Source organism: Siphateles boraxobius, unplaced genomic scaffold, assembly GCF_051911475.1.
Source record: "Siphateles boraxobius isolate OS27281-9 unplaced genomic scaffold, OSU_SipBor_1 7, whole genome shotgun sequence".
Classification (NCBI taxonomy): domain Eukaryota; kingdom Metazoa; phylum Chordata; class Actinopteri; order Cypriniformes; family Leuciscidae; genus Siphateles; species Siphateles boraxobius.
Genome location: NW_027509197.1, coordinates 33,736,996 through 33,858,891, shown reverse-complemented (window position 1 = coordinate 33,858,891; position 121,896 = coordinate 33,736,996). Strand labels below are relative to the sequence as shown.

Here is a 121,896-nt window from a genome sequence, read left to right as displayed (position 1 = left end):
TTTATTTTCTAAAACTAATATCCATTTGCAGTAGGCTACATTTTAAAATCAGTCATAAATAATGCAATAAAAACTTTATGCCATTTAATAGCTATTTAGGGAAATGTTCAAATATCAGCTATTAATTTATAGTAGGCCTATCATGCATTCTAACTCGTTTTACTAGAGGTACTAATTAGTATACTTTAACTTATTTTTAAAATTTCTAGTAGCTTTTCGAATAGGGATTATTATCTTTTTCAGGCTAGCTATTCATTAGACATATTTTACATATTTGTTACTAACACTTATGTTAAAACGGCTTGTCATAGTATTTCATATTACTATAAGTTTTTGAATGATTTGTTGAAATAGTAATAATAGACCACATGTGAGTGAGGGCAGCGCGCGTGCTCGGATAAGAAAGTCCGGTGGGCGGGCGCGCGCGCTCTAGAGGTGAATGGAGATGAGGAACTTCCTCAGGAGCCTAGCGACCGGGAGAGCGCCGACCCGGTAAATTAGTACACAAAGGCGAGTTTGCCCCGCACACATTCACATTATGTTTGAATCCCCGTGTAAATCGATAAATGTCCACAACGCGTGGTCGGAGAGTCAGGAAGAGTTGGGCGAGACGCAACCGTCGTCTCCTCCTCGCGGGACGGGGAAGCGAGTCAAGATAAAAAAGAAAAAGCGAAAAGAGCAGCAAAGCGAGAAACGCTCCGTCTCGGTGCCTCAGTTATGCAACGACGACGACGTTCAGGGTCGTAAAGAAACGAAAAATAGACCGGACGAACCGATTGTGAGAGGAATCTTCCAAATCGGGAAAAAGAGCCACGACGTTGTTCTCACAGCAACGCGGGTAACATGGACGCCCATTCAGCCAGAGACCCCTACAGGTGAGCAAGCAGCGCTGAGCTGTGTTTGCCCCAGTTTCCATGGTGATTGAACGCTACTCATGTTTACTTCCTGTGTAAGTTATCTCGAGTTCAAAGTCATATTAGCAATCAGTTTATTATGTATCGTGTTTATAGACACGACTACGCATCGTAAGTAAACATAAGTAGATACTGTATGAACTTAGTTTTATGAACGTTTAAGAATGAATCGTGGACGGTTACACTATTTTAAGGTGACGTAGTTACAGTGTAGCCTACTTACTCTCAAGTAAGAGTGATTACTTAGTCGTTTTAATTAACTTAACTAACGTTACATGTAACTTACTATAGAGTAACAGTAAGGGTTATGTTTTGGTTTAAGGTAATTTACTTGTAATTATGTATATTTTACTGTTATTACTAATACTGTAGTAAGAACATGTAACGTTAAAATGTAACAACGTCACCTTAAAATAAAGTGTTGCCTGAATCGTTCTAGAATTTAGAGTTTTAGAATAATCATCAAGAATAAATTTTGGTTATTTATATGTTTCTTTCTTGTAATACCAACACATGATGCACAATTACAACATGTAGACTCTCAAGACTCACAAACCAAGAAAGTTGCATTTTCATAAATAAATGGATTCTTCCACCAAACACACATTTGTCACTGCATGCACAACAAAGTGACCTCATCCACGAGGCCATTGCTTTAATGACAAAAGTTTGTCTTTGAGGTCATTTGATCCAAATAAATGTTGCAGATATAGGCTAGCTTCTGAGAATCACTGAAATTATCTCATATATTTTGAGATAAAAGACATTTATGTTTTATGCACTTACATTTGATCAGATAATGCATTCATAATTGGCATTGCTAGTACCATGCTCTATTGTTTGAGTTCATTGTTTATGATTTCCAGTTTTATTCGAGGCGATTAAATGCATAGTTTTTCAATAACTCTCTATAACTGGTATTTGAGGTAAAAAGGTCCCCTTGTTGCAACATTGAAAAGGTTCACTATAGCTAAAATAGCCTCTGTTTCCTCTCCACCAATAAGCTGGTGGGCGTTCTGGCGCAGTATGGCTGCCGTCGCATCACCCAGGTGGATGCCATTGGTGGTGGTTGAGGAGATTCCCCTTCCATATGTAAAGCGCTTTGAGTACCCAGAAAAGCGCTATAAAAATGTAACAATTTTAAATGCTTTTTTAATAAAACTAAGCTTTTCAAAAATATTGTGCTGCTCCATCAGTATTAAAAAAAATAACATATTTTTGATTGTTGTAAACATCAGAACCAAAAATAAGCACATTGTGGGCGGGCCTTTAGCTCCGTTGAACCCTAATGTAATAATTACACAAGCAAATAGGGCTACAACAATATAGCAATCCAAATAAAGGGGGGAAAAAGGGGGTAATGTCAGTTCTGCCAGAAACTCATGTGTAACAGCTGTGTTGGTAATGGACTCCGGCTGACTGTTGTGACCACATAAAGTAGGGCATCTGTCAGTCTTGTGGACAGTTCGCAAATGTCCAAGTAAATGATACTCAAGACTACCATCTGCATCATTACTCTAAGAAGATAACCATACGACTTTTTAGGAGGATTTGATTTTCATATCGGATATCAGTGAAACCCTAGGCCTGCATGTGTAGTTTTTTCTCTTTGGGTAATATTTAAGGAATCCAACATTTAATCTAGACATTCTAAGTTACTAGAAATATATGCAGAGATGAACTTTGTCATTTACGCGGAAACCGCAGCGGTATCCAGAATAAAGTGCACATATGCATATACACTTGCTGTACAAGTTTCTGCTTTAAATTTTTTACTGTAAGTACAATCAACTTGAATGATTAAGTAATTTCAACTTAAATTACATTGAACCTACTTAAAAGGTTAATCTTGTTGTATAACTTATAAAAGTTGTTGTTTAAAGTTATTACACAACTTATTTTGATGAGTTAAAGCAATGTAAAAACATATGTTGTCATAACTTATTGATGTGTGAATTTTTGTTTGCTGTCGTCATTGAGGCATTCATTAAAAAAAAAAGCCCTCCGAATTTGCTGTGAAAGAGCGGACTCCTGATTTACGCTGTTTTATTGATCAGGAAACAAAAATGAAACAATTTTGAAACACGCCCAGCAGTTTGAGGCATGTACTTCCTGTCTTTGGCTGTTGTTTTGTGCAGGCACTTTAAAGCATGAGCGCTGCCGAGTGCAAGAGAGCCTTTCAGTCAGCGTAAGCTTTATAGACAGTACTTTTCATCTGTGATCCAAGCTAATGTTATTAAGCCAGAGCTCTCATTACACAGAAAGCATTCATCTAATAACCCCCTATGGCCTTTACCAAATGTTCCCTTGAAAATGCCAAAAAATGCCAGTGAGATCTCGATATACTGGGGTTCTCTATTTGACGCTCATGTGCTTTTTTTCCGCCGAGGGATAACAGATCAGAATATTGCCCCTGATCCCTCAATACAGACAACTGAGAGAGATTGGAGGACATTACCCAGTAGACAAACACAATATCAAATTACTTGATTGCAATGTGGCATTTCAGCGCTTGTTTCTATGACAACACTGTGTGTTGGATTTCAGTGATGATTTGATACCTCTGTTTACTTCTCCCGTTGCTTAATTTCTGATTATGCATTTTATTTGTGTTGTCATATGCTTTAGACCTACAAAACAAAAACAATTGTTATATAGGCCTACACAGTTTTACACCAAAACATTAGAAATGAGAAAATATTAGAAATGTTTCTTGTGCAGCAAATCATCATATTAGAATGATTTCTGGATCATGTTACAATGAAGACTGGAGTAATGATGCTGAAAATTCAGCTTTGCATCACATCACATGAATTTTAAAGTATATCAAAATAGACAAAAGTTCTTTTAAATTGTAATAATATTTCAGAATATTACCATTTCACTGTATTTTTGATCAAATAAAGGCAGCCTTGGTGAGCATAAGATACTTCTTTCAAAAAAATGTAGGCTAATTATTCAAAACTTTTGACTGTTAGTGCAAATATATTCGTTATTTACTCACTCTCACTCTTTTTTCCTCTTCTTTGGAACACAAAATGGATTTTTGGAGAATATTCTGCCTTTTCCATATAATCAAAGCGAATGAGGACCGGAGCTATGAAGCTCCAAAATGATAAAAAAAAAGCAACAAAAATAAAGGTTCTTTATTGGCATTTATGGTCCCATGAAGATCCTTTCACATCCATGGTACCTTTCAATCACACAAAATGTTCTTTATAGTGGAAAAAGATTATTATAATGTTCACACTAAAAAAAAAACATGGTTCTTCAGTGAACTGATCACTAAAGGGTTCTTTAAAGGGTTAGTTCACCCAAAAATGAAAATTCTGTCAGTATTTACTCACCCTCATGTTGTTCCAACCCCGTAAGACCTTCGTTCATCTTCGGAACACAAATTAATATATTTTTGATGAAATCTGAGAGTTGGATCACTCCTCCATAGGCTTCTTAAGGGATTGACACTTGCCGGCCTCGAAAAGTTATTAAAGACATCATTAAAATAGTTCAAGTGACTACAGCGGCTCAATCTTAAGTTTATCAAGCAATGAGAATACTTTTTGTGCGCAAAAACAAACAAAAATAACGACTTTATTTCAACTATTCGTTTCCTTCTCTGTGGGCCTCGAGTCAGTTAACGTAGTGTAATAGCGTAGAGCTACGTCACACGTAGGCTCACTATTGGCCGACGCTGGTCATGTGTGTGATGCGTGTGACGTACAACAACAGAAGCTTACGCTATCACACTAGATTAACTGACTAGTGGCCCACAGAGAAGGAAATGAATAGTTGAAATAAAGTCGTTATTTTTGTTTGTTTTTGCACTTGATAAACTTAAGATTGGGTCACTGTAGTCACTTGGACTATTTTAACAATGTCTTTAATAACTTTTCGAGGCTAGCAAGTTTCAATCCCTGGAGAAGCCTACGGACTAGTATGGAGGAGTGATCCAGCTCTCAGATTTCATCAAAAATATCTTAATTCGTCTTACACGGTTGGAACAACATGAGGGTGAGTAAATACTGACAGAATTTTCATTTTTGGGTGAACTATCCCTTTAAGGAACCCAAAATGGTTCTTCTGCTGGCATCATTGCAAAAAATAATTTATAATTTGTTGGAACAAAATCATATGGGTTTGTAGTGTCATGAGGGTGAGTAAATGATGGCAGAAGTTTAATTTTTGTATGAACTATTCCTTTAAGACAGCTCTAACCAGGACTGACAACAGGACAAACTGTAAATAATATATAGAGTTTCTTTTTTTAGTGGTCAGCACTATTTCTACTGTATGTTTTAAAAATACCGCTCACGAGGCATCACCTACAGCCCGCTGTCTATCCAGAGTAAACATGCCAGTTAGCTCACCTTTTACAAATGAAAGTAGAGTCCGCTGAATTGGCCTCATATTCTGCCGCAACCACAAAAGAGCACAGGAGACTGGGATTGTTTGCCAAAGGGAACTGGGTTTGACTTTTTGAACCCTGAATTTGCTTAGCATTGGCCTTGGCTTTACTTCAGTTTGTCTGTTGAATGTACAAACACTGTGATTTGATCTGGGTGCCAGAGCAGTTCACGCCTCCAGTCCACGCAGTTCATTTAGATCACTCTGGTGGGTTCATGCCATGTGTCTGCTGCTTTTACCTCTGGCTCTGTAAACGTATCAAAGCTCATGGAGCAGAGATTGCAAAAATGGATTTTTTTAAATAATTTTTTTTAATCATAAAACTGGATACAGAAGGCAACCAGTTTAAGTAAAAGCTGCAAGTTGCTGAATGTTAGCACTTAACTTTACTGCTTAAATGATGGCTTATTTCAGAAGATGAATCTATCCACCTCATTTTGCAACACAGAAGTAAGCTATTTTCTTTGATTGTGCAAGACTTCCCATTCATTAGTTGCTATAGGGAAATGACTAGAAAAATGACAATGTGCAGTAAACAGTAAAAATATTTGCACTACAAACCAGTTTGTTTAGGATTATGATCATTAATTAAAATAGTATGATAGCAAGTACCAGTCTGCAATATTAAGCAGCATAACGTACTGTTTTTGTATAGCTAAAATAGGCCTAACTGTTAGCAAATGGCACCGGAAGCCTTTGCACATTCAAGTTACAAAAACAAAAATATTTCTTTAATATCTCATTTGTTTATCTTAGACAGCAATGAGTTTACACTGAGTAAAATGCTTCTCAGATTTCTGTACTGAACAAAAGACCCTTATAATCTCACGTCAGGTTTCAGAAGAGATAATAGTGCATGCAAAATTTGAGATTAAAATGAACTCAAACATTTATCTGATTCTATTTAGACCAAGTTATCTGAGCTACAGTTCATCTCAACAGTTGTTACTTTTGTGTCCATTTTTATTTCTACTAAACAATTTTAGGAGAAATATCTGACACAAAAGTACGGTGGCCGAGAGAGCTCATCTTGTTGTGAGTATTTGCAGCACGTTTCTGTATTTGGTTGTGTTGTGAGTATTTGCAGTGTGTTTCTGTATTTGGTTGTGTTGTGGGTATTTGCAGTGTGTTTCTGTATTTGGTTGTGTTGTGAGTATTTGCAGTGCGTTTCTGTATTTGGTTGTGTTGTGGGTATTTGCAGTGTGTTTCTGTATTTGGTTGTGTTGTGAGTATTTGTAGTGTGTTTCTGTATTTGGTTGTGTTGTGAGTATTTGCAGTGTGTTTCCGTATTTCGTTGTGTTGTGAGTATTTGCAGTGCGTTTCCGTATTTGGTTGTGTTGTGAGTATTTGCAGTGTGTTTCTGTATTTGGTTGTGTTGTGAGTATTTGCAGCACATTTTCTGTATTTGGTTGTGTTGTGAGTATTTGCAGTGTGTTTCTGTATTTGGTTGTGTTGTGAGTATTTGCAGTGTGTTTCTGTATTTGGCTGTGTTGTGAGTATTTGCAGTGTGTTTCTATATTTGGTTGTGTTGTGAGTATTTGCAGTGTGTTTCTGGATTTGGTTGTGTTGCAAATATTTGCCGTGTGTTTTTGTATTTGGTTGTGTTGTGAGTATTTGCAGTGTGGATGTGTTGTGAGTATTTGCAGTGCGTTTCTGTATTGGTTGTGTTGTGAGTATTTGCAGAACGTTTCTGTATTTGGTTGCGTTGTGAGAATTTGCAGTGTGTTTCTGTATTTGGTTGTGTTGTGAGTATTTGCAGTGCGTTTCTGTATTTGGTTGTGTTGTGAGTATTTGCAGAACGTTTCTGTATTTGGTTGTGTTGTGAGTATTTGCAGTGCGTTTCTGTATTTGGTTGCGTTGTGAGTATTTGCAGAACGTTTCTGTATTTGGTTGTGTTGTGAGTATTTGCAGTGCGTTTCTGTATTTGGTTGTGGTGTGAGTATTTGCAGTGCGTTTCTGTATTTGGTTGTGTTGGGAGTATTTGTGTTGTCAAATTGATAAAAGTGTTTTCTTAATTTGCTTGTGTTTTATCTATTTGCATGTGTTTTCTTCTGTTGCAGCACATTGAACTCTCTCGGCCACCGTACAAAAGTGAAATTTACTTGAAAGATAATAGAGAACTAAAACTTAACTTAAAAGTTCTGAGCTATGAAGAACAACCTCTGAACAATCGTAGAAAAAAAAAAAAAAAAAAAGTAGGACTGGTTTCAACCTCTATTTTTAAGTACATAATCAGATGTGACCATTGTAGGGATTTTCTTTTCTATGATGGAGAGAACCTAATTACTTATCCTGAATGCATGCTCACTTATCTCTGAGGGAGTAATACATTAGATGAGGGATACAAAAAGCCATTCTTCTTCTGTATGCATTTTAAAATGATTTTATTTCAGATTATATCTTAACATATCGACTTTAGTTCTCAGCTTTTGTTTCATCGATCACTTTTGCCATTTATATGAGCGCTGAGCTGAACGAGCATGTCATGCAAGCAAATGCTGGATGGTTTACCATACACAAGCGCTGTACTATTAGATCTTTGAAAATGACCTGTTTTTCCCAGAACTCTGAGGACTTTGGTTGACCATTGCGGTCAGCATGGAGCATCTGCCCAAGTGTAGCTCTCTGGAACTGGACTGACTGGCTCAGCCTCAGATTTCTGAGGCTAATTGCACCGCTGAGGTTATCTGATCCCATTTCACAGTACCGAGGGACAGAAGGGGGACATTTTTTAGTCAAGACACATTCCCTGTCCTCCGCATGGAAAACTGCAGTGCAGAGACAAGATCGTTCAGCAGTGTCACATCAGTCAACATCAGTGCTAAAAAACGGTATACTCTTCGATAAGCATCAATCAACAAACAAAAACAAGTTCTGCAACACTAGATACAACAATAAGTAATGTTAATTTAGTAATTTATCCACATTAATGAAGTTATGTTGCTTATTTAAGCTATCCACTCTTACAGATCACATTTCCCCCTCCTTCATGTCCACAAATTATTTTGGCTTGGAGCATAATGAAAAGTAGGTGACGATAATTGTTTATTTCTAGAGCCTGTTTAAAAATAATGAGCAGAACATCATTAGCATCAATAATGAGTCATTATGCTGAGACATGCTCAGCTCTTCTACTAACACCTGAGACTCGGAGTAGGAGCCTCTGGTTACAGAGCCACAGAGAGAGCCGCACACACTCCCAAAACTGTACGACGGCATAAGAATGAGCATAAGAACAGTTTTGCATTGCATGAAATGCCTCCTGTCGTACACCTGAATTAATCTGCAGTGTTTTCACCAGGACAAATACAAGGATGTGGGGGTTTTTTTTTAAATAAAAGGATGTTCACCCAAAAATGAAAAATCTGTCTTCATTTACTCACACTTATGTAGTTCTAAACTTGTACGACTTTCATTATTTTGCAAAACATGAAAGAAAATATTTTGAAGAATGTTGACCCCATGAAAAAAAACTAAAAAAAGACAAGCTTGACGTGAACAACAGACTTTTTCTGCACTGACCTTGACGGAAAAATAGATGGAATTGATTTAAACAGTGAACTGGTGAGTACTACATTCTTATTGGTCAAAATATATTGAATTTAAATAACATCAAACAACGCTGGATCCCACTGACCAAAAAAAAAAAAAAACGAAACAAAAAATAATACGAAACCTTCAAAAGTTCTACTGGCGAGTTCTATAGTCTTATTGGTAACTGAATGCATAAATTTGCCAAAATATGTTAAATTTAATTAACAATGCAAGGAGCAAGAGATGTGTGCAATGATGGAAATCTGCATGCACAGACCATATTGTGGGCTGACCAAAACCAAAAATGACACAGTAATATGCAGTTTTTGAGTTTATAGATTCTTTAAAATGTATTTAGCAAGCAGATTGTCTCGTGCACGCCAATCAGCTGGCTTGTGTACCGAACACAGTTAAAGTTCAAGTGTGTGACCCCTCTGTATTGCAATAGGGATATACAGTGTCACAGTCTAATTGCACACAGGGAACAAACAGACGCTGCCTCCTTTGTTTGCATCCTGGGGGCTTGAAAACGGCAATATAAAAATGTAAATATTGGGTTTTGGTGTGTGGGTCTGGGCTTCCACAGGCACAGGTGGAAAATATGCTCTCGGACGCCATGCTGGGAACCACATGGCCCCACACAACATGGGGGCAAAGAGTGGCTTGCTGACCTGGCACGGGCTTTCCGTAGTTGGACCCCTTTCAAACCACGGTATTAGTTTCATCTGCGAGAGCGCTGCACGCATCAACATTGAGTAGGGAGAAGATGAGACAAAGAGATTCTCTGCCAGACTGAACCCTGTGAATGCAGGTGAAGATTTAAAAGACATTCATGGATATTTACTATATGGAGACACAACTAGATTCACATTTTCTGAAGGAAGGAGTGGTGCTTACCTGTAAAAAAATGATAATAATAGGGTGTTGTATAGTCTATGAAAACAAGTCTTAATATTTTATACAGTGTTGCTTCTAAAGTACATTTTTTACTCCAGAAAATCTCTTGTTGCCATTTTTACAGAGTTTTAAATGCCAACTGGCAAGAGTATCTAGATATGGTTTGGGTCCCTCCTTCAATGTGAGATTATTTGGCCATTTTATGGTCTACATTGCAACAATTGTTAGTCTAATCACTTAGAAATGTAACAACACATTCCTCCTCAACTGTCTGCAGGTTTCATTTATGTCTGGATCACATATGGGATGACATGATCATGAAGTTTACAGTTTTGTCATTTACAGTCATGAAGAGGGTTTTGTTCAAATCACTAATTTTAATTATGAGCAATGCTAAAGGTGATGCTTCAAGCACCACTAATAAAATCAATACATATGCTTTAGACAACATGCATATTGAAATCTCACTGTAACCAAGTCTAGCAGCTCAAATCACTCCCGGTGTAGAATTGATTCTTTTTGTCCATACATTAGTTGCATGATGACATGATGTCGGGCCCCCTGCGTCTCGCCTTTGCCGGAACGCTGCTGAGAGGAAGCTTGTATCCATCTGGAAGCAATAAAGTTTTCTAGAAGAGTGCACAGTTTTATTTAATCTCCCCGTGTCTTACTGTGCCTCAAATGAAGGGCTGTTCCCATCTTGTCATCTGAAATCAGCCTCATGTGCACCGGAATATGACACTTGCCACGCTGGGGGCCACAGACTCGTCGTTCCCTGCTTTGTTTTCTGCTCTCTGGATATCCGCCTTGTGAGGTTCAACAGAATTGCTATTTTCAAACTAATTAACAAATTTCCTAGCAAATAGCTTTTATGACAACCAGCTATTCCTAACATGAAGAGCTCATTTAAAATCATTTTAAAATTATTTTTGTGATACATGTGAAAAATTAAAACAAAAGGGAGAACCTGTACAAATATACTGCTCAATAAAAAAAAAAAACTTTTATGCAACTTCAATTCAGGCATTTAAGTTAATTTTTGCTAAGGCAGGCATCACTATTACTATTTATCATACTTTGGCTTAGTGATTTGAACAAACTCCTATTGTAAGGTGTTAAACTTTGACGCACAACTCATTCTGCATCATTTGTGCTATGTACATGAATAATACCTCAAATCCTGCGGCTTGTTGAGGACAACATTGCTATTTGGGCCAGTAATCACCATGCAATGCCCTAGCAACAACACAGGAAACCACAAATACAAAACCATAGCACTGTTGCATAGAGAAGCACCATTTACATTTATACATATATATATATATATATATATATATATATATATATATATATATATATATATATATATATATATATATATATATATATATATATATATACACACACATTTTTTAGGAAGAAAAATTAGCAACTGCAACAACTCGCCCGACTCTACTGTACTGAATATTATTTCATCAAGCCTGATTTTATGTAATCCAGAAAACATGAATCGGCAGCCAGTGATGATAGCATATGCGCGTGTGTGTGTCATCGCTGGCTGTGAGTGGTGTCTACACACAGAGACGCATGTAATTGTCAATAAGAGAGATGAGCTCTCCGGAGACGACAGATCCATAGTCAGTCTTCAGGAGGGCTCCGTGTTATATGACCTCGCGTGTTACCAGACGTGTCATATTGATTTGGCCCTTTGCAGCCCCTTTAGACCAATGACCCTGAACATATGGCCCTTCTTATTTGTGAACTTGTGTGCCCTGCAGCAGAGGCACCAGCGGCAAAAAATCTTCTTCAGCCCCCTTCTCTAACCCCAGCTTTGCGTTTTTTTGCATGGATTACTCTCAAATCCCTTTTAGATCACACAAAAGAGGTGTGACGGCTTTTACAAGAAATCTACATATTCTGTCTATGCATCTTAAAGGTGTGTTTTGCTTTTTTAACTGCTGCAATACTGCTGCAAAATTTTAGTTAAATACTGTAGGAACTTGTTAGTATGAGTGTATCCCACAGGTAATGCACTAATCACATTTACACCGAGAACACATTTTCCAATTAAAGGGATAGTTCACCCAAAAGTTAAAATTCTTTCATCATTTACTCACCCTCATGTTGTTCAAAATTGGTATTTACTTTTTCCCCTGGAACATAAGAGGAGAACTTTTGAGAACTTTATATATATATATATATATATATATATATATATATATATATATATATATATATATATATATATATATATAAAAAAAATTGGTGGAAACTGTGATACATTTTTTTACGCCAATGACATCCAAAACCAGACAAGAGTGCTAAATAAGCAGAAATACATTGCATATGCATGTCTGATTTCTGTTTATTTTCGTGAACAAATCTCCTCAATCCTCAATTTTTAGACTTTGTACAATTTTATACGTGTATGTATGTATGTATATGAATCACATACCAACCATTATTACTTGCATATTCCAGTACAATGGATTTTCGGAATAGGATGTTTACGTGACTCAACATTCCTATTAATACAGGCATATCCCAGCTGTTTTGTTCAGCAATCTTGTAACTAGAATATAGTCTTATTTGGATTATGGCAATCAAGTAACCACCTTCACATGATGCATACATAATTGGAATATGATCACATTTAAAAAAAATAATAATGGAATAAAACAGTGGCTTTTATTGCTTAACCTTATGATGCTTCCTGTTCTCAACGCAAAAAGAAACAGGAAAAACCAGTCATGAGCAAATGATCTTGATAGTGTTTTTTTATAATTTTTTTCTTTCTCGCATACTTTTAACTTATGTCAGCTTTCTAATACTTGTGTTAGCTTTCTAACTGCATCAGCAAAGCCACGTCAAGAGATTAATTTTGCTGCCAATTTTAATGCAGTTGTTAAAGTTGCATCATTATTCCCTTAAAAATAGATTAGCAAGTGTGGAGCGGTAAAGTGGCTAAAATACAATAGAGATAGAAAAGTGTGTGTAAGCAAGAATTTATGGTCTTCCAAAAATAGAGAGAGCACAGTATTAGCAAAAACTAAAGTTTCAATTGTGTGGCCTGTTTTGGAGCAGATCAGCAGGAAACGCTAGTCAGTCTCATGCTTTACCAGGAGTACATCTCAATCTACATCTCATTGCTTCTACTTAGCGGGCAGCTCATTTAAACTCAATTTTCTTCTCTTAATTGGGGGGACTAATTGGGTCCTATTGCCAAAGCCTTAGAACATCAGAGCCCAGACCAACCTGACTAGCGCTGTGCACATGCTGACAACCCCGGCCTGAAAAGGGCAGTTGAACAGCAGCATTTGGAGTCTCTTTATTAAAAAGGGTGGACATGTGCAAAAACTGCAGCACAATTAGCATCGAGCAGATAAGTCCTTCTTTAATCCTGTTTATGGTCGGCATCAGGCAGATGTGCCAAGATTGATTCAGACAGGGCACCGGCTTACTGTAATGTAGCAGAGGAGAAGCCCCTCCTTTCCGGCCCCGTCCCGTTCTCCCTCTACACCCTTCAGGACCCCCCCTCGCTCTCTCGGAGGCAGGTTCCTGTACACAGCCGTTAACACGGGCCACTTTGTCATTTGCCCTGGCTCAAGGAAAGCTCTGCCGGGAGAGATAATCTCCTATTCCCACTAATTTAATTGACTCAGGGTTTTGTAGAGTGACCACAATGAAACGAAGCTCCGGTGTTAAATAAATAGAGTGGTGGAGGTATAGGGAGGTTCGAGCAGAAGCCTGAGTTAGGAACAGATGGCGGCTGGTGTCTTGCGCAGTAATGTGAGAGGGTAGTTAATGTTCTGAAACGTGGAGGTGCGGCTCGGGGTGCTCCTAATGAAGAAAAGCTTTCTTTTAGAGAGGCAGCTACAGAACACGGTCCATCTCAAGGCTCGGCGACAGATTTCTGTGCGGTTTAATTGGAGTTTGCCTGTGGGTAATCATTTACAGCGGGGGATCAGGCGAGAACAGGAAACTCACAGCCCATCATAACGCTGGGGTATCAAGTGCAGCGCTGTTAAAAGTCTGAATTATCACCCATTAAAACTTCATTTCGTTGTTTGTTTTAGTTCTCATAGAAGGGATAGTTACAAAAATGTAATTTTTGTTTAAACGTCATTATGTTGTTCCAATTTTGTACGCAATTCATTCTTCTGCAAAACACAAAAGAAGAAAATTGAAGCATATTTTTATCCATACAATGAATGTCAAATAGTCCTGAAATGTTTTGGACCCCATTGACTTTAATACTATGGGCAAAAACAGTTCAGAAGTTTGGGGTCAGTAAGATTTTTGTTGTTGTTGTTGAACGAAATTAATACTTTAATTCAGCAAGAAAAGGACACAATAAATTGATAAAAAGTGACATTAAAGGCTTTTACATTGTTACAGAAGATATTTTAAATAAATGCTGTTTGTCTGTCTGTTCATCAGAGAATCCTGAAAAAGGATATCATGGTTTCTACAAAAATATGAATCAGCTCTCAACTGTTTTCAACATTGATAATAGAAACGTTTCTTGAGCACCATATCAGCATATTAGAATGATAAATAAGATATAAATAGAAAACGGAAGAGAAATTAAAATAGAAAACGTTTATGTTAAATTTTAATGATATTTCACAATATTACTTTATTGTATAGGCTAATGTTTCACTGTATTTTTTATCAAATAAATGCTGCCTTAATTGGTGAGCATGAGAGACTTCTTTCGAAAATCTTACAGACCACCCAAATTTTGAATGGTTTTATACAGGTACATTTATCAATTTAGACAGTTTTGTATGGAGCTCCTAAAGTGACAATGGTGGTCGGAAGAAAAAAGAAAAAGAAAAAAAACGAGATGGGAAGAAAAATAAAAAGTCAATTATTTTGCGTTCTCTCGCAAAATGTTTGCGTTTCCCTAAGAAAATTGGCGAAAAATACAAAGTTTCTCAGGGGAATCCAAAAGTTTTTGTGGGACTCCATAGGTCTGGAACTACAAAAGAGTGGGTTAAATGATGGGAGAACTATCCCTTTAAATTAATTTAATTTTCAAGGGCAGTTTCTTTGTAATCAAACGAAGAAAAAAACACACAAATCAACATACAAAATGAGCTGCACGACATTTTGTACTATGAATGCTATAAATGCGAATAAGTGCAGAATAAGTGCAGAAAAGTAATGAACCTCAATTCACACTGGCCTTTACATCTTACAGTCTTTCAATTAAACACGACGTTTTATTACTGCTGTGGGGTCAAATGATATGATAAAAAACTATTATGTTTTGGCATTTAAAAAAACAGACATTACAAGAGGAGCTGAAAAAATGTATAACATGACATCGATGTCTTTTGTGTGTTTGCTTTAGCTGATCGTGATGTGAAGAAGCAGGAGGAGTACATGGAGCTGAAGGATGTGTTTGCTGTGAAGGTAAAGCGGAGACGCTCCGTCGGGCAGCAGACGGGTGGAACACTGCTGGGCATCACACTCTTTCAGTGCAAGAAGAAAGGGCTCAAACTAAAGGACCAAGTCATCCACTTCAACAACCTGAGCGTGGACCACTGTGAGACTTGGTTCAAAATCCTTAAAGAGATCCTCAGCGGTACGTTCACACATCAGAACAGTTGAACCAGACACTGAAAAAATATTACATATCAAGCATTAGGCAGTTTAGAATTATTTTATCTTGGAGCCTCACTGAATTTTATGACATACATTTATGACATGCAAACATTAACCTGGTCAACATTTGCTTCATTTTATATTTTATTGTGTTTGCTGACATTTATTGAATAAAGACTGCTCAACTCGGTAATGAATTGGACACAATTACTCTGTTCCTGAACTTAGTAAGTGTAGCATTTTAAGTGCACTCTTCAATATGTAGGTGGCATAATTATGGCACCGAATAAGATTGTATAAGACATGTAAAAAAACTTCTGAAGTAGAAACCTTTTCTATTCTGGTTCAGACGGGTTGAAGGGCTTGGAGCTTTGTCTGGTTAGAACAGTGATGTCTCAAACTAAGAATCGTTATCAAAAGTTCTCCTATATTGAGCAATGTAGTCTTACTAGCTCAGATCATAGAGTCATATGAAGATTAAACAAATTAAACAGAGCTATGGAGATTCCCATCAGCGGTTCCTCGCTCCAGTCTCGCAGCAAGTCATGCAGCAATCCGGTGGAACATGTTGGATCCTCCTTTTATACAGTCAATAATGGAACAAACTAGAAAGCAGACTAATACAGTAGACTAGACAATCTACCTATTCAATAGACTTAAAAGTTTACCAATAAAGTAGCCTAGAAAGTTTACCAATGTAATAAACTAGAAAGTTTACTAATACAACAAATCTGAAAATTGAGTTAAACACACAATTCACCTCTAAATAACAATTAAATACAAATAAATCACTAGTAAATCTGGGGCTTTTTTACACAAATACTTTTTACCCACAATATTTTGTGTGCTGTGTACACTACTGCTCAAAAGTGTGGGGTCAGTAAGATTTTTTTAAAAGAAAATAATACTTTTTTTTCATTATCAGCAAGGAAATTTGTCAAAACATTTCCATTGTTATAAAAAAAAATCGATTTGAAATAAATGCTGTTCTTTTGGACATTCTGTTCATCAACAAATCCTGAACATTTTCACAAAATATAAATATATTAATAAAAGTTGGTTACAATTTATTTTAAGGCGACATAGTTACATTGTACTTGCTCAAATAAGTACTGAGTAATATCAACTTCATGTACTTACTATAGTTATGGTTAGAGTTTGGTTTAGTGTTTCTAGTAAGTTATTACTAGTAAGTACATGTAGTAATGTGTAACTACGTCACCTTAAAATAAAGTGTTACCTAAAATAGTACTTCCAATATTTAAAATAAACCTAATTTTTTCGACATTGATAATAATAATAAATGTGTCTTGAGCACCAAATCAGCATATCAGTATGATTTGTGAAGGATCATGTGACACTGAAGACTGAAGTAATGATGCTGAAAATTCAGCTTTGCATCACAGGAATAAAACTCTATCAGTTGTTAGTCAAGTTGATAGAGCTATTTGTATAACTCATTGGGCTCCCTATGTAGATCATTCTATTTCAGTCAGAATGCTGTCTAAGAAGACAGCAAGGTAGATCACTAGGTTTTGGAACAGAGCAGATTCGAACAGATTTCTCAAGTATGCATCAGATACAAATATGATGTTTTAGCTGTGTCAACAACATCCTGGCTGCACAAAACAAAGTCATGAATAAACTCCACGGACTGGATTATAAGGTACGCTTGTTGAGAGAGCCGAGGGGCACCATCTCCTTTGTGTGATGACCATATCATTATGTGGTGTGCCTGATGGTAGGGGGGTCGGAGGGGGTCTTGAAAAAGGGTGGTGTTGGCCGCAAGGACCTGCTGGATCAGACTGGAGGAACAGGTTGGTTCTACGGCCTCCCTGGAGTTTGTAATTATCTGTGCTTCTCTCACTAGCGTTCACTGCCAAGACAGGCCAGCGGCCTGCCTAGCGATCGCTGTGCTGCACGGGAGACAGGTGTCCTTCCAAATGCGTCAGAACTCTTCATTCTCCGGTTCCCGAAAACCTGGGGGATGGAGGAGGAGATGGGGGAGATTTAATAGTGGGGGATGTCTAAGACTCTCCCGAGGAGCAACACAATGATTTCTTCTTTCATAAGCAATACTATAAACTTCCTTCGTCAGCTAAATGAGTGTTGAGCATTCAGACGCTGCCTTTGTGAAAATGTGCATGTGTAATCTCTTTTAATCCCGGTCCGCAGAGAATGCAGCACTGCACATTGTCACTGAAATAATCTAGCCTCACAATTAGGCTGAAAATTTCAGAAATCCTTCTGTGCGCCCCACATACTGAACACGGTACAAGTACACTATATTTAAAACTGGATTGGATATGGGATAGGAGTTTAGGACTAGATAATGGTGTGGGGGAAATCTCTGGAAAGTGTTTTTGTCCGATGAGGGCCTAGTCATAATGCTGTATTAACACCAGCTAATCCCTGGAATTTCAGTTACAGCACTGAATAAGAGGTGATGTAACAGCAGTGCTCAGGAGGTGCATTACTCACTGGGAATTAGGGAGGGGATTGTCCAGGCCTCACAACTTTATACTACCAAGCCCTTCCCCCACCTCAGTGAATCTTTTGGCTCTATAACTTCTTCACACGAAAGAGTTTCTGAGCTGTAGCCCTTTAAAGATTGAAATGCTGGCTTTTTGCGAGTTATTGTGAGTGAGGGCTGCATGTACTTTGGGCAGAACATGAATTAATTAACATAATTAAAGAATATGCCTTGAGGGTGCCTGGAGGATAGAGGACATGCTTATTTAGTGCTGTGAGGAGAAAAATTAATATACAAACATGAGATATATTGTGGTGTCTTACAATGGAAATACATCGAGACATTCCAAAACCATTAATATACACCGTTTCAGAAGTATAGCCAGAAGATTTAAACATTATATGTTTTGGCATGAAAATACAGACCTTGTCTGTGTAAAGTTTCATAATGTCTTCCAGCTTAATAACCTTGAAATGCTGTTAAACGTGGTCATTTTCCTCTGACAGGATTTTTTTTTTTTTTTTAGCAATGGCGACATTCATACACCTAAAAAAGTAGCCACACTTTACACAATGCCAAAAAATGACTTCTAAATGGGATTAAAAAATATCTAAAACGTCTTAAAATAAGATACATTTACCTAAGAAGTACCACTGTACAAGATTTAGACTTAGTGCACTGGATTTTTCCCCGCATGTATTTATATCTTAAAAGCCTGAAAACACTTTATTCAAATTGCATTCTCTGAAAACTAGTCTTAATAATTTAAGCAATGTTGCTTAGGAAGTAAATTTAAGGATTTAAATATTTTTTCAACTAGGAGATTAGATCAGGATTAGGATTTTTTTGCAGTGTAGATCAAATAATTAACAGGTTTTTACTGAATAATTAATGCACCTGATGTAATTTCAGCAATAGCATAACCAACACAGAATGACAAAACTATTAAAACTTGTATAATATTTTTATAGCCTGAGGAAGGTTAATTGAATGCAATGTTTAAAGCTGTTTTGGTGATGATGTAGTTTAAAAGTAGTTTAAAAAAACAAAAAGACCAAAACAAAACAGATTGCCGTTGGTCAGAAAAAGAGATCACAATAGCGTTCTACTGTTACTATTTCTGCCATTTAAAGATATGACAGAAAAAGTATGCTACACTACTCTGAATAACATATTAGTATGCCTTTCCAAATAGCATATTAACAAAAGCATAGGCAGAAATAGTAAGAGTATAATGCTAGTATACTCTTCTGATTTCAACAGTAAATCTGATATTAATGAAAAAGAAATAAAGAAATTTAAAAAATATGTAAATTTCAGAGCTACAGTATGACGAAATCACTCAAAATTATTAGGTGAATTTTTCTAAAATAATGATCATCAGTTTTACAGTGTAACCATAGTGTTTGTTTTTACAGTGTTTGATGAACCAGTTTGTCCTTATTTCAGTACATTCTCTCTCCTATAGATGTTATAAAGGATCATTGACTAGGGCCCTTCGTGACCTTCTCCATGCAAGCTATGATAAACAGCAGCACGGTTATCATGTGCTACATGAGCTTCCACGTCACTGTTCATGATCACCTGCTATATTTAAACCTTCCCAAACTCTTACAGTTGTTAATAAAGCATGGCAGTTTTTATTTAAACCCCCCCCATGCACATGCTCTCACACGCACACAGACGCATGTTTTCCATAGGTGGATTATCTCTGTTATTTTATTGGCTGCGCTGCCGAATCATTGGCTCGGGGGATGAGAGCGGGCACGCTGGATTACAGGGGTGCTCACCTGTTACAGCAGCCCAGCCGATCCCGGCCTGGTGTTTCTCAGGGAGGTGGCACAATGGAGGGTGTGTCCCAGCTGACACTCAGCACAAAAGGTGAACGGTTCAGTAAAAAAGCCCCCAGACCCTCAATCCCCCGATGTGATTTTATTCAAGGTGAGCTCTGAATGCCATACGCAGCATCGGCGTGTTTTTCTGACAAGCCATGTGATGTGCGCTGACACATGAGGTGCGGCCGCCCAGCTGAGAGATTAAACCCTGTGGTCAGAGAGCGAGCGGTCGGGCCAGGCCACAGACCAAACGTGCGGGGAAACGACCGGCAACAATAGTAGCACCTGTACTACAGTCTACTTGGGTCCAATGTAGTCGTCGAGTTGAACTGGAATAGACTCCTTGTGTCCTTAAACCCTCTTTTGAAAGATTAGTCTAGGCAGGTCAATCAGAGCCCGGGAAGCCCTCGGCGCTCCACTCCGGACATATAATGTGCTCTTGGTGCTCTTGTCAAAGCATGTGGTCACACTCCTGCGTCAAGCTGGACTTTATTGTTGTAGACCTAAAGGGAGGAGAAAAGACAAACAGAGAGAGGAGAGAACTCAAGGGTCAAGCACCGGGTTCATCTCATTCCTCCAAAGGCTTTTGTGATCCATCTGAATTCATATGTGCATTTGGCATAAAGCACAACAGTTGCCATTGTGCGCCGTGCATGAAATTGCTTTGAGTTGTTTAACAAGATAATGGGGAAAGCGAAATCTCCCTCGGAACGCGATTTTAAGAATGCGTTCGACATTTGAAGGAAGCTGGACCTTTGGCTGAGCTTGCGCGGCATTTACATGAGTTGATGTACAATAGCTTGATAGCCGAGTGGATAATGTTACACATTAACAGGTTTTCCATTAAGTCAACCTGCGTATCCATGGTGACTCTTTCCCCTTGGATCCTTGGAAACGGATCAGTCTGTGTATCTTATTGACTGGAGGGCTCTTACTTTAGCTGGGATGTTTTCTGGCTAGTCCAAACTCTGTGTATATGCCTGTTAAAGTAGGGTACTTTGATACTGTTTCACATAAAATAAAAAATAAACAATAAAAAATCATAAAAAGAATTGTAGGTCAAGTCTACAGTGAACGAGTTAAAGTAATAGTTCACTTAAAAATGTGAACTAAAATCACTTAAAATCTTTCATCATCTACTGTCAATTCTGTCTGTCATTATTCCAAACTCGTATGATTTTCTTCCTTCTGTGAAAGAAAGCACTTCTTGAAAACACTATTTCTAATTAGCAACAAAACTTCATAAAATCACAATTTAAAATTTATATTAAAACTTAAATTTATAATATTTAGGACAGAAGCATCGCCAAATAGAACATTTTTAATATTTTCCCTTCCATTGTTCAGACAAGTTGATTTCCAGCTCAAAACTACTGTTATTTGAGGCATAATCTGGAAGCTCAAAGAGACTGCAATTCCATTTGGTACCAGTAGTGGCATAACAAAATGACACACTTGACCTTTAATAACTATAATTATGGATATTTAATAAAAAGGTTATTTAATAACCTTTAATACTTATGTTTAATGTAGCACATTTAAGGCTTCATTTAAAAGTTGATTATGGCCATGCACGACTACAGAAAATAAAATGCAAATTGACAATGTTGCAAAAAATCCTATCCTCAATAAGTACTTTTGATCTTATTTAATATTTAAAAATCCCTGAAACTATATAAAAAATATATGTAGACAGTGTAGAAGATATTAAAACTTGGTTTCATACATTGCATCTTGAATGTCTTATTGGGGATTTTTTTTTCACTTGTAAAATGTAATTTATTAAAGACTAGTTAAATAACATTTAAGGTTGCTCATAAACTGTTATCTGCTTACTTTCATGCACAGAAAAGTGAAAAATGATACCTTTAGAAGTACAACAGCCTATCACTTGGACAGTACCTAAAGGTGTATATTCATACCTTAGAGTAGTAACATAAGGTACACAGATGTCCCATTAAGGGTGCTACTCCAGTGACAAGCTGTTGTAACCCTAAAGGTATATTTTTTGCTAATTTTTTCTGAAAGTTTCAAAAACAAATCAAATCTTGTGATGCCCAAAGATTCCCACCCCTAAACGGCTCCATGAAAGGTATATGGGGCTCTGTTGGGACGTCTCAGGGTGGACAGATGCTCCTGTGGACTCTGCTGTAGGTACGACTGCTGTATCACTTTCACCAATTGCTGCTTGTGGATTTTTTTTGCGTATTCCCATCGGATCTTCCCCATTTCTCTGTCTGTCACACCCGCCCCCGGATAGATAGACATCTACGCAGACATAATGGAGGCACCTAACACATGGTGCTGTTTTTCCCTCTCTCTGGATAATATTAGGAAAGGTGTTATTGTCCACACCGAGAACTACAATGGCTCTAATTGAACAATATGCATGTGCGTTCCACATTTTTAACATGGAATAATTAATAGGATGCATTAGACACTTAATTTTATTCTCCGAGCCTCTACGCGTTCTTTCTCATTATATGGCGCCTGTGTGAATTAATTCCTCCAATGAAAGCAAGTGTATTGATTTGAAGCCCAAACCTCCACAGCAGTTCCCCACCTCGTCTAGCGGTTGGAGCAGCTCCTGCCTGGTGATGCCCCTGCTGGAGGGGACAAATCTGGAGAGGGCTGGGTATCCCCCACTGCTAATGCGCGCTAATGCCAGTCCCTGACACCATGCCAGATGCTCCGCTCTTGGCAGAGGATCTAAGGAAATGTCGAAGCACTCGTCCCCCGTATGGAGATCTCACGGCCGGTAGGAAAGTGGCACAGGACAGTGAAGCTCTTTTTCTCTCACCCGCTCCATCTCCTGCATGGCCCCCAGATCGCTTACCTCCCCTTGGGCCTGCCGGATCCAGCTCCTCTCCGATCCTGACCTTTCCCACTGCAAGGCCCCAATCTAGGCTTATCCGTTGGATGGCTCACTCCCCTCGCAAGCCAGGGATTTCAGGGCAAAAATAAGACATCTGTTCTTGAGGATTAGCAAATATTCTGTGCACCCCAGAAAGCCCGTTTGGGTATTGTGGGCTCAGCGAGCGAACAGTCTATGGGTTACTTAAGTGCAGTTTGATGGCTGTGTTATGCACATTGACTCTCTTTTCCTCTATTTGTCTTTTCAACGGGCTTGGCCAAGTCAACACACTGTTATTGTACGAAACAATTTTTTTTTTCAAAATCCCTAACCCGAAACTATAATTTCTCCAATGTAACTTTTCTTAGATCTTTCAGATCCCATTCTGACTCGGGTTACCATAACTTTTCTAATCAGACTAACATTTTATCCTTATCTGTGGATCTCAAAATTTCCACAAAAAATGTCTATCTATCTTCCTATCATCCATCCATCTGTCGGTCCGTCCGTCTGTCATCTAGAAAGTCATTTCTAAACTTCTTTTTTTCAAAACTTTCAAAAGAATTTGTCAATCTAATATTCAAAGTTTATCTTGTTAACTTTGCTTTTTTTAGTTAATATCACAGTTATGAATATCTTTGGATTTCAACTGATTTTAATTGATCTCCTTACATTTAAAACCTTAATTCAGATCCAAGAATGTAATTGGAATTGAAAGACGGGTGCATAACCCTGAGAACAGAATGACTTCACAATCACAAAATAACGCTGCACTGTAACATGAAGCATTGATGCTTTGCAATCGATCAATGACTGTACTGCATGGTCAGTCCTCTCATTAGCGCAGTGAGTGAGTGTTTACGGGCTGTCCTGGGGCTTTGTTTGTCTCTGAAATCAATGTGTAACCTGACCCCGCTCTCAGGTAATTTACCCCTGATTATGGGAAAAGTGCTCCCCTGTGCCTAATCATCTTCTCCACAGGGAGACCCTTAGCCACACCATTCAGATAGTCCTTACCTTTCCCATCAGCACCCTCTGTGCCATGAGATGGGGGCTGGACAGAGACAGATGTAGCCGCTGTGTTGGGTGACATTAGCCGGTCTTGATAGCCCTCAGGGGTAAAACAGCCTAAGCCTCTGAGTCACAGTGCGGCTGCATCGCTGTAGTAAGTGCTGACCTCATGGAATGTCCACAGGTGGCAGGTACATGTGTCTGAAATGTGGACGTCACTTCAAAGCTATTGAGAGGGAAAACAGAACCAACCTGTTCACATGAAGGGCATGTGGGTGAATGTCACAAAAATATCCAGGGTCATATTTCATCCAGGTCATATTGAACAAATCTGAACTGCACAAATGCATTTATATACATCAGATTTGTTCAGATTTGTTCAATATAAACATACAATGTTCAATACAGTATATATATATATATATATATATATATATATATATATATATAAATACGCGTATATATATATACACACACAGTACATTTATGGTACTTACGATTACTGTACTGTAATAATAAATATATTACCTTAAATGGTCATACAAATATTAATATTTATCATTATTATTACTTATTTTTGGTTAGGGTTAGGGTTAGGTTTTTGTGAAACCCACAGGTTTTGTGAAATTCACCCATTTAAGCCAGAAACAAAAAAAAGCAAAAAATTGAATAAATGGCTTACAGCTTTACCTTAAAACAGACTACAAAAGTGATTAACGACATAGAACACAATATTTAGAAGAGTCGTCTGCTAAGAGGTAATAATTTACGTGTGAACGCAGGTTCTCTGAAGTCTGTTAATCACAGTGGCCTTTTGCGGGAACACAAACAGGGCTGGCTCATGGAGGTGAAACCTGAGTGTGGCCCCTTCGTCTGGATTGTCTTTCAGTGAGCTCCTGGGAGCCACCGTGCATCGCTCACACAAACATGGGATTATGTGCCATAGTAACACGGTATCGTCCATGCATGCAGCAGGCTACGTCCTCAGTCTCCCCTCTGTGGTGTTTAGATTTATCCTGAACAACAGCTCAGATATGATCATTTAAACAACAGAAACATAGTTTCCCATTTCAGGGTAATGATTTAATGAGAGATGAGGGCTTTGTTCCAAAACCTGGTGAGCTGTTTCTCTGTCTACTACATAGGCAGCTACCTTCTAAGACAGGATCCTAACTTGAAGACAACCTCATAAGTAATCTATTTGGAACACTTTTTGGCATTAGTGTGTTACTGAACTAACAATGTAATAGTCTAAAAAAAAAACAAATGATAATACAATGATATTAAATTCTAATAAATTGGATGATATATATACAAGTAGTCAGCATTTGAAGTGGATCAAAACCTTTCATCAAAGTATACATGAATTTTGAACAATGCCCGTTCTTGTCTTAGGACAACTTTGATGGACTTTGTTGATCCACTTCAAATGTGAACTACTGTATATGCATCTATGGTAAACATTTTTCTTTCTTTTTTTTGTTAGGTATCTTTTTACTGATTTTGTTGCAGTGCATTCTGGTATTGCCGTCTCTAGTATACATTATATGAGGTACAAGTTCATCACAGAAAGCAGTATAGTTATGCTACCTAACTATTCCTAACTATGCTTAGCACAGCTATTGCCTCACAACTTTGATATAATGCTATCTATATTGGTAGAACACAGGGTTTTGGAACAGTGCTAGGGTATTTTGGGCAAACCAGAAACCAAAAGGAGATACTTTTTTGGGTATTTTGAGCTTCATGAAGCAGTGACGCAAATATGCTCACTAAATCTGATGCAATAGATGAGCGTAGCCTCACAACGCTGCTTTCATGTGTCGTGCGGTGGGCCTGAAGCCCCCTCAGTGAGGATGAGTGTTGCTGAGCCTCCTGAGCCCCATTCACAGCTATAACAGCAGTACTGGTGCCGCCCCCCTGCACCTGCGCCCTGCAAGGACCCCAGCGTCCCGGCACTGCGGCCCCCAAGAGCTACATAGTGGGAGACTGGATCAGCATCCCCACGCTGAGCGAGACTCGCAATCTTCTTTCAAGATCCCAAATCCCCCCAGCCTCCCCACCTCACTTCCTGCATCTACTTGCGCGCACGTTTTGTGTCTATTTTGAACTGTGACCTTGGGCACCCCCTGGAACTCTTGCACTGTGATGTCAGCAGGGGGTACGGCGGAGGGCAAGCCGAGGGTAGCGGCTCGTTAGCAGGTCGAGGGTCGAGAGCTTCAGGGGCCGGATTAGAGTAATGATGGAGATGGTGGAGCAAGGAGAGAGAGTGTTGAGCTTCACCTCAGCTTCCATCGATCTCAGGCACTCCAGGAAGTCCAAAAGTGAAAGCAGCTCCCTAATTTCTGCTAATTATGATCCACTGTTACTCAATACTGCAAAGAAGGACATATAGAGACAGACAGAAATGTGATGGGGAGGAGAGATTCCACAATACCACAGGGTCAGTATGATTTTTTTTAAAGGGACAATGTGTAGTTTTTTAGGTATTGTAGTATCTAAAATCAATATTTTTATTCATAAAGATGTCCTCAATGGTGTACAAATACCTCTGCCAATTATCTGACTTATATTCGTAAACGAAGAATTTATTATCTTTATATACATGTGACGGGTCCATGGAGGCTTCCATGTCGTTCTGCCATCTTGAAAAACTATAATAGCAGAGAGGGTTAAAAAGTGCTAGGCCAACGCGTTTCCACAACACGTTTTCGTTCAGAGCCAGCGTCACGTGACTGAAAGCAGCAGAAACGGAGGAGCAAAGCAGTGAGAGGCGCTTGTCACTGACCTGGCAAGTCAGTCAGTAATTCATACTAACATTCGTTTGTTCATTGTGTCAAGTTGCAGTTTGTTTGTAACAGAGTTGGGTATAACGCGTTACAATGTAACGCGTTACTGTATTCTAATTACTTTTCGTGGTAATGCAGTAATGTAACTCATTACATTTTAAATTTATGTAATTTGATTACAGTTACTGGTGTCAATACAATTAAGTTACTTGCGTTACAAATGTATTGTTAAAAAAAACATATTTAGTAAAATGCATTTCAAATCCCGTTTGGCCGGCCGAGTCAGCATGCGTTTTAATGAATTACCGGAGAACGCGCTTCATAAGGCACATACACACACACACACATGTAGCGCTACACGGTTTGGAGCACAGTCTGGCCGTTTCTCAATAGAAGTAGTAACACAAACTTCGGACTTGCGTCCTTGGTAGTTCAGACTAGCCAAGTTTGACTCAGGAGAACGAACTCCCGAGGACAAGAGGGCGCGAGTCCGGTTATTCTGCAAACGGAAACGTGGCGTTCTTGATCGTGTCACCCAGCACACTCTGGCTACTCCGGTTATCTCTTTATGTACCTATATTTCAGGCAACAATAAAACGAAATATGGTATAAATTACAACTCTGCCTCTTTTCGTCAACAATAAAACAAAATATGTTATAAAACACAACTCTGCCTCTTTTCATTTAAAAAAATCGTAAACATATTAATTGCCACACAAAATGTGGTACAGGCAACGCGTACATTGATTATCTTCACTGCATATATTTATAACAACACGATATATAAAACACAACCCTGCTTCATTTTGTTTTCATTTTAAAAATATGAAACATTATTGATCATTAAAACTGACATTTAACAGAGACAGGCTTGTCATTTTATTTTATTATACATGTACATACAGTGATAAGAATGTATAGTAAAATAAATATAAAAATATTCTATATATTTTAAAATATATACAATAATACAATTACACAACCGTGTCTCTTTTTGTTAAATGTCAGTTTTAATGCTCAATAATATCCAGTATAAAAGTATAAGTAGCCTAAAAGGTATAAGAAGCTGTATAATGAGAAATAAAGCTAACAGTTCAGTCAAACATAAGTCAGCTCTCTAATAGGCTACAAAGTTAAAGTCACCTCTCGATGCATCCTGGGTAAAAGGGGCGGATCAGGAACACATCAGGGGTCTTGAACTGGACTTGGCTAGATGTGAACTTTGAATTGGAACAGTACTTGGGCAGCGACTGATGACGTTTCACAAGTCCACAAGAACATATTGAGAAACAGCCCTCTCTTCTGTCTCGCATGCGCGCTCTTTCTCGCTCGCTCTAGGTTCCGGGAGATTTGAACTAATTTGCAGGCATCAGGGAGCCGCTATCAATATGCGGGAGACTCCCGGAACTTCCAGGAGACTTGGGATGTCTGTATTCTGCAATATTAAATTACGGAAAGAACTGAGTTTCACTTTGTAGTGTATTCTTGTAGTTTTAATAGGTTTTCAAAGTAACTTGAAAGTAAAGTAATTAGTAATCTGATTACTTTTTACATACAGTAATCAGTAATGTAATCAAATTACAATTTTAAAGTAGTAATTAGTAATTTGTATGGATTACTTTTTTGGAGTAACTTACCCAAGACTGGTTATAACAAACCTCAGGAAATAACTGAAATAACAAACCTGTTCACCCGAAGGAAAACTCGACGAAGTGCTATTAGAAGACATCCTGTCATAGCTTTTTGGTACTTAACAGCTACCGTAGAAAAAGCGAGGCGCTGGAGAGCATAATTCGTTTGAATGCAAAATACAATTTCACCGCTAGATGGGAGAAATTCCTACACAATGTAATAAAATATTACTTATATTCAGTAAGGATGCATTAAATTGATCCAAAGTGAAGGGAACATAAGCTTACTAACGATTCTATTTCAAATAAATGCTGTTTTTTTTAAAATTTCTATTCATTAAAGAACCCTGAAAAAAAGTATCCCAGTTTCCCCAAAATATAAAGCAGTATAACTATTTTTAACATTGATAATAATAAGACAATGTTTCTTAAGCAACAAATCATTATCAGAGAGCCTGCATGGTGTATTTATTCAAGCTTTCTCCTCATTCTTGGCAGATATTCAGACAGTGTAAACAACAGACACTGATCTGACCTTTTCAATTTTTGAAGACTGAACTCAAGCTGTGTGAGAGCCATTCTGCAGCAAGGGTGGCAGACAAAAGCTGAACTCACGGCAAGAAATCATTATTATGAAGGACAGGGGCTTTGGCTCACATTAGCAGATGTGCACTTCTCTAAACTGGATGAGTTTCAAGCACTTAAATGAATGCCCATGGGATTCATGACACAAGGGGATTGATGAATCTTCCCGCTCTTTGTTTCTTTTGTTTTATTTTGCTCTGCAGGTTTCAAGAACCGTCCTAAATCTCTCAAAGTCTTTGTGAACCCCATCAGCCACAAGAAAGAGGCGTACCAGATCTACCTGGACAAAGTGGCCCCGCTCTTCAAGCTCGCTGACATACAAACCGATGTCACCGGTAAGTCTCACACATCTGCACTGTATGGGATAGCAAACGGTTGCATAGGGGGCTTTTTCTCTCAGGTTCTTCACGCACAGGTGATCCCCGCCCCCTCAGGCCTCACTCGAGGTCAAAGTGCATTAGCATCTGCCCTCAGGGTCTGTTCGCTCATAGGATTCATCACTCAGTGCTCAACAATTCCCTATATGCTAACAAGCTGGTGCTTTACGCCATTAGGCATTGGCAGTGGATCATAGGAAATCAATATTTTAGGGTGAGAAATGTCAAGGTCCCTATGTTAATGTATCATTTGAATACACACTTAAAAGCGAAATTAGTGTTGTTTACCATTTGAATTGCCAACTCTCATGCATTACACTAAAAATCAACATTTAGAGGAAAGAAACGAGATTACATTTGACTAATATTTATTAGAATATCCTATACTGACAATTTTTGTTTACTCTAAAAATCTACTTCTAATCTAATTCTAAATCTAATTTACTTGAGAAGCAACGCTATATGAATAGATCATTTTATTTTTCATAAATATAGTTTTCATAAATTCATATTATCTTGAATTTAAATGCATTTTGTCCTACTGCACTGGCAGATTTGTTTTTGTTTATACCTAAAATAAGTGGTAAAAAATAAAACATGCTTTAAAAACATTTTTTTAATATGTTGCTTTTAAGTAAATGTATCTTGCTTCAAGGAATTCTAAATATATTAATTCGAAAATTGGACAAAAACGTGTTCGATATGGATTTTCACCCTGCAACCACATAGATTCATAGGAACCTTTCCAACCATATATCAATGCAGTAACCTAAAACACCCTAACATCATGGTATCGAGCCTTGCATGAGCAAGCGTAGTTAATCCACACACTCTCATGGCATTTTTTAACTTTTTTAAGGTGTGAATGGTCCTTAATTTGTATTAATTCATATAATCTTTTTCGTACGTTTTTGTACAATCTGCTTATTCCTCACTTAGGGGCCGACCCTAATGCTTACTTTTTTCTAAAAATCATACGTTTCTGTACTAGTCACATCATGCAAATTTAGACTATTTAAATTAAGTATTACTTTTGCATTGCTTTTTCTCACCTGGGCTGGTCTTGCTTGTTTGTTTGTTTTTTTAATAACAAAAGAAAATAATGTAAGTAAATGTAAAGGCCCATTCACACCAAATGTGAAATGAATAAGCCTCAGGCTGAAACAAACCTTTCAGCTCTGCTGCCATTCTGGATTGCAGAAAAATAGGACTCAGGAGATGTAATTTCAGTATTAAAAACTAAAGAAATAAACACAAATATGTTTATCTAAAGCCATTTCTGCTTATTAGAATGGCTGAATTGGATCATTGAAGGTCAGCAGCAAAGACATTAGTTAACAAAAGGGAGATTAAATACATAAAGTACATTTGTGCTATTTCACATATTTAAATATTGGAGGTTTCTGTTGTATCCTGAGTTTTCATCTGACTGTTTATGTTAATTTTGAGGAATACTGAATCTGTTTTTGAGCAAGTTGAGTAAATGACTGCTCACATTCAGAACTACAATAAGCATCATGTTTACACAGCGCACACAACACATCTTCACCTTACTCCTGATTTCTCTTAACATGGGGAGAGGAGAGGTGTCAGTCAGTAAATGGGAAAACAAACTTGCGTTACTTATTTGAAAAAGTAACTCATATATTTTGTTGTAAATTAAAAAAACGTGTTACTTTTTCACGTAACTAGTAAAATAATCTGATTATGTAACTTGTGTTACTTGTAAATCAAATCGTTTACCCCAACACTGCCCACCACCTCGTAAAATAGTTTTCTCTTTGGATCGAGTTATTATGCTTTTTTATATGTTGCTGTGTTGATGTACCAGTAGAGCATGGTGAGCAACTCCAAAACCTTTGCCAGATAATGCAAGAACTAATAAAATGTATACCAAATGCATACAAATGTGATGCTTATGCACAAATATTTGTACATGCTGTTCACAACCAAGCTCTCCTTTTCTTTTAATCCTAAATCTCTCGATATCCGTTTGTCAGCAGTGTGTTTGTGTGCTTGAGGTTGTGTATGTGTGTGTGCTCATACTGGAAGTAGCAGCTGTACATCTATGCTGTGGATTTTTCTAAATGCATCTCACACTCATAATGACAGGAGAAGTGTATCCTCCGTCAGTAACCTGACCCAGGGGGAGGGACTGCACCCATCTGCTCTAACACAGTGCGGGACTCCCCCCTCGTCTCCCCTTTACCCACCACCTCCCACACACACAGGACCCTGCACTATATATGTACTATACAACCACGGACTACTACACACACACCCGAACACGCACCAGGCGCCCCCTGCTTTTAAAAAGGAGACTAATGAATGTGGGTACCTGCATGATTCCAGAAGCCATTTGAACAGTAATAGAATCCGTTTCCTGATGATTTGCTCCCGAGGGCAGAGGCTGAGAGCTCGAGGTGGAGCCATTAAACAACATTTTACCTAATAGAAATTAAATATCTCATTCTGCCGCTCGGAACGCAGAGCTTTGAGAATATATATGATCGAATTAGCTGTATAGACTGAGATGCACGGGCAGCAGTCGTGAAATGTCATGTTCAAGAGAAGTAATTACAGTGTTTAATTCACAGCTATTTACTGATAACCAATGCTTGTATGCGGAAATGTCATTTTTGGCATTTACATGGTAATTTAAGAGTCTAATTTAGCATTTGATGTGCTTAGACTGCAGCTCTGTATAGGTACTTGAGCACTGTTTTAAATCCAAGGTTAATTTTGAACTAAAATGAATGATATCGCACAGTGCATCAGTTAGGGAGATATGACAAATATGCCTTGGTTGTGGTTTTGTTTGACAAGGTCAGGGCCACATGCTCCTTTAATTACACTTTGATTTGCAAGTGCTCCCCCTACAGGTCAGCACTAAGAATTGAACTCATGACAGAGTCTATGGCTATGCCTGGAATAATTATGTACTTCTGTTTCTGCAGTATATGAGGAGTAGAGTATAAACGATCAGTGGCAATATTTATTTAAAACATAATTTGTATCTGATTTTGTTCCAAAATTGGATATCAAAATGGAAATGAATAATTTTTATTTACAAGATGATAACACGTTCATTAACCCCAAACATTATGATGAGGATGATGATGATGATGATGATGATAATAATAATAATAATAATAATAATAATAATAATAATAATAATAATAATAATAATAATTATAAATTAATTGAATGAATGCATAAATGGAAATGAATTAATTTTTTATTTGGCAAGGACATTTAATTGATCAAATGTTTCTACATTGTTGCATTGTCCACATGCATCTGTAGTAGTTGAGCTGGTACCAGGGATAGCCAGGCATGTCATAATGAGCAGACACACTTGCATCTCTGCGTGCATCATAAAACATATTCTCAAACAACAACAACAAAAAAATAAACATCCATCTGCAAGTGTCACATCAGCCACGGTGAGCCCTTTGATGGGTGGTCACAGCTGGGACCCGCTCCATGGCGGAGGTGCCCCAGAAAATGCTAAGTGGAGCGCGGGCGTGCACAATGCCATCTGCGGCGTGCCACCCCTCTTCCCCCACATTCAGTGGCATTTTTGCGTGCCACACAGGACAGGGGTTTCTGCCACACTACGCCAAACCTGAATGGACAATTATATTGGATCAAGCCTATATCCAACAAACTCTGCTGACCACATCTAACCCTCTTTTTCTGACCCATGACCGTTTTTTTTTTTTTTTTACCTTGGTACATCACAGTACAGTAATGTAAATAGCAAACCACACATTAAATGCTGGGAAAAATCTTGTTTTGCGCTGCTTGGGCAAGCTGAACAAGAGCGGTTGCCTCTTTGTACCACAACTCATAATCTTGATTAAAAATGCAAACAGCATGCAAGTATAAATTCTGCTTTACAGCCAGTACCATATGTTTGGCTCAAGCCATTTGCCAATGCCTGGAAAAGTGTACTAAAGGCAGTTTGGAGTGCTTTCCTTTAAAAAAAATAAAAAATTAACTCTTTCTTTTCCGCAGTCACTAAGCGAAAGGGCCAGGCTCTGTCCATTCTGAAAGACTGCAGCTTGGAAGAATATGATGGGTATGTATACACTTCATGGTTTGTACTTAAAAAAAGAAAATCTTCAAATATTCAGTAGCATAACAGTAGCTATGAAGCATTTTGGCTGTGGGTTAGTACAACTTTCTAGATTGACTAAACACCAAATTCATTAAATGTGCAGTAAGCTATTTCTAAAAGAAACGCTGTTGAAAGGGAATCGGACCGTGCACCAAAACACACTTGTAGCCAGTCAGCAGTAAGGGGCGTACACACTCATTCAGGGGGAGGTGCCTGTGTTGGATTGCGTGTTTGTGAATTGGGGGGCGGATCTATCAAGATAGGGGATGTGATCCTTTTGGGTAGGGGCATGTTTGTTTTGGTGATTTCAAATATCAACAGCGTTTCTCAGAAATCACTTACTGCACCTTTAATTGCAAAATGACAGTGCGCGTGTGTACATGATATTTAATTTATCATTTATTTTGATATATATAAATAAAAAACTAAACTAAAGCATATATATATATATATATATATATATATATATATATATATATATATATGTATATATATATATATATATATATATATATATATAGAGAGAGAGAGAGAGAGAGAGAGAGAGAGAGAGAGAGAGAGAGAGAGAGAGAGAGAGAGAGAGAGAGAGAGGGCTTTAATGTTTGCTTCTAATTTCATTATATTACAGTAAAGCAAGGAATTTTCTGTCTTATGGTTATTGTAATTAATATATGCTATTTGAAATACATTAAACATTAACAGAACTAAACCAATCAAAAAAACCTGATTTGACTTTTAAAAAAAATATTTCAGCATGTTGCCAAGGAAACATTGCTCATTTTCGTTTAGTTTAAATTTCAATTTCAATTTAATTTACTTGATGTACTAATAACTTAAATTGAAATAAATTAATAAATAAAACTACATTAAAAACAATCACTTTTGAAATATATCTATATAATTATATAATATATCTATATAATATATAGATATATAATTGAGCAATGTTTCCCCTTTATACATTGATAACTATTAATAATAACTATAATATTATAGTATTAATGAGACTATAATATCTTGAGAATATAAAATCTTGACTAACTGAAGAAATGCTAAATGTGCTGAACTAAAAGATAATCTAATGTAATCCACACTAATTAAAAAATACCAAAAAATGAAACTTCTTTCATCAACTTTGTGTCTTGTGAAGCCTGACTTTTGATCATTGTGTGGGAAAGAAAATGAATCATTTATAGTAGAACATTCATGCTGCTCTTTTACAAACAATGAAAGTGAACCATGTCTGTTAAGCGATATTTCGATGAATAATAGATTCACAATATTCTTTGTATGGAATAGAGCCGTCCTGACATTCTCCTAAATAAGAAAGCAAGTCATCGAACAACAAAGATGACAGCTATCATTTGAAGGGTGAACTAGCTTTATGACACGAGTGAAGATGGCATGCAATTCAAAGCCAGATGACAGAGTAATCCTGCCTCTCCTTCACATCCTCATGCCTCTCTTGAGATTATATTTAGCCATAATAAATAAAGTAGTGTTTGGGACAGAGGGATACAGAAAGAGAGAGAGAGAGAAAGGCAGAGGTGGACTTTTACAAACTGAGTGATATACTTTGATTGGAGGTGCGTGCCGCGGGGCCCAGTGCGGAGCTCTCCGGTAGAGCAGGTCTCTCTGGTGCAGCTCGGCAGGTGGCTCCTTAATTACCTGTTCTGGAAGCAGTGATGAAGCACCGCCATCCAGCCGACCGCGGGTGCGGGGCATCGCTCACACCAAATTGTACGGTCTCTCTCCACGTGCTCCAGTACTTCTCACAATTAGCTCCTCTTAAATATCTCCGGCCCCGGCTTAACGCTCATCCGTTACTGCCGCCCTACTGTTCCGCTGCATCCTCTGGGCTCGGTGGGAGGGGACGTGCTGGGTCTGGCACAGTGGTCTTTGATTAAAAACACAGCGTGCAGGTTCACGGCAGTGACAAAAGGACAAGGGCAAGCACCGAGCGAAGAACACACTCATGTTGAATGGTGATTAATCTGTGGTGTATGAAGGTGATGAGAGGGCTTGGTGGCCGGGTTCTTGTGAATCTAGAAATAAAGAGATCAGACACTGTAAAAGGTCATAGTGGAACTTAAAATCTTTATTGACTTAAAACCACAGGGTTCGGGATCACTGGGTCTGATAGGACGGTTTCAAAGTGTGAAAGTCTACTGTGAGGCCTAGGGCTGGGCAGTATCACAATATATGCACTGATGATAGAGATGAGTGCAGGACTGCTTTACATTATTTATAACTGAGAGCAATGAAAAAACATGGAGCAATGGAGCCATACAGAGCTGGAGTGGCTCTTGCGTTACTTTGAAGCCATACACTGACCGGTCGGCACAGCGCCGCTTGAACACACCTTTTCACACTTGGCAGGTTTGGATCGATTAAAACAAACTCTGTGCGATTGCGCTGTTGGTGCGGTTCATTTGATTAAGTGTGAACGCTGTCTTCTGAACACACGTGGGCATCAAACCAGAGGACGAGACCCCTGAAAAGATTATTTCAAACGAACTCTGGTGCGGTGCGACCCTTTGGCTCTTAACCATCTTGGAATTTAGAAGGGGAACAATAAGCCAGTCCGGACACCGGTCACCAATGAGCACTGAATGAAATGAGAACAACGAGAGACGAGACAAAAAGTCAAATGAAATTAATTAAATAAAGGTAACGTCATATGAACAAAGCAAAACGGAAAGAACAAAGGGGAAAACTGGATTGTGCCAAAAAAAAAAAAAAATAACAATCAAAAAGGAACTAACTAAACCATTTTAATCTAAGCCTGAACTAAAAAGAAAGATCAAAGAAAAAGTCTTCAATGTATGTGATGTCAAAAACAAAAATACAGAGAGTGTCACAAATCCCTAACCTATGTATAGACAAAAATCAAACTAAACCTTACCCATCCCCTCTCCTCCTTCCCGCTTAACCTTGAAGAGCTGTTTAAAACTTTCAGAGCTCACAAATAAGAAGTTTTTGGGGCAATCAAAACAAAGGGCAAGATTAACATGACAGACAAAACACTTAAAACTAAATCAAGCAAAGAGAAACAAAACACATCACAAGGCAAAAACAACCCAGAAAGTCTCTCTCCCGCGCTGGCAGTATCATGTCCCTTAAGCAGCGCTTCCCCAGGTGTCAAGCATCAGGGTGATGAGGATCCCGCCTCACAGGGCACACGCACTCAACTCATTACGCATGACTGACAGGCAAAACAGCCAATCAGCGACGGCCTGTTAAAGTAAAAAGTAAGAGAGACAAAAGGAACCGAAAAGAGAAACACAAAACACACCCAAAAACACTCCAAACGTCTCTAAGGACGTAAAATGAACGCTACATGGACCAAAGACATGTAAACAAACCAAAAACAGGCCCTGATGTCACAAAATGTGACCCTAAAAAGGACAGAATGGTCAAGCATAACTGTTTTTTCTCGTCATAGTCGTTATGTTGCGCATCACAGTTCGGTACAGGCATCAGAACCGTGTCTCCTCACAGCAGATCTTCGTTTGTGTGCGTGATGGAGGGATTCCTACTGCTGTTTTGACTACTTTACACATTTTTTAAGCTCTTCTCAGCTCCATCATTTACACGCACATACAGTGAGCGCATTTTGCACAGCATGCTAAGCGAAACTGGAATAAATGCATCATTTTAATTTATTAGTGCGGGCCAAGAGAACAAAGAGAACCGAACTATAAGTGAGAACACACCCAAAATCTGTAGTGGTCAGGTGATACATCGACCATGTGGTACAAGTTGTAGCTCTCAGAAAATTACAAGTTTGGAATTCCAAGTTCTGCAAGCACGTGAACGCTTATCACAGTTCAGAATGGTTGCGGTAATTAGGACATGGTGTGAAGACACCTTGTCAAACAAATAAGTATTACCACATGGATATTTATAGTATTTTTTAATTTTACATTTTGGGGTCAGTACAACATATTAACTGCCTTTGAAATGAGTCTCTTATCCTAACTAAAGCTGCACTTATTTAATAATAAAAAAGTTATATTGTGAAATATTGTTACAACCTAAAATAACTGTTTTCAAATTTAATATATTTTAAAATGTCATTTATTTAAATAAGTACAATTTTCAGCATCATTACGTATAAATGTCTTTACAGTCACTTTTGATTAATTTAATGCATCCTTGTTGAATAAAAGAATGAATTTATTACTGACCCCAAACTTTTGCATGGTAGTGTATAATTTAGATAAATCAGATTACATAATTGTTCTAAAAAAAGCAATATTTAACCACAGAACAATGAGGTTATCAAAGTGTGTTGACATCAATATTATAATGTAATATTATCAAATATACACTATAAAACTATGAAGTGTGTAATTGCTTACATCACCTTTAAGTTAGTAGCATTATTGCTTTAGTTACTCCTCAACACTGGTATGAAAGACCCTGTGGCATCATACATCATATCTTTGCACTTATGGTAATAGATTTAATTATAGATAATAGATCTGTCTTGCTCTTGTACAGCGCAGCAGTAAGACTCAAGACTTAACGCTGAGGATAATATCGGTGTGGAATTTCGGCATCAGTCATGGTCTGTCTGTGTATTCCAATTTCACAAAGCTTATTCTTTTTCGAGGATTATTGAAATGATGCTCTGATGATTTTGTTGAAATATAATTTTCTGTCGGCATGATAAATCACTGAGGATATCTAAGCTACTTAACCCGGCGGAGAAAAAAAAAGATCCCTCTTTCTGTTGTTTGCTAAACAGGATAATCTTCAAGTAGGGAATTTACTATTGTTACAGCCTCATGGGGTATGTTTCAATCGCACAATAGTCATCATCGCACAACTATCCTTCACAGGGATAATTCAAAATGAAAATTGTCATTTACTCACTGTCATGTTGCTCCAAACCATTATGACTTTCGTTCTCCTAGAACACAAAAAAGTTGTTAATGTATGGACCAAAAAAAGATGGTACAAAAGTCATTGTATGGATGAAAACTTATTTTTTTTAAAGACCCACACACTTTGTAAATGTGTACAATACATTGTAAATGTATTTTATAATGTGGTGATGATAATGCTAGCAATGCCGAACAACATAGGGTGTTTTATTAGAAAATAAAGAAAACCACCATCTTTAACACCTCAGCGAAAGCAAAAGAAAAGAGACTTGCATAATTCCACATTCTTTTTTTTCTTATTTCCTGTCGAGGAAACATGTTATAGCACTCTAACATCAGTCCCCTGTCCTCATTCCTCTGAACTCGATTAATTAACTTCTGAAGAATTAATTCTGCAAATGTAATACTAATCACACGTTTTTTTCATTAATAGGTCATCACTCATTAATTACTTCAGCAACTGATGCTTCCCAGTTTAAATGGAACGGTGCTATTTCAGTTACGTCTCACATGAAGCCACACACAATAGACGTTAAAGTGATGGCACACTTCAGCGATGGATGCAATTATTCTCCTCACACATTTATGTTAATTATCAGTACCCTGAATGGAAAGACCTTATTTGTACAATTTTTACTGCCACCACATTGACTCCTGATAGATGGGAAGTGAGACAAGTGCCACACTATGAGACTGACGTGACACATTGGGGAACATTACATTTATGGAAGTAGTGCGTTACTTTCTCTCACCGTCAGCTCACAGAGTCTCTCCCTCATTCAGAGTTGAAGAGCTATTCTTGGATTGCAGGAATTTTTGCATAGGAAAGGCTACTTTTCCTCCAATATGGTTTGATTACCTGATATACACTGTAAAAAAATATTGTTGGTTTAACTTAAAAAAGTAAGTTTCCTGGTTGCCTTAATTGAAATTAAAAAAAATTGTTAATACAATAGAGGTGGTTTAATCAACAAAAATTAGAAATATGTTATCTGAACCAATAATATCTCACACACCCTAATGTCACATTTTTGACAAAAAGTTTATTTTTTAACCATAAATTGAGCATTTGTGGGCTCTGTAATACCTCTAAAACTGTGATACCCATCATGCTTGTAATACAATAACTCCTACAATAGTTATTTATGGTGCGTTCCATTTGTCCGCAAAAGTGGATAACTGCTAGTTCCCAGAAGGAACTTTTAAGTGGAACGCCTCCTCAAGTTAAAATTGCAACTGGGAAACTTGGTAGAAGCACAACAACTCAGACTCCACAATTCAATATGGCTGCTCAGCGCATCACCAACAGTGAAACAGTGATACTTGTTATAGTGCGGACATGATACTTCGTTTTTTTCCTGTGCAAAATATAACTTTTTTTGTGTTTGTATTTCGAAAGAGCAGAACAACATAGGTTATGCGTCCATCTTAGTTTCCCAACCCGTGTGTGCACTCAACTCGGGTGTGACGTCATTCCCAGCACAAACATCCCTCTTCCGGAGGAACGCAGCGTTATTTTACCAACATGGAGAATAGGAAAATGTACTTAATTTTGTTACTTAAAAAAAAAACCATTTACATTACTCAACTTAAATTTAGTGCTATTGTCAAAATGCAAAAAACACCACATTTAATAACGCATTTATTTCACATTTAATTAATCAAGCCCTCTGACCTGTAAGCTCATAGCATAAAGAATTGCATAAGAATTTTTGGTAACACTTTATTTTACAGTGTCCTTGTTACATTATATGTACATACCATAGTAATAACATTAAATTATGCATAATTACATGCAACTAACCCTCAACCTAATCCTAATCCTACCCTGACCCATGTATAGTAAGTACATGTAGTTGCTTAATATTACTCAGTACTTAAATGTATAATTACATTGTAAAAATGACACCTTAAAATAAAGGGTAACCGAATTTTTCACTTTCACTTTTTTCCAAGTCAAAAATGCAAATCTAAACAACTTAGTAAATAGTTAACCAGCAATAGTAACTAGCATGTGACAAAACTAAACGTCAAAGACATATCTGTAGTCAAATAATTAAAAGAAATGTCAGACTCAATGCAAAGTCTGCCTTGAACAGATAAAAGTTGACATTAGTAAACATGAGCTTCTGTTCAATGATATGGATACCATCTAAAGCCAATTTTTGTAATTTATGCAAAAATGTATTTGAATTATCTTCATTTGGGGGCTTCCTTTAAATATTGATATGCCATTAATTTTTATTTAATTAATCGTCAAACAAATCGGCATATCATGTTATTAATCTGGTTAGCATTTTTAATCAGTTGACTGCCCTACACGCAACATGTTAACTTCAGCACTGAACCTTGGTTAATGTGGAATGGTGCTTGTTCATCTCGACCCCATCCGTCATTCCCATAAAGCTCTGCATTGTCTCTGCACACTGTGTGTTTGGTGAGGCCTCTCCGTTGAAGCTTTAACCTCTACAGATGAAGATAAGGCACAGTCTCTGACACCTGTGAAAAGCATAAAATGGTAAAACACGGTTAGTCCCACCCACTCCTTCATAAAATAACCCAGGTGAATAGGTGAGCTTTGATGTATCGCTTAATATTTACTCTCCTGATTTGGTAGATTCGCAGCGTCCTTCGAGGCTTAACATATATGGCGGATCAAAACATTGTAGGCAGATTTATCCCAAACACCTGCGACTGCAAGGTCACGGAACTCATTTTGTGAGTGGCATGACTACTTGCCTATTAGTGTTGGCCGTGTCTGCTAAACAAATCTATTTGTGAGATTGTACAGTATTGCTAAAGGGCATTTCTGAATTAAATGTAATCAGCTTTACTAGGCTGTGTTCATTTATTAGTAATGTGCTTAAAGAAGATTAGTGGGCTCAGACATTTTTAATGATTTATTTTGCTGCTGCGATCTGACAGATTTTCCGCTATTCTTAGAAAAAAAAGGACATTTCCCAATTAGAATACATGCCTCTCTCTCGACACTTCCATTGTTTAATCTATCGTTCAATACGACGTAATGGGAATTATGATCTCCATTAATTGAAATGGACTCCTCTAATAAAGACTTAGTAGGAATTTTTAATCATATTTAAGGAATAACGATGCCATTTTATGCCATGTGTAATCTGTATATTTAATCAAATACTCTTCCATATGGATTTACATTTATCCACATGAGTGAACAACAGCCTAATCGTTACATGTGTGTTAGCCAGCCCTTGGCCATGACTTTGGGTCACATGACTCACCGCCCATCCGTTTGCTTTCTTTCTAGTGTGGTATGTGTTGGGGGAGATGGCTCTGTGGCTGAGGTGGCCCACGGGTTGCTTCTCCGAGCCCAGATGGACGCTGGGAGGGACACAGATTCCATCTTCACGCCTGTCCAAGCAGCACTTCCTCTCGGCATAATACCAGCAGGTGAGGATCAGGGGTGGTGTATCTCTTTCTCATGCAGCTGTCCCCAGTATAGCCCAAAATGTCCAGCTCCTCTCAGGAGAGTGAATGCGAATGAGTGTTCAGTCCTCGCTTAGTCAACATGAATTCAAAATTGACCCAATTTACTTGACCTAATTTACTATTATACATGTTTCTGGTCTTACTGTGCACAATTCATCCCGTGCACATTGTTGTTAACTTATATCAACAAAATTCCGGCTTATTCCGGGCGATGTTACAAATATAACTCTTTAACCCCTGCCCTCAAACCCCCTGGGTCCATTCTAGTATGCGACACCCACTTTCCACAAAACAATAAATTAAATTACCTTGTTTCACACAGAAGTACATCAGATTATGCAAATGAAATTGCTTCCAAGCTATATATGTATGGAAATAAATGTATTATTTTGTGGAAAGTGGGTGTTACATACTAGAATGGAGCCAAGTGGTTTGAAGGGAGGGGCTGAAGAGTTATATTTGTGATGACAACATCCGGAAAAAGTAGGATATATGTTGATCTATGCATATAAATGCATACATCTAATTAATATATAATAATAATAATTATTATATAATATAATCTGCAATTGAAATATAAAAAAATATTATATATATTATTGTAATTATTATTATTAATTTAATTACAGATTATATTATATATTAATTTGATAATACTATATTAGTTCAAAACCACTTTTACTTAATCTATCAAATTATTATATAAAAAAACAGGGAATTATATATATATATATACACTATTTTAATGTAACAATAATAATAATTATTATTATTATTATTATTATTAGTATATAGAAATAGTTTCTAGTCTTACTGTATATATATATATATATATATATATATATATATATTTACTTTAATTACACATTTTATATTATTTGCATATTTATATTATTACTTTGAAAGCACACACACACACGCGTCACAATACCATTTTGACTCCATGAGGTAAGAGAAAAAACTGAAATAAAAATTATATTATATAATTGATAATCTCGGCATGTCAAAATGTGTCTAGTAATAAAATATGATAATTTAGTAATAGTCTTGTGGGTTAACCATGCAACTTTTTATGCTTCATTCCTGCACTAAAACAATCAGAGGCGTGCTGCCAATTAAAAATCAAACCCTGTAGTAATTTCGGTCTCTAGTTTCTGTGCTGTCAGAATGATTTAGTTTGATTGTGTTTTGAAACTCCTCTAGCGAAAACAAACAGGCAGCTCATAACAGCAGCAAGCGAGTGTATCATTATCAAATTGATTTAATCACAGTCAGGCCTCTGAATGGCCCACTCGCACACTGAGTTAATTGCCTTCAAGAGTGTCTGAAATGGAGCATCCTCGATTTGCCTTTGAAACGGGCTCCACTGGCCCTGGATCAGCGGCCCTGAGCCTTGCGTATTGTCCAGGACTGACTAAGCTCAGATATTTACCTCTATTTTTGCGGGATTGTGGCACAAACCAGCCCTAAAGAGCTGCCAAACCGGGGTGGGAAGAGGAGGGGAGAGCAGAATAGATTGGTACGATAGCGGCCCCTACTTTTCCGTCCAAGAGATTGACCTTCACTTGTCATTTCAGGCACAGCAAAATGGAGTGCTGTTGTTAGGAGCAATGGAAGCCCTCCAACTCCGCACCCGCTGCAAACTGACCGTACCGGGGTCATGGTTTCTCTTCATTAGTACCGAATCCCACGGGAGAATTTGTAAACAGTTTCCTGTCACAAATGCAAAGGGGAAAAAACGACCCCCGCCTTTGTCGTTTCCCTGCACAGGTTTGGATGTGTCATTTGGTGTGACATCAGACCCAGGTCAATCCTTAGGGACGGAGGAAATGGAGTCGAATCACTCTCTTTGTTACAGCTATGCAAAACACCCATGTACTACAGTGATTTACTGCAAGTAATTACCAATAAAATATACATGAAATGCCCTCGCATAGCAGCTACATTGACATCTAATTATCTTAGCTGGAAAACAGACTAGTTTCTTTAACGCTTTCATTTGTTATTTTTTTATGCTCCTTTCTGTCAATATTCATAGTACAGTCAAGTTGAACAAACATTCAAGTTTTTCGGAAGATAAAACTAATTACATAGAGTGTTTCAAATACCTTATTTACATGATGCAGGATAAACATTGAGAAATGAGAGCCCTGCCCAATTAAAGGCTTTCTCTATGCACCATAGTATATACTCATCGGTACGTATGGCATATAAATTGCAGGCTTCTAATTAATTTGCCTGCTTTTAAGGGTTTCAGGGGGACTGTTAATTTCTTTGATATTCCAGGCAAAGAACCAAAATGTTGGTGCAGTTTCCACGAGACTCTTAGACATGCTTGACTAGCGAGTCATTGCATCACATTCATCTGCCTGGATGAGGGAGACATTAACTGCCTTATGAATATTCATGCTGTCTGCTTAATTAAGTTAATTGTTCTGCAGAAGTGCTCGCACTTCCAAGGACAATTTTTTTCTCTCTCGCTCTCTCTTTCAAAGCCCCTTTCCTTCCTATTCGCCCCCCTACTCTAATATCTGGGCGCTAGCACCATTCGTCACCAGGTTCTGGAATGGAGACGGGTAATATATGGAACTCCCGATGATGTTGGCACAGGCTGTTGCTCTGAGCCTTGTGGGAGAGGCAGATGCACGCTTGAAATATAGAGTTACCGCACGGCAGCGGCACTGCAGACACCACCGAACAAGAAAAGAACAAAACGATCAATGTCAAACACCAAAAAAAAAGCCATTGTCTGACGTACGTACAACGTTGAACGAAAACACTTCGGCGAACCTCAAGTGGGCTTTACCAGATCTGTGCAATAAATGGTAATTTTAGCATTCAGATAATGAGATTTTAATATCACACTCACTGAGACTAAGTAACCGCATTCATTATATTTCTTTTAATTGGCGGTAGACCAAGCACTCCTTATATTACTATTTCTCACAAGCCTTGCACCAGAATGTATCCCTGTAGGACTCACTTTGCTATATCACAGCAAAGCCACAGCTTGCCGTTTATGACAGGGAGTGAGTCGGCTCTGTTCCAAAACCTAGCGAGCTGCCTACGTAGACAGTATTTTAAGGCATCAAATGCACACTCCTGATGAGAAGGCTGTTTCAAAAGGACAGGTACTGTAAGATCTTTTGGCCAAATTCTAAAGGATCATCACATAAATACTTTGCTGAGAGGGCAAACCCATAATGCATTGCGATGAACTGGAAAAAAGGCGAACAGAGTGAGAGAAATGTCCCAGAAATTGTATTCAAATATATTTAAAATTCTATTTCATTTTTATTAAATTATTATTTTATGTGTTTTGCAATTTTATTAGCCATGTGCTCTTTAATTTTATTTGAGTTATACCCAAGCACCAAAAAAAAACATTTACCGAGTAAATTCAGTACAATAAAACAAATCATTTAAATCATTTAAATTTAGTAAATGTATATATGTTTATGATTAATAAAGTATATAATAATTTGATTACTTAAGTAAACAAAAGGACTAAAATGGCTATCCCTAATAGCTACAGTAAGGCAGCTCTCTGGTTTTTGGAACTCAGTCCGTCAGACGCTGTTACCTTTACTGAGCTGAGGCTCAGAGCCTGGCTTTTGTGTTGAAATCATCACAACATATGGAAACTCCCAGAGAGGCCAGGAAGCATCATGGATGTGTGTGTGAGGGAGTGACCTGGTAGGTGGGAAGAGGCACATTTACTTGCAGCCAAATTCACTTGGAGTGTGAGTGTGTGTCCAGCACTGTATAGGCCTGGCCGTCTCATCATCAGAAAGGGAGGGAACGATTTCATCCAACACCTCCGTCCTGTTCTCATTTACAGACATTTGCTTTCATACCCTGTTGATCTGAGCAAACACACTGGCCAGATAACTGCATGAAAGGAAATGCCTACTCACCCGACAAGGACAAGCCACTCTCTGCTGTTTGTCTCTGGTAGTAATCAGTACAAATACACACACCTGTTCTCCCTTTGCAAGCTGCCAGCAAGGTAAACCGCCTTAATTGGCACAAGGTGATATTAACTTAAATTAATGCCCTTTAACAAAGTCCTCATCCTGCAATGATTAACTTTACCTAACTCATTAGATGGGTGAAGCTGCTGCTGTTTTTAAATCAATGCTGCATCACAACTCACATACTCAAGGTGTTCCAAACCTGCATGATTTTTTTCTTCTTCTGCTGAACATAAAAGAAGATATTTTGAAGAATATGGGTAACCAAACAGTTGATGGACCCTACTGACTTCTATAGTATTTTTTTTATGGACGTCAATGGGGTCCATCAACTGTTTGGTTACCAATATTCTTCAAAAAATATCTTGTTTTGTGTTCAGCAGAAGAAATAAATTCATACAGATTTGGAACAACTCGAGGATAAGCAAATGATGACAGAATTTTCAATTTTGCGTGAACTATCCCTTTAAATGAACAGTTCACTCAAAAATTTTACTCACCCTCAAGTTGTTCCAAATCCATATGCTGTCCGTGGAACACAAAATGAGAAATGCAGATTTTTCTTTTCATGACTCAAAACATTTGCTTTATTCCAAGTCTTCTGAAGCCATTTGATAACTTTGTGTTATTTAATATAATATAATATAATATAATATAATATAATATAATATGATATAATATAATATAATATAATATAATATAATATAATATAATATAATATAATATAATATAATATTTTTTTCCTTTTGATTTAGATTTTGGGGGGAAATATGACAATTTCTTGCAGTATGTCATAACAGTAGCATACTGTCTGACTACAATTTCCTGAAGTACATAGTTTTACTAGAGTATAGATACTCATTTAATAGAAAAAAGCTGAAATCTATGATCTAACGTGCTAAAGAAAGAAAAAGTGTGGATAAATTGTGCATATGAAGTGCATAGATTATTGAGGACTAAAGTGAGCCGTGATTGGTCGAATAGAAATCGAATGGAAAAGTTCCCGTTCTGTCCTCTGTAGCAGGTGCTTGAGAACATTGATATGCAGGGGAGAGAGTCTACTATAATAAAGCAAAGCTACATTTTTTCATGTTTCTGTAGCCACTCTTAATGGAATCTCATCACTCACTGAGAGTAAACAGTGTCTGTGCAGATACACACTATAGCAAACATCATGGGACCATATGCCACAGCATTCAGATGGTCTCATAGCATCAGCATCAGCGTGTGTCTAACGAGAAAAAGCTTTATCACAAAATCACCTGTGCAGAGAATAGAATTGATCTAAATAGAAAGGCTGCTTGTTTATGAAATGCATGAGTCCATTTAAAGGAACAATTCACCCAAAATGTGAATCCAAATCCGTATACTGTCTATTGAAAAATAGGTTACTGATAATTCTTAATGCAAGTGTATTTCTAACCATGACTCAAGCTCATGTTTTTTTTTAAATAGTTTTCATGAAAATATTCTTTATATTGTCACAATGTTTCTAAAAATCCAAGTCATCTGAAGCCATATGATAACTTTGTGTGACAAACAGACCAACATATATTTCACAGACCAATATATATTTCATTGTTCACTGATAATCAAACAATGCTATCGCATGGATTCAGAAGACAATATAGTGAATTTTGAAAATATTTTAATGACAATTATGCAGAAATGCCTCATTCAGTATAATATAATATGATGTATTCATTTTATGACATACAGTATTGGCCAAAAGTGATGTCCGGAGTTAGATATTTGTTTTTACTGATCATAAAAGTTCGATTACACCATCAAAATGAGGGAAATGTTTTATATATTTTAAATATGAGAGAAGAACAAAAGACTAAACTTGGTTAAGGTATTTATTTGACAAAGTTATTTGGCAAAAAGGCAAACTACAACTATAGGTTTTATTTTACTATGCAAAAAAGTCATAGAAAAACAAAAAGCTGACAGGACAAAGCATACACTGACATAATCAGTTATTAATATTTCAATGGTTCTCTCTTGTTCTTGTATGTGCTCATAATTTCTTTGTATGATAGCCTAGCCAAAAAACTATGTCCGCACAATTTGCCATGTTTCATTGTGTTGTCATAAACCAAGCAATATATACGCAATGTGTTTACAAAATCTTCAACAATTTTTAATATTTGAATAAAGGTTGAAGAGAAAGTCTCAATTTTCTTAGGCCGGACATAACTTTTTAACACTGCTGTATATAAGATAATATTTGTTTATAATATAAAAATAGTTTTCTTTTGATTTTGGGGGAAAATATAACCATTTCTTGTCAGTTTTTGTAAAATTCACCCTAATATTGCCCACAACTCTTTGTGCAATGAAATTTGTCTCATGTTCTTGATTTCAAGTCTTCTGAAGCCATGCAATAACTTTGTGTGACAAACAGACCAACATTTATGACATTGTTATCTGGCTTAAGACTTGGAATATACCGCATATTATGTCACATTTTTAGGATCATTAAGACAATGTTGTAATACATTTTTGGTTATTTTAGTGTGTATATTGGAGCTTGATCGCTAACCATTGCTTAAAGAGTGTTAAAATGTGTGTAATTCTCCTTCCATAGGTTCTACTGACGTGGTGGCGTGCTCTGTGCATGGAATAAGACGCGCTGTGACTGCGACCTTGCACATCATCATGGGTATTTATCTCAGTTTCTTTCTCTCCTTCAAACATGAGCTTCTAGTTATTCTCTAGCCATAAAGCTGCCTGTACGCTAACAGTAAGGCCTTGAGGAACCACGGGACTTAAATGGAGCACAAATATACATGATAATAATAACATGTAAATGGGATTCGTATTTACTTTTCAATCCCACTGAGTTATGAGTGCAGGGGCAATGGTTTAATTTTTCCACCCTTTGAAAGTCTCTCTTTCTTTTTCGTACATCCCAATGGCGGAGCGTGTGGTGGTTCTCTGTAATCTGTTGTTTAATTAGAGTGCACAGGCTGTTGTTATGGGGGCCGAGAGACGGCAAACCCCCCACGCGGGCTCTGCCTCTCCAGCTTTGGAGATCATGGTTAACAGGTCCCATGGAACGAGAGACAGTCCCGGGAGAGGTAGAGATACGTCTGTCCTCAATCACCCGTACGGTCCCGCCACGTACGCCGAGCTTCTTTGACGTAGCTGTGGGCCGTCGTTGGAAGTGTTACTTCTGGCTGGCGTTGTTCGCTTTGGCTTTAGGATTGCATGTTCCTATCTGTCTGTCTGTCTGTCTGTGAAGCGTTTTTGAAGTTAGCACCAATATGTCTGGGCCATTGTGTCGACTGTGCAAGCTCTCCTGGGCTTAGCTTAACAGACAAGCGGATTTGGGTTGTCAGGGGATTACACGCACAAGCTAAGCTCACGTCCTCCAAAAAAAGAGAAAGAACACATACTGGCAAAAATGTTGCTTTATAGCTGAATTACAATTGGGATGAACACAATCAGAACTGCACAAAAGAATTACCGAATTCAGTTGAGTTCAATATAATTAGGTTATTTGTTGTTACTTTTTTATTGTTCTATGTGGATTACTGAAAATTATTAATTTGGTAATATTTTTTTTTTCCATTCACAGGCTTCATAGATAGTTAAAGCAATAGTTCATTCAATAATTACATGGACATTGAAAATCATGTCATTATTTACTCACCCTCATGTCATTCCAGAATGCTGTACACTTTTATTTAATTCTGGAGAAGACAAAAAAAGTATTTTTAGGGATTTTTTTAGGGAATCTTCATGGTTATTTTCCATTGACAATGGCTCAAATATATATATATATATATATATATATATATATATATATATATACACAAAAAACAGCATAAAAAGCACTATAAATGTAGTCTAAATGGCTCATGCACTATATTCTAAGTCTTATGAAGTCATACTATAGCTTTGAGTGAAGAAAAAACAAAAAATCTAATTTTATAGTTCCACCTAAAAATAAAAATTCTGTCATCATTTACTCAGCCTCATGTCATTCCAAAATACTGCATATTTGTTTTACTTCTGTGTAAGAACTAATGGGGCTTCTTATGGAATCTTTAGTTATTTTGTAGTGTTGGGGGTAACACATTACAAGTAACTTGAGTTATGTAATCAGATTACTTTTTTCAAGTAACTAGTAAGTAACTTTTTTATATAAGTAATGCAAGTTACTTTGTTTTCTCATTTATTGACTGAGAGCTCTCCAGTCCCTATGTTAAGAAAAATTGTGATTAAGTGCAGAGCCGTTGTGTGTATAAACATGATGGTTATTGTAGTTCTAGACTAAATGTGAGCATACCTTTACTAATCTCACTTGCACAAAAAAAAAACCATACAGTATTCCTCAAAATGAATAAAATCAGTGAAATTCTAAATCAGAATACTGCGCAAACCTCCAATAATGACATATGTTAAATAAAACAATTTTTTTTTCAAAACAATTAATTATTTTGTATGCATTTAATCTCACTTTATTGACCAACGTACTTGCTGCTGACCTTCAATGATTCAGTTAAACCATAAGCAAAAATGACTTTAGATTATTTGTTTTTATTGGTGAAATAAGTGTTGAACTTTCTTCTCCTGCATTCTATTCTTCTGCAATCCAGAATGGAAGCACAGCCGAAAAGTTTGTTTGAGCTGCGCCCTCTAATGTACTCTCGTGAATTTGCATTTCCTTCAGCCTTATTATTTCAATTTTGGTGTGAAAGTGCCTTTACATTTGCCCCCAAAAAAGTTTTTTTGTAATAAAAGAACAAAACAAAAAAACAAAAACAATCCCGGCCCAGGTGAGAAATCGTAATGCAACAGTAACATAACGCATTACTTTTCTTAAAAAGTAACTAAGTAATGCAATTAGTTACTTTTTAAGGGAGTAACGCAAAAATGATAATGCATTACTTTTAAAAGTAACTTTGCCCAATAGTGTTCTTTTCCATACAATGACCATTAAAATACATGATATGATTAATCCATATAACTGGTCCATTATATTCTAATACCACTTGCGTGAATAACAGACTGAAATTTTAAGGAAAAGTAAAAAAAAAAACAAGAACATTCAAGTCATTCCAGAATGCTGTATTGTGTTATTTACTTCTGTAGAAGACAAAAAGAGATTTTCACATAGTTATTTTCCATACATTGACAATCTGGCTTCAAAATGTACACAAACAGGACAAAAAGTACCATAAAATTCGTCCATATGACTCATGCACCATATTCTTAAGTCTTATGATAGCTCTGTCTGAAGAAAATACTGAAATTTCAAAGCTATATGACTTTCTTCTGTGGAAAACAAATAAATTGAAGAAGGGCTCAGTGTTTTTTTTTTTTTTTTCATGCAATCAAAATTAGTTAATGAAGTCCAATGTTGTTTTGTCCCCATTGACTTTCATTGTATGGACAAAAACAGTTTAAACATTCTTAAAAGTTTCCTCTTTTGTGTTTCACAGAAGAAAGTTAGTCATACAGGTTTAGAACAACATGAATGTTGGGTTTTTGGGTGAACTATCCCTTTAAAATAACAAATCTGGATTGTGTGACAATATCGGATGACACACCCTCAGAACTGGTGAGTGCCTAAAACTCTCCGGCCCAGTTCTTTTCTCGCTTGGCTGCAGACTCGGATGATTAACCCCGATCTGACCTCCACGTGTGAGAGAATGCGTCTCATCATTAAGTCCTTAGAATTGAGCCATATGGCGGTGTAACTCATAGCTTTTGATTAAAGGGAGGTGTGAGTTTTAAGAACGAGTGTTGAATTTCTTTTGTTCGTCGAGATTGGCACCTTTTCTGTGCACTGCGGTACACTCGCTCTCTCAGCAGGAATGTTGAGAAACATCCTCGTACCGTTGTGATTAATTGCTCCATCAAAACATTGTGGCTCTCTGTACGAACGGCTGAGCTAAGTGTAGGCACTCGCTCAGCAAAAGACAGCTTTTCCTTAGAAGACATTACTGTTAAGCGAACTGAATTTAAAACATCACGTTTTCTTTCTTTACTCCAAAAAGTGTCTGGCTTTTGTTGCTGCAAGGCAAAAGAGAAACATCAACGGCACATAAGACACCTGACACGAATGAGAGCGTAATGCCTATTTAGGAAGGCCAATATAGGGCTTGTTCATTTCTAATTAAGCAATATTTACGCATGTGAATAAGGCCAACTGGCGGGATTTGGAAGGATCCAATGAATAATTCATGAGCAGGGAGAGTGTATGCATGGGGAGACAGAAGGAGGTCGGGAATGTGCCGGGCTATAGAGACTGGACTCAACCAATGGGCCACCAGATCCAGTCATTCCTGCTCACTCCGACATATGCAATGAATTAACTCAAGAGAGGTCACATTGACACTTGATAGATGACTCTATTGTTTCTAATGGACTAGAATTACATTCGGTGATTATATGATGCACATTTACATCTACTTAAATATGCACATATACATGCATGCACATATATGCAAATAGATATTGATTATATACTGCCGTTCAAAAGTTTTGTCAGTACAATTTATTTTTTGAAAGAAATGTATTCTTTTATCAGTCCTTCCAGAAAAACGCAGAGTTGTTTTGTGATTGTTGCGGGCAAAAATCCTTGATTATGCGGCCCGTTTTCTTAAAAAATGCGATGGAATATGCGGGATATTTATGCAATTTTATGCGATGCAATTGCGGGAACTTGCAAAAATTGCAGGAACTTGTAAAAACTGCGGTTTGATGAAAAAGAGAAAAAAAAGTGATTCCCCAAAACCCTGTTCTCACTAGGCTACTACCTTAATGTAAAGAGTAATTTCGTATTACTTTCTATGATACGCAAGCATACTAAGTCACAGAAAGTGCTGGAATATTTCAGTTCTCATCTTGTTTTATTTCAGACTTAAATAAAAACATCAAACTTACAAAACATTGATGAGTCAAACAAGTTCTGTAGCTTTACAAAAGGAATATGCTACAACTTCTGTAAAAATGAATAAATAAAATATAAAAAAATAAAGCTCCTGTTTTACAGCTTTTCGATGATGTTCACGTCGTGTAATTACATCACTTCGTGCGGTGTATTTGAAAAAATGCGGCCCCCCGCATGTATGTGTGTATATATATATATATATATATATATATATATATATATATATATACACTCACCTAAAGGATTATTAGGAACACCATTATTAGTAGCCATCAGAGGATGGGTACATGGTGGCCATAAAGCGATGGACATGGTCAGAAACAATCCTCAGGTAGGGCGTGGCATTTAAACGATGCCCAATTGGCACTAAGGGGCCTAAACTGTGCCAAGAAAACATCCCCCACACCATTACACCACGACCAACAGCCTGCACAGTGGTAACAAGGCATCATGGATCCATGTTCTCATTCTGTTTACGCCAAATTCTGACTCTACCATCTGAATGTCTTAACAGAAATCGAGACTCATCAGACCAGGCAACATTTTTCCAGTCTTCAACTGTCCAATTTTGGTGAGCTCTTGCAAATTGTAGTCTCTTTTTCCTATTTGTAGTGGAGATGAGTGGTACCCGGTGGGGTCTTCTGCCGTTGTAGCCCATCCGCCTCAAGGTTGTGCGTGTTGTGGCTTCACAAATGCTTTGCTGCATACCTCGGTTGTAACGAGTGGTAATTTCAGTCAAAGTTGCTCTTCTATCAGCTTGAATCAGTCGGCCCATTCTCATCTGACCTCTAGCATCAACAAGGCATTTTCGCCAAAAGGACTGCCGCGTACTGGATGTTTTTCCCTTTTCACACCATTCCTAGTAAACCCTAGAAATGGTTGTGCGTGAAAATCCCAGTAACTGAGCAGATTGTGAAATACTCAGACCAGCCCGTCTGGCACCAACAACCATGTCACGCTCAAAATTGCTTAAATCACCTTTCTTTCCCATTCTGACATTCAGTTTGGAGTTCAGGAGATTGTCTTGACCAGGACCACACCCCTAAATGCATTGAAGCAACTGCCATGTGATTGGTTGGTTATTAGATAATTGCATTAATGAGAAATTGAACAGGTGTTCCTAATAATCCTTTAGGTGAGTGTATAGTGTGTGTGTGTATATATATATATATATATATATACACACACACACACATACACACATTCAATTTCACATACAATATATAAACTTAGTTAGGCTACTTAACTGTTTGTATCTGTTATTATCATGCTCTCAATGGCTCTGTTACAAAAAACTGTACCTATAGGCAGCTGGCTTCTAAGACAGATTGTTAAATGACACCTCATAAATGACCCATTTCATTTACAAGCAACTTCAATTTAGCGCTCCTAACATGAACTGCAGGGGGCGTTCGACTGACAATTTCAATAGAGCATTTATTGGGGTTAAATAGTCAAACATTAGATAAAATCAACAATTTCAAATTAGATTGAACAATTTTTTCCCCCAAAAATTTTTGGTACCGAATACAATATATTTATAATTAAAGCCGTCTCTCTCTTTTCAACCATCATATATTTTTTCCTCAATTTTGGTTGTGTCGGAGGACGCATTCCAAGGTAGGAAGGCACTTCCAAATCCAATAGTTTAAGATAACTTCATCTGATCGATTTTCACTGCCTTTGATATCCCACAATCATGTGGTTTAATCTGTGACAGTTGAGCTAAAAAATAAAGATGGTGCCTGAAAGATGGTGTTGGTGGTCAGTTTGGGCCTAAATGTACGTTTACCACTTTTTATTTCTTTCTAGAGTGAAATTACTATTGTAATAATTAAATATTCACTTAGTTTTCACCAAAGCACCAATTTATTGATCTACAACAAAATAGAGAGCTATTTTGTTGTAGATCAATAAATTGTTATGCTGCCAAAGTCTGCAAAGTCATCAAGTCAACTGCCTTAGCTTTCGGACACAGCCCTTGTTGCAGTGCTTTATGGGATCACTTTCTTAATGAAGGATGCATGCTACACTGCTTTGGAGTTTGGTCTTTTTAACAGAGCTATAATCTGCATTTGTTATGGGTCTTACCACCCCTTGACTGGCTGTAGTGTCTTCTGTTCCTAGTGGTTTTGAACTCTTTCTATGGTGTACCTAGTTCCTCTACATATTGACATTGTTACGTTGTTGTTCTAGGTCATCATCAGCCCGTGGACGTGTGCAGCTTTAGCTGTATGGGTCGTCTGGTTCGGTTCGGCTTCTCTGCCATGTTTGGTTTCGGTGGGCGGACGCTCGCACTGGCAGAGAGACACCGCTGGATGCCACCCAGCCAGCGTCGCGAGTTCGCTCTCATTAAAACACTGGCAAACCTCAAGTAAGCAGTCTCTCTTTCTCAGTTGTGTTGTCAGCTGTAGCTGTCTCTCATCTGGTGGGCTCCAAGGAACTGGCTGGTGCTCTATCAAATCTAGGATTAGTGTCAGACCAGCCTGGCACAGCACACATGGGCACTGTCTTTTAGAAATCCTTATCATAACACTCCATCTAACGTGTTTGTTCTCTTTCCTCGTGTCCCTCCCCAACTGACCGATGTTGCCTGTGAAGACCTGAAGACTGCGAACTGTCCTTTATAACCAGCAGAGGAGCCGAGGATCAGACAAAGTGTGTTAAAGCACATTTTTAAGGTTTTCTCGACCCTCATCCCCATCCAAATTTCAGCTTAATTATTTGAATGTTATTTTAAATAAACCACCCCCTGCTTAATTGGCCATTGGAAGGAAATCAAAATGCTGGAAATGCTGAAGGTCACCCAGCTAATGCTAATAAGGCAGGCTGCCCCACACTGGGAGGAGCCCATACAACTCCATTATTACTCAAATGCTGTTGATGGTTGTGCACTAAAGAAACATCTCTTTCTTTTATACAGAGCTGAGCGAAACAGAGATGGAGAAGCCATTTGTGAGTACAGCTAAATTAGGAGAAATTTGAGAAGATACTGCACCGCTATAGCCTGCGTATACTGTATTTGCTTCATTGGGCAGCAAATCAGCTCTCATAAGTGTTTCCTATGAGAAACAAAGGGGTTGTTCCTCAAGGGGGTGTTTACCGGCCAAATTAAAGGCTGAATTCTCCATTGGGCTGCTTTCAGATTGGCCTAGTTTTTTTTTTTATTGGAGACTGGACATTCAAACACAATACTATAGAAGCTTGTTTCTGCCACTAAATAAAAAAAATGAAAAAGGTAATTGTGACATTTAAATCACAATTCCGACTTGCAATTCGGAAAATTAAATTAGAAAATTTGAATCTTGCAATACTGAAGTGTGAGATAAAAAGTCGCAATTATCTTTTAAATTGTTTTTTTCCCCTGTGGTAAAAACAAGCTTCCATACACTACAAAACTGAAAAAAAAAGAAAAAAAAGTACCTTAAAGTAAAAAAAAAAAACCTATATATATATATATTTATATAGGTGCTGGTCATATAATTAGAATATCATCAAAAAGTTGATTTATTTCAGTAATTCCATTCAAAAAGTGAAATTTGGATAATATATTCATTCATTCAAAAAGGATTTTTAGAAATGTTGGCCAACTAAAAAGTATGAACATGAAAAGTATGAGCATGTACAGTACTCAATACTTAGTTGGGGCTCCTTTTGCCTGAATTACTGCAGCAATGCGGCGTGGCATGGAGTCGATCAGTCTGTGGCACTGACAAAACTGACAAAAGATCATTGCTAAAGAGGCTGACTGTTCACAGAGCTCTGTGTCCAAGCACATTAAAAAAAGAGGCTAAGGGAAGAAAAGGATGTCGTAGAAAAAAGTGTACAAGCAATGGAGAGGATTGTGAAACAAAACCCATTTAAAAATGTGGGGGAGATTCACAAAGAGTGGACTGCAGCTGGAGTCAGTGCTTCAAGAACCACCAGCCACAGACGTATTCAAGACATGGGTTTCAGAGGTCACATTCCTTGTGTCAAGCCACTCTTGAACAAGACACATCGTCAGAAGCGTCTAAAGATAAAAAGGACTGGACTGCTGCTGAGTGGTCCAAAGTTATGTTCTCTGATGAAAGTAAATTTTGCATTTCCTATGGAAATCAAGGACCCAGAGTCTGGGGAAAGAGAGGAGAGGCACAGAATCCACGTTGCTTGAAGTCATGTGTAAAGTTTCCACAGTCAGTGATGGTTTGGGGTGCCATGTCATCTGCTGGTGTTGGTCCACTGTGTTTTCTGAGGTCCAAGGTCAACGCAGCCGTCTACCAGGAAGTTTTAGAGCACTTCATGCTTCCTGCTGCTGACCAACTTTATGGAGATGCAGATTTCATTTTCCAACAGGACTTACAAAGCTACCAGTACCTGGTTTAAGGACCATGGTATCCCTGTTCTTAATTGGCCAGCAAACTCGCCTGACCTTAACCTTATAGAAAATCTATGAGGTATAGTGAAGAGGAAGATGCGATATGCCAGACCCAACTACCTAAGAAGCTGAAGGCCACTATCAGAGCAACCTTGGCTCTCAACACATCTGAGCAGTGCCAGAGACTGATCGACTCCATGCCACGCCGCATTGCTGCAGTAATTCAGGCAAAAGGAGCCCCAACTAAGTATTGATTGCTGTACATGCTGAAATGTTCATACTTTTCAGTTGACCAACATTTCTAAAAATCCTTTTTTTTGTATTGGTCTTAAGTAATATTCTAATTTTCGGAATTGCTGAATTTAGGATTTTCATTAATTGTCATTTTTAATCATCACAATTAAATGAAATAAACATTTAAAATATACCAGTCTGTGTATAATGAATGAATACAATATCCAAATTTCACTTTTTGAATGGAATTACTGAAATAAATCAACTTTTTGATGATATTCTAATTATATGACCAGCACCTGTATATGTGTGTAGTGTACACATATATATATATATATATATATATATATATATATATATATATATATATATATTAATTCCTGTTATCACAAATGACTTTGATTGGTTATTTTGGTCCATCTCCATCAGCGCTAAGAAAAGTTACATGTTCCAATGCTCATACATATCAGTTCAGCAGTGGTCTGGATGACAATGCAGTGCACTAAAAAGAAAAAATAGACTTATAATATAATATATTATGGTAAAACTTTACAATCATTTCTAAAATAAACTAACAATGAGCAATACATTTGCTACAGTATTTATACTTCTTTGTTAATATTATTTACAAGTGTAAATTGTTTAAAGCTTAGTTCATGTTAGCTCAGGTTCATGTCAGCTCATTACATAATATAAACAGATACAACTTTTGGTTTTAATGATGTATTATTTAATGTTGAAAAGCACATTAACCAAGATGAATATAGCTTTAGGAGTATTTTTCATTGTTAGGCCATGTTAACTAAAATTAACAAAGGGAACCTAATTATAAAATGTAACCTATTGTATTGTATTGCATTGTAATGTATTGTAGTAGACAAAAAGTGTCATTTAAATAATTGGCATATATTGGAGTAGTCAAAAAAGTAAGCATCATTAAAAAAAAATAGCCATAACAGTTCATAAGGAATCATCATTAAACACAATAGGCATATCATAATATAATGTTATGTAATAGTCATAAAAGTAAGTGTTTCCATGCAAACTGCTATTCTATGATCTGCTTTCACATTAAAAACATTCAAGTGCACCAACAGTATGAGTACTATTTACACATGGAAAAACTCTCTCTGTTTTAATAGGTGAGGGTGACTCCTGGCAGACCAGACATGGCCTGTACCTGAATATCAGCATCATGGCTATTCCCTGCCTGTGTTCAATGGCCCCCAGGGGCCTGGCTCCAAACACCAGGTCAGAACCTCTTCCACACTACCTCAACAACCAAGATGTTTTACATTTTAAGTCAACACATTTTACTTTCATAATGATATATGATAAATAACATGATAAATATTGGCAAGGCTTCGTTTTATACACTACCGCTCAAAAGTTTGGGGTCAGTAAGATTTTGTTTTTTGAAAAAAGTCTCTTAAGCTCACCAAGGCTGCATTTATTTAATGTAAAAACACAGTAAAACAGTAATATTGTGAAATATTATTCAATTTTTTAAAATAACTGTTTTCTATTTTAATTAATTTAAAAATGAAATTTATTCCTGTGGTGCAAAACTGATTTTTCAGCATCATTACTCCAGTCAGTGTCACATAATCCTTTAGAAATCATTCTAATATGCTGATTTTTTTTCTTGTGATATAGGCTACAACTGGATTATTTTATTAATAGGAAGTTCAAAAGAACTGCTTTTAATTAAAATATACATTTTATTGTAAAAATGTACAAGTGTTTGTCACTTTTGATAAATTTAATGCATCCTTGCTGAATTAAAGTATTCATTTCTTTAAAAAACACAGGGCTTAACATTAACTTCTTTGCTCATCAGCAACTGTGGCTAGTAGTTTTCCAAGTTACTTGTCACTCAGCATTTTGACTGGCCATAATTTTGACATCGATACCATTGAGAAAAACTGCTATACTGATATTCTTATATTATCTGGCTGCTGTCATGAATCCATTATACTTATGGAATTATTTTTGTGCCAATAAACATGAACGTAACTTTTCAAGAAATCAATGAATATATACTGGGCTTTCTTTCTCAACTGTTTACGTTAATTTAAAACATAACTGACTTTGTTTACGTGAATACCCACCAAGACCGGCATTTTTACATTATTTTGTGTGTATTTGACTGTTTAAGCGCAATAAGCAGCAAAAAAGAACTAAATTTAGTTCTGAGAGGCGGCTTTATGTGCACGCACTTTGGGTGAAAGCACAAAATCTACGGGAATGAGTAAAATTATGCACAATAAGCGCAATCCCATGCTGAAATTTAAGCCCTGCAACACCAACAATATTCTTCCGGAGCAAATGAAAGGAGCGAGTGAGGGGAGGTGGGTTTGTGTGTAACTCGCTGTCGGAGAGATGAGAGAGTGAGAAAGTGCAGCTGGTATCGTGTATCTATTCTGCGGTAAATGAGTATTGGAAGCATTTCAGTTCCCTTTCGAAGGGAACTCAACAATACGTCAACGACGTTATGGGGAACGCCTCAGGCGTGACAGGTGTCTGAAATCACTATCAAATCACGTCAATCATATTGACCGGCGACAGCCCGTGAATCATTAGCGTGAATGATTAACGTGCCACCTGGAAGTATAAAGGGGCGCCTTGCACACATGACAAATCATCTCATCGTCTTCAGGGACTGTTTGTTTGAAAACGCTATTCAAGTTACGAGGAGAAAGTTCAAGTTACGAAGAGAAAGATGAAACGCACAGCTAAGGCAGATTGTTTTCGTAAGTGTGCCGACCCGTGTCCGAGGTTTCTGACATCGGCCGACACACACGAGCTGTGCGTTTTTTGCTTGGGTGAAGAGCACGCACGGGAGGTTCTCGAGGGAACCCTCTGTGCGAACTGCGAGCGTTTTTCCCTTAAAACGCTCCGCTCTCGTCTGGCCCTCTTCTCGAGTGAAGGGGGTCCGGCGTCTGGACCTCGTGGTGCGGGTCCCGCTCGTGCTGAGGCCGATCGGCGACTTACATCATGGGGCTCACAGATGGAGCTTGTCGATCGTCTCGAGAGGGCTGTTAACCTCTCAGATGATTCGACGGCTGACGAGGGCGAACTGCAGGTCGATGGGGAAGGTTACTCACCGATTGTACCTGCAGTTGATGCTCTTCAGGACACGCAGGAGATGGCTGTGGAGGTTTATGAGCAGGTAGATCCTGAACCTCCTCCGCCATCCTGCCCCGTGTATGCAGAGCTGGTGGATGTGATGGAGCGCGCTGCCAACAGGCTGAAGCTGCCTTGGCAGCGCGCTAGAGGAGAGATCGCTCGCGGTAGGCTCGACGATCGGTTTCTCCCCGGCCATACACCACCAGCTCAGGTGAGACTTCCATTTCTTCCTGATCTCCATACGGAGATCGAGAGTGCATGGAAGAGCCCATACTCTGCCCGTATTCACCTACATCAGCGGGCCAGTTTCGCTGATGTGGAGGGGATCGGAGAGTATGGGTACGTGTCAATGCCGCCCATTGACGAGACGTTCGCTAACTAGCTCATGTCTGGGCGGGCAGCGACACTGAAAGCTCCAACCCTGCCATCCAAATCGCTGAAAACAACGGCTCGTTTGAATGGCAGAGCCTACACGGCAGCAGGTCAGGCCGGTGCTGCACTGCACACCATGGCAGTATTACAGGCGTACCAGGCCGACCTGCTGGGGGATCTCGACCAGGGGGCAGGGATGTCCCCTGAGGCGGTGGCTGAGCTGCGCCGCACCACAGATCTGGCTCTCCGGGCTACCAAGCAAACCGGTGCCGCGATCGGACGGTCGATGGCGGCGATGGTGGCCACGGAGAGGCATCTGTGGTTAAATCTAGCCGACATCGGGGAGAAAGAAAAAGCCTTTCTCCTCGATTCGCCGGTTTCGCCTTCCGAACTCTTCGGCACCTCCGTAGAGGCGGTGGTGGGGAAGTTCAGGGAGGCGAAGGCGCGCTCAGCAGCATTTAAAACTTGTATACCGCTGAGATCCGCGTCCGTACCCCGGCAAGCGGGAGGGCCTGGCCCTTCACGGTCTGAGGACCGTAGGCAGGGCCAGCGAGCCAGTGTCGCCTCTCGTGCGCCCCCTCCCTTGAGGAGCAGGTCGCAGAGAAGGCGTGACTCCCGCAACAGAAGAGATTTGAGGGAGGTTATCCAGCGCAAACGCACACAGCGTCGGTAATGGATAACCTCCCCGGAGGGTCACGAAATCTCCCCTCTCTCTTCTGACCCCCAGGCGTTCATAACATCAGGCTTGGGGATGGGCCTATGATGAGAACTATGTTCTGATGGCCCACCTAGGCTTGGTTAGTGGAAACGCCCCTTTCAGGCATGTAAAGTGGCGGATCCCAGGTTTGTAAAGAACTATCTGGCGAGTCTTCACTTTGCACGCCGCAGGTGAGCTGCTGGTCTTTTCAAAGAGTATTTTTTGTGATTAAAAAAAAGACTATATTCTTTAGTAAGGCTGTGGCTCCTCCGAGCCCTCAGATAGATCTATGCTTGCAGGCTGGCCCTCACCAGGGCCGCCTCTGTAGCTGGCCTAGGCTGTGCCAGGGATAATAGAGGCACTCTGCTAAAAAATTTAGCATTTCTTCCTCTGACCCTTCACTTTGTGAATGTAGGTTTATAGCATCCCTGTATAAACAGCCTCCTCCCATGGGAGTCGTTTGGCCAAGGCCCGCCCCCTTCTCTGCATTCTGGGGTGACTAGAGTAATGCAGCGTGGTGCAGAGGATGGTTTATAAGGACATGGTAGGCCTCAAATAGGCCTCCGTGGTATATATGTCTTTACTGAGCAGGGTTAGGCCATCTTTCGCTTCACAAAGAAGACTGGGTTTCCTGCCCGACCCTGCCGTGCAGTACTGGCCTACGGATTTAGGCCGCCAGTTTAGGCTTCACTCACCTCGCTGAGCTACTGCTCGAGCGCTAGGTTGTAGGTGGTTGGCTTTCATTCAAGCCCCACTCCCCTAGGTTGGGCACAGATACATTTCTGTCACCCCTAGAGCCGCTGGCAGGCCCGCACCCTGGTAACCTCAGGGTGAGGTGTTAGTATTCCCCTGTGATACAGGTAGGTCTGAGCACTTCACTCCCAGTTCTGTTTTATCCTACCTCGCACCACTATGGCTCGGGTCGAGTATGAAGTAAGCTTCACTTCTTCTTTGGTCGAAGTACGCTCCCCTGAAGCCAGAGCATTGCCCTGAGCTGACGCCCATGCATAGATGGTAGGCCCCTGACTAACTGGGGCCTCCGTTGAGGCAGAGTGGCGTATGTTGTACTCCCCTTGTTTTAAGGGTGCTAGCTTTCTTGCGGAGTACACTGCCATGGGAAATGTGATTAGGCACCAGGATGCTGTAGGCGCTGTGTAAACAGTTTTTCTGCCAACGAAGGCCATTAGGTAGTAGGCCTCAGCAGGCCTCCTTGATTGGACAGCCCCCTAGAGGGCACTGTAGGCCAGCTCACTTTACATGGTTGGCCTTGGTGGTTCGGGCAGTTGACTCACTGATAGGTAGTAGGCCTTAAACAGGCCTCCTCGGAGGTGAGTCCCAACATTGTGGGACATACCTTATAGCGCTACTGGAAGCCCATTAGTAAATTATGCTTGTGTAGTATGGTTCCCGACAGTGTACTTTATGGCAGAATATGACTTGCTATTAGCTAGTAGGCGCGACCAGGCCTCCCTGATAGGCGAGTCCCCAGCTGGCTTGCCTTAGCAGGCCACCTTATACTATCACCCGGACTCAGGGCTCAAAGCTACCAGTGGTTATCAGGTAGTAGGCCACTCAGGCCTCCCTGAAGGTGAATTCCCACTTAAGATGGTTATCAGGTAGTAGGCCTCACCCGGCCGCCCTGAAGGCGAATTCCCACTTACGTTGGCTATCAGGTAGTAGGCCTCTCTGGGCCTCCCTGAATGTGAGCTTCCAAATATTGTGGCTGTCAGGTAGTAGGCCGCTCTGGGCCTCCCTAGGATGTGGGCTCCCAAATATTTTGGCTGTCAAAGGTAGTAGGCCTCACCAGGCCTCCCTGAAGGTGAGTTCCCACATACTGTGATTATCAGGTAGTAGGCTCCTCCAGGCCTCCTTGATTGAGAACGGTCAGGTAGTAGGCCTCACCAGGCCTCCCTGAAGGTGAGTTCCCACAGTTTGTGGTTACCAGGTAGTAGGCCTCTCCAGGCCTCCCTGAAGGTGAGCTCCCCACATACTGTGGTTGTAGGGTAGCAGGCCTCACCGGGCCTCCCTGAAGGTGAGTTCCCACGTACTGTGGTTATCAGGTAGTAGTGGTTTTCAGGTAGTAGGCCTCTCTGGGCCTCCCCGAAGGTGAGCACCCCACATACTGTGGTTATCAGGTAGTAGGCCTCACGTGCCTCCCTGAAGGTGAATTCCCACTTACGTTGGCTATCAGGTAGTAGGCCTCTCCGGGCCTCCCTGTAACGTTCCCTAGTGGTGCTGGGTTTATGAAGCTAGTGGTCTCTTGCTATCAGTTTCAGCTAGCCTTAATATGCAGCTGCTGAAGGCGAGCTTGCGCCCTGGCTCGCTAAAGTGTTCATTCTCTGCTATTGGTTCCCTCCCGGAACCTTTTCTGCCTACAGCCTGGTTTGCCTACCAGGCAGACCTTGTGCTCCCCTCACCGAGGGTCTCTATGAGCATGCGGCTTCCTGAGTCTGGTCAGACGGTCGTAGGCCTCTCGTGAGGCCTCCCAGTTAGATCAGCCCTTAGGCCTTCACAGGCCTCCTCAGTGTTTTGAAACACAGACACTGGGTTGATCCTTGGATCGAGTAGAGAAACTCCCCTCGCTAGCAAGGGTCGGAAAGCACTATGCTGAGTCATACTCTCCGGGATATCCCGTCTCTGAGATCCGGGCCGAGTGGTTCACTGCCAGCTTCGCAGTCCCTCGGGTTGGATGCCTTTCTTAAGGCTTTGTTGTCCAGAGGCTCTGTCTTCAGACAGACAGGATTTGGCCAGACTAAGTGTCTATGTACTGACGCCAGGTCAGGCCGTCCTGGTGGCATTTCGGGGTGAGTACGTTCCCCTGAATAGTGACTGGCTGGGGTTCCATCGGGTTCCCTAGGCACATTCCCTAGAAGGGACCCCTTCTAATTGGAAGCTGTGGTCCCAGGCCCGGAGCCGGCCCAGGTAGACCTTTTATTTAACCATATTTATGAAGGTTTTTCTGTGAGGCTGTAGCTTGGGCTATGACCGTAGGGAATGCTGTCACTGACAGCCCAGTGTGACCTGAGGGTGAGTGGTTCTAGCGTTTCATTTGAAGTTGCTGGTTCTGACAGTTGTTACTGCCACTTGGCATGCACTCCCCTTAGCATGGCGGAGTTGGTATATCGTTCCCCATAACGTCGTTGACGTATTGTTGAGTTCCCTTCGAAAGGGAACGTCTCAGGTTACGACTGTAACCTATGTTCCCTGAGAACAGGGAACGAGACAATACGTCTCCCTGCCATGCCTCGGGGCTTGCCTACCGTACAGTCCCTTCAGACGATAAGGTGATTTGTCATGCGTGCAAGGCGCCCCTTTATACTTCCAGGTCGCACGTTAATCATTCACGCTAATGATTCACGGGCTGTCGCCGGTCAATATGATTGACGTGATTTGATAGTGATTTCAGACACCTGTCACGCCTGAGGCGTTCCCCATAACGTCGTTGACGTATTGTCTCGTTCCTTGTTCTCAGGGAACATAGGTTACAGTCGTAACCTGAGACGATATTTCAGTATAGATATCTATTGAAAAATCAATATTTTTGACAACACTTTTGACAAAAATGTATATATTATATATATATTTCAACCCACCAAGTTGGCTAGTAGGAGTGACTGCTTACTGACCTTAACCTTTTGAATGGCAGTGTACATCGTAAATTGATCTGATTTCAAAATTGAAATCTAAAATCTTTTTTATGAAGAATTATTGACAGACATTTTTTTTAAATTGGAATAACATAGAACGGACATGAACAATAAGACCAGCAATGTGCATTATGATAGTAAATAGCATCAACTTTCATTTTGTGTTGACTAGAACAAGCTAAATCTGGTGCCAACACAATTAGATCCATCTACATCTGTCTTCTACTGTACACCTTTGAAAGAAATGCTTTAACCTGCAAATATGTTTCATTAAAGGTGCAGTGTGTGATTTTTAGCGGCATCTAGTGGTGAGGTTATGAATTGAAACCAACAAAAGTTACGGTGGGAAAATATGTCATCGTCTGAGGCAGCAGAGAGTAGCCAGTTCAGCAATGAGGTTTCTTTACAAGGATAAATTAAGAAATTATGTTTACTTAATTATTCGGTAAAACTGCTAATTCTAAGGTAATACAAATATAACGGTTCATTAAGTAAGGTCTCTTTATACACCACTGAAAACTTGTTTTTCAAGGTAGTGACGAAATGCGCTCTGTAGCCCTGTTTGTTCGCTGTCGGCTATGGTAGAAACATGACGACACAATATGTCGACCTCCATAGAAGGGGGTGCCCGCGGTTATGGAGATATAAATGTCTCATTCTAAAGTAATAAAAACATAACGGTTCATTATGCAAGGTCTTTATACACCACTGAAAACATAGTTATGGATCTTATATTGCATTTCTGTCAATAGATCCTCAGAAATATTACACATTGCACCTTTAATAACTTGCAATATCCATTTAATAAAGGAAAACAATAAGTCATGATGCAGTCACCAGTCATTCTTATTATGGCACATTTGCATGCACGAACACAAGCTGTAAATAATCTGTCTCACCTGTGTTTTTAAAATCATCCTTGTTAGCAAAAGTATCTGATTTTCATCTGCCATAATAAACGTCATTAGGAAACTCACCAGCACTAGTGGTGCTTTATCAGTGCACCTGTTCTACTCAATCTAAACTATAAACGATCACAATGCAACCAAACTAAATCGGTCCCACCATGTTCAATCAAATTCTCTACATTTGCAAGCACCTGAAAGCTTTGTTTATGTTAAAGCGATAGTTCACCCAAAAATGTTCTGTCATTAATTACTCACCCTCATGTCGTTCCAAACCCGTAAGACTTTCGTTCATCTTTGGAACACAAATGAAAATCTTTTTAATGAAATCTGAGAGCTTTCTTTCCCTGAATTGACAGTCTACACAACTACCACTTTGATGCTTCAAAAAGTTCATAAAGAGATCATAAATCTAATCCATATGAATAGAGCGTTTAGTCCAAATTTTCTGAAGAGACTCGATCTCTTTATATGATGAACAGATTGAATTTAGACTTTTTTTCACATATAAACATTCATTAACACACATCAGTTGTGGTAAGCGGAAGCTCAAGCAAGTTCGCTTGACGTGCGAGAACCAATGAGGTTTGTTCTCGTGTTATGGCCCTTACACACCGGACGCGTAACGGAAAAGCGAATAGTTCGCGTCAAAACCATTCACATCAGCCGCGACGCGAATTTGCGACGTTCAGAGCTTCAACATTCCAAAACTTTCGCGCCGACAGCTGAGAAAACATGGACACTTCATCATCATCAAGTGAAGACGAGCTTTTCATTTTCTTTAAAAGACAGAAAAGAAGGTTTTGTGTGCACCCAATCTTAAAGAACAGAGAGTCTGAAGGGGGGTATGCTAATCTTGTAAAGGAGCTAAAACTTTGCCACAAAGAACCAGCCAAAGTAAGGATATGCATTAAACATTTGAATTGTTTATTAATAAACTAGTGTTTTCTGTCAGTTTTCGGTATGAGACGCGCTCCAGTTCACGCGCCGGCGCCTCCGTGTCCTAATTATATTGTCTAGCGTACTATATTTGCTTCTTATTTATTAATCCAGGCAATTTGTTGATGAAACATTGATTAAAATTAAGATACAATTCATACAAAACGAATTTTTTTTGTTTTGTACACAACCATGAATGTTGAAAATATTCAAAATCAATTATTTCCCTCCTAGTCAAAAAATATTATAAATCATCAGCACGCACTCTACTACCGGAGACACCAACTATCCCAGCTATTTTATCCCATGCCTCGTTCTTTTGTAACTGGTCCCTATAAGCAAATAACGTCATGTCATAAATGATAGGGTATGCGTGCGTTGAGATGCGGAATAGGCAATATAAAAATGCTGTCATTATAAAAGGTTTCTAGTTTCAATCTATTGCTTGTTTTTAGATTACATTTCATGTTGTGACAGTTCTCTTCTCTCACACATAATGCTGCTACGCCAGAGCGGCCAAAGCGTCAGCTTCACCTTTGATTCCTTGTATGTGATTGGCTGAAGCCTTTTCTGTCGCCGCAAAAGTAAAAAAAAAAAAATCGACATCGAAGCGGAAAAAATAAAAGTCGTTTTTTCACCGCAGCAAATTCGCGTTCGGTGTGGAAGCACTCATTACACAAACAGCTGATCAAAAAATAAAACCATTGCGCGAATTATTCGTGCGTCAACATCGCGTCCAGTGTGAAAGGACCTTTACGCAGCACGTTTGAGCTTCTGTAAGAACCAATGAGGTTTGTTCAGTTGAGATTCTATTTATGTGCGCTGATCATAAATAAAAAGCATAAATTCAATATGTTCATGATATAAAGCGATCAAGTCTCTTCAGAAAATGTGGACTAAACCGCTCTATTCATATGGATTAGTTTTACGATCTCTTTATGAACTTTTTGAAGCATCAAAGTGGCAGTTGCGCAGCTGTCAATGGAGGGATAGAAAGCTCTCAGATTTCATCAAAAAGATCTTCATTTGTGTTCCGAAGATGAACGAAAGTCTTACAGGTTTGGAACGACGTGAGGGTGAGTAATTAATGACAGATTTTTTTCATTTTTGGGTGAACCATTTCATTAATACAGAAGGAGTGATCTTAGTTCTTGTCATGACGCTCGCAGTGGCGATTCTGTTAAACACATCACCCAAATCTGACACCAAATCTTGTTCTGAGACCAAACTTAGCACTGCCCTCAATCCTTCAGACTATATGTCCTTAAAGCAAGTAAGATGGGCTCAGTAGCTGATGTCTGTGTGGACAGTAAAACCTTGAGACCAAGTCAGTGTGTCAGCAACATGCAAGGCCAACTGAGTCTTCAGACTTGTTTTCTGGCCCATGTCGTGGGCGTTTCGTGTGTGAAGCCGGGTAGACTAGGCCATCGTAATCCTAAAGATTGGAATCAGTGGTTGGATCAGACTCCTAAGGTCAAAGCCACCTAACTGGACTAATCAGCACATAATTACTCTGATTAAAGGGAGTGGCTGGTTAGACTTAAGGACTGAGCATCTGTCCACAGGCCTCTACACCCCCCTCTCCTTCCTGTATTTAGAGAGCGACACAAGTTAAGCTCAGCTTCTCGGAAGCACCATCTTTAGGGAGTCACAGGGTTCTCAGTGCAAGAAATCATTTGTTTGTTTCTGCTCTAAAAATATCTAAAGGTCCTTTAAACACGATGAATTCACTAGAAGTTATTGATGACAGAACATTTTTGGGTGAACTATCCCTTTAACATTAACAAAGCTTTCAAGTGCTTGCAATGTAGACAATTTGATTGGGACCGATTTAGTTTGGTTGCATTGCATTATAGCTCATAAAATACTTTCAGACTACAGATTTTCTTCCTGAGAATTTATTTTGAATTAAAGGGATAGCTCATCCAAAAATGAGAATTCTGTCATCATTTACTCACCCTCAGTTGTTTAATATCGAGGATTGCAGTTTTCTCATTTTTATGCACATAATTACAGAGGTTTGAATTTAGTGGAAATCTAATTCTGTCTGGATCTATTTCTACCTTGAAGCTCCCATTTACATTGTCCACTGATGTGTAGATATGGGACAGTCCAAGTGTGCTCCACATATATTTATAGACCTGTGGTAAAACAAAATAGAAACTGGTTTATACAATTCTCATTACCTCTTAACCATATGAAAAGTGTATGGGCGTATTATAAAGTTGAATTGGGTTTCTCATCATGATGTTTGCCACGGACTCAGTGTAACGGCAGGCACATAAGTAATAGTTTGCATTACATTTTTTTTACAACTAAGCTGAACAAATTTGAACATTTTCTGTCTGCCACAGGCTGAACAATGGCAGTATGGCGCTGATAGTTGTTGACAACACATCCAGGTCAGAATTCATCAAGCACTTGAAGAGATACGGCAGCACAAACAACCAGGTGAGGTCACCTGTGCGAAGCCAGAGAACTTTCTTAACTCACATCAGCCTGATACACAGGAAATCCAGCCCACGCAAATAGAGTTAACAACCTCCAGAGCTTAAGCAGAATTAGCATACTGTCAAGTCAAATTAGTCGCTGATTGTCAGCTTCCCACAAAACACTTTTCAGGCTAATACAGATTAGCCCATTTCAGAGCCTGTCTCTTCTTTTTTCTTAAGCAATCCAATCTAGAGATGTTTGTTAACCCACATTCTATAAATAATCTGTGTATGTTACGGGGTTGACCTACTGCTAAACTTCACTTTCCTGTCATTGTGCTGCAGAGCAAAGCTGTGTCAATTTCAGGGTCTCTGTGCTGTACTATTAGGCCTGTATTGTCCATTTTAAAAGAGCTTGTGTGTGTTCACTTCATTTACATGAGGAAAGCAATGTAGAAAGGCAAGTGCATTTTATCAGTGGTTGAATCTCACAAAGAAAAAAAAGGTCTGGGTCATATTTGGCCTCAACATCAAAGAAAGATGTAAGAAATTAAACTTTGCATTAAGAAAATGGGCTATTTCTAACCCGTAAAGTCTAAAAAACATTACTGTAATGTGAAATATATACGTATATAAAAATACTGATAAAAAACCAATGTGCTAGTCCCTGAACAGAAGCGTTTTTTTGTTGTTGTTGTACATATATATATATACTGTACTGTAGTACAGTAATGAGAATCTGATGAAACTCACTGAAAATAATGGGTTTTTAAAAAAGTACTGAAATGTAAAACATCTTTATGCATTACAATGATCAAAATTTAGGGGAGATTTTGTTTAAATGTCATTTTAAATAAATAAATACTGGTTCTAAGTACAGGCTCAACTCTTTTACAGAATTTAATTTCCTTATTTCAAACGGGTGAAAGTGACCTGGTCATGTTTTTGTGAGATTCACTGTCAAATCAATTTGTATGTGAACTCATCACAAAGATACAGAACAGAAAAAAAAAGAAAAAAAATCATGCAGTTGAACAATCATGCAGCACTAATATACATAGTTTTTTTTTTTTTTTTTTTTTAAAGTAAAGGGTACTTACATAAGATCTCTGCAGTGAGGTATTATAATGACTTCTAAGCAAGAATTTGACAGACATACACGGTTATCTTAATAAAAGGATATACAATATGATGTGTTGAAAGCCCAGTCCTGGCTTGGTTCTGTATCCAAGTTCACTCCAGGTCACTCTCTCTCTCTCTCTCTCTCTCTCTCTCTCTCTCTCTCTCTCTCTCTCTCTCTTTCTCTCTCTCTCACGCACACACACACACACACACACACACACACACACACACACACACACACACACACACACACACACACAACTGAAGCAGGCTGATGAGGATCAGTTGTTCATCACTGCCTCCGTGTGGACCAACATTAAACTACAGCCTCCAATAAGTCAGATTCAAATAAATAGTGCAAACAGCTGCACATTACAAAACATATATTAAAAGCTCAGACAGAAGAGTTCTGATATATATATATATATATATATATATATATATATATATATATATATATATATATATATATATATATATATATATATATATATATACATATCAGAACTCTTTATATATATATATATATATATATATCGACGACTTCTATAATGCTTCTGTATCCTTCTGCAGTTTGGTTTCTCTTTTATCGAGACACACACTGTAAAGGCTGTGAGGCTGCGGCCACGCTCTCAGGGAAGCTGGGCTGAAGACATCTTGGAGGAGAACGAGGAGAGCGATTCAAAAACAATGCCTATCATCTCCTCTGAAGGAACATACCCCTGGAACATTGACGGAGATCTCTTAGAGGTCACATCTGAACTCCTGATCAGGTGAGACACTCAAGTCAATCATCAAGACAGATGTACAGCAGAACTCCATTATTAGAGGTTGCGTATTGCAGTGATGTCACAATGGATAAGAGGAGCTGTTGCCTCTAAAACAGACTCTTAACCATAGTAAATTCTTTGAGTGTCATTGTTTTTTAGGTTGCACATATTATAATATTGTATTCGAAAACCTACGGATGCACAGATATGCAGATTTTATGGGCAAATGCACCATACAAGTTGCCCAAGTCAGAACTTTCCATTTTATAAGTGAATAAGTCAAATCCCTATTTATGCAAAACAGTAGTCAAGATAGCCACTGTATACTTTCACAGGTTGAACTTCACATGACCTGTGTAAGCGCAGGCTGTGTTGTTTTAAGGCACTACAAACATTATGTAAGCAGCACTTGATAAGAACATTCCTAATTCATCTTCTTAAAGCTGCAGAAAGAGTGTCAGAAGAATAAACAGAACAGTGTGAGGTTCTAAGAAAAAGGGAGGGATGTGTGCATATTTCAGATAAATCCTTGTAATGTTTAAATGTAGTGACAGCCCTGTTTATTTTCCAGGGTTCACCCGCAGCTCCTCACACTCTTTGGAGCCGACGTGGAGGAGGCGGAGGAGTCGCCAGTTAAATGCAGCTGTATCTGAACACACAACCTCATACACAAAGAGAGAGATTGTGCTTGATGGTAGAGGAGCTAAGAGAAACTGAACGAACAAATTGCACAAAGCAAAGCTTTAACATGTATATAGAACATTTTATGCCAGAGCAAAAACAAAAGGACACACGGTACATTCCAGTGCATATGAATTTAAATTAAACCAAAGTAAAATTTACAACAATTTTTTTAAAAGACAGGTGAAAAAAACAAACAAATAAAAACATTAATCTATTAAAAATACTGATAAAAAAGCAATGTGCTAGTCCCTGAACAGAAGAGGTTTTTTTTCTTTTGTACTTGTATCTTTTATGTCATAAAAACACGGACAAGCAACCCATCTGATATGGTTTCCCAAATCTAAAGATTATGTCCCACATTTTTATCTTTGATTCTGACAGGACTGTTTGGTCTTACTATCCTTTCAGGTCTCGTTCATACACCAACACACACTTACAGGCAGGCACCGACAAAATCAGCTGACTTTTTTTGTGCACACATTTTTGGGAAAAATGGATTTGAAAATGTAAAAAAAAAAAAAAAAAAAAAAAGTGTATCTTTAAAAACCTTATTCATACAATTAATCAACATCATCTTTGTTTCTTATTACACAGCACCAAAAATCATTCAGCATATGATGACATATTTGGCATGATAATCAGGATTTGTAAATAAATTAAATCAGACCATCCAACTTTGATTGAAAATTCAAAAACCAATTTTCTTTGTAATTGCATAGAATTTTTGTTTATATTTCCGTGCACATTTATAGCTTCAGCTTAGTTTTCGCTGTTCTGCAAACTCCTATTGTTGGATTAATTCTTGTTGGATGCTATTTTTGTAAACATTTTCATTAACCCCCGTAGCTAAAATATTTCCTAATTGAACAGACAACGGGGCAGGGGATGAGTGGATCTTTGAATGACGGGCACGTGAGAGGTGATGGTGCTGTGTGTATTTGCGCCATATAAAATAAACACACACACACACACACACACACACACTCTTAAGCAATGGCTGGAAGCCAGACACATGCCAATCTCATCAATTTTCTGTAGCGGAGTACAGACACACAACAGCAGCCTCCTTTGCTCCGTTTCCATGGCACCCGGCCAGAACAGCGGAAAACACTCGCTCCTTCCATCTGGTGTCTCCGTTCCAACTTCTAACTATTGAACTCAGCAGCGAGAGTCCGGGAGGAGAGAGAATGCATGTCATTTCGTCCTTTTTTTTTTGCAAGGAGAACCGCCGATACCTCAGTGATGCAAAGGTGTGAAAACCCCTATCGCAGCAATGTTCTGTTTCAGGAAGGGTAACGGAAAGATCCTGTGTCACCTCTGTGGAGGGTGTGCTAACTTGCGGGTGTAAAAAAGCGAGTCTCTCTTCGGAGATACACAAGCATAACCTTAGCAAGAAAAGCTACAGCAGTGCAATTTCTCCTTTACAGCAGGCCAATAGCCAATACGTTCAGTGATCGTAGGCAAACCTGTGATGAAAAAATTAGGTTCTGTTCCAAAACCTAGCGAGCTGCCTTGGCGTCCATGCAGTCTATAAAGGCAGCTGTTTTTTTAAGACGGCACCAAAACTCAGTTAGAACCTCGGCTCACGATTGATTCAATTGGATTTTAATGTTAGCAGGTTGCCGTCAAATCGATTAATCATGATTAATCGCGCCTAACAAAAGTTATATAAATATGATGTTAAAAAACACTACTTTTCAATTAAATGCTGTTCTTTTGAACTTTGTATTCATCAAAAAAAAAAAAATCAATTATCATGGTTTCCCCAAAAATATTAAGCAGCTCAACTCTTTTCAACATTGATAATAATAATGAATGTTTCTTGAGCACCAAATCTGGAATGCTAGAATGATTTCTGAAGGATCATGTGACACCGAAGACTGCAGTAATGAAGCTGATAAATTGTCATTTTAAATTGTAATAATATTTCACAATATTACTGTTGTTTGATCAAATAAATGCAGCACTGCGGAGCATAAGAGAATAATTTAAAAAAAGCATTAAAATAAAAAAATTAGTGTACATATATTATTAGATATTTTAATTTGATTGATTTTTTAATACTTTTTGGTGTGGAATAAATTATATTCATAATTAACACTCTCACTTTGACTCCGTTCATCACAATGCTTTTGTCACACTGCCTTAGAATTTGGTCAGGAGGAGGTGTCTTTATGCTTCCTACCTTTTTGGAACAACCTTCACACTTTAAAAATGCTGTCTACATAGGTTGCTCACTAGGTTTTGGAACAGAGCCGTAATGTTCTCTAGCAACAGTACATTCTGAAGTCCTTTTCTCCCTCGGCACGACAGCCCCGGTGCGTGTCCGTGAGCACATTAGTATGTCCCATTCTCTAAAGTGCACAGTCTTCATCGCTTTGTGATGAATGTTTTCAGCCATTACGGTTAATGGCCGTTGGTTATCATGAGTCCAGCTCTTGGTGTCTTCATGGCTTGTCCCTTCCATTCTGACTGGTTTTGTATGTGGTGCAAATCCCATATTATGACGTGCTCTCTTTCTTTGGTACATAGTCCCAACTGTCTCGTCTAAACTTCTCATCCTTCAACTTCCGCTCAAAGAATCCAAGCTAATAAAGGAAGAGGATGTATTATTGTCAATCAGCAAAAGCACTTCTCAATTTCAACCTCAACAAGCCTTGTTTTGAAGATTTGTCTTCTTTTTGTATATTTGCTTTGTAGGGATAAATCTACTAAATTGTAGGTTGTCTGAATGACTATTCAGGCTCAGTTGAGCTGGTTTAAGGCTGGTTCAGGTCTACCAGAAACCAATCAGGTTTCTTAACTCCAATCTTGAATGGAGCATGGTGGAATTGAGAGAACAATGTGTTTTTAAAAGTTAAACTTGATACTTAAAAATGCAATGCTCATGACACGAAACATTGAAAAATTCAGCAAAATGTGCACATGTACTGATAATTTAGAAACAAGTCTAACATTATTCTTTAGTAAGTTTATCATTGAAGGCAGTGGATTTGTTATTAAAGCGCTGCTTTAATGGTATCTCCACTTCTCCAATAGAGTTTTACTGTACTGACAGTAACAGTTACACTATAGTTTTACCACGGTAAATCCCAGCATGCTGTTAAACCCTCTATGAGATGATGCATCTCTAAAAAGTAATATCTTCACATATTTCAGGTCTAGCTTTAGTGAATTGATTTCTATGCTCTTAGTACTTAATTCCTGTAAGATGAAGAGTCTTGCACGAGTTGAATATACGTCATACTCGAGAACATTTCATATGTGATACATACCTTCCAGAGGGTGAGAACAAGCAGTGCTAAAATGATCAGACCAACAATCAGACTGGATACTATTAGAAATATTTTCACAACTGCCACAGGCTTAAGGCTGTACAGAGCCTCCAAGAATACCTGTAACATTGCAAACATTAGAGTTAATAACAAGCAACAAAAGGTTGTAAATGCAGCATCTCATTATGCATCACTTTTAGAGCTTCAGACTACTTACTCTAGCAGAAATGTCATCTTTTAGTAGGATGTTGTTTGCATCCTTTACTGGTGAAATAAGGTCAATCATGCCTTGTATCATCATGATAGAGTGTCGGCCCTATAGGAAATAAACATGCATCAAGGTTATGTGTTTTAGTTGCTCTTTTGGGCAAACAGTTCAGGTACAGTTCAGGTAATCCATCTGTCAAACTATGTTTGCCTTACTAATTTACTACATCCAGTAGTCTATGAGGAACATTTATTGGCTATAATTGGAGGAGGCCCAGCCAGGCCAAGCTTAAAGTCTAGCTGGATGACATGGTGGGCATATTTGGCAATTCGTTTTTTTTTTTTTTTTGGTCTGTGTAATAAAAAAAATACTGTTGGCCAATTGTAAGGTTACAAAAACTGTGCTGCTTAATAGATAAGTGAAAACTATGATGATGCATAAATATAAATCTTTTGTAACATTATAAAATGTCTTTATTGATCAATTGAATGCATCCTTGCTGAATAAAAGCAATAATTTCTTTTCTGACCCCAAACTTGCAATTTCTTTTTGTACAAGTGGGTTATCTCCTTCTCTATGTCTCTAACCAACACTCACTGGACTCATCTGGAGAACCCTGGGGTTGAGCTCCACCTCCATATTGATGGTAACTTCTTTTCCAACCTCCAAGTCACCGAAGTGACACTCCACCATCCTACAGGTCTTATCTTCACGAGCACAGAACTGTAGAAAAACAGAGCATGAGAACTTCCAATAACATGTACACGAAACACACCAGAACTCATTACTGTGACTATTAAAATACCATTATGCGCTTGCTTTTTGGGGAGAAAAAGAATACAAGTTCTTCAATAAAGGAAGCTTCCGGGACGTCACAATCATCAATAATCTGAACTGTATCGTTCCTCTGGAAGCAATGCCCAAGAGTTGTCTGCAAGATGAAAAAACAATATAAGTTTATGTAAAGATAAAGATCTGTACTTATAGATGTACAGCATAAGCTAAACTATAGCTAATTATGTTACATGCTTATCATTAAGATGACTAGTAGGAATAGTTCATCTATTTATTCCATGAAACATACAAGAATGTCAGAAGTTCTTTTTTTTTCTGTACAGGGAAAGTTAATTGTGATTTATACCATCAAGCTTTGTGTGAGGAAGAGATGAAATGTAAGCTGTTGTCTACTAATAATCTTTCCTTGTTGTAGCTCTCAAATTTAGTGGCTGAGTTTTTCAAACATGACATGTCAATTCGTCACATGACACATGAGAACTAATGCAAATTTGCATCAAGTTTATCAATATGGGATACGGCATTGATGGTCAACTATGCCATGAAACCTCTAAAAGTTTTTTTTAATTTTTAAATGTAACTTCTTTTGTTCTTTTTCATCTTATACCATAAATCACAGTCCAGTTTCACTGTTTGGAAAGCAGAAACACAAACATTCTGCCTACCATCTCTTTAAAAAAAAAAAAAAAAGATTGGATTGACACAATGGTGAATAAAATAAGATTTTTTTATTTTTTGGATAAGCTATACCTTTATTATACTGTGTACTGTATATAATATACACCAGTAAAATTGAAGGTACATTTAAAAAAAAAAAATTAAGTCTCTTCTGCTCACCAAAGCTCCATTTATTTGTTTAAAAATACAGTGTATTTTGAAATGTAATTTATTCCTGTGACGTAAAGCTGAATTTTCAGCATCATTACTCCAGTGAATGTCAAAAAATGTTATTAGAATATGAATAATATTTTATACTATTATAAATATTGAAAGTTGTGCAGCTTAATATTTTTGTGGAAACAGTGATACTTTTTTTTTAGGATTCTTTGATAAATACAATTTAAAAGAACAGCATTTTTTGAAATATAAACCTTTGTAACATTATAAACGTCTTTATTATATTTGTTCAATTTAATGCATCCTTGCTGAATAAAAGTATGAATTTCATTCATTAAAAAAAAATCTTTCACCAAACATTTACATATAAATACATGAACCATACATACATATATATATATATATATATATATATATATATATATATATATATTTGCATATTTAAATCTCACCTGTAAATCCGTAATCCTGATTAACTGGTATTTGTATGGCACCAGCATCAGAGGCAAGCTGATCTTTACTCTTGCATCAAGAGCTTTACTAGGACCCATATTCATCACCTGTAAGTTAATAGACATTTTAACCAAACGAATCATGTTAAATGATTCATTAGTGCTTAATGACATAGTTATCTGTCTGATGAGCTCTAAAATACCTTGTATGTGTAATTGAACTTCTCAGGATAGCAGTCAACCGGCACAGACTCTTGTTCTCCGATCAGAAATGAAGTCGGAGAGACAAATCTGCAGAGGAAGGGAATACAGAAGCGTCCCGTAATTTGGCCTGTTATTCTTCCGACATCCACATATTCATAAGCAAGCCAGATAACTTACCCGTGAACATTGAGGTCAACTGCATATCTCAAGGGCAACGTAAGAACAGCCACGTTGTCTTGCCGAAGGTCTGTGTTCTCAAAGCTTTCACTGAAATAACACACATTAAGTCTGTTAAGTCTTCGTCGTCAGTTAGGAACCTGGGTGTGCTCTTTGATACCAATCTTTCATTTGAAAGTCACGTGTCTAGTGTCTGTAAAACCGCATTTTTCCATCTTAAAAATATTTCTAAATTAAGTCATATACTCTCATTGACAAATGCGGAACAACTATTTCATGCGTTCATGACATCAAGGCTAGATCATTGTAATGCTCTACTGGGTGGTTGCCCTGCACGCTTAATAAACAAACTACAGCTAGTTCAAAACGCAGCCGCTAGAGTTCTTACCAGAACCAGGAAGTACGACCATATTAGCCCGGTTCTGTCAACACTGCATTGGCTCCCTATTAAACATCGTATAAATTTTAAAATATTGCTGATTACTTACAAAGCACTAAATGGTTTAGCTCCCCAGTACTTAAGCGAGCTCTTAACACATTATAGTCCTTCACGTCTATTGCGATCTCAAAACTCCGGCCAGTTGATAATACCTAGAATATCTAAATCGACTGCTGGCGGTAGATCCTTTTCCTATTTAGCACCAAAACTTTGGAACAATCTTCCTAACATTGTCCGGGAAGCAGACACAGTCTGTCAGTTCAAAGCTAGACTAATAACACATCTCTTTGACCTAGCATTCACATAACACTCTATAGACTTCTATAATTCAATATTAGGCTGCTTAGATTAGGTCAGCCGGAACTGGGAACACTTCCCTCAAATCCTGATGTACTTGTTACATCATAATAAGAATGGCATCTACGCTAATTTTAGTGTCTTTGATTATCCCAAGTTTTCCCGCAGCCTGCCGGATCCAGGCCGTTTCCAGATCTGACGAAGGACTTTCACCTGGACCCGATGACAATGCAGTGCTGAAGTGCCAACTAGCCTCTCCCTATGGAGGATCCCTATACCACTCTACAGATAAAGCGTTGTGGAATTTTTCGGTTCGCGTACCTACCCAAAGTGATAAGATAAAATAAAATTCTGCATCAAAATTTATAGACAAGACAAGTAGTTTGTTTAGGCATGGTTTGTAAGGAATTACAAACCTGCGCACATATATTCAAACGCACATAGAATCAATTCTTAATGCGCATGTGAACGCCATCAGCGTCTATCACAGGTTCACGTTTAAAGTCTGTTTAGAGAGAACGGTGTCGTCTTAGCGGCCCCTAATTTAATAACAAATGATCATTTAGACGGAAGTGAATCAATCAAAACTAACTTTAGCTGGAAAAAACATTTTTCAAGAACCACTATAAAACCAAACCAATCTCTGTTACCTTAAATTATATGTTTATCTCTGTAAAGCTGCTTTGAAACAATCTACATTGTTAAAAGCGCTATATAAATGAGGATGACTTGACTTGACATTAGATTGGTTAATGTTCACTATTGAAGAAACATACACTGACCCCAAAAACTATCTGGACATGTAAACCAGTTACAAATTAGCATTTGTTTGCAGATGCCACTTAGTTTGATATTGTCCTATCTAATGAAAAAATGTTAAGTGTATTTTAAGAGTCCAAATGCTTTTTGAGGTCATTGTATATGTGCAAAAGATCTTTCTACGTGAGGAAATGTTTAAGGACTTTAATTATTGGAGTACAACCCTAATATACACTGAGATTTCATTACAGGAACTCATTACATAGGCTATGTAAAACATCCATCTTTAGATCCATTCCTCTGTTTTTCTCGTTTCTAATAGTAACACTGAAAGCACACCAAACCTTTGAACGTGCTGTTTAATGCCTTTGTTTGTCTTTTGCTCTCATGATCAATTTACAAGTTTACGCAGTTGCAAGATGTTCACCACAAATGTTTACATTTGGCTCAGATGCATTTGTATAAACCATCCATTGTAATGAATTCCTGAGATCTCTGGATCTCTTACCTCGTAGCATTGATGTTAATACTAAGATCTCCAGCGCTGCTGTTCTGCATCACATCCAGTAAAAATGTGATGTTGAGCTGGAAGAAAGAAAGGAGACGTTTATATTCCGAAAAGACATGGGGACCAACAAACTCATTTACTTTCATTGCTTAAGACATTTACCTTTGAGAAAGGAGGGATGTATAAATTTCCAACATTGCAATCCAGTCCGGTGGCCACTTTATCCTCCTCTGCAATTCCACAGCTGATGTATTTATCTTCCTGAAATAATATTGTCATGATATTAAAGCACATCATGAGCTAAAAGCTGCCAGTGATATCTGAGACCGATTTGAACAAGAATTACTGAGACAAAATTAAAATACCTCTAGTACTTTGATGAAATGCAGGTTGCTGGGAAACCTCAGATGAAGTCTGGGTAGAAAAGCATCATCTCCACTGTTGACTATTGTGGTGTTTAACATGAAGCTTTTTCCATTACCCAGAGCTAAATATGGCATTTTCATGTAGGATCTGTTGGGAAAACAGTCATTTAGATTTGAAAGTTTAGATTTGATACATATTTGATCCATTCTTTAGTCCATATAATTCAGTGAGGTTGACTCAGAGTGAAGTTAAGACACGGATGGATGGATGGATGGATGGATGGACTTTGGCTACTGAACATCTTCATTTGAAAATACTTAAATGTTTGGGGTTTTTTGTTTCAAAGACAAAAACAGCTGAAATTTTTGGCCAAAAATCTTTACAGCTGTTCAATATTTGACAACATATTACACAATTTTATAAGCTACTTTGAAAGTTAAAATGAATGAAGAACAATATCTGTTAGAAAAAATATTAACTAATATACTTTTAGTAAATATTTGCAATATTTGTTTAAAAAAAACATTTTATGTCTCCAAGTTTAGTGTAAATAAACTGCTTTTTTCTAAGGTATATATATATTAAGCTCACACGTAAACAAAACTGAAATTTTCATACAGATAATTAAATCAAATTATGTGTATGACAATCTAAGGTAAAATTTCAAAATCCTGACAGATAGTATAAGTTACTAAAGTTAATATATTTGCAAAAGCAAATATTCAGTGTCTTTGCAACCAACTCCTCTTGATTGTTTTTCAAGGTTTTTTTAATTTCATTTTTTAAATTCTTTTATTTTTAATTATTTCTTTAAATAAATTTTATATAAGAATACTTAGTTTATATATATATATATATATATATATATAGTTCATTTTAGAATATTTGCTAGACTTATTTTTCTAGAATTTAAAGGAATAGAGTGTGTTTTAAAGCCAGTGTTTTTCCTGCATGTGTTTATGTAGCTTATGCACTGAGGGCTCAAGCCTGATGTTTCTCATCTAAAGGCACCAGGTGCATCTGGGAGACTGACAAGCCACTCTCCCCCTCACTCGCTTTCCCTCTCTAACACACACACACACACACACACACACACACACACACACACACACACACACACACACACACACACACACACACACACACACACACACACACACACACACACACACACCTTATGAATAATCAGATCATGTATTATCACCAATGGGTGAGGGGGGTCCATAAATTAGTTTGCATACGGCTGCAAACATGATCCAAAATGCTAATGAGCACACTCACACTTGCGCCTCAATTGGGTGAGTCCAAGAAATGCAATGCAAAAAATGCCTCAATATAAAGCTTTGGCTACTGTGCATGCTGCTTTAATGGGTGTATTCATGAGAACCAGATAATCTCAAAAACCCTTCTGTTAGTCAAGAACAGATCCAGCATAACTAGAATATTTACAGACGTCTCTAGTTGTTCACCACGCAAAGTCAAGAAAACGAAGAAATTCTGTTTGTAATGTTAATGTTAACATTTTCCTCCAAAATTTTCATTACCATAATGCAAAATATGCAATTTGCTTTACTGAATACAGTAATTAAAATAATTTTGTCCTGGCGCATATTTTTTTTTTTTTTTTACAAATGCTTTAAATTTGAAAGGAATACAGTTACTTTACATACTATTATTTTAAATTAATCAGACTGAGATTTTTCTTTTCAACAAAACAAAGGACTTGGGAGGGAAAGATGCATTTAAAGTGACAATGCACACAATCAAAGTCGTCATAGAACCAGCTTCATTTTCTTTACACATTTTTTTTTCTATTTGATTTTTTGGTGTACTATGAAACAGACAATTCTCAGCGATTTCCATGAGATTCACCCACTTAGCATAGATTATGTGAAGATAACTTACTGGGGTAAAACCAGATGAGCAGAAACCTGAAGGTTGGTTGAACAGTTTTCCAAAGCGCAATATCTGGCAAAGATGGTCTACAAAAAGAAAGATTTCAAATCAGAACACATTATGAGTTATGCTGAGGTTAATAAAGTGGCCACAGAAATGAACCACGAGATGGAGAAGAAAAACTGACCTTGTTTTTCACAACATTGGAAAGTTCATCCTTCTGCTGTAGAATGGGTTTGAGGGAAGGCAAACCCCCTGAGTCCCTCTGTGCCAAACGGTGCTCTCCAAGTTCATATTTCACCTCAAAATGGATGGGTGTGAAGATATCACGGATATCTTTCTGCATATAAGAGATATGAAAAATGATTACTTTTTCTGAAGAAAATAACGAGCGCTTGCCCATCCAAAACTCACCTCTCTAATGCTAAGATTGCCGTCGTGTTCCAATACAGTTGCTAAGAGTTCTTTTATTTTATTATTTTTTTAAAGAAATTGATCACACTTTATATTAGGGTCCAATTCTCACTATTAACTAACTATTAACTACGACCTTTGCCTTGATAAACTCCTAATTACTGCCTATTAATAGTTAGTAAGGTAGTTGTTAAGTTTAGGTATTGGGTAGGATTAAGAGATGTAGAATATGGTCATGCAGAATAAGGCATTAATATGTGCTTTAAATGTACTAATAAACAGTCAATATCTGAGTAATATGCATGCTAATAAGCAACTAGTTAATAATGAGAATTGGACCCTAAACTAAAGTGTACCATGAAATTGTTACTTTTATTGCATTTAATTGGTAAAAAGTGACAGTAAAGACATGTATAATATTACAAAGGATGTTTTTAAATTTTAAATGCTGTTCTTTTGAACTTTCTATTCAAAGAGAATCCTAAAAAAAAAAATCTAAAATTGTACGCCACAACTGTTTGAAACATTGATAATAATAAAAAATAAAAAAATCTTGATCAAATCACATATTATAATAATTTTTGGAGGATCATGTGACATTGAACACTTGAGTAATGATGCAGTAATGAAACAGTTCATTTAAACTGTAATAATGTTTCACAATATTGCTGTTAATAATCTATTTCTGATCAAATGAATGCAGCCCTGATGATCATAAGAGACTATGTTCAAAAACATTGCCGACCCCAGACTTGTGAACTGAAGTGTATGAGGTGTATGATTTTGGCTAGACTTGTTTTATTCCTCCCATCTTAACTTCCCTCACCTCAGTGAAGATAACTAATGCAGGTAAGGTTTGCTCTGTCAGTTGTGATGGCCGTCTCTAATTGCGGGCTCAGTGTTTGGGAGTTGTCCTGTGGGGTCTCTGGGGCCTGTATTTAGCTGCAGGGGAGATGTGTGACCGGGGTTTTGGAAGCCTCTTCTATGGCCAGTGTAAATGAGCTGGACTGTAGCCACAACCACAGCCTCAGAGAGACGCTAATTTCTGCAGCAAAGGCTAAACTCAAAGTCAACGCTCTGAACTTGTGTCCTTCGCTCAGAATCTGGTAGGTCATACACACGTGCACACACGCATCTAGTTTGTCACTGGCGTGTCTGAACTTATAGGCAGACAACTGATAGTTCAAAGAAACTGATGACTTTATCAAGGTCATTTTCAAGAGCGTGAGAATGACTGGGTGTTTCATTCACACCTACATTCAGCACCAAGTTAATTTTGCTCAAAACAAGAACTGAAAATGACACCTTCCTTTTTAAAATCCAGACCTGGCACATTTGCAACTCTCAATGACAACATATGTTAAGACATCAGCACTTTAATGTACCTTCAGTTTTGGGAGGAGTGAAGTTAAATGCAACTTAAACTTGATGACCACAGACAATAATATGAACTTGTCCCCTAGTTTGAGAAAACCTTTGTATTTTCAGTAATGTACACTGAAATCTAGCAGGAAAGTGTGCCACAGGGTTTCAACCTGAAAAGGGCCAGTTAATGTTTGTATAATAGCACTTATATGAATTGTTCGATATATAAACACTTGCTATTAGATATGTAAGGTTATGTAAATCCTCCTTTTGAGGTGGAACTTACATTTATATTTATGAATTTGGCAGATGATTTTATCCAAAGCACCTAACATTGCATTCAGAGTATACATTTCACCAGTTCATGCATTCCTTGGGAATCAAACCCATTACCTTGGCGTTGCGAGTACCATGCTCTACTGGTTGAGACTTAAGACCCAATTTATACTTCCGCATCGAACTTACGCCGTAGCTACGCCGTAGGCTGTGCGTAGCGCACGTACCCTCCGGCGTACCCTGACGTGCACCTCTCCAAAAATGTAACAACGCGTCTATTCTACGCGGACGCAAGCGCTGTGATTGGTCTCCTCAAACCGCTTCCTCGGGTTTCACATGCTTCCTCTGCGTGTGTCAACGCGGACAACGACGCAGAAGTATAAATTAAAACCAAAGCGTAGGCTACGGCGTAGAGGCTCCGGCGTAGGTCCGACGCAGAAGTATAAATCAGCCTTTAGGACTGCACTTGCTCCACTAAAACAGCACTTTACAGATAGTTATACACCCAAGAAAACAAAATAAAGCTTTCAGTCCATCAATATGTTATGTACTAATAAACATTTACAAAATGTAACTTAAAGCTAAATTAACTTTCGACCAAAAATCTATGAAACATCTTGTACTGTAACCGACATACACTACAGCAAGAGGATGCATTAAATTGATCAAAAGTGACATTTATAAAAGATTTATATTCCAATGCTCTTCTTTTGAACGTTCTATTCATCAAAGAATCCTGAAAAAAGTCACAGTTTCCACAAAAGTATTAAGCAGCATAACTGTTTTTAACATTGATAATAATAATAAAAAAAAAATGTTTCTTGAGCACCAAATCAGCATGTTAGAATGATTTCTGAAGGATCATGTGACACTGAGACTGGAGTAATGATGCTCAAAATTCAGCTTTGCCATCACAGGAATAAATTACATTTCAAAATATATTAAAATAGAAAATCACCTGCCTCTGACTCGCTTTGATGTAAACAAAGACTATGTAAAAAAACAACCAAAAACACAAGCCATTAGATACGTCCCACCCAAACTTCCTGTTTCAAAAGGGGACATACATCGCGATGAGACGAGACTTTCAAGGGAATAACAGATATGTATAAGCTCACTAACACAGACTTCAAAAAAACATAAGGGGTCGAGCAGTCACCATCCTAAAACCCAGCACAAGATGTCCGCCACATCTGCTACGCGTTCCATTCGTTACTCTTATTGCCCATTAATTAAGCCCTAAAATACCTCAAATGTAGCAGCCTCCTTGTTTGGGTTTGCCTCTGACAGATAATCACACTTGTTTACGGCCCTCGTCTCCATCGGCAGCCATTAATAACAGCGCAGTCATCACGCTCCTCCATTAATTACTGTGTAAAACATGAGCTGGATCAGATGGCCCCGATTACAGGAAAAGACTGAGGGAGAGGTGTCCAGAGAGCCCCACCAAACACCTGGAACATTCACTCATACTCACGGAGCCATCTATCCGCACTTCATCAACTGTCTAGGTCTCTTTCTATCTGTACCGTTCTCCCCCATGCCGTCCTGCCTGGCTCTTCCTCTTGTTTTCCAGCAGCGACAACCTGCTATCGACTCCAACAAACTATCTATATGAGCCTCTTTATCATCCCGGCCTCCTGCGTGGAGTCACGCTGTAAACCTAGAGAGAGTCACACCACCTGGGCCTTTCGGAGAGGCTGATTAACTCGAGCATGAAGAGCAGAGTGACTCGGGTGAATCACAGCTTTGAGTCTGAGTCACCACTTTCATTTCCAGTGTTCAAGTCTATAACGCACATGTGGGGTGATCCTGATATATTAAAGGAACAGCTAAACGTGACATTTATTGTACTAGTTCAAGTATTAAATCAAGTATTGTTATAATTTTTTAGCTAATATTGCAACATTTTGAAAGTTCGACATTTCAATGTGACATTATACAATAATAACTGAAATTCAAATAAATTAGAACTAATAATAAAAATAATAATAAATAAATATTAATAAAAATGACAAAAGCACATGTACAAAAAATGTAACTGTAAATAAAATGATAACTGAAAATAAAAAAATATAAGCCAATTCAAAATTTTAATTAATACTGTAAAACAGTAGTGTCTAAACAGTGTCAGATGAAGTATATAGTACCACTGCAATTCTTTTTAGGAGTAAAGCAATAATGTAATGCTCTAATCTGTGTTAAAACCCCCCTCCCCCATCAAAGGTAAAAACATTAATAGAGTCTCGCACCTTCATGAAGGCCTGGTGGGAAGTGCAGGTGAGCTGCTCATGCTGGGCCTTCACTCTCCCCACTGTGACATTTGATGTTCCATTTCCACTGAAATAAAATCGAGATGGAAAGCCCTCTTTGTGGTGAACATCAGCTGTTAGGTTGTACTTTAGTTCTGCACAGGAAAGAGTATGATGTTCAGAGACAAAGTTAGAATTAGACAACATGTTAAATCACAACAATTAAACAGAACAATTCAGAATCTTGTTGCACTCTTGTACCGAACACCTAGGGGTTTATGATGTGACTGCAGGGTGTTTGTAAGATTCTGAAAAACTAAATTAAAAAGTATACACTACCATTCAAAAGTTTGGGGTTGGTAAGGTTTTGTAATGAATTTGAAAATTCCTTCAGAAATCATTCTAATATGCGGAAAAACAAAACACAAAACAGTTGTGCTGCTTCATATTTTTGTGGAAACTGATATTTGTTCAGGTTCAGACTTTTGTGACATTAGAAATGTCTGTTTTAATCAATATAATGCATCAGTACTGAATAAAAGACAGAGTACTAATTTCTTTCAATAAAAAAATCTTACCAACCAAAATCTTTTGATCAGTAGTGCACGTCACAATACATCACAATGCAGTTATTTTTGCAGCAAATTCATTTTTTTTGGGATATTTTGGATAATCCAGTCAAATAAATCTTATTTTTAATGAGTACAAATCAAAAGGCTAATTACAAATGAATTCTGGTTAGAATAGAACAAATACTATAATGAAATGGATAGAATTCTGAATCTAGAATTTTGAGTCAAAGACGTTATAATATTCCTCTGTGATTGAAAACAACTAAACTCCACAAAGCAAGAGCTCTTCCCAATCTTGACTTGTCTGGGATACTTTATTCTCAAACATGCTAATAACGCACAGCAGTCCTTTATCCATCTGCAGCGGTATAGCAGTATTGCAAAACCTCTGCGTGGCAGATTTCAACCATCACTACTTCATATCAGTTTCAAGAGATCATTAATATTTGTCATCAAGCATGGCTTTGTTGTTTACTATGTGCTCAGTGAGTGTGGCTCTATCAGTGAAGGCAGGCCTTGACACACACCCTGAGTCTTCTAACCGCCACAACAAAAGAGGGGATTGTGGGGCAGAGATAAGGAGCTGGGAAAGAGGTCTGAAATACAGAACTGCCACGTGCTGATAAGACGAGCCAACACACAGCCTCTCGCAAACCAAGAGCTCTAGTCCAAAACGTTCATCCTTGAACGCTGTGTACTAAATTCTAAGAAGAACACGTGTGGGGAGCTCAAAATATCTAAGAACATTTTCACATCTAAAAAAGTCAGATAGCACTGCAGGAAGTTTCAAAAGATATGGCATCACTCTATTGCACAAATCTCACTGCAAGTCATGGGTTCTGTCTTCAAAACACTTTTCAAATTAAGATTAACATAAGATTATATCTGATGGAAAATTACTGTCTTACCTATGTTTCCTGGGATTTGTTTCCCTCTGACTCTAAAGCACACCTTAACATTGATGCACACGGCAGGCAGACCGTTGTCAGTACACAGGGCTATGGAACGGTTCAAGCTGTCAGGCAATGACATGACAGCATCTACTTTCACCACTGGACGTGTCCTGAAACAACCAGAGTTACTGGGTTTATCATCAGATCAACAAATTAACACACATTTTGCATATACAGTATATAGGGATGGCCAGGGCTAGTTGTCACATGGGAATTTGTCATATGCAGACAGACAGACAGATAGACACATAGATCGATAGATCGATAGATAGATAGATAGATAGATAGATAGATAGATAGATAGATAGATAGATAGATAGATAGATAGATAGATAGATAGATAGATAGATAGATAGATAGATAGATAGATAGATAGATAGATAGATAGAAAAAAGAATAACATCTCGTGCCAGCTGAAGCATCTTTTTTTATCATGGTCAATAACGGTGAAATTGTAACAGCTTCATTGGAGAAAATACTATGCCCAATCTTCACTCCAGCTAGGCCTGGAATAGGAATATGCTGACTTTTTTGCATTTACTGTGCTGATTTTGGAAGATTTCATTTAATTGTGCTGAGTTCTATAGTCTTATTGACAACTGAAAATATAATAAATTAGCTTAAACAAATTGAAACAAATTCCCATAGCAAATACCACATCTTAAAGCCTTAAAGTTACCAAAGCAAGTGTGAGTGAAAATGCTGCTGTTTTTACCTGAACACGACAGCTGAGTCTGACAGGAAAGCTCCCACTGCAACATCTGAATGAGAACATACAAATTCCCATAAACCACACATGACTTGGTTATTCTTTAACACATTCATTACTCACTGGTGTAATATTCTTTAAAAAGATAAACATTTCTACAAGGTCACAACTTCAACACTACTTTACACAGGGAGTGCTGTTAAGTTATAAATAAATTAGGTTATTTCTCATTTTTAATCCAATTTTCTGTTAGAAAATGTCTTGACTTTTGGTACGTCGACCGCTGTAATGTGGGATACACACACTGTGCTCTGGTTGCCTACTGCACACGTTAGAAAATGTAGAAGGTAATTATGGTATTTCGCTCAAACAGAAAATTTGATTGCACTTTATTTTACGGTTCACGCACTTACATGTACGCCGTTCTTACCTTAGAAAGTACTGGGTAATATGAGGCAACTCCATGGGTTAAGGTTAGGTTTAAGGGTAGGTTCAAGCCTAGTACCTAATTATTACAGTTATTGTAATCACTATAAAAAGTACATAGTATGTACAGTGCCTAGCATAAGTGAACACACCCATGCTAAAGTTGACTAAAAAGAGGAATAAAAAATCATCTTTTGGAAATTGATCTTAATGCCTTTAGGACATCAATTTTCTTTGTGACGGAATAATGTAACGTAAATAAATAAATGTTCTTCCTTAAAATACAAGTTCCATAAGTCAGGACACCCCTATGTTAAATTCCCATAGATGCAGGCAGATTTTTATTTTCAAAGGCCAGTTATGCATCCTGATAAAGTTCCCTTGGGCTTTGGAATTAAAATATCCCCACATCATGACACACCCTTCACCATACCTAGAGATTGGCATGGTGTTATTTCAGTTAGCCTAATAGCTGGTTTGATTTGCTTCGAGAGATGATCTTATGGAAAGTGCCCCATGCCAATCTCTAGAAAGAGTTTGAGAACATGAAGTTCAGACACATCTGACTTTCTCATGACCTTTAAAAAAAAAAAACAACAACAGCGAATCATAGGATTGCGTTTTTTTTGTCTCTTCTTGATTATGTATAACATTTTCAAGAAGCACTTCACAGTTAACACCCAAAACATATCTGATTAAAAAAAAGCTGTTCTGCAAACATCAGGTGTTATATTGTGGCCTTGCTGTTCTTCATTTGTGCATGCATTTTGTTTTTTACCAAAGTGACAACTGCATTTGACAGCTGAATTCACTCCCAAAAATTCAGGGAGTGACGACCGCATTTACAGTAAAAACAGTGAGAACAGAACTGAACAACTAGGCAAGGCAAGGCAGTGACACCATTCTCTTTTACACACAAATGACTTGTTAAAAAAGCAGGCATGTACATTACGCTTAAATATTTGGGTTCTGTGAAAATTCTGGGATTTAATGTAAACTCCATTTATAAACAGTAAAACAGTAATAATATGAAACATTATTAAAATGTAAAACAACGGTTTCAATTGAAATTTATTCCTGTGATGCAAAGCTGAATTTTCAGCATCAGTACTCCAGTCTTCAGTGTCACATGATTCTTCAGAAATCATTATAAACAGTCATTTGTGATTTTATTAACAGTCATAAACTGATTTGTTGCTCAAGAAACATTTATTATTATTTTTTTTAGCAATTTTGAAAACAGTTGTGCTGCTTAATATTATTGTGGAAACTGATATTTTCTTACAGGATTCTTTGATGAACTTTTGTAACTTTATAAATGTCTTTACTGTCACTTTTGAACAATTTAATACATCCTTGCTGAACAAAGGTATTAATTTCTTACTAACTTTTGAGCATATAGTGTAGGTTGAACTGTTGCCATCCATTCATCTTATTCAGGAATCATATCCTATGCATGTTGTTGTGTTAAAAGTGTTACCTGGGTAATTGTTGCTATCAATATCAACTCCTCCAGACACTGATTGGCCAAACATCCTGAGGTTGTTGCCCAACAAAGAGCCTGTTATTCTCTGCAATGAAGAAAGCACAAAGACAGCATTCAGAAGATATTTAGATTCAGGATTTTACATCATAAATGCCAATGGAGTTGTACTGTACTCCAAGAGACATGCAAATTATTCTATTTACGGTTTTACATTCATTTCATAAATGAACGTAAACTGATTTGGCGATTTGATTTAATGAACAGCTACACATATCTAGTGAAGATGTACTGTAAATTAAAGTGGGGCTTGATGGAATAATGGTAACATGAGCGATGTAAGCAGTCTCTTATATATTCTTGCATTGTGGTTGGCACATTTAGATGCCTTTAATTTAGATTTATTAGAGAGTTCTCTGGAATACTTGATTCTGATTGTTCATTCAGTTTATTTTGCAATAATGACCGGATGACTTCATATTATGCCTTACTTTTCCGCTTTTTCAGACACACAAACCGACAGTGCATTCAAGGTATTTATTTATTTGATCAGTTTGTGTTACATGGGAATCAAACCCATGGTTGTGCCATGCTCTACAATAACTGGAAAACCACAGTCTTGTTATGAGCTAATCACTAAAAACATCCTGCATCTAATCATTTTGGCCTGAAGTTAATATAATTAGATGAAGCTCTTCCTAAACATTCGTTTATAACTGGACTCTCATGATTTTGATTTGTCAAGCCCTGATCACTTCTTGAAGCTATATGTGGAGAGAGGGATCTCAGGAAATTACCGCAATTAGACTGGACGCTTTCCTCTTAGTACTCCAGTGTAGACAGAGAGAACATGAAAGACTCATAACAATAGGGAAGTTCACACAGGATGGGGACAACTGCTCAGGTCTAACTTTTCCCGCCTTTAATATGAGTATAAACAGCAGATGGGGAACGTACTTGAGAGAAACTTTGTGCAATACCACTTCTCCTCCCATTGTAGATATATATAGCACCAAGCAGATCGTCCTCCTGAGGGGCTCCAATGGCCACATCTGAAACACAGGTATTATTGCATTAGCTTTGTTCCAAAACATAGTGAGCAGTCTAACAAGACACATTTTAAGACATCATATAGGCACTATCAAAACAAAGACTGTCCAAAACGCTACAGCAACTTATAAGATTGAAAGGTTGGGGTAAGAATTTTTTTTTAATGTTTTTGTAATAATGTTTTGAGCGGTAGTTTGCCAAGTTTTGGTCAAATTCTAATGTAGCATTGCATTATACTTCGAAGAAAAGGTATTCCCATAATACAGTGCAGGCTCAGTAAAACATTCATTCACAATGTGAGAGTAATCATTACAAATATGTGTAAAAGTAGTGTAATTGAATAAATTAAAAATATGCTATATATATTTTTTAAGTTTAAAAGAATATCACAAAATGTCAGCTGCAAACTGATCTGTTACTTATCGTAACTGCGTGAACATGTTTCTAACCAGGTTCCGTTTTTTAAACCACACCAACCGCTCTGAAGTTAGATTCTCATCTCCAAATTTGAGTCAGAGATGAACTGATATCTGACCATGAAACAACTCATGAAGATGGGGTTTCATTAAAGGGGTGGTTGATTGCGATTTCACTTTTTTCATTTTAAATAGTGTGTAATGTTGCTGTTGGTGCATGAACAGTATCTGCAAAGTTGCTGCACTGAAAGTTCAACATAAGCAGAGATATCGTCTTTTAAAAAACGGGAAGTTTAATGCCTACAAAAACGACTCGAATGGGACTACAACGAGATACTTCCCGGGTTTTATACGTAACTAACCCATAATCAACCCTCCCTCCGGAATATGCAAAAAAGGGGGCATGGCCATATTTCTGCGGCTTTGTCGAAGAGGAAGAGTTATAGTTTTTAGTTTATAGGTTTTAGTTTTATCAAGGACGTAAACAAATGCAAGCGCTGGCTTTAGTAGCCACTTAGTTATGCTATTTCGTGTGTCTATGACAAACGCGTACAAACATTTTAGACCTGAATTTGTAATTATGTACTTATTTTGTAAATGTATTTTCCATGTATACTTTATGACGTAATTTTTCAATTTGATCCAGAACGTAAACCAATGCCAACGCTGTTTGTTTATAGTAGCCAGTTAGTTCGATGCTATTTTGTGTGTATAAGACAAACGTGTATAAAGTTTAAAAAATTATATGTAATCGCAACAGCAAACTTCAGCTGCTGTTATCAGATGTTTTCACGTTCTGTTTGCATTTTAACAGTTGCCACATGTACACCTAAAGAAAACGATACACTGAGTAAACTAAGTTTTGTGAATAGATAAACGGTTGTTCATTATATCGATAAAACAATAACTTTAAAAAACGGTATTACTCTGTCATTTATTCAGTTATATTAAATGTTTAATCAGGATAAAACCGTATCTCAAAAGCTAACAAGCAGCAGTAGCATTTTCAAGTAACAGTGTATCGAAATTCTTATATAATAATAGTAGCCTAGAATAGAAAAGAATAGAATAGAATAATAATAATAAAAAAATGTACCATTCAGAAACGTTTTGTAAGAGCCGTGTTTGGGGAGGTTATGCTTGACTCTCTTCATTGCCGCTTTCTGGGTCTGATTCTGGCTCAAACTGATACGGCAGTAGGCTATTGACACCATTATTTACATTTGAACGGAGCACATGCAACTTTTGCCCGTAAAGGTAATGGGCGTGAAGTTTCCGGAATACGTGCACTACGCAGTTTAGCCAATTACAACACACCGGCCCAACTAACCAATCTGAACCCATTGCCTGTTTCTGAGGGAGTGCTTTCATAGAATCAGGAAGTCAACCGGTCGTTCAAATGACAGAAGAGAAAGCGGCTTACAATAAAGGTGAAATTTATGAAAAATAAGGCTTTAAAAAAAAAAACACGAAGACATGTTATATTGCACCCAACAAACACAATCATGCAAAGAAAAAAAGCAGTAAACCACCCCTTTAATAGCTGACAGGCTTTTTTTATGTTAAGGTTACACAAAATGAGGAATAAAAAAAAAAATAGGTTTACCATCAAACCTTACTTGAGGAACAAACAAACACCCATAGGTGCCATATTAAAATACAGCAAAGCCTTATATACTATATTTTTAGGACACTTGGCTAGACAAATAAAGCAACTCAGCATACAAAACGTACAAACTGTGAAGGTTTATAAAGGTTCCATACTCAAACATTGATGTATTAGATATACCATACCTGGATATCCATCATCGTCAATATCACCAAGGTTTATGATGGTTTCTCCAAATCGTGCTGCATAAGAGTCGCTGCCAACTAACTCGAAGTCTGCCTCTCTCAATTTAGCCTGAGAAAGAGACACAATGACAGTAAGGATATTTTTCAAGAGAAGCATCATAGTCGTAGTGTGTGTAAGGCTGGGCAAGGTTTAGACTTCCCCTGGCCACGGACTTGAGACTAGCTGCTTTTAGAGGGAAAAGTTGCCCATAACTGCTGGTCTAGGATAATTATAGTAGCCTATATTGGTGAAACAGATTTGTGTTTCTGTGTTTGCGCTCTGGAGAACGGCAAAGGTTTCTATTTACAATGTGTTTTTGAAGCATTGAGCAATGTAGCCAATCACAAACCCATCTGTTGATTTCTTGAAGCAATGGCCAATCAGAGGTATTTAAGTTTGCACTACTCAGTAGTTCTGCATGCTCGCAAACCCTCTCATTATAACTAACAAAGTGTAGACATACTGCAAATAAGAGATTAATAAATAAGATAAGATTAACATGAGATGGACTGAAACTGAGTGTTTCAAGGAAATTTAAATATATTTTTAAAGGAGAAGTGCATATCCTTAGACTTACCCTGGAGTTGGTTCACCCTCCGCCTATGAGAAGCATTATGTTAATTTTTAGAAGCGAATGCACAATTATCAGTGCAAAAATCTGAAATGTGTCAAATCTGACATCTTTCTGTAATGTATAAGTATTTCATTGTTTAGATTGTAATTCATCATAAATAAATTCTCTCAACTTTGTACACTGTCAAATTTAATGAAATGCACTAGTTTTACACTTTATCTACAGACCTGCATTTACTGTTCATTAAATAAACCTGTAGACCAAACTGTTTTTGTGCAAAGCATTATTTTTGTACTTGCAAACTACTGTTTGAGGTCTTAAGTATTGAGGAAAAACAATGCAGCAAATGGTGACAGTCAAGCAGTCAGTTTTGAAGTCTTAAAAGCATGGTGCTTTTTGGTGTATAGGTTGTTAATTTTGGGCCTTTTTGATTTTTAACCTGTTCTTTTGGTATGGCCTGGGTGGTCAAGATCAAAGCCAGAATACATCCTTTACACAACACAACAAGATACATTACAATGGAGCTCAAAGACTTCTGAAATCCTAAAATTAAAAATATAGTAATATAGAATACAGGTCCTTCTCAAAAAATTAGCATATTGTGATAAAGTTAATTATTTTCCATAATGTAATGATAAAAATTAAACTTTCATATATTTTAGATTCATTGCACACCAACTGAAATATTTCAGGTTTTTTATTGTTTTAATACTGATGATTTTGGCATACAGCTCATGAGAAATATTTCAGTTGGTGTGCAATGAATCTAAAATATATGAAAGTTAAATTTTTATCATTACATTATGGAAAATAATGAACTTTATCACAATATGCAAATTTTTTGAGAAGGACCTGTATATGAATGTGAATCTCATAAAACCTAGAGAAAAAAACAACACATTCCAGTCATATTTTCAAAAGAGGAAAAAAATTCACAACGCTTAAAGAAAATTCAGCCAATATTAAGACTATTACAATATTATTTTCACTTAGGCACATTTTCTCATTAAATTCTGGAACAAAAAAAATAAATAAATAAAATAACTGAAACGTTGCTAACACCTCTTATACTACAAAAAACTACTTCCTCAGAATCTTTCTTTTTTTTTCATTCCAGTACAAATATCAATATACAACTACTTGAGAAGCAAAATTACATAAGATATTGCATCTTGTTTTCTAAAAAATATTGATCAAAATTAAAGGCAGGCTAGGTAGAAATCCCCAAAAATACTTTTTTCCAAATTGGTTTAAACTGTCTTTATATATCAATGCATAATTAAAATGTAAGTACTCTGGAAAAGAAATTATAAAAATCGAGTGTATATAGTCCTCAAAAGACTGCAATAAACACAGCTCATTATTCCATTAGCTCCCACCCCCTCCCTTCTCGGCTCCTTCCAAAGCCACGCCCCCAAAACACATGAACGCGCGATCCCAGCCGTTCGCTCAGCTGGAAGAGTCGGACGCGTTTACCAGCGCCGAGCAGAGGAGCGCAGTGCATGTAGTGACATCATGTCATAATAAAATAACTAACTTTATCAGTATGAATATAAACAATTAACATGGCTGTTAGTACTCACTATCAAGCTCGCATATCGATACTGGTAAAGTTTAAAATATTTTACTAGCTCGTAACAGAATCAAACTAAATATAAGGCAAAGCTATAAATAGCTTAATTGATACATGTTTGCCGTTGCTATCAGTTACACTGTGATGAAGGTGAATTTGTAAGATTCATAACATAAGATTGTTTACAGATAAACTGAGTAACATACACTCAAACACCTTCTCACAACTGCATTGCAGACACAAGATAATATAACACACACACACAACATATAGGCTATTGTATAACACATACAGATACACAGTGTTGGGAAAGTTCACTTTCTACATGAACTAGTTCAAAATTCATTTCACAAATTTTAAAATGAACTAGTTCAGTTCATAGTTCATACTTCACAATTTTGAACTAAGTTCACGGTTCCAAAAAAGGAACTAGTTCATAGTTCTTTTTTTCCATATGTTGCTGCGAGCTATTTTTTTTATTATTATTGCCACAACCCATATACAACCACAGACAGCGGTTATTTTATTGGCGGGCAAAGTTTGCGCAGAAATGTAAGATTTTTCCCATCCTCACTGACCTTGTCTTAAAACTGATCATACCATAGGACGCCTCCTCGCTGCTTTGTCGACTACATGCTGCTTTTTGTTTTGATGACGCATGCGGCGTCCGCGGTGCGACACTGGTGGCTTGTGTTGCCAGATTGGGTGTTTTTTTCACTACATATTAAGGCCTGTTTACGTGCGTTTTATCCGTGTTTTCGCCTGGAAGACTCTATAGAAATCTGGCACTCTATTGAACGAAGTTAAACTGAGAGAGCGTTCGTTCACAGACACCAGAATGACCACGTTCACAATAACGTTCATCAGGCAGTAATACAGTACCTTCAGTTCACGTTCGCCCAAAATATGAACGAGTTCATTAACTATCGTTCAATGAACGCGTTCAGGCACAACACTGCAGATACAACATAAAGACATAGGTAAACATATGTAGAGCATATAACAACAAACCAAACGTGAAAAAACGGAGCAGGTAGAGTTCACGGTGAACATAGGAACAAAGTTTAGGCAGAGGGTAAAGCTAGGTATAAAAATAGATCCCCTAAACTTTTTAACCTAAAGTTAGATTTGGCGAAAAATTTTGGCTGCAGATAGGCCTATTGCTTATTTATCGTCTCAACCCTGGCTCACTAACAGTGACGTTATACCAGTCGACACCAAAGTTACACTGTCATTGCTAAGCCAGTGTAACGTTAGTTATGCTACGTAACGTGAAAAAATAAATGCCATCAAAATGAAAACAGCAAGATTACCTGTCCAGCAGAAATAAAGCCATCATGGAGTCACTTTTCAGCCCATTGAGATCCCTCAGTTGTCGCCACCGCTGGAAAGCCACGCCGATATTGACTCTCGTATCATTTCTTGATTTATCCAAAGACTTTTTGTTCATAGCCTTTTCAAATACTGTCTTCCTTTTTTTAACTTGTTTGACTTCGCTGCCTCTATATGCAGGTACTGAGAATTTTGACTGTTCTTTCTCTGCCATAATTGTTATTACTAGCATCGGTGCCTCTTCAAACGGGTGCGCGCATTTGGGCTGCTCCTGTATCAGCAGAGGTGGTATCCATGGTAGCGAGGGAGAGTGACAGTCACCCCAGCCAATCATTTCTTTCGTCCCGAATGGAATAATGAGCTGTGTTTATTACAGTCCTGAGAGGACTACAGACACTCGATTTTTATAATTTATTTTCCAGAGTACTTACATTTTAATTATGCATTGATATATAAAGAAAGTTTAAACAAATTTGGAAAAAAGTATTTTTGGGGATTTCTACCTACCCTGCCTTTAAGTGAATTTACACTTAAAACGAGAAAACATATCAGGCAATATAAACTTAAAGAGAAATATGTGTAGATTACAAAAAAATTAAGTTAAGTTTATTTTTCCTACCCCACTGGCAGATATTTTTATTACTATTTTTAAGCATAAAGTCACTAAGTTGTGATCCTTTTTTCAGGAAAAAAGACTTAACTGTCAGCCATGATCAAAGTCAATTTAAATCTGAAACAGCAGCTAGCATTTAAATGGTAAATGTCTATTTTAAACAAAGAATAGTTCATTTAGCTTGCATCAATAACGATAATAAAACTCTTTCAACTACAATACCTTAAATAATTTTGCCTTTCATGTAAATGTATTTTGATTTAAGAATGTGTAGATATTTTTCTGAAAAATAAGATGAAAATACTAAGGAAGAAATTTTGTTTTGCAGTGTAGTAGTATTTGCTGTATGCAAGCTTGTTTCCGCCACAGAATGAAAAATAAAAAAGGTAATTGCGACTTTTTATCTCACAATTCTGAATTTATTTTTCAGAATTGCGAGATATAAAGTCAAAATTGCGTGATATAAAGTCGCAATTGCGTGTTATAACGTCAGAATTGTGAGATATAAAGTCAGAATTGCATGATATATAGTCGCAATTGCGTGTTATAAAGTCAGAATTGTGAGATATAAAGTCGCATTGCGTGTTATAAAGTCAGAATTGTGAGATATAAACTATTGTGAGAGGAAAAAAGTAAGTATTTTTTCCCCCATAGAATTGGACTTTATAACTCGCAATTGCGAGTTTATGTCTCACAATTCTGAGAAAATATGTCAGAATTGCGAGATATAAACTCCCAATTATGTGTTATAAAGTCAGTATTGCGTGATATAAAGTCGGACTTGCGAGAAAAAAAGTCTGAATTCTTAGTTTTCTCTCTCGCAATTCTGACTTTACAACACGCAATTGCGACTTTATATCACGCAATTCCGACATTATATCTCGCAATTCTGCCTTTATAACACGCAATTGCGACTTTATTTCACGCAATTCTGACTTTATATCTCGCAATTCTGAATTAGCAAGTCTGAATTCTGAATTCAATTAAATTCTGAAGTCAGAATTGCGAGATGTAAACTCGCAATTGTGAGAAAAAAAGTGAGAATTGTGAGATAAAAAGTCGCAATTATTATTATTATTTATTTATTTAGTGGCGGAAACAAGCTTCCATAGTACTGCCCTTAATTTATGGTCATTTGTATATATTTACATATCGCTGCCTCACCTCTCCCTGGTTTATGTAGACATGCACACGTCCCTCCTCCCTCACTGAGCTGAACATAGGAGCCCCCACCAACAGATCGGACAGTCCGTCTGCGTTCAGGTCAACAGCACATACACTAGCTCCATAATAAGAGCCAAGCTATAAACAGAAACAAACATCCCCACTGTAATCATTCAGCAAGAACATCCCTTAGGAACACTTACAATTCTTGAAATGTCTTACCTTCTTGCCCTTGGTTACATTAACAATTTTCAAAGTGTTGCCCTCAATCCTGAATATGTAGGCCTGGAGTAAAAGAAAACATAGGAGTATTGGAAATGGGAACTATAACAACAGCAGCATAACAATGGATTGTATATGCTGGCGAATGTTACATTTCCGTATAGTTTTATCACAATGTACATGGGTAGGTCCCTGATAACTCCTTTTCCAGTCTTGGTTTCTTTGGTAAAATCATTAGATACCAGACAAAACTCATAAACACTGCAAACTCAGCACATCTGTAAAAAAAAAAAACGTACTTCCTCTTGCGCAAAGATGGAAGAAGAGTTTAGTTTAACCGATTTACCGTTCACAACTGCCTCACAAAGCAGATGTCAAGAGGGTTTCATATCTAAGACCCTTTTATACACAACCACCTGGAATCTCTGATATTCAGTATTGTGTATTCAAAAGTGTACAAAAACCTGCATGTCTAACCAAACTAGAGAACTTTAACACTAAACTACTCCAAAAACTTGGGTCTGTGCTAATAATCAGATAGGTGAAGATGATGATGGTGCTGGTGGTGATGTTAACCCTTACTTTACCAGTCTGTTCATGCTGGGGAGCACCACCCACTATCTCAGTACTTTGAGGATCTAGAAAGTGTCCAGCACCAACAGCATAACCTGATGGGAAGAAAACCAAACATGGTGGTGAAACATTCACACATGCCATTCAGAGTCTGCACAAACACTGTAAAAACAGTAAAAAAAATAATTGGAAGAGAATGTTTTTTAATGAAGCTATATCTTCCTAAATTAACCCTAAGTAACTTTTGTAGCTTGAATAAGTGGTATTTTTTTTTGTGGCTTGAATAAAACACTTAATTTAGATATTACAATGCTTGTGATAACTGGATCCTGATTTTAAAACATCATATTAAATTAACAAAAAACAATTTCTAGCAGATAAAAAAACAAATACTGTATATCATATTTGTATTCGCTATAGTCTTTTCTTTTCAGACTATTCAAAAAAAGCACTATACAACTAAATACGACTTGACTTTGCCTACATTACTTTAGCAGTACATAAAGCAAAAACAATGACTAAAATGAGGCATTGCTGAAATGTAAGTTTGTTTACAAAATATGGGCAGGTTGCCAAGAGATGAAAAACAAAGTGACATGTTCGCCTAGTAACTGTATCATATTTTGCACCAATTTGATGCTCCTGTATTGTGCAACAGTGTCTGTTTCCTGTTCATATAAAAAGACGTTATGCCTCCTAACAGCAAAAATCTGTTTCCTGCTGCAAGTCTTAAGAATGATGATCATTGGAGGATGTTTATCTTTCATTTTAAACATTTTATTAAAATTAGATCACTGTATCCCTTAACCCCAAAAATATAAAGCACTTATTTCTTAGAAATTTCATACATAAATCATTATATAGGGCCATAGCTTTGTTACAAAACCTAGTAAGTTGGCTTGATGTGTACTGCCTACATAGGCAACTGCCTTCTAAGGAAGCTTCCTAGTCATGGAACCTCATAAATAACCGGTCTGAGCTAAAAGATATACGCGGCCTTAGAATTTGAATAAAATGAAGTACCTTAGGAGGCAGGACAATTAAGTCGCCTACAGTCTTTTGTATTTATGATGCCTCAATGTTGCCAACTATGATTTGAAACAAAGCAAATAACATTAGCAGCTTGAGAACTCACCCAAATAACTTCCATAGAGAACTGCACTGTCATCATCCACATACGCAGCAGATATGTTGCTTGTGGTGTTGGTGACAAGAACGGATCCTGTCCAGTATGAGGTACCAGGAGCTCCCATGACCATCAGGTCCTACAAACACAATACATCATTATTACCAAATCAACAGAATTCAATCACAGCTCAATCAAAATGCAATAGAATCTCTGAATACCTCTGTGAATAAGTTTGATATTCCTGCTTGGCATGATCCGTAGCCTTCACCAAACTTCCTTTGATGGTCTAAAGAGAGAGAGAAACAACCTTGAGAAAATTGGTGCACACTTGACACTAAGGGGCTTCAAATGGTGCTATAAAGTAATTATGCTGTGTTTGAACCTGTGAACAACAATACAACCAACACAGCAGTAATTGAAATGTGTACCTTTATAGCAGGGGATAATACGAGTGACGTGCTTCAAGTCTGGGCTGAATCTGAAGCAAATACCATGCGGAAGCTTGTTCTGATTGTCTTTACTAGAGTAGTAGATATTCTTCCACCGATGTCCACATGCCTACATTTAAACCAGCATAGAGTAAACACCCATTTACTCATCATACATATTACATGTAGTCATTCATTCATTAATTTCTTATTTATTGGCGCCTTTCATGAGACTCAACGTTGCTTTATACATCTTCGTAAAACATCAATATAACAACAGACTATAGCAAACTATAATGTACATTAAGACACTAAGAAATAAGACTGAGGTCCACCAATAATTGTATCGTTTGCTCCAAAACAATTATAATTTAGTTTATGAACATTTTCCACCTTCTCTATGATCCTTAGAAGTAAACTGGAAATTTTCTATTTAAAATGATTTATCATAGTCATGCATTTACTCACAAGGTAGCACAATTAAGAATGTATGCTTTGACAGTTAGACTTAAAGACATACCAAAACATGGCCTTTTGAGGGCTGCCGGGACAGACTTACACCCAGCCACTGGTTATCATTCTCTGCCAAACAGTGTTTTCCACAGTGCTGTACATCTCCTGAAATCATTCAGTGCAATGTGCCCAAATTAATATACAATCAATCCAAACCATTTACTTTGCATCTCTAACATTTTGCACAATTTCCTCAGAGATGTTAGACATGCAGTACAAATGTTTTTCACCTTAAGCAAAATTCACACCTCTGATTCACACACTAAACAACACAGGATGTGAAGCTTGTGGTGAAACTTACAAACAGAAGCCAATAAATAGCTTTAAAAGTGTCACGTAGCGATAAAAAAGAAAATACTGTGCTTTTCTGGGACATAGTGTCAAGGGAACTGGAAATAAAGCGTCAGCTTTGCCCTTATGAACTCTTGTTATTGCAAAACATATTAAAATGTGTTAATTCTACCATCAAGGCCCACACCAAGGACGATAAAGATGACAAAAAAGTTCTAAAAGTCATTCTATAAATATAATAGTATAGCAGAGTCCATACCACAGCTATAACAATAACATGACGGCACAGAGAAACAAAATTATTGGAGTCACTTTCAGAATGATTTTTCTTTCCAATTAATGAACAATACAAATATTGATAGCCAATCAGAATCCATCCTACTTTAAAGAGCTCGAGCCTTTAAAGTGGCAGACGACAAAACTACAGCCTATGCTCAGAATAAACAGAACAATATTGTGCGTTGGTTCGGACACTAATATAGTGCGTTGGACACTAATATAATTATCATAATAGTTATATTTATAGTAAGCATTCTTAGTGTGAAGAGGTCTTTAAGATTATTAAAGCAGCACTATGCAGTTTTTTTAGCTTAATTGAACAGCTTCAGAGTTATTGGAATGGTTATATGACTCTTTTCGGGTTGAATGGTGGTTTTCTCGCCCCCCTCTGGTGCCTGTGAGTGGAAAAAACGCACTTGCAACTTTGGGCCGGCGGTCCGCCTCAGCGTCAGGAAGTATCGCGATGTAACGAGTTGCGTTACGGCACTGCACACATTACACGCATACACGCCCCCATTCAGGATCCGGCTAGCTATAAGAACAACTATCGTCCCATGGCAAAGCCGGCATATAAGAAGCAGAAAGCTAGGAAAGCATTGTCGGAGGAACAGAGAAAGCGGAAACGGCAGACTGACCGAGCAAGGAGTCAGACACGAGAAAATATCGGACCTGCGTTTTCAGAATGGAGAAACAAATGAAGAAAGTGCGGTCGGAAGAGTCTAGAAAAAGGTAACGAGAATCTGACAGCGCGAGGAACCAGGCAAGAGTCCCACTCAGTCAGGCTTTCATTGTTAAAGTTGATTCCTGCGATTATCATGAGAACAGTTGTCAATATCTCACATAATTATAAGGACATAAATAAGCCTACACGTTTTAAATAGTGTAAATGAGCGGAATTTGCAAACTATTATTATAAATTGCAATAATCATGTCTAACAACATCATAATAACGGACATTGTTATGAAATAATGCGACGTACATGATGTAACTTTAGTTACATAAAGTTAATCTGTAATCTGGCATTTAGGCTCAGGTTAGCCTAACGCGGTAGGCTACTTTATTATTAAAAAGTGCAGAGGCCGCGAGTGCAGATCATAGACTGTCACGCTCTGCGTGAGTTGTATTTACGATTACGACAGTAACGTTAAATACAAGTACTCTACAGCGACTCTAGGGGTCGCTGTTTGACAAAAACGGAAATCCTGCATACTGCCGCTTTAACAGCAACTAGATATTTCAATTTTCTGAGGAAAATGTGAGTAGTTCACATTTGAGGAAAATGTGTGTGGTTTTGTGTGGTTTTCACAATGTGGTCTTGTTGATGGTTGCCAGGGTATTGCATGTGGTTGCTGAGGTATTTTGAGTGTTTTTAGCCTGTGGTTGATAGGGGGTTGCATACTGGCCCAAGTAAAAAAAGAGCCAAATGTGGCTCTAAATGCAAGTCTATAATATGAATTTGTTAGCCACTTTATCTTTCGCCAGGGGAAACAGGTGACTCCTCAATAAAGCGATTCATGTTTAAATAACAAAGAGTGCAATGTGGATTACATGCTTGTCAAAGTATGAGCAATAAAAATAGTGATACTCGTCATAGCAAATGCCACTAATAATGAAATCTTTTCAGACACATCAACTGAACACAATTATGAAACTTGGTTGCCAAGAATGGCTTGGGAATAATTTGTTTAAAGGCATTTTATTTGCATGCTATATATATCCTGTAGCTTGACCTACAAAAATGACTATCCCCCCATCCCTTGTTACAGACAGGGAGTATAAGCATCCTCTTCCTGACAAGAGGAAACTCTCCACTCTCTTAACCCTCATGGGGAATTCATTCACAGGACGTTTTCACAGCCAGAGGTCTAGTAAGCACACGAGTTCAGTCAGAGCGAATTCAGAAGTGTGAAGTCTAAACAGTATAACGTGGTCAAATGGAAATTCTCAATTGTTCTGAGAAAGTCTACAACAAACAGAAGGACAAAGAAGAGGGAGAAACCCCCATGAGCATGGTTAAAATGTTCAAGTACATTCAAATATTATAAAATGTCATTAAATGATTTATTTATTGTCTGAGACTACAAGTTGAAATGCTTATATTGTGCATGTTTTCATTATATTATGAGACTAATAAAATCTGTGAAATTTCAGAATGTCTTTGGTTTTGTAATTTGGTTCGTCCACCTTTTGCTTTAATGACTTCACTTTAGATCAGCTGTCTTTAACATAACATGTTGATCATGTTCTCCAACATGATTTGAGAACGATTCAAATGGAAATCTTGTGCTTCAATTGAAGCAAAAATATCTGAAAAAAATATCTGTTTTTCTGGGTTTAAATGGGATTGTTAAGCTTTGTTAAACTTTTGGACACCATATCAACTTCAACAAGAACATTATTTAAAACGAACCTCTGCCATTCAGAAAAATACAACAATCAAGAAAAGCTTCTGAAGGTAAGAGAGGGAAGAAGACCTACCAACATGGAGCTGCTCACATTGGGAGGTCAACACACTGCAGTTGTAGATGGCTCCAGGATTTTTGGTATGACGATAAAAGCTGGAATCAGCCACAGGCGCTCCAACTATCAGCCTTAACAATAAATATGACAATAAATACAGTCTACCACTTGTAGCTGGATAGTTTAAGCATAAAGTGTCTTTTGTAACCATTTGTAACCAACGTCAAGATTTTAGAAGGAATGATTAATTATAAATAATCCTGCAGTGTGACAAATGAGTTTAAGTACAAATATATAGTCTCTGAATTATTAATTGGTCAAAAATGCAGATAATTACAGATAATTACAGTCTACAATATGAATTCAGGGTCAGATATTAACCAGGGCTCAGGACAAAATAAACTGTCACAATTATGCTCATGTGAGATAGGCTATACAGTTAGCCTATACTGCAACATTTGATATCTTTCACAATATTAGGTATATCTTGGTTAGTTCATCATTTCAGAATATTACTTTGAATTAAAAACTATTAATGTGAATGTGAAGAACCACTCTCAACAGCTCTTGAAACAGTGCTTAGCTATACCGTGTCAGTAATAGACAGCTTCTGTAACGGTGACTGGACAAATGTATTAAAACATATGCAAGCCGAAGTTATGGTGAGTGCAAATCACTATTATTTTAAATTATTCAATATTATTTATTTGATTCAACATAAGTACTTGACATTAAATAGAAAACATAACCTATAGTGAAAAATAAACAAAATCAACCTGAAAATAAATTTCATTTGGCAAATAAGCTATTAGTTTATTTCTCAAACCGGCTCAGTTTTGACTGAAAACATCAACACTTCTCATGCATGTATAAATCACTTACCATGTGTTATCAGCATGCTGGTGAAGCAGAACAGAGTATCCGAATAATGATCCATTGGGTCCATTAAAAACTAAAGGATGCTCCACATCCAGATTGTAGCAGTCACACAGAATCAGCAGGTTCCACAGGGTCCAAACTACAGAGTTCCACCTCAGAAAATATCTAGTGAGTTGTGATGAAATCATCTCGTCATCAGTCATAGCACCACACACAGAATAGGCCTACAGAAGAGAGCCAATGCTAACTTAAAACAAAAGTGCAAAGAGTTCAAATAAACTTTGTTAATACATCAGGAAGTTGTCATTGTAGTTGTGAGCTCGCGATGTGCACTCGCCTGTTGCGCTCCCTCATCTCATCTGCTCGAGAGCGCCTCGCGCTTCATGACGTCACGCCGCTCTGAGCAAAAGGAAGCTTTTGAATGAGCGCGGCCGGGCGCGCCGCCGGGGCGTGACCGCGCTGAGAGCGCCGCACGGGACAGCGGACACTTCGACGAGCTCTAACGGTCTCCAGGCTCTGTCTGGATAATGGAAAATGATGAACAACACATGTGTTAACCGTCATATTTTCTGTTTGACGCCCCAAAACACATTGAATACCTCAAACTGAGGAACTGAGGAAACACTTTATTAACTGACCAGATTTTTTTTTTACTTGGATTTTCAATTTTACTTATTTAATGTTATTTTTGGGGTATAATTTATTGTATTAATCTAATTCATAAACAAACAGATAAAACAATTTAATGCAGTTCAACATTTTTATATTTTATATTTGAAATTATATTGACTAAATTAACTAAGCATTAACTAATTACTTTTGTTGACCCTAAAGAGAAAAAAAGGTTAAAATACTGAATAACCTTTTTGAAAACGACATGTTTTTTTTTTTGTGTGTGTGTGGGGGGGGGGGGGGGGGGGGGGGTTGGGTTTGTAGTAAAATTGTGATACAATCTGCCTAGGATTTTATTGGGTCAAACAAAAAACAAAACAAAAAATTTGAAGAGTGAATGAACTATTGAAATAACAATTTTTATTTAGGCACTGACTATATTTCAAAACAATGAGGAAGTCAATTTAAACAGCACTTGGCTTTTTTTCAAGTTCTATGGTTGACTTCACACAAAGTGCTTACATTTGTTCATGCATAAACTTTAGATTAATAGGTCATGGAAGCAATTATGGAGGAATGGAATGGGTTTATGGACAGTTGGTAATGTCTTACAGCACAAAAAGCCTACACAAATAAAGTAGTGGTTTTTAAAAGCTTTGTGGAAGCTCACATAGTGCGAGTGAAGTCTATCTGACAATCTATCAAGCCGATCTTGACAAATCCTTTTTCACTTTTGTGAGAGCCTTATGACCATGACAAAGCATATTGCACACACACACACACACATACACGCACACACAAACACACACACAAACACACACACACACACGCACACACGCACACACGCACACACACACACACACACACACACACACTTATAAAATGTGTGAGTCTCAGGATGCATCAGACACAATTCCCCTCTGAGTGATAATAGCAAGTGCACATGTGCTGTGGATAAGGAGCACAGTGTGAGGCCTGGGACATCATCAAGTTTCTTTAACTACATTTGTGCGTCACCATTTTTTTATTTTTTGCTCTGAGACTCACAGTTTGGATGTGCATTTCTTTCAGTGCCTATCAATAGTTACAGCCACTCTCTCCTTCCTCCATAGGGAAGAATCCACAGAGACCCTTTAATAAGTGTGAAAGAGAGACTTGTCTCTCCCTCCATGTTTGATAATGAGGGGCAGTGAATGACCAGCCAGCTGCATCACTCTTGGATATACAGGATTTTCAATTTTACATCTTAAAGGTGATGTTTCCTGCATAATGATGTAGTTACTTACGGCATCTACTGCCATTCAAAAGTTTGGGGATTTTTTTTTTTAATGTTTTTAAAAGAAGTCTCTTATGCTCATTAACACATATGATTAAAATAGTCAAAACAGTATTTAATATTGTGAAATTGTATTAGAACTTAAAATTAGTGTTTTCTATTTAAATATATTTTTCAAATGGCATTTATTCCTGTGATGCAAAGCTGAGGTTTCAGCAGCAACTTCAGTCTTCAGTGTCACATGATCTTTCAGAAATCTGATCTGGTGCTCGAGAAACCTTGGTAACACTTTACTTAAAACCTTTTTGGGTACAGCATTATTAAGGTATTCATGTCTTTTCATAAATAATTGTATCAAACGTTAAAATACATTATAACATTCACAGATTCCTTGTTTATTCTGAAATTGGTTGTTTGTCATGTTTTAATGCATTATACTTTCTAAAGGTGTACAAAAAATTTGTATAGGGTATATAAAAGTATATAATGAATATAAATGAGATTACAATTATTCACAAGACCATACAATGCAAGGTGCATTAAAGGCACAATTAATGCATTAAAATAATTTTAAAATGCATTATACATAAAGGCTTTAAGTAAAGTGTTACAGAAATCTTTCTTATTCTTAAAGTATGAACAGTTTTGCTGCTTAATGTTTTTGTGGAAACCGTGATATGATTCTTTGATGAATGGAAATTTCAAAAGGACATCATTTAGCTATTTAAAATAGTAACATTTAAACATTGTCACTTTTTTTCAACTCAATGCGTCCTTTCTAAATCAAAAATAGTAATTCCTTTTAAAATGAATTTCTCTTTTACCAGATGGGACTGGACCAATCAGGGGTGCGTTTCCCAGAAGCATCTTTAGCCAACTATGGTCGCAAGTTCCAGCGTTATCATAGTTCAACGAGTCGGTGTTTACCGAAACCATAGTTTACCGAAACCAACGAACATTCCCAAACAGCATTGCAAAGTTGTGTGGTTGGAACGACAGCTCTCGACCTGTGGTCAAAGCATAGTTTCTTGTTTTTATAATGGCAGTGGATTCCAACCATTAGACTGAAGCTCAAAAACGTGCATCCATCCATCGTAAACGAACTCCAAATGGCTCCTGTGGGTTAATAAAAGTCTTCTGAGGCAAAACGATGAGTTAGTATAAGATGGTTCGTTTACGATGCATGGATGCACGTTTTTGAGCTTCAATCTGTTGGTTGGAATCCACCGCCATTATAAAACTTGGAAGAGTCAGGATGTGTTTAATATAACTCTATATCTGTTTGAGAGAAGGAAGTCATACACACCTATGGCTTGAAGGTGAGTAGCCTACCCACTAAACACTGGACGTCGGATAGACGTGCAGATCATGTCTATATTGGGTCCGTCCATGACCAATTCTGGACATCTATTCGACGTCCAAACTAGGTCCACTATTTGGACGTCCAACCATGACCCAACTTGGACGTCATGTTGACGTTCAACATTTGACCGTTGAACTGGGTCATTTTTTTGGACCTCATATGGACGTCTATTACAGGTGCCGGACATTTACATGATTAATAAGCAATATATATATATTTTTTTACAAATATCAACATTGTTGTTATCAACATGATTACTACTCAGCAGAAGCTTGTAATTGACACATGCAAGGTTGTAATGCTGTAGCTCAAACAGTAGAGCGTTGGCACTTGTATAACAGCCAGCTAGTGCAACGCCTAGATAATGGGTTCGATTCCCAGGGAAAGCAGGAATGTAAATGTGAAATGCAATGTAAGTCACTGTGGATAAAAGCATCTGCCAAATGCATAAATGTAAATACATGGTATAGAAAACGTCCTCTACCCTTTTGAAACATGGAACTACAGTTATAGAAGATACTAAATTTGATGTTAAAAAGACGTCCACAAACGACCACATTTGGTCCCACCGACGTCAATATTAGACGTGCAAAAGACGTCGAATAAAGACGTCGCCTGGTGTTACAAAACAAATGCTTCAGTGGCCCGAAATTGGACGTCCAAAAATTACATAGAAAGACGTCACTCTGACGTCACATTGCGCAGTGGGTAAATCAGCGGCTAATTTTAATTTTAAAGTGAACTACTCCTTTAAATCATTATCTTGAGCCAAATAAGCAAGCCGACATTCAGTACAATCAGTATATTTTATTTAGAAGACGTACAGATGTCTGTCTTTTAGTTTGTCAATAGATTTAAAGCACCGTTTTTGAAGAGTGCGCATGTGTGAATGTGCTCTAGTAGCCTACGTAAGAACAAGCCTATGATTGAATCTGGAAATAAAGCAAATAACTGAGAAAGTCCTCAGATGACATGTCTGTGATTTATCGCAAAACATCTAGCATTAATTCGATCTCAAACAGATCCATTAAAAGAAGTTATTACTCCACCACCTGCGTGACAACACTAACCAACGTGGTTGAACGACCAATTTGCGACAGTATGGTTTCGGGAAACAGTCGTGACAAGTTAGTTGATTTCTTCAAAGATGCATCATACTACGGTAGTGAAGCAGCAAGTTACGTCGCTGTACGGGAAACGCACCCCAGCTCGATGAAACATTGGCTGTTTGTTCAACCAATGTCAAATAGCGGGAGTGTTTGTGAAACCTTTTTGAAAACAATTTTTTGTATTATCTGTAGAAGCAATTACACACTTTACCTTTATCATTGCTGACAGCTAAATTCTTGAGAAAATCTGTTCTGAGAGAGTGTTCCTGATATTTTTACCCTTGCTGAAAGAATTTATGAAATCTGTTTTTGGATAAACAAACAACTCTTACAGAGTATTGGGGGACATAAGGTGACAGATTTGTGAAAACTTCTGGGAGGTCCTGAAAAAGGAGAGAAAGAGAATGAACTGTATTTTCAGAGGGGCAATAGTTGTTAAATTCCCTAACCAACCAAGCAAGAGAAGAAAAAAAGAGCAAAGGTCAAAGAAGGGATGACTAACTCTTCATGGTTATTTTGCATGGTCAGTATGGTACATATTGCTGATGTTTGCACAAGACGCCATGTGCAAAGCATGGAAAACACATGCACATATGCAGTGTATATATGTTCCCACATTCAGCTAAACGCACTTCACAACTTCACTTTTGAAGTTCCCCTCAATATCACAGTTCATAAAAAACAGACATTACATTCCAGCGATTTTAGGGGAAAGTCTGCTGAAAATTTGTATAGGCTATCGGTTTTAATACGAATTTCTACTGCAACTTAAAAATATTCAAAAACAAGTAGGCTATTCATATATGAAAGTTACCCTGTAGTGCTATCAAAACATTGCTCTGTTTGTCTGACAATGTTGTTAGTGGTAAAGCCCCCCTGTGGTTAAAATCAAGTTTTTAATGTTGTTTTATGTCTGTCTGGTGTTTTTAATATGCTTTAAGACAAACCATGTGCAAATTCATAAGTCACCACCATAACTGATTATTTTCTCCTTAAAACTGCAGCAAAAAAAAAAAAAAAACTGTCTCAAAAATGCGGATTGAAATCACTGGTGCTTCTGAGGTCACAAACTAAACAATCACATCAATGTGTGATCGTCAACAGCTGGATCTCTGAACTGGTGTGAGTGATTGGAGGCGGGGCTAGTTTGCATATTCATAGAACCGCATATACTAAATGAGGCATACATTCAAGCAATTTGAAAGGCATGAACAATTTTTTTTCAAGGAAAAAAATATTAAATGTGTTATTTTGGTGATCAAAGATGAGTTTTAAGGGATTAAATTATTGACTACAGGGGGACTTTTACTAAAACTATTAAATATCATTTTTGGTAATTGAAATCAAGCTGAAAGAAAACAAATATTAGATTAAAAATGAAAATTAAGTGAAGTAAATGAAGTAAAAAATTTTTTTTTACTTAAAGTAAAAAATTAACAAAGCTAAATAGACTATATACATATTATTTATGTCAAGTTTAGGCTTACAACCAGGGTTTTGGGCGTCTACATCAGTTTTATTCACCAATCATTTCCCTCTGATTTTAGTGATAACTTATGGGTAAAGTTATGTTTAGGGGTAGGGATAGGGATAGGACAAAATTATTTGACAGGAATGTTATTCCAGTGTCAACAAAATATGTTGATCCAGTTGACAGAAAAGGGCAGAGGATGGACTTAACTTAAGGCACATTTATCAACATACATATTATGAACAAAGAAGATCATGTTGTTTTAAACATTTAAATGTTTTTCTGTCACTCTGATTCTCACTGCCCAGATCTTCCAGTGATGGGAACTGTCCCTGCTAACCCTGCCCAGATGTGTTTCTACTGTTGTGCTTAATAAAACTATCATACATATTAAGAATAAACGCCATAATTAGATAAAGGGTTATTACAGCATTAGGGGGTTATTTTGAATCTGCAGATTAGAATAGCGCATGAGTAGAGTTATTATAAAATGTGACCCAAATTCCTCTATCTTTTGGAAAGCTCCCGTTTGGAACACATTATCTGATCCTACAAATAAAGTGGAAGGAGAATGGATCTGTTTAGATAAAATTAGGATTACATTGTACAATCCTGATAAGAGTTCTGAAGAAGAAAAACAAGTAATTTTTCTCTCTTCGCTCTGTGCTGTTATGGCTTCTGGGAGCAGAAAGTAATGCTTGATGAATTGCCTTTACCATCAAAACGTCCTTCGTATGTGAAGCACGTCATGACCCTGGTGAAGTCTCTGGAGCTGCGATAGAAAAGCAGCAAGCCCACACGAAAACTGCAACGCCAAAAAAATTGGAACCTACCATATATAAAAAATATGAACAAGAAAATATTTGTATTAAAAAAATAAGTTGAATATTTCATTAATTGACATTAACATAGATTCAAAAATATTAAGATTAATAACAAATGTATTGCTCATTGTTAGTTAATGTTAGTTTATGCGTTAATTTTGACTAATTTCAACTGTTACCACAGTTGCTGACATAAAACGTTGCCACACTCTTAAAAAATAAAATTTATTTATTGGTACCGTTTGTTCCTGAAGAACCTTTAACATCCATGGAACTTTCAATTGCACAAAACATTCTAGTGGAAAAAGTTTCTTTAGATTATTAAAATGTTCTTCAGAATAAGAAAAAAGAGAGTTCCTTTTAGAAACCAAAAATGCTTTTTCTGTGAAACCCCCCTTTTGGAACCTTAATTCTTAAGAGTGTAAGCAGAAAAATAACAATCTGCTATCGTATTTCGCATTTTAACTGTTACATTGCGGATTAAATTGCAGTTTGAATACACTATTGACCAATTAGATCAGAACCATTTTATAATATATTAGTGGCTATTTGTGCTTTTAGCTATCAATACCGCAGTATTTCCGGTTTCATTTACCAAAATGTATCGTGTTTAAATCCATTCATGAAATTCAAAATCAGCGCAGAAAATGCTAATAAAGTGTACAGATTTCCTGCTGGTCTGCTAATCAGTCTACAATGAGGCTTGAAGTCTCTCAGACCATCAGAGATTCTGCAGGAGGCTGTTCTTGGCAGATATTTCTATCAGCAGAAATGCTAATGGGATCCACCTCTTACCTATGCAGAGCCAAGAATGTGGCCTCACAGTGGGACAGAGACCTTCTCTCCTTCCCCCGCTACTGTCCCAGTAACTCTTCCCCCCATGACATCACTACCTTCATCACCTCGTTATTACTGACGACAAAATTTAAGTAGAGATAAAACATTTTAGAGGATGTTGGCATAAGCCCACTCAGACACGCTGCAAGCAGTTATTTCATGTTAAGAAAAGAAAATGTTCTTGAGGTCCAATATAAACATAAAAATATGACCGAGAACCTTGTTGCGATACATTTTCTTTATGATTTATTTTTTTCCATATGAAGGGAAAGAAAGAAAGAAAGAAAGAAAGAAAGAAAGAAAGAAAGAAAGAAAGAAAGAAAGAAAGAAAGAAAGAAAGAAAGAAAGAAAGAAAGAAAGAAAGAAAGAAAGAAAGAAAGAAAGAAAGAAAGAAAGAAAGAAAGAAAGAAAGAAAGAAAGAAAGAAAGAAAGAAAGAAAGAAAGAAAGAAAGAAAGAAAGAAAGAAAGAAAGAAAGAAAGGCAAAACATACAACATGCTTATATGGAAAATATATCAAACTGTCACCTTTCAGATTAATAATAAAGATTCAGATTTTACATTACAATTTAACATTCAAATGAAAACATATTTCACATGATGTATTTGAGTAATATATACTTATCTTACTTTAGACAACATACATATATTTACATTGCAAACACATACAAAACTAGCAAATGTAAGTAACTAAAACATTAGATTTTGTTTATGCACATTGGGGTTTTGTTCAGGTTAATTGGGGTTGGTCTCATTAATCCCAGTGGGAAAATGTCTCCCAATTTATTGAATTCACCATATATTTATATATCTAGCCTGGCATTATATATGTTTTAATAATACTAAAAACATATAATTATATTTAAAACTGCCAAGACACCAGCCTGCAATCAAAAGTTAGATTTCAACCAATCTTTCTCGTTAAAGGTCTATTTTTCTGAACTCTGTACTCATACCACAGGTCAATTGCCTCATTTGTGTCTATTTTTATTTCTCCAAATGACAAAGTTAATACTTAAATGATACTGATACATAACTGCAACACTATTACATCAATGATAGAAAGGTTTAGGGAGGTTTAGGGGGGCTCAGGAGACATATGATAAGAGGCAACATCAGTGACGGGACCCAGAGCTATCACTAAAGATGAACCCCAGCTGTGGTCATGGCAGGCGCGTCCCAGGAGGTCTCAAATCTCTAAATCTCTAAACCTCTACCCTCTTTTTGAGGAAGCCATTTAAAAGACAGAACAACAGTGTTCTAAAACAGTCATCTATAAACCCAAACTCAGCACTTCTTAACTGGACCCAGATTTGTCACTAGACCAAATGCCCATCAAATGAACCATCAAATGTCAAACATTACAGAGAATGAATGAATGAATGAATGAATGAATGAATGAATGAATGAATGAATGAATGAATGAATGAATGAATGAATGAATGAATGAATGAATGAATGAATGAATGAATGAATGAATATAATATTAAGGATCAATTAACAAAAACTAAAATTAAATATAAAATTAATATTACCATAAACTTCACAGACCAACAAAATGCCCAATTAAAAAATGGCATTAAATAATATTAGCCATTTTACCAAGACTTTGTTTGGATGCACATTCTTTGACCAACACACCAGTTTAGAACCTCTGGCCTAATTTAGTAGGCCACCCAGCACTGCAGCATTTCCATAAATCAAGAAAAAAAAGGAAACATGAAGTCATTTCTGAGAAACTACTTCTATGTAAAAATTTAGCAATTCCAAAAAAGCCAGCACCACAATCTAATCAAGCAAAATAAAACCGGATGTACAAATCCAGGCAACTCCAGGCCCTTTGGGCAAACAAACGGTCACAAAATCGTCCACAGGCGCTTATATAGCCCAGCTAATTGAATCCATCAGCACATGAGCACAGCCGTGGAGAATGTGAACCACAGCCATGGGAATAAGAACTCTTTCAATATGACGTTACGCTGCCGGGGAGCTGGGCAGATCAGACACGTGGGATCGTAATTAGTCATCATTATTTTTCAATCACTGGCTGTCGTTCTGAATTGACGTGAGGGATTTTTTTGACAGTCATAACTGTATCATTCGCTTCTGTTAAAAAGAGCAAAGAGCATGTCGGAAAATTCATAGCGATTATTTGTAAAAATGAAAAATAATTAGTAGGCCTACATTTATTTCAGTGTTAATATATTGAACTAAAATGAAAGCTACTACTAAAAAAAAAAATTTCTCTCATGAAAATGAGAGATGTTGACAAGTTTAAGTTGAAGGAGTAAAATTTAAAAACTGTAAAAAAAATGAAAGCTAAAAAGAAATATTAAAAAGCTAAATAAAAATTAACAAGCAAATAACGAAATGCCTAAAGGTAAAATTACAATGAAAATGGAATAAATACAAATAAAAGCTCATTCAAAATATTAATAAATACTATAATATTATATAAATATTAATAAAATAACACTGTTACATCTTCATCAACCAATTTTCACATACAATATCTTCTACTTTAAACTCCAAAAAGTTAAGAGATATACAAGTTTATGGGTATGCAGATAGTTAAAAATATTTCTTATGTTGCTAAAGAATTTACATTTGAAATTATTTTAATAAAGTGAAAAGCCTTGGACAAATATATTTTGGCAACAAAATGGCTAAAATTAATACTTTGTTGATAGATGTAATATTGGTCTTATAAAGCAGACTGTTCATTTTCAGATGCTAGTGATGTCGTTAATGTCGGTGTCAAAATGTCTGATTCCACCCTTCTGTTGTTTTCTTTCCACTCTCCAACTTCTCAGATTTAGCTTCCTCCCCTTCCCTATTTCTCATTTCGTCTCAGCTGGGACGTACCCAGTTGAAGGCGTGCAGCGAGCTGCTTCATCATCCGATCCTCTCATCTCATCTGATCTCCAGGCTGTGGAGACACAGGCACACGGGTCGGGTCCCTCTCCCTGACATCTTCATAAGGGGGGGCCGAGCTGAAACGGGAACTCCGAGCCTTCTCTCGTATCGGCATGGGGCGTCACCGCCAGTACGCCGCTTGCCCTTTTGGGAAGGTTACCATGCCCCGGTAAGCCCTGCCACGGAGAGGGAGACAGCGGTAGCCAGCCAGCCAGAGGAGCTCAGCTGCGGCGGAGCATTGGCACCGACCACTCGCCGTATACCTGCACCATCCTGTGAATCTAATTGGCATTCAGTGGGTTGATAAATGAATTGGTATAATGGGACAATATACTTGACATATGTGGGGCTCTCTTGAGAAATAGGATTCATCTTTGTACTTCACAAGTCGACATGCTGCAGATACCGACACAGGCTCTTCCAAAACAGCTGCGGCCCTCACACTGACAGCCCCCTACCCATCACCTCAGCAGCCAATCAGCTCGCAGCCAGGTTCACGGCCCAATGCCTCCCTCCATGGGGGATGAGATTAGAGAAGAGAGGAGCCAAAGCTCTACCTCTCACTTTCTCTCACGCGTTCACAGCTGCTTCGAGGCGACTCTCGAAAAATGCACCGCCGTTGCACGGGATTCATTTTCAGCCCTGTCGAAGCATTCTGCAAGCTGTGTCGCATTGCACTCGCGCTCTCCTTCCCAAGACTAAAAGCATACAGCTAATACACAAACAACATCAACCTCATTTGTCTCAGGGGCAGTGAATAACAATGAGCATTGGATCAACACATTTGCATATCCAATGAATACAAACCGGTCACATCTGTGAGTGGGACGCATCAAGGCTCTCTCGCAGGTCGCCATGGTGATGAATAACAGACGTGATATCGCAATAAATGAGGTGGTTTGCGAGCTCTGCGTTCCCCTTTTGTTTTTATTTATGTTTATTTTCTAGGAATTCGTACTGATTGCGATTAATTGAAAGCAGGCCAAACATTTCAAATGAACTGCAAACAGATTTAAATGCCTTTCTGAGACTGACGGGCACACTTGAACTCAGAAAGCGACCTCTGTGTGTTCCCGGGGTCAAAGATCGCAGCAGGTATTTGGTTTGGTTTGGATGATCTGTAGCCGTGTCATCGGTTTAGTACCAAGGCCACAGAGGATGGCGGCCCGAGAACAGGAGCATCTTCAGAAGAGCTGACCGGAATAATGACATCATATGTGTCAGTAGATCTTATAAAGGCAACACACACACACACACACACACACACACACACACACACACACACACACACACACACACACACACACACACACACACACACACACACACACACACACACACACACAATATATAAGCCTTTAAATCAGTTTTTGTTCATATATATGTGTGTGTGAGAGAGAGAAAGCATAGAACGGATTCAAATTACTGTAAAAACAACATATGGAAACTTCATTGTCCATTTCATCCTTCAATGTGTGCCATCAAGTCGTATTTTTCTTGCTCAATCATCTTCAGCGGTGGGAGGGGCTTTTTTGCGATGGGCTGATGATCTTATTTACTGAGGCTACCATTACACTTCATTAATTCAACAATTTCTTACAGGTTTATTCTCTCTTACTGTATGGCATAACACACTTTTAAAGTAGGCCTGACAGACTTGCAACATTTATAAATCTCCTTTTCTTCATTAATACACTCATATATTAACAAGCTATTTATCTCAGTCTTATGCTGAGATATTTACTTAATATATCAAATACATAATATGTAGGTCTAGTTGATATTATGTTTAAACGGCTTGCATATATGAAAAACAACAACAACAACAACAACAACAAAAGCCTAAATTACTTTTGGTGGAAACTGACATGCCAAATCCTGAAGAACCTGATAGATCTTAACTTCTACTCAACTGGGATAATCCTTTAAGAATTGATCTAGAGCTCAAATAGGTGTCATTAACAAACAGATAAAACACACATTCACATATTCCTATCATTGCGAGGACTTTCCATTGACACACACACAGGCAGCACATTTCCCAGGCAGCACACTGTCTTTCTCACGTCACATACACCCGTCTCTCCTGGTTTACCCCACTCCCCCCCCCCCCCCCCCCTCCCCCTCCTCTAGCACCATAACCTCCCCTCAAATATCTACCGTAAACCCCTCTGGCCACTGCAGCTACGTCAGTTAATGAATCAGAAAAGAAGCTGGTTACCAGATGTCCCAGCTTATTAACACACACTATGTCTCCAGCGTAGAATGTAATGGCATGCAGACTTTAGAGAGAGACAGACAAAAGAAGTCCAAACAGAGAAAGACCAAGAGAGAAGGAGAAATGGGCAAAGCCATTAGGGGCCCTGTCATACACCCGGCGAAATACAGCACCAGGCTATATCAAGTGTTTTTTGCTAGTTTCAGCCTGACGCAGTTATCATTTTTACGTCCTGCGTCACGCTGTTTAAATAGCAAATGCATTTGCGCCTATTTATGCGCCCATGGGCGTGCTGGTCTGAAAACAAGGTGTGTTCAGGCACATTGTTGGCGCGTTGCTATTTTGAGGCAACTGAAATAGACTGCGCCACTGACCCACATAAACTTGGTCTAAAGTCAGGTCTAAAGCGGGTCCACAATGCCTCTGCACTCTGCTTATTAAACACACAGGGACACACAGCAGCACACAAACCTGCCAAATATTAAAAATAAAAGGTTTACAATTTAAAGATTAATATTGTGTACATAAAGATAAAGTGGAATCTGACTTGTCCCGTAGATGGTCTGCTTGCGCGCTTTAACCTCGCGCACGAGCAGATCCGTTTGCTCTCTTGAGACGCGTCCAGTCTTTCCGCTTGCAAATTCCGTCATGTAAATAGCAATCCGCCAAGGCGCGACCGCAACTGGCTTTTAGACCATGCGCTGCGCGCTTCGACCATTTTCCCCGTCGTTAAACTAGCAAAAGTAGATTTGGACACGCCTTAAGTACAATTGCACCCTGCGCTTTAGACCATGCGCTTAGATCGTTAAAATAGGGCCCTAGGGCTTTTCACACTGTGATTAACACCGGGTTATCGTCGTTCTAAACATCTCTTTTAACCCCGGGTAAAGGAAAGCTTCACACTTGAAGACTTCAGATGCAAAAGCCTCTAAGTACGTCTAAAGTTTTTGTTTAATATTAGCATTTTTATCAAGCTCCTATGTATAGGTTTGCTGAGGCTGGGATTTAGTGAGTTTGATGTTAAAGTATTTGATGAGCTTAGCCCTATATGTGCGAAGAGCATTCACTCAATATTATTATCTCATTTTTGACCGAGGTGGCTTTTAGAGGCTTTTGCATCGGATGTCTTCCTTCTTGTAATTTAGAAAATGTAGAAATTAGCACCGCCTCTTACCCGGAGTTATAAAAAAATGCCGCTCTTGCTGTGTTACCCCACATTGAGGTGCCAAACTTGTACAGTGTGAAAAAATGTGGTGTTAAAATGTTAAAGCTAGATGCTTAGCAACAGACATCCAATCACGTAAATTTTTGTGTGCTTTGTAGGTACAATCATGGAGACACTGCACATTGTAGACTAAGAACAACGAATTCAATTCAGTGTTTTCAGCTAGGAAAAATGTAAAATTCTGACAGAAAACACATCAATTTGAGTGAAGAAGAGGCCATTTCATTCTTACCTTTTTAGTCCGAAGTATCCATTCTGTATAAACTCGATAGTGCAGTTGGCAATACGAGGATGCACAGTGCTAGAGCTTTTATGTAAACAGGTTGCGTGCTACGTGCTGCCGGGGTTAACTATTTCAAGTGTGAAAAGCCCTGTCATCCTAAGTACAGCTACCACCAAACTCTACTAAAAAAAACAAACTGACTGTAGAATATGACTTTAATATCCGCTATAGCACCCTTTGTGGCAATCCTGTGAATACAATGCAAACTTAAGGGTTAGTTGTCATAATCTCATGTAATTCCAAACCTGTCTGACTTTCGTACTTCTGTGAGAAACAACATTGACTCATTGACAAAAAAAATAAAATTTTCAAACAATCATCTTTTGTGTTACAGCAGAAGAAAGTCAATCATACAGGTTTGCATAAACACACACCTTATGAGGCTGAGTAAGCTAAATGGTGAACGGATTTTCATATCTGAGTGAACTATCCCTTTAAGTTTTTATTATAAATTGTTGTCTGAATGAAATCAAGTTTACATAACTAGAAATTCTTATGTTTCAGCCTTAGAAGGCAATTTAGGCAGTAGACAGTATCACACTGACTCTAATACAATACAATAGACTCTATCCCTAGTCATCACACCACACTGTCATTGTGTTGTAAAACTGTCAAACAAAATCAACAAAAAAAAAAAAGGGGTTATTAAGACTTTTTAGAAAGTGCCTTTGTGGATTTTGAATTTGGTCCAGCGGGTCAAAGTCATGGAGAACCAATTGGGAGGTAGAAATGAATTAGACCACAAAGCATACAGGAATTGTGGTTAGCTGATGACTCTTTTCCTAGTACAAGATGAACGGCATGAAATCACTCAACTGAATTTGCATCACTTTCCACAAAATAACAAAAAGCCAGTTTAACAAGTTCAATGAAGTTACTCAACATTGTCCATTTCAACAAGGAATGCACAGTAACAATTGGTCTTTTAAGTGTAAATGTTATTTTAAACCACCCCAAAAGACTTACAGTAGACCGTCTTCATTTAACAGTTTACCTTAAACTGCATGTCTAAATAAACATGATGGGAATCTGACCTTGCTTTGGTTTCATTTGAGTGTGCTTTCTCAAGCACACACTGAAACCGCTGAGCATTTTCTAGGTCTGTATACAAAGTCAAGGATGTGAGGGGAACACTAATTAGTGATATATCAATGACCTACTTGTGTCTCGTCTAAATAAACCGGCAGTCAGCAGGATCTGAATGCCGTTTAACCCTCCCAAGCACAAAACTGCAATATTCCCCAAAGATTAAAGCTTCCTTCCTGACCACCCCATACCACTGCACTAGAAATATGAAATCCTTTGCAAAAAACAAATCCAGAAACTTGAGCTATCCTAACCAAAGGTTAAGCACTTAAGCACCGTGTTTTAATGAGCTCTGTATTGTATTATATAGATGCACGTCCTGAATTTGCCGAGTTAGACACGTTCCTGGGTCAACATATTTTGTTGATCCTGGAGCAACATTCCTGTCCAAAAATTTTATCCAGGCTACATCCCTACCTTTAAACCTAACCTTACCCATAAATTATCTCTAAAATGGGAAACGATAAGGTGAATAACACATATGTAGAAGCACCAAACCTTGGTTGTAATCCTAAACTTGTCCCTCAAATCTGATTGGTTGATTGGAATGTTGTTCCAGGATCAACAAAGATGTTGTAACATGTTTCACTTTGTGAAATTCGGTTCTGCTATTTATATAATGTCAGTCAAATGTGCATAAAGTACTTGGTGTACCAAAATGTTTCAGAAAAGAACAATATCATTAGAGCAATGCTGTCCAGTATATAAAAAGCCACATAACAACTGCAGTAATGACAGTGAATGTGATTTATGAGCAAATCTGCAGGGAAACAAATTCTAATATAATTCAATGCCGCAGGTTAATACACTTTCAGCCAGTAAATCCCCAGAAAGACTATAATATGAATGCTGTGAAAGATTAAAGTCAAGTAAAAGCAAATGTAATCCCAGACTCACTGACTTTCAAAAGCGGGGGGATTGTGGGATACTGCAATTTAATTTGAGAAATTATTATTTGGGTTTTTGTGTCAAGTATGCTGTGAGGCCTAATATTACCATATAGATTTTACAGCAAAGACAAATTAGTGTGCTGCTGTGTGAATGTGAGTTAAAGGAAAAATTTGTTCCATTATTTCCATTATTCCATGTCATTTTAAATGTATATGCTTTTATTTTTT

General features: G+C 37.7%; 2 protein-coding genes across 2 annotated transcripts; one reads left to right on the top strand and one right to left on the bottom strand.

Annotated features, from left to right (window-relative positions):
- Positions 1–422: 422 nt before the first annotated feature.
- cerkl (CERK like autophagy regulator) lies at positions 423–71,787 on the top strand. Its single transcript, XM_077215971.1, has 13 exons — positions 423–875; positions 15,109–15,342; positions 28,744–28,875; positions 32,938–33,001; positions 41,216–41,358; positions 47,962–48,036; positions 54,475–54,652; positions 54,880–54,936; positions 55,202–55,233; positions 58,012–58,120; positions 68,913–69,009; positions 70,686–70,885; positions 71,454–71,787. Exons 1-13 carry the CDS (start codon positions 539–541, stop codon positions 71,533–71,535), a joined length of 1,740 nt encoding a protein of 579 aa, XP_077072086.1. The 5' UTR covers positions 423–538; the 3' UTR covers positions 71,536–71,787.
- On the bottom strand, positions 71,625–105,921 carry itga4 (integrin alpha 4). The gene is made up of 28 exons (XM_077215961.1): positions 105,564–105,921; positions 104,700–104,812; positions 101,658–101,755; positions 101,138–101,267; positions 100,928–100,995; positions 100,716–100,845; positions 99,590–99,675; positions 99,008–99,070; positions 98,786–98,923; positions 93,490–93,598; positions 91,187–91,281; positions 90,227–90,317; positions 88,327–88,372; positions 87,567–87,721; positions 86,087–86,241; positions 81,967–82,119; positions 81,789–81,865; positions 79,883–80,030; positions 79,680–79,778; positions 79,518–79,594; positions 77,515–77,604; positions 77,337–77,424; positions 77,134–77,241; positions 75,855–75,980; positions 75,647–75,772; positions 75,059–75,157; positions 74,842–74,961; positions 71,625–74,154 (listed from the first exon to the last, which is right to left on the bottom strand). The coding sequence occupies exons 1-28, from the start codon at positions 105,761–105,763 to the stop codon at positions 74,068–74,070; spliced, it is 3,075 nt and encodes a 1,024-aa protein (XP_077072076.1). The 5' UTR covers positions 105,764–105,921; the 3' UTR covers positions 71,625–74,067.
- Between the last annotated feature and the right edge of the window lie 15,975 nt (positions 105,922–121,896).

Excerpts from the sequence above, each read along its gene's own strand:
- cerkl (XM_077215971.1), top strand. The coding sequence starts at position 539 with ATGTTTGAATCCCCGTGTAAATCGATAAATGTCCACAACGCGTGGTCG. Across the intron at positions 41,359-47,961 it reads TCTCGGCATAATACCAGCAG|GTTCTACTGACGTGGTGGCG; the intron begins GTGAGGATCAGG and ends CTCCTTCCATAG. Across the intron at positions 55,234-58,011 it reads CAGAGATGGAGAAGCCATTT|GTGAGGGTGACTCCTGGCAG; the intron begins GTGAGTACAGCT and ends CTGTTTTAATAG.
- itga4 (XM_077215961.1), bottom strand. The coding sequence starts at position 105,763 with ATGACTGATGACGAGATGATTTCATCACAACTCACTAGATATTTTCTG. Across the intron at positions 77,242-77,336 it reads AGTTCAATTACACATACAAG|GTGATGAATATGGGTCCTAG; the intron begins GTATTTTAGAGC and ends ATTAACTTACAG. Across the intron at positions 75,158-75,646 it reads GGGTTCTCCAGATGAGTCCA|GGCCGACACTCTATCATGAT; the intron begins GTGAGTGTTGGT and ends TATTTCCTATAG.